Genomic DNA, 101,904 nt, shown 5'->3' with positions numbered 1-101,904 from the left:
AGTCAAAGGGGACAAACCGTTTGGCTACGGATGCTGAATCCATCAAAGGGGACAACCCGTTTGGCTATGGATGATGAATCCATCAAAGTAGTCGCAAATGCTATATCCAGGAACAATAGTAGGCAAATTTTGTCCAACTGAGCATGTCCCCTGTCCGATAGTAGAAAACAATCTGCAATAATACAGGCGATGGGACTCTCTGAGCTAGCTTTATCGATCGTCAACGACTGAACTATCACCGGAGAAAGCACAGAAAGTAAAACAATCGCTATGTATGAACTCGGGAGTATTTGCATCTTGAATCCAGTACCTTGTACGTGTAGAGAAACATCCCAAGAACACAGGAGATGCCAACCCTATCAAACAGCCATTTGGCCACCTGCCAGTACAAGCAAACAAAGAGGTGAGTGGGCAAGTTAATGATGTGATCAACAGGGACATTGTATTACCCTCTTGAAGACCATGGTTGTCATTAGTCGTCCTTGTCAGGAAGAAGGACTGGACTGTAAGTTTCTGTGTCGACAACCGCAAACTGAATGATATCACAGTGAACGATGCGTATCCTCTTCCGAAAATAGACGCATCTCTTGATCAATCAGCAGGCGCCAAAACACTAAAGCTTTTCTCTTGATATTGGCAGATTAAGGTTGATGAAGCTGATTGGCACGGCCGAAAACTGCATTCTCTAATCGAAGAGGCCTGTTTGAGTCCACTGTAATGTCATTTGTCGCGTGCAATACACCAGCGACTTTCGAACAGCTTAGGTGGCGCTCTACAGGTTAATATTTTTCAACAGGTTAGATTTTTAAAGAAAGATAATTTTCCAGGTTTTCCTCAATGGCTGTAATGGTTATATAGTATGTATTTTTTAAGAACTTTTATTTCTCTTTAGTTTGGTGTATCGGGGATGGGTGTAATTTAGAGTATAGAGTATACAGCTTGGCCTTACTTCAGATGTGCTATCAAACAACTGCTAGCTATGCTTGGCCATTTTCATTTCCAATGTACAATATCATAGAAATTTCAGCTACAGTAAATGTAAGTAACATAAAGTTATGCTAACATCATCTCCATTGCGCATGTTGGAAATGCAAAGCACTTCAACTTACACCTAAAGTTCATAATATCTGTAGAGCGCTCCCTTATGGAAACGGTTCTGGCAGGATTGCAGTGGAATATTTGCCTCATATAATTGGATGACATCTTGGTTGTAGAAAAGAGTTTTGAAGATATGCTGGCTAGTTTAGATTAAGTGCTAGACAGAATGGGTTGAATCTCAAGCCTCAAAATTATTCTCCAAGCAAGTCGCATTTATCGGTCATGTCGTTTCAGCGAATGATGTCTAGACTTACCCAAAGACGGTTAGCGCCGTAAAAGAATGGCCAGTTCCAGGCTATCTCAGTTATGTTCGATCCTTCCTGGTTCCGTATAGGTAGAATGGGCATTTTATACCAGATTTTGCCGTCATGGCAAAGCCTTTAAACAAGCTAATGGAAAAAGAGAATAAGTGTGTTTGGACGCCAGTTCCATGAGTGTTTCGAGCAGCTTCGCGATACTCTCGTTCTAATCTCGTAATATCTCACCCTGATTTCTTAAAGCCCTATCATACTTAACATGGATGTAAGAGATTTCGCAATCGGCTCTTTGTTGTAGAAAACCTCTGAAGGACATGAAAAAATGATTTGCTATGCCGGCCGCTCTCTCACTAAGTAGGAAAGACGCTACAGTGTTACAAGAAAAGAGTCTTTATCTGTGGCGTATTTTGTAAAATATTTCAGGCACAACCTTCATGGTCACACGTTTTGATTAGGACTGACCACAGCTGCTTGTGCTGGCTACTTAATATCAAAGATCGTGAGGGTCAAGTAGCCAGATGGATTGAAACAATCTCCACCTAGGAATTTGACATTGAACGACGGCCAATGAAACAGTATGAGAATGCTGATGCTATGAGCAGGCGCCATTTTCGGCAGTGTGGATATGAGTCTAGTTTGAACACTCCCAAAGAGGCTGTCAACGTCATTTGTCAAGATGGTCAGAAAGAGAATGAACCGGCGACGAAGTTAAACCGACCTTACGAGAATAGCGCAAGCAGGAAAAGAGCACTGACTTGATCAAACGTTGGATGGAAAAGGAAGACATACCAAGCTTCACTGAAGTATCTGGATTGGATACGCGGTCAAAGCACTATGGGCACGAATGGAAGATCCAAATCAAACTGGAGTTTTCTGGAGAAGATGAGAAAACATGGACACCAAGGCATGTAAGCTACAGGCGTGATCCCAAATACAAAGAGAAGGAACATTCTTATTTGCTGCCACGACCGGGAATCTAGTAGTCATTTGGGTGTTCGAAAAACTTGCTGGCCTGGTCTACAGAGGGATGAAAGAGAGTCGCGAGACTTGTGCATATTGAAAACAACTCACTAAGTGTAAAAGCGACCCGTTGAAAGTACTTTTCCAGGCTTACCCATGGAGCGAATAGTTGTAGATACTGTATCATATGACCTCTTCCATAAACAGAGGATGGAAACAAGTACATTTTCATCAATTCAGATTACTATTTGAAGTGTACAGAAACATTTCCAACACAGAGTATGGCTATTGAGACAATAGTTTGAGTCACAGTGGAAGAGATTATCGTTCGATTATGCGTACCATAGATAATTCACTATCAACGGTAACAATTTGAAAGCCGTCTGTTTGTCGACGTCTGCAAACTGCTCGATATCCACAAGACCAGAACTACTCCTTTTCAATGGTCGAGAGATTCAATAACACTCTCGAAAAAATGTAAAGCAGACATTTAAGCGCACACCGGCGAGATTGGTTTAAGTACATGCCCTACGTACTGATGGCATACCGTTGTTGAGCATGAGACAACTGGCATAAATCCAAACATGAGGATTCGTCTGCCTCTCTGGATTATCATGTATGAAATCTGCACTGGTATGAAGCGCATGCCTAAGTGTAGTGGCAGCTGAGAAAAGGAATGAAAGATACTCAGGTTTTAGCAAGTAAAACGTATCAAGGGGTCATTAAGCGGCAAAGGCGATATCTTGACAGCTATTTGTCATGGGAAAGATTCAAAGCAGGAGAGAAAGACCATCTTTTCTTTCTTCAGCGAAAGATTAGATTGTCTCCCAAGCTTTCTAGTCTCTGGCGGGAACCGGTCAAGGTTTTAGATAAAGTGAATAAAGTCACAAGGTGAATTGTTGGAGAAATGGAATTCCATAAGTTGTACAGTGTGACTATGTGAGGCTTTACCGTACTCATCTATTCATTATGGAATTCCATAACTTGTACAGTGTGACTGCTTTACCGTACTCATCTATTCAATGGAGAATCAATCTGCCACACAAAGCAGAGGATGTCGTAGCGCAAGAAGTTGCACATGACCTCAGAAATGTGGACTTGCCTAAACTATGTGGCGATACGATTGCGGACTAAATTGATGGTTATGAAACCGTTTCACAATTTAGAGAGCCCTTCGCTGCACGATCTCGCCTAGAAAAGAGCGTTCCATATTGGATGGATGGTTTTGTCCTCGTCTAAATGCTCGAAATGTCTTCTAATTAAGTTGTTGTATCATTTGTCGAATCATTGTGAACCAATGCGTCGTGGTAGAAACACTGATCGATTTGTGCTTTTGATTGGATTTGTCCCATTATTAAAAGTTGTTTCATTATGTTTTGTCTGTTTTTCAATTCGTGACGCATTTCTCATAGGCGTGTGTTATGTAGCGATTTGCTCCTGCACCTAAGTGGACAGTTTTGATTAGTAACTCCGTATGAAGAGTGAAATGGTCCAGTCATGAATAGACTCGTCTGGTAACATGATAGGTAAGGTGGTGTCAGTGTATATAAAGCCTCTAAGGTGAGCTGATTCGAGAATCTGATGAGTATTATTTTCGGAGCAAGACGGCTAATCGTGAGATAATTTTTCTAATTGGTAGGCTAGAGGTGAAATGCCTGAAGAAGGCTTCCCACAACTCTAGCGATATTACAGACGTTCTGGGGAATCGTTGTTTTATCTTGCTCGCGATGGCAAACGCCTCGAGAAGATTTATGAGACACCGATACTAATCTCTGAATAAAACCAGACTATGAACAGCAAGTGGGAAGGTTCGTTACCAAAGCTGTAAATGTTCGTATATGCACGCCCACTTATACATCACAGTACCATGTTCATTTACCAACCAAGTAAACATCATAAAAAGTCTTCCGGTGAAAATGCAATGACACGATAACCTTTTCTTCAAGAGGGGTAGTGACAATACTTTTAATACGATGGAAGAACTTTTCAGCAATGATGTACTTACAGAGATTGGGCACAGGGCTGACGATGTTCCAGTGTAGCACGTGGCAACCGTTACAATATACCGAATATGTCACAATAAGCGCATTGGAACCATCTTACATTCTTTGGTTCTTTTGTACCTCGTATTTGACTGGATTTTCAATAGGAATCATTCAATGTGCTAGTGTGCGCAAAGACGATGTACCTCTGTCTTCCAGCAGTGACGTATTCTAGACAAGTACAAACTGTGACAAGCGTGTTTTCGGCTTATTTAATGATTTACTTTGTGGTGTATCAAATAATACAAAATCTCAGCAAACACACACACACACACACACACACACATACTCCAGCAAAACAAAAATCAAAGAAAGCAAATTTTCCTTACGTAAATTCATGACTTTTAGTATTTATTTTGTAAATTATTGGATTTTCCCAGAGATAATTATTATATTTCACTGGAGTGACTTATTAAAATTATATTTTCACTGTACATCGGTCATATTCTCACCAAGAAAATATCTTCTGTGCGAATATACATGCAACATAGCAGAAAACCAACGTACCGCTCCGGTGGCTTAATGGTTAGAGCGTCCGCCTCGGATGCGGGAGGTCGTGGGTTCGATCCCCGGCCAAGTCAAGACTTACAAAAATGGTGCAAACAGCTTCCTCGCTTGGCGCTCAGCACTAAGAGGTTAGTGTTAGGACTGGTCGGCCTGGTGTCATAATAATGTGACTGGGTGGGACATCATGCTACATGTCTGCGGAATGATGCCCCAGACATCACTATAAACTGTCACACTGCAGACTTCGTAGCCACATGACTGATTTTTTAAAATAAAATTTACGCTAAAAATCCAAATCTCACACACACACACACACAAAGAGAACACCAAAGGTAGACATCTGACATAGCACAGGACACCGTAACAAATCGGTTACTTCATTATGTTATTCACTTTGGCTTGTCAGGACGTTTGAGGATAAAATAAAGAGAATACTTGTTTGTTGCAGGTGAATAAAGGATATGTTTCATCTCCCGAGTGAAAATATTGAGTTCCTCCACTCAACGAAATATATTCGTTATTCACTTCATGTAAACAAATATCCTCTATCTGTTAAATATTCGTCTAAGAAATTAATATACCATGAACGCAGAAAGACTTTCTTTGTAAAGGTGAAGAACGCATGCGTGACGCATAGCAATATTGTTTTTGTTCTAGTTTATTCATCCACTTCAATTATGAGCAGCGATTAGCAAGCATACACATCTTATTGAATACCTATCGTTACATATATTTTATTTTATTGATATTTGATTTAAGTTGTATTTGATTTGATTTAATTTTTTTTGGGTTTGGGAATCTTTTTATTTTCTTTACATGTCAATATAATGTAATTTTGTTTACAAGGAATTTGATATTTTCCAGAAAATTCAGATTGACCTGAATGTTTCTATAAATACCTAATAATAGAAACAGTTGTTTCTATTTTTGACTTGGTTCCTGGCCTTAATTGAGGGTCATTTAAACAATTTTTTGTAGGAGTAAAATGATTGGTTCTTATCAAGTACGTACAGGACTTATGTGACTTTTACATGTGAACATGATCACGTCATCCTCTATTTCGCAATTAGGCATTTCCAAAATTGCGAAATACTTAGTATTAATAGTGATGTTTAGAGAGAGAGAGAGAGATCTCAGAGTCCAGGGCTTTTAAACACTTGATGTCAGGTTGTTTTCTTCTGTTGTGACCAGAATTGCAGTTTTGAGTTATTTGTTAAGTTTCTTCAAATTATTTGGACCCAAAGAGATTAATTTGTTTCTCTGGAAATATTATTGTATTCATACAGAGCTCTTGAACAATGACCTTTCTTTAAAATTTTATTTTGATTTCCAAGACCGAGGATAAATTATTGCGTTTGTACAAGGAACTGTAGACGTCCACACAGTACAGGCTACAGCATACGTCATCACCTTCCATCTTGGATTCTTCGTCGGGACTAGAACTTGAAATCATTAGAACATTTCAATATTAGGACTTCAAAATTTGTATTCTTGGATTAATCTTTTATTATTTTTGGATTTGACTCTGGAAACCGTCAGTTCTCATAATTTTTAATTTTTACAGTATTTGTCCAGGGAAGTAAATTATTTGTTATATTTTTCAAAGCTTATTATTTTCACTTTTTCTCGTGTTACTGTTTATTCGAGCCTAAACACGTAACACTGTTTAATCTCATAATTTATTTAAGTCGGTAAACACGTCTGACCTACGACCATTGCTCCGATGATCTGCAGTGTAAAAAACGGATACTATTACATGTTAATAGACGGTAATTCAACAATTAAACAGCTGATGAAATCAAATTCCTCATTTGTACATTAATACTGTGCAGAGGATAATCAAATCTGATATGTGCTTTATGTACGCTTATAAGCCAGTCTTACTGAAGCATTAGAAAATGACAGCGATCTGTGCACTTGGGTTATGAAGGTCGTTTAATTACATTCGGATGTTGCACACTAAAAAGAAAATCAGCTCGGCGCCTACTATATATGCCGTCTGTCTCCTAACATTTGAAGAAAAAGAAACAAAGAGAAAAAAAGAAAAAATCACTCAAGCTGACATTCATCGGTCACATTTATTATTTTCTACAATAATTTTCATAAAGCTGTGAGCATTATCGTCATAAATACATGTATGTAAATGTACAAAATATCTGTAAGAACCTTAATAGTAGTCCATGCTGATGCACATTTACCCTGGATTCATTTACTTTTATGTGTATCACTTTCCGAGGGTTTGTACGAAATTATATTTTAAAAGGTACTAAAATTTGTGGATTGAGGAAACGGGATTTAATTTTTCCAGATAGATCATTGTTGGTTTATGTTATTACATTGGTGGTGTGTGTTAACTACGCAATGCATAATAACTGACAAGCCAAGAAAATATCGAATTCACAGAAATTACAAATTTGATATCTTGTAAAATCAGGAAACAAACAAAAAAGGTAACATATTGACAACAGAGGTAACATACTGACATCAGAGGTAACATACTGACATCAGAGGTAACATACTGACAACAGAGGTAACATATTGACAACAGAGGTAACATACTGACATCAGAGGTAACATACTGACATCAGAGGTAACATACTGACATCAAAGGTAACATATTGACAACAGAGGTAACATACTGACATCAGAGGTAACATACTGACATCAGAGGTAACATACTGACAACAGAGGTAACATACTGACAACAGAGGTAACATACTGACAACAGAGGTAACATACTGACATCAGAGGTAACATACTGACAACAGAGGTAACATACTGACAACAGAGGTAACATACTGACAACAGAGGTAACATACTGACACTGACATATTCACATAGACATTTTAAATCATGGACGTGCTTTTCTTGTGAAAAATGGTTAGTTAATGACAAAATATTATCCAAATAATCTTCAGAAGAATGACAGTAAATTAAGAGCAAAAATAGTACGAAAAGTAAGACTCCAGTTTTTGCAGTACAGCATTTATGTTTACAGTACCCAAGATCATTCACTGAGTACCTCATTTGAATATATTTTTCAAAACAGTTGTAAATGTGGGTTGGTTACATTAAAAATTAAAAACTGTAGTATTTTTCAATTTCTTTTCGAGACAGAAAAAACTATTTAAAGTTTAACAATACATTTTATGTTAAAATTCGATTAGGTCAAATAAAAAGAATATTTGGTTCTGGTTATCCAACCGCCCCTATTTTAGTTCCTGGCGACCCAACATATCTAGTCGTGATTTTTAAAAAAATGGAAATAGGAAAAGAATCGGAGAAAGCAATTAATAAACGGATGTAACTTCAAAGCTAAATTCAGGATGCCAATGACGGTTTTTTTCCCCTGATATATGCTTCATTAAATCAGTCCAAAGAAAAATCCTAAAAACATTTCGTACCGACCTATTTTCCGTAATTTTTAATGTAATCATAACCACATACTTTTATATTTAGCCTCAACCCAAGTATAGCTAAAATGTAATATCAATAACTGCATGTTTTAATCAACAGGGTTTGCTGAAATGAATCAAAAACCAAATCAATTTATCACAAACATCGATAGCCTTACTGACAGATAGTCGAACTTTGGCTAACATAGCGTTTGATCAGTGCGCTCCTTTGGTAATCTTGGTTGACATATAGTTTGTTTTGATCCATCCTTCACTAGAAAAAAATTCCTGGGCCTAAATTGACGCAAAATCCTTTAGGACATGGTCTACAAACCAGAGATCATCCGACACAGCAAAAGATCGGGAAAACGTTTACACTATTTATGCGTAACCCCGTAAAAGAATAAAAAAGAAATATTCAGATGCGTCAGTGTGGGATAAATAAATCTCACCCGCGGAACTTGGACTTGTAGTCAGAACGGGTAAGGTGAGGAATTGACAGACAATAATTCGTAACTTTAACTGGGATTCTCCTATTCCGCACCAAGGCGACTGCTCATAAGACATCCCGGCCAAACAGTCTCACATTTAGTTGGGATTTTACTATCCCATAGCAAGGAGGGAAATCTGAAGACTTTCCGGCCAAAACAGTCTTATGTTTAATTGGGATTTTCCTATCCAACACCAAGGCATATAATTGATTATGTTTTATTTTATATGAATCCTGAAATAACGTGGTTCAGATCATAATGGTTGAAATAAAATGATTCAGACAATAATGTATGAAATAACAATATGGTTCACACCATTATGGTTGGTAAAGTGCCGTATGATGCAGCAGTAACGAATATATTTGGGGTCCAAGGCATGATGGTATCAATTTCATGTTAAAACGTGCACTCGTGCGGGACAAGTGTATCGAACGTGACTTTCCTGAACAGAACTTTAAGAAAAATTAATAAATAAACAAAGAAGCTGAAATGAATGTTCCTTCTACACCTTAAAATTTGAATTGAGTCTCCGCTTTCCTGTTCATTGGTTTCCGCTGTTAGTGATTCGATTCAAAAATATTTATGTATATCGTATTGCATTTTCCACAAGAAAGTGATCTTATAAAGTTATATTGAAAGACGGATACTGTTACGATTAATAATCACTCCCTGATGGCCCAGTTACTAATCACTCCCTGATGGTTCCGTTCACCTTAGTTCAAATTTACATGTAGGTTTGGGACGAAAGATTTTCTTAAGTGTAATAAGATTTAAACTGTATCGAATAAATCTGATGGATTGTCTGCTTGACTTTAAGTCCAGTTTGCTTCCAAGTCAGCTGAAAATTACTTTTATTTTCTTTTAAAGATAAAAACTGACTCGTGTCTGGACACTTGGAATAAATACGTCACTATGGCGACAATTTTATACATACAACTACTTTTTATAACCACAAGGGCGTAATGATAATGATGTATTAAGTGGCCTAAAGTAACAAACAACATGAAAAGTTATCTTGACAAGTTAGGCATACAGCAAGTTTCTACTTGAGTATACTGAATCACTTTATCGGCCAAATGGTTGTTCAAGGGAAGTTATGTATTGTTTTTAGTTATTTGAAGATAAAGTGAGTACATATGAATATGATATGTAATAAATATGATATGTAATAATAGATATGTAATAATGTAGGAAATTAAAATGATATTGCACTGATACACTCATGAAACAATACTGTGAGATCACTTGATATAATGATGATACAATGATGCATTTAGTGGGTACGTTATGCGTCCAACATAATATAAACTCATTCTTTACTGAAAATGAATCTTTAATGCATAGCGCTCAGCATGTGTATATGTCTGTGTGCGTGCCACGGAGAGAGAGAGAGAGAGAGAGAGAGAGACAGAGACAGAGAGAAGGTAGATAGATAAATACATTCTTAAACTCTTTGGCGAGTTTCAGTTCAAATTCCAAACTTTAGCTTAATAAAGTTATATATTGGATTCATGTAAAATAAATAATAAAATCCTGTAGCCTGAAATGTTCATTAGGTTTAGGTAGTGGGAACGCTAAAGTACATTTACTTTTAGGTCCCGTACTAAACATTCTAGTCGATATTTTGACCAGAAATTCATTTGTACTAGGAAAAAAAGAAGCACGTTGTCCCTGTAATTTTAGACCTTTCTAATAACCATGGCTGTACAATTATATATTGAAGTTACTGAGTATTATGAAGGAGTATTGGTAATGTTAGTCGTCACATTGTGGAGTTTTTCCTACTTTTTCGACCCCTCGCCAGTTCAACCTTTGCAATTCGTCAGGGTCAAAATAGGACAAAGGATCGTCATCTATATAATCATCGTACTCTAGCTCTATAACATCCGAAGGCGTGTGAATACTCCTAGAAGGTGATAAGGTTTTACTGTGCTTTGAAGATGCACTACGTATACTTTTTGGAGATGAACTTTTTGATTGTTCTTGCCTTGGACTCTTTGGGCTTTGTCCATCTGGTTTTGGTAAGGCGTTTTGTCTATCATCCTTAGAAGTAATACTGGCAATCATATTATCATTGGCTCTGGATGCATCTGAACTACTTTTTCCTGCTGATGAGGCAAGTGACATTTTGCTATAGCTCTCTGTCAAGGACATTGGCCTCCTTGGTTTGGCACTATTTTCAATAAATGATGTGGTTCGTTCCTCAGCATTAATTTCACTATTTGGAATAGCATTCGTGGAATCATCAGACGTTCCAGAACCCTCCTTTCGAATCTCTACATCGGATTTTTCCATCTGCTTTAACTGGATATCAGAATTGTGTTCCTTTTCCAGAGATTGCACATTATCCTTGTTTTTCGTCCTTTTGTCTTTTTTCGACTTTTTAGCAGTCTGTTCCATTAAAGAATCATTTGTTGGTGTAATTAATTCACTTTCCACTTGACAAACAGGATATTCGTTTGTGGGGGTTTTGTCTGCCCCCATAACAACTCTATCCTGTCCCCCACTACCACTTTCAAGCCTCCTGCGGGCCAACATATCCAGTTTTGTGTCTAAGGGAGACTTTACAGCTGATGGTATTAACGTTCTTCTGGTCCTTGGCGATGGATGAATTTTCGGTGATCGTGGAATTTTATTTTTAAGTAAAGGACTAGCTCTAAATAAACTCATTCCATCCTGAGACGCACACGCTTGAGCCTCTTCTACTTGAGATAATTGGAGGTATTCTTTCTGTGGAGTCCTGGGACATCCTTTGCTCTCTATATCGGCTTTCGATTTTAGAATTTTTACTCCATTCCCTGATGTGGTTGATCCTCGAGATTTGGTAGAACTCGGTGTTATTGCTTTACGTTTGTCGCTTCCGGTAGCGCCTCTGGTTAGGGGTATTTCCATGTCATGTTCAATTTCTATGCCATGCGCACTCTCGTGACTAGGGCTACTGGGCATACTTGTGCTTTTGCAAACATGTGCCGGGCTTTCTTCCTGAGCAGCCACGGAATATTTTACATCTCTGTGCTTCTTAACTGTTCTGCTGTATACGACGAAAGCAGCTGCAGTAACAATTATTAGGCCACATAGAACAATTCCCACAATGGTCACATGGCTTTCCCAGATTGAAGGTTTCTCCGAGGACACTATAGGTGAGACAGCGAAATTGTTGACAAACGAAGCTGGAAAGTACAAAAAGAAATAAACTGGAGTTTGTTCTTTATCATAACTATTTAAATACTAAAAATATTTTTAGATGTACAACAAAGTAACCGGATACCGTCCCCACGTACTCTTTTGTCCACATAATGCATAACATCGTAAAACCCAGAGTGTCTTATAGCTGGCATCTAAGCTCTCTTCACTCCTTAAAGAGTAAATTATAATGATTTGATTTTAAAGTCTTGCAATTCTTTCAGTACATAAGCGGCCCTTCTGGTGTATTGTGCTTAAGCACGAATTTGAAGGTCTCGCATTTTTAAACAGAGTTACCTTTTATATTAGAATCCTTTGGAACTATCGTAAATCACTATTTTCATCAGCACATTCCTAAAACACACACACACACACACACACACACACACACACACACACACAGGAATTTACCACATCCCAATCGGTGACGCAGAACTCGGAATGCAAACCCAATCACATACAAGACGCATCGACTAACTTCTTGCTCTGACTGAACGTATGAAGACTGACCATAAAATATTTGAAAATGTAACTGTAATTTAAATTTTATCACATTCAACAGTTGACCCCCTGCCAGGGACTCAAGGATAGAAGCCAATATTGACCCCTCTTTCCCCCCTCCTTCTCCCACCACGGGGACAACATTAAAGCTCCATCCATGGTTCACCATGGCATGCCCCCCTTACTTATCATTAAATGGTTACCGTCCCAACACACGTCACAAGCCCAGACGCAGAGTTGGAGACTGCACCTTAAGATCGGAACCCCAAACCCGTTAAATACATTATCTGCCGTACTCTTCCTAAGAATGGATGTACATAGTTTGGTAAAGCAAATATTTAAAAATGTCACGGTAAATGGCTTTGTTTGTACATTTGATCTTTTAGCCCTTTCATGGAACAGAAGAGATGCTCCCAAAAAGTCATAGCTTCTTGCATATGGTCACAATATGAGTAATTTACGTGCCAAGTTTGCTGAATTTCCATGCAACAGTTAAAAAGGAGAATTGGTTATGGACAGGTGGAGGGACAGACAATATCCACGACCATTTTTTAATTAGAAAAGAGCATCTAGATAAGAAAAATTAAAAACAAACGAAGTATATTTACCATTCATAGTAGAGTAGGTAGCGATAAATCCATGTACATGAATGACTCTGGTCGGTGTTACTGGAAAGAATTGAGATTCACGAGGATCAGGTGATAAAACATGGTCCGATGATGGGACAGAGGATTCTGAGTAAAATTCCACCAGCATTTCATTGGCTGAGGAGATCACCTGACCAATGATGGAAGCTCCATCACTATCAGCTATAAGATCCGCACCAGAATGAGCTCCATTTCGAACTTTCACCCACTGTTTAGTCCTTAAAAGATCAATATAAATAAACGTCAGGTTTACGCTTTGTCCCTCTGGCACCGATATCAACCATCTTGAAATTTCTTCACAGCGCCCGCTGGCAATTATCTCCCCTGACTGCTCTTTAAGTGTGCATCCACAGTAACAATCATTGATCATCTTTGGGGAATGAAGTGGCGTCAAGGGAATATAATCTGCAAAAGTACAATTTTTTCACTTTGATTAACTTTTTAACTTTGCGCTTAACAAAATAACAATTAGCATGTGCAAGGTATCATAGGCAGCTTAAACATGGCGGTCCCTTGTATTATGATGTAGTGTCATAAAATAAGAACTTGTTCTTTTGGTAACACGTGCATTTTAAGAACTCTTCAAGCAGGCATACATATTTAGATAACGAAGAATATGTATTTTGGTGTGCTCTTTCGGAAAAAATTAAGAATGCAATTAATCTTACATGTTAGGAGGAAGATGATATATAAGATGATGAAAACTCACTTCCCCCTCATGCACACACGCACACATACGCACACGCATAAATCTAGCCTTTTGTCAGTAGCATTGTCTCTCTGATAGCCGATAACATGAACTATATGTAGCCTTGTAAAATAGTAGAATAGTATTTAAAATGTCACTGCTTTCCATGCTAAGAAAGAATAAACAGACCTGAAATTTTCATCAATTTGTAAAAATGATAATAGGAGATTAATGTAATAAATCTTGTCATGAAAACTTTATTTCCCGTTGCTTCCCTCTACGCTGTATGTTGCAAATCTTTTTCTATAATGTTGCTCCTTCCGGTTTATACCCGTATGTGTGATCGTTCCATATCCGGTATCAGAAGTTCCTTATGGCCCTGTGATGTGTTATATTAGCAACCGTTGCTAAGGTTACAGCTATCTCATAAAACAATCTCTTTTCTATCGTGTACTCCAGATATCCAATAAAACAGGAGATTTCTACCTGGCTTGTGTATTGAGAGCGGCAGAATGCGTGCCGCAAGTCATAATAGATGAGTATTGACTGCGTCGTCAGACATTTAATTCCTCCATACAATTCCAAATGGGGTAATAAACCGAAGTCAAATGATACAACAGGTCGAGTACAAGTACTATTTTGCCATAGCAGCAGTCGCAGTTGCATACCTCGAAACTCGAATCGACATCCTTTTTCAAGGAATTAAGGAAATAAAGACCATTACCAATTATTTTCTTTCTAGAAATGAAGAAACTTGTCAATAAGCTCTGCAGCCTTCGGAGTTCCGACTGACACAGTAGTAATATAAACATGCAAAGTCTGGTCATAAATAAATACTGAACATCTTAGAAAAGAAAAAAAAAAATTCCACATTTTCAGTAGGTAGATTTATATCAAACATTGATCTGAATTTCAATTGTGGCCGGATAATACAGCATATTAATGTCATGAGACTGGCATTATAATTTCAAGAAAGATCGTCGGGTCCAGTTTCACATTCATTCTTCTGCAACCTGAAGCAATGAAATGTTGGTTAGGGCAATGAACCTTGTCATGTTATATACTCAAGTTGATACAGCTATAGTATTGTTTTCAGGTAAAGCACAGGTTTTGTTCCCTTGTTTGTCATATTTGATCTGACTGAGAATAGTTGGTTCTGGATTTCGTGCTCTTGTCTATCAGAATTGAATCTGTCGAAAATAGCTGGTTTTGAGACAAAGCACGGGTTTTATGCTCTTGTGTGTCATATTTGATCAAACTGGAAAAAGATGGTTTTGAGGAAAAGTACGGGTTTCGTGCAAGGGTGTATCAGATCTGATCAAACTGGGAATAGATGGTTTTGAAAGAAAGTATGGGCTTCGTGCTCTTGCCTATTAGATTTGATCCAACTGAGAACAGTTGCTTTGAAAACAAAGGACAGGTTTCATGCTTTTGTCTATCAAACTTTTTGAAACAGAATAGTTGGTTCAAAGGGAAAGTACGAGTTTCGTGCTCTTGTCTGAAACAATAGTTGGTTCAAAGGGAAAGTACGAGTTTCGTGCTCTTGTCTATCAAACTTTTTGAAACAGAATAGTTGGTTCAAAGGGAAAGTACGAGTTTCGTGCTCTTGTCTGAAACAATAGTTGGTTCAAAGGGAAAGTACGAGTTTCGTGCTCTTGTCTATCAAACTTTTTGAAACAGAATAGTTGGTTCAAAGGGAAAGTACGAGTTTCGTGCTCTTGTCTGAAACAATAGTTGGTTCAAAGGAAAGTACGAGTTTCGTGCTCTTGTCTCTCAGATTTGATCAAAACTGAGAACAGTAAGCTTTAAGGGAAAGTACGGGTTGCGTGTTTTTGTAAGCAAGATTTAATAAAAATTAAACCATCACACGCGTCAGTGGTTTCCGAATCAAAGCATTGTTGCAAGTCTCGTTGCATCGATATGCAAAGGAGCACCGGTTTTGTTCTCATGTTAATCTTCAAACAAGAAGTATTTTTGAAGTGTGGAATATATGCAACACATTCTTCATGAGAAAAAGAAGATAATCTTTCCATTATGTGCTCCCTAAGAATGTATCCCAACATTAATGTATCATTTATCATACAGAGCGTCACTATTTGAATTTGAAATATTGCAAATATCGAGTGCTTTTGGCGACACATGGTATGCATTACATTTCCTTCCAGTCCATTCACATAGGCTAGTCGACCTAAAGTCCATGCTTTATATTTTATTAATTTAACAGCACAATATAACAAAAAATAGTACGGTACTGTTTGACTGCAGGGTCCCTATCGTATTAGCCATACAACTAACTTTTTGACGTTTGGATAGGCTGGCATGATTGAAATATTGTGTACTGACACAACGACAGACAGACAGACAGAGGGATGGAGGGAGGGAGAGAGAGTGCAAATTAGTTGGCGGAATATCACAATAATAAATGGGGCTAGAAATCGTGTCCAGGAAAACAGACAGCTTACTAATAAGTGTATCTAAGTATCGAATTGGCGTGCTTTGCACAGCTGTGTGGAGTGCGGACATTTTCATTTACGTAATGAGCAGAGAATAAAAGTCGTCGGAATAATGCACATCATAAACGAGACATGCCTGTTACATTTACACCTGATTACACAGGAGAAAATTACTAGATTGAAACTTCCATCCAATTAAGGATACAGAATCGAGAAAAGCACAGGTTATCCCGCGCTTTATCGATATAGCGAGATTGCCCGAGACAAGGAAACTTGAATTTATGCATGGTTTTCGTATTGTGTTAGCATATATGTAATCTCGAGGTATTTTGTGAAACAGGGTGCAAAAGTATTGTAACGCTTTCTCTGGAACTAACAACTGAATGGAAATCCAACACGTATAAAATTTTGACTAGCCAACATCAGTCTCATCCATTTTATAATCTATTGCGTGCCTGTGTATGGACTTCGGTTCATATGTATGGACTTCAAAATTATCACAAAAATTACCTGGGCAGAAACTGCCACATATTTTCCACTGAATAGGTTCACCGGAACAGAATGCACCGCCAAAGTTTGGAGTCGGGTTATTGCACATTCGAAAGCGACTACTCTTTCCGGAACCGCACGTGACAGTGCAGCCGCTCCATGAACTCCAGTCACTCCAGCCACCGTCTGTCGGCAGAACTGGAAAGAAAAATTTCATAAAACATTATCAGTGTAAGCAGCATGCAGGTCGTTCTCTTGAACGTTTCAGTAATCGTGGAATTTTACAGATCTCGGTTTACTTTGAATATTTAAATTTTGTTTTCTTGAAAGTTTGGCACATAAAGCAAAGTTATAGTTTAGCAGCAGAATGAATCTGGACAGTCATTATGTTTTTAAGCAGAATGCAGATAGAATGTGCACAAATCTGACCTTCTGTATTCACCTACTGCGAAAAGATCAGTCTGTATGTAAGAAGTCTAGGTAACTAAACGGCAAAGAAAAGGGGAAATATGTTTCCGATCATCCTCGCAACAACAGGCCACAGATAATAGATGTGGTTTAATGCCGTTCCTCAGCACATGAAAGACTACACATGACCACCAGCATATTTACTGGAAAAACACAGACCCACCAGAAGCCACGGGCTATCTTTCTCTCTCACACACACACCTTGACCCCACGCAGACTAAGATGAGACGTGTGAGAATGCTAGCCAGTATGGCATGATACCGAGCTAAGAGTATGCAGTTGGCATTATTATTTTGGGCGAAACATAGGAAAATATTTACAAAACAAATATAACCGAAATTCATGCCTCTTATAATGTTATAATCATGAATGGTGTTATTCGAAGCCTTATCGTCAAAAGAACAAGCTTAAATAGTTTGCTTTTCCTAATAAATGGTGGCAAAATTTCAGACTTCTTCGAATGCCAAAAGAACGTATCGGTTTTAGAATAAATTAAGGTAAAATAAACAAGATAAAAATGGGACGGAAAAAATCTTAAGCCATTATATTTATAGATTCTAGTTTCTAAAACATTTTTAAAGTCTTTCGTTTGTGTCAATGTACATGTACAGTTACTTTTTACCAGTCTTCAACACTTAAAAACGTATGACTTTTTCGTTATTTAACCAAAACGTTTTTAACCTTGTTCCTCGTTTACAAAAAAAAGAAAGAAACCAAACATATGGACAGAAATTATCTGATGGTAACAATAACGACATATAAATACTTTCGACTCCAATGATGTCTACAAGTGGACATCTAACTTCTGTGGATTAAATTAATTTGATACAAAATTGCTGGGTTTCATCTCAGGAAAAATAGAAATCAGAATCCTGTTGGAAGACAAAAAAAGGTGCAACTTAGATGTTATAAGTGCAATCCAAGTGGAAAAATAATTCTTTCTGACATTCAATCAGGATCAAGAAGGCTGCGACAGCATTAATGATTATTGCCGCTACTGATGAAATCCGAGTCAACTGGTAATGAATCAGGGCTAATAATACGGGAGGAAAATTAGAAGAAAAGGTTGGCCAACAATCGATACAAAATTACATCTAAGGACAACCAACACGGCCAGTTACTTTGATCAGGCAGAAAAAATTGTTTTGTCTTTGTTAGCTGCAGTTGGCTGTGGAATATCATATTAACGCACCTGCTGACTCGTGCGCTCCATAATTTGTATAATCAGTGGAGCATAAACTCTGTAAAAAGTATTTGTATATAATGTTCTCATATAATTTGTATGATGATATATTCCTGGTTTCCTTACTTGCTAGATTCAACATTTTAAAATAAGCTTTTTACAAAGTGTCACATTTACGATTTCCCGTGTTGTGAACTTAACAGTCACCTGTGATAAATTTAGAATGATATACTCTTATATACCTTTAAACACACACACACACGCACGCACGCACGCACGCATACACACACCATAAAATAGACAACCTTGGTTGACTTGTGTTTTCCGAATATAACGCAAGTCAAATTTATATGCATTCCGCTGCATATTAGATTGATAATAACCGTAAATAAATCAATTGACGTATGACAATCATGTTAGAGAAGAACTAAACTAAAAATATCTATACTCCACAGAAGCCTCTGCCAGCAATGGGAAACATAAGAAATCTTGGTTCAATATTTAAGGCAAAATTCTTGCCCAAATCTTGGCCACAACTCTAATTACAAAGGAGACGGTTAAAAAAATCAGTTGATCCAAGTCTTCGTGAAATAAGACAACATAACAAATGTGCTTTCATGCCAAGAAACATTTCAAACGTTTCTGAGCTTGACAGAATGGACGGATCTGTCCAACATGTTTTAGTTTCCTCGAAAGAGTACTATGACCTGTTACATAAAAACACAAAAACAAAAGATTACCTGAATCAAGGCTGCTAAACCATATCTCTCCGTGGAGTTTCCTATAATATTACAAGCTAAGACTCGTTTCTAGATATATTGTTACAAAAAAGCACACCAATGTACTTACCAGATAAAAATCCGTTTGGTTTGCGTAAAAGAAAAGACAAAATTACAATAATATATTGAAAACGTTTAAAGTTTACATTTGAAACAAAGTAATAAGGCGAGGGGGAGACAATCATTTTTCCTTCAGATCAATGATACAATTAAAGGGGAGATAATACTTTTTCTTTGGGGACCGTGATAATACTAAATGCTTATTTTTTTGTGTATGAAAGGTCATCGTTGGTAAGAAACACTTTTAAATATTGACTGCAATATATAGTACATAAGTATGTAATAGTAAGTTCACATTCTTGTCCCATCACCTGTGTATATGTACACGTGACATGTAAAGAAAACAAAATCAGCCTGACTTTAATACAAACTCAGTATCGGAACCTGGGGAACATTGATATATAAAAGTAAAGCTAGTGACCTGAAAGGGAGGGGGGGGGGTGTTGCATTGATTATTTCTTATATACTATCGTGATGTTTATCATCACTGGTAACACAACGCTAGAGCAATTATGTAAAATAAAACCATATAGTATATAAAAAGCCACGTTACCTTCTTTCTTCCCAGTAAAGACTCACTTCAAAAGTCTATTGTAACTCGCATTTACGACGATGACATTCGTATTGAATACTATCCCCCTGATGTTACTTAGGGTTTAAAACATAATTATCATGCCTGAATATAACTCGAGAATTACGATCCGATTTCAATGAAAATCAAGTAAATTATTTTTTCATGCAAAGGTCCAGATACAAATCTCCATGGTGAAGATCTCTATCTGTCAAATTATGTCTGAAATACGCAATCACGTCTGTGTCATTACTGCAGTGTATAATACATTTGGTAAAGTGACTGTCTTTAATTTTCCTTTCCTGTTAAAAAAAACAAACAAACAAACAATAATCTGGCTTTTAAGTCCCCTTTTGTCTCTGTCATTATTGGAAGAGTGTGCTGGGGGATGGTGGTGGAGCTTAGATGACTTGCCTGCTAAATAAAGCTGCATTTCGTATGTATGTATGTATGTATGTATGTATGTATGTATGCATGCATGTCTTTCTCTCTCTCTCTCTCTCTCTCTCTCTCTCTCTCTGTATGTAGGTAGGCAGGTAACTTCTGAAAGGTCATTAGTCAAGACAATTCTATCAATGAAGCAATATGTACTCAATATGATCATAGTATAAACCACATTGAATGCATTTTCTTCGAATGATAATAATTTTTGAATCAGTAATAATTGTTAGTTCTTTTTGAGAATAAACGATAACGATATAACCACAGGGGTTCGTATCGTTGCTTACAATTTACCTGTCATACATGTACTACCAAGGGAGGACACCTCTCTCCTTTCTCGCGCGACCTATTTAAGAATAAACGCCGATATTTCAAGCTACATTTCGCGCAGCGTAATAAATTTAGTACCGATGTTTAGCTCCGGTATTCGACTTTGTAGCGTACCCAAAGTTTGGCTTGCCATCATATCTTTAAGAAATGCCATATCATTTTCCCACGCTACTGCTTTACATGGCCATGATCGCGCCCGCTTAATATGCAGGTGAAATCCCGCTGAATGGAATACTATCCTCTCATTGGTTAAAAGAACATGATGTCCTGTATTTATTTATAACTTTTTTTCAGTTGGCCAATGAGAAGGCAGAATTCCATTCAGCGCGTTGTTCTTGCATATTAAGCAGGCGCAGGCATGGCCATATCAAGCAGTAGCGTGTGATAATGGTCTGGCATTCCTTAAAGATATGATAGCAAGCCAAACTGTGGATACGCATACAAAGTCGAATACCTGTGCTAAACATCGGTACAAAATTTATTACGCTACGCGAAACGTAACTTGAAATATCAGCGTTTATTCTTAAATAGGTCGCGCGAGAAAGGAAAGAAGTGTCCCCCCCACCCCCTTGTAGTTATTAATAGTACATGTATGACAGTTAAATTGTAAGCAACGATACGAGCCCCCGTGGATATAACATGTTAACAGGCTCTGTATAGTTAGTGTTTTTGGTTTCTCTTATCAAACGTCCATGTGTTTTGTCTTCAGCCGTGTGAAATACTGGAATCACTTAATTACACAAGGCCTCTTTATCTTAGTCACTACATAAAAATGTTCAGTCTGTACTCGACAACACTGAGATGTGTGCAAATGCATTCTGTTTTGATATCGACGTATCTCGCAGTACATCTATGTTTGTACCTCAAGAGGGCAATAGAGGAAGATAAATGGAATCGAAACTGCTATTCAGTGGCCTCACGTCGCGAGGAATGTCATTTCACAGCCGCCAGATGGAAACTAACCTCAAATCGAAGGCTTTGTACAATTATCTGGACTTTGTTCAAATGAGGTGTACCGAATAACGCAGAGGTCATCCCATTACTGAGATAATTATTGGCGATTGTAGAGATTCTGTGGACATTGGTAAAAACCACTGGAGATGCAGGGATATTATTTCGACGTGTCCAATGGTCATTATCTTCAACAAAAGGTGTTCAGCCTATGAACTGAATGTTTAACTTCCTTTCTATGCACATTTAAAGAAACTGGTGGAATCTAATAAGCAGTATGACCAGCCATTGTTCAAATAAAAACCATTTTCACTTTCGTCAGGCATTCATGTGAAAGATTGCGACTCATCATTTCATAAAATCTTTTGCTTCCACAATTTGGATGCCATGTAAAGGACAGGTGACAATACAAGAACACATGAATGTATGCAGAGTTCCAAACAATACCTTTCGAACCTGATTGTGCCTCTTATTTTAAAGTCTGTAATGTATGAGTTTACATCTGACCTATACGATTACGTATGAAAAAAACGTTAGAAGAAAGAAAAAAAACCCGTAACTTTCCCTTTCCCAAAAAGAGACTTAAAAACGGCTTCTCAAATTGCGTGTCTCTTCTCAGCAAGTGCCAAATATCATGATTGCTTTTATTTGTATTGCAAAATGAAGCAAATTTTTGGGTAACCGCCCATATGTCAAGGGTAATTTTATGTAACACATATGGGTGGGAAAGTTTGATAAGAAAATACCGTTTCATTATCAATTACTTTTTTCTTCCATTCCCTGTTCATTTAAGGAATACGTTGATTACATGTGTAGTATTATTTGCAACGATTAGCTAATACCTAATGGCAAGCTGGATTAGAGTATAAGGATTCGTCATATTCTAAAAAAAAAATACTATGTCAAACATGACGATCCCTTTGACAATACGCAGTCTGCAAATAAATCTAAACATTGTTTTCTTTCCACCGGCACAATTGATAAATAGTCGAGTTGTACCTCATCCAATACATACTTACCTTTTGTAAATTAAAAGCAATAAAAGTTAGGTAACGTAACAACTTTGAGCCCATTGAATGATGTATGAGAAAGGAGATATTGTGTTATACCTGGCTAAGTGTGAAAGGCTGTGTTTCTAACACGAATGTCGCTTTATAGCCTCGTTACATTATTTAAACCTACCATCCGTGCATCATACATGTCGATGTGGCTATAATAAAGGTGTTCAATTGCCGTTTTATTGCAGATTACGAGTCAATAAAGATGTCCCCATTGGGAAAGGTAGTTCGTTTTGACGAAGCACGTCTCTGTAATAGGGCAGGTTGTCATATGTCAGACAAATTCTAATGGAGGGGGAGGACACCCGCTGTGGATCAGAACATTGCTAACTAAACAACAATAAATCGATACAATGCTTTCTTTTATATAACATTAGAGCAATGGAAATTCAAGAAGAGCATAATGGTCAATCTTATCTTTAATGGAAGAAAACAAGCTAAAATTTTGCATTCATAATCCCTGGCTTTACAATGCACTCACTTAATATAATGCAGGTGTTTGTCTGTAATTATACGTTCTACTGAGAGAACTTGTGCATATTTTTTATTTATGTCTGTAGGCTACCTCTATATCTATGACGTAGATTTCCTGTTGAAATGTTTGAAATGCTAACTACTATGGAAACAACTTTCATTTTCTACACCAGACAGAGAACAGACAATTGCTTTTGCTTTCTTATTTGTATATAGTCCCTCCCATTTCAAACATATATCCCATCTTATCTATATCCGTCAACGACGACTCTAAATACCATTAAGACGATACAAGATATACCCCACACTATGTATATCCCTGGACGACGACTCTAAAGACCATTAAGACGATACAAGATATACCCCACACTATGTATATCCCTCAACGACGAATCTAAAGACCATTAAGACGATAAAAGATATACCCCACACTATGTATATCCCTCGTCGACGAATCTAAAGACCATTAAGACGATACAAGATATGCCCCACACTATGTATATCCCTCGACGACGAATCTAAAGACCATTAAGACGATACAAGATATACCCCACACTATGTATATCCCTCGACGACGAATCTAAAGACCATTAAGACGATACAAGATATACCCCACACTATGTATATCCCTCAACGACGAATCTAAAGACTATTAAGACGATACAAGATATGCCCCACACCATGTATATCCCTCGACGACGAATCTAAAGACCATTAAGACGATACAAGATATGCCCCACACTATGTATATCCCTCGACGACGAATCTAAAGACCATTAAGACGATACAAGATATACCCCACACTATGTATATCCCTCAACGACGAATCTGAAGACCATTAAGACGATACAAGATATACCCCACACTATGTATATCCCTCGACGACGAATCTAAAGACCATTAAGACGATACAAGATATACCCCACACTATGTATATCCCTCGACGACGAATCTAAAGACCATTAAGACGATACAAGATATACCCCACACTATGTATATCCCTCAACGACGAATCTAAAGACCATTAAGACGATACAAGATATGCCCCACACTATGTATATCCTTCAACGACGAATCTGAAGACCATTAAGACGATACAAGATATACCCCACACTATGTATATCCCTCAACGACGAATCTAAAGACCATTAAGACGATACAAGATATACCCCACACTATGTATATCCCTCAACGACGAATCTAAAGACCATTAAGACGATACAAGATATGCCCCACACTATGTATATCCCTCGACGACAAATCTAAAGACCATTAAGACGATACAAGATATACCCCACACTATGTATATCCCTCGACGACGAATCTAAAGACCATTAAGACGATACAAGATATGCCCCACACTATGTATATCCCTCGACGACGAATCTAAAGACCATTAAGACGATACAAGATATACCCCACACTATGTATATCCCTCAACGACGAATCTAAAGACCATTAAGACGATACAAGATATGCCCCTCGACGACGAATCTAAAGACCATTAAGACGATACAAGATATGCCCCACACTATGTATATCCCTCGACGACGAATCTAAAGACCATTAAGACGATACAAGATATACCCCACACTATGTATATCCCTCAACGACGAATCTAAAGACCATTAAGACGATACAAGATATGCCCCACACTATGTATATCCTTCAACGACGAATCTGAAGACCATTAAGACGATACAAGATATACCCCACACTATGTATATCCCTCAACGACGAATCTAAAGACCATTAAGACGATACAAGATATACCCCACACTATGTATATCCCTCAACGACGAATCTGAAGACCATTAAGACGATACAAGATATACCCCACACTATGTATATCCCTCAACGACGAATCTAAAAGCCACCAAGAAGAAACAAAAGATATATCCCACCCTATCTACATTCCTCAACGAGGGATCAAAAGGTCATTAAGACGATAAAATATATATCCCACCCTAACTATATCCCTCAAGGAGGAATCTAATTCCCTATTAAAACCCATTTTTGCATCGTTTCGGTCATGGGAAACATTTTCGTTGCAGAACAAGTTCTGAATAACACGATATTCTTTTGAAAGTCGCGCAAAGCCAGTGTACATAACAGATAAGTGGGCAGCAACGGACACGTCAAAATAAAGTCATTTGCGATTAAAATATAGAAGGGTCAAACGAGCCGAATATCAACGACATATCTTTAGCCAAGTGTTCAATCTCTTTACATTCCCTCTCAGGTGAAATAGCTCTCATCAGCGTCATAAATGTACTCCTTCCGACATTTGAAAACTATTTATCAAAAGTTCAATCTCTTCTGTCAACTTGCTGCGAAAATAATTGGAAAATAAATAAGCACACGACACAAGGTTCTGAAGCGAATCGGGTGTCAGGAGAAAATAAAGATGTTGTTCTGGACCATTTATTGCTGTAAAACCACCAATCTGAAAGTGACTTACGTGTCTATGGTCGGTCAGCAAAGCTAACAATATCTGTGTTAAGGCCATATGTGCATGATGCTAAATATTACAAACGTACTATATAACTTATTATTATTATTATTATTATTATTATACTTTTTATGCTACTTTTGTCTCATGTAGATTGATAAGGACCGTTTGATGTATAAATATTTTCTTTTAATCTTGCAAACATATTTAAAAATGTATGAGCACCTTTCCAGTTAGAAGTAACTTAAAAAAAAAACCATACCAGTTTATAGTCATTTATGGGAATATTTCGTACTAAATCACCCTCGTTGAGCAAACTGAATTTTGTCGAAAATATTTTGTGAATTGAGAAAAAAGCACCTTGACTCTGCAGCTATAGGACCTTTCATATATATCCATATTTTATGGCATTTATGAAACATAGTCCAGCGTTTCTTTTTGTTCTAGGGTAAAACAAATTTGGCCAATCAACCCCGCGAGCATAGCATCCCAAATTAACGTTCGTGTCAACATTTTCTCCTATTTTCAAAGAACGTAAATGTCCTATTTTCGTGTAGTTTTTATGAATTTGGAAAATCATTACACAACTTTTAATTACACATTGCAAATCGACTACAGTGTGCTGCTTGTCGTGTTCAGTGTTTTATCAGCATATTTTTTTTTGGGGGGGGGAGGAGGCTGAATAAACTATTATTTTATATTTTTAATTGCAAATAATATTGGGGCGAATTTCACTTTGAAATAGACTAACTTAGGATGGTAAATTCTTTTAAAGCTCTATTAAGTTTTGCATAGTAATATTTGTATTACTCTTTTCTGCACATTAATGAAGATTTCGTTCAGTTCATTACTCACAAAGACTGAACGCAGAATGAAGAAAAAAAGTGTATTTCCTTCTCATTTCAAGGGTAAAGAGACTTCTTGGATGTCCGTTGTTCTTTCTTCGTGTGTTTTTCAAGCTAACTGTTACTTTAGTTATTATCATATTTTTAGAACTCAATGTCCATTGAACGAACATCATGTACACATCAGGAATACAATGACAGAGATTGCTTTTCCAATTTGTAAATGACAGACTCATCAGGCACACAAATTAAAATCATCTGCTTGGGAACATGTTAAATCGCGACATCGAGGTAACCATAAGAATAGTGTTTGATCCGAGGCAGTGTTCAGCGGTTGCTGAAAGCTAGAAATAAGTTGAAGGCACGACATTACACAAATCAATAACTTCGTTGGTAATTAAGTAGACGACCTGAGATAATTATCATATTGTATGTTTGCTTTTTGAGCTCCTATGTATAATGTGCTCCTTGCAATCGTATTGATTCATTATAGAATCAGCCAAGCGAACATTCTTCGCTTCGTGTCACAGACATATATTATCAGCGATTGAACTAAGTGCTCTGACACCCGCGTCAGCAGAATTTGTAGCAGGTCTAGACGAAGCATGTGCTTGTGTTTCATTTTGCTTCAGGCATTAAAGTAACAAATGGTTTTTGGGTTGCAGCTGGCTAAGACAATAAAGGGAAAGAACGATAACTGAAAGGCATTCGTATTCACTGCTAATTATTTTAATTATTTAATCAGCATTCGTATTTGATAGCAAATATAAATGTCAGCAGCTTCAGATTTACTTTATTTTGACAACTCCTAAAAGGGGATGGGATGGCACATCAACAGAGCTAAATTAAGCAGGAGTCAAGTCCGATATACGGTTGCAGTTGTTAAAGAGTCACCCTTATTTATCGCAAAACATTTTGCTTTTGCTATTTATGTTTATTCAGCCAACACATATATTATGTGGTTAGCATCGTTACAGAATTATTATGTCATAAGATTTCTGCAAATTCAGCACATCATTGACATGCCTACACATTCAGTATGTCAGTCAGTAACATCACTACAGAATCATGTCAGTAACATCATTACACAATCATGTCATTAACATCTTTACACAATCATGTCAGTAACATCCCTTTAGAATCATGTCAGTAACATCATTACACAATCATGTAAGCAGAATCTTTTCACAATCATGTCAGTAGCATCCCTATAGAATCATGTCAGTAACATCCGTACACGATCATGTCAGTAACATCCCTATAGAATCATGTCAGTAACGTCTTTACATGATCATGTCAGTAACATCCCTATAGAATCAGCATGTCAGTAACATCCCCATAAAATCATGTCAGTAACGTCTTTACATCATCATGTCAGTAACATCTCTATAAAATCATGCCTGTAACATCCTTACACGATCATGTCAGTAATATTCGTATAGAATCAAGTCAGTAGCATCCCTACACAAACCGCATGTCAGTACATCACTATACAACCAGAATATCAATAATACCTCTAAACAATCAGTATGTCATTAACATCTCTACACAATCAGTATGTCATTAACATCTCTACACAATCAGTATGTCATTAACATCTCTATAGAATCAGCATCTCCATAACATCCGTACAAAGTTATAATGTCCGTAACGTGTTTACAAAGTTATCATGTCCGTAACGTGTTTACAAAGTTATCATGTCCGTAACGTGTTTACAAAGTTATCATGTCCGTAACGTCAGAAATATACTTACGTGATCAATACAGAATCAATATCTCATTTAAAGAACAAGCACAATGGCAATAGACTATCTTTAAGCTTGCATATATATATATATATATAATCAATTAATGGCAACACGGATTCTAACTTCAAGTCTGTACCATAACTGCTACATAAAACCCGTTTTTACTTTGTTTTTTTTTTTATAGGACTCTGAAGATTGATGTAGACATTTAGTCCATTCATGATTCCATAATAGTGTATGTTGCGAGTATACGGAGTACGTACTATTTCACGAAAATCGAATGACGCTAAAATAATATGGTGTACATGAACCAGTACGCATACCTATTAGATCTGCATGAGCTGATTTGATTCCCCAGGATTCGCACATATCTTGGCGATGTCTGGTAAGCACAATAAAATGTGTGTAACAAGACACATCATCCCACAGACGAACCTTATTAGCACTACGGTCATTATTATTATATATCCAACACAGCTTTGTATATCAGTACACCACAGCATAGTCACTATCTTTTTCCCACGTAATTATCGTTTTTACAGAAGAAAGGGTGGAATTTTGTAATTAAGGACGGTGATTAATTTTTGCAGGCTTTTTGTTAAGCGTCTGGAGCGGCGCTTACATTTTATGACGGATGCATCAACAGGACGCGATATACATATATATATATATATATATATATATATATATATATATATATATATATATATATATATATATATATGTGTGTGTGTGTGTGTGTGTTTCTGTGTGTCTGTAAGGTGTATCATGATATATTTACAACCGATTCAGATTTAGCACTGGCCATGTAATTAACATAAGACGATATATAAGCCAACCATAAGGTTCTGGAATTATCGAGGTGAGAAAGGAAAGAAATATGATAAAGCATAAAGATGTTTCTGATTCCTCTCAACATACTCTTTTATGCGATATATTTCACCTATTAGCTAGTTTATTTTGTCTTGATACGAGAGAATACAACATTGGGAATTTTCAGCATACCAGCTGTTTCCGAAACAATGCCGAACATGGTATCCCCAATATCTCTTGCATATAATTATCTTCCTTCATTAGGTATAACCATTTAGAATCTATACAACAATGAATACAACAATCAAATTGTTTAATTAATGCTGCTTTTGCCATAGAGTGTATTCTACCATAAGAACTATTCCGAATCAATACAAAATCTAAAATAACGGTGCTCAGATCAGCTTGTATAAGGTCCAATTATATTAAATTGTAGGAAATGGTCGGTATTGGAAGAGGTCAACATATGTATCAGCAAGCCCAGTTATTGCGGGGATTATTTATCACAGAGATTACTGGCAAGGGCAAGACTGTATAATCACCCGCTTCCACATTTGCTCTTTAGATGGTGAACATTTATTTGCCAGCATCTTGTAGTGTGACAGCAGAGTCAATAATTCTCACATCGTATGTCACGACACGGATACTTTAGTACTTTATGTACAAAATTCGGGAAAATTCGTTTATTTGCGTATGGATTTCTCGTTCTGGCAATGGATTGCGAACCTTGTATAAATGGCTGCAGCCAAAACCTTCCAGCAATATTGTCACCTTTTGTTCAAAGAAACAAAGTTTGCCTTTCTAAAACTAGAAAACCGCAAAGCGTTAAACACAAAAGACATATTGAATAAAACAAAAAAGCAACGAAATAAAAAATGAAATCCCTCACATGGATGGAGAACATTTGTCACTGTATAGATCTTATTATAAACTAGTTGAAGGAATGCAGAAGACACACTACTGTCTTGATTAGCACACAATGCATGAAACACAATTAACCTAATTGATTTTATGTGTGTAAAGGTACATGAAACTGAGCAGCTTGTCGTGTGAATGTTCCAACTGATTATTACTTAACTTAAATAATAGTATCAGGGCTAGAAACCTATCGGGCTAATAGTTTTCATGATTCCAGAAACCATATCGGGCTAATAGTTTTCATGATTCCAGAAGCCCGGTTGACCTAGATACGAGTCTGACGCCGTGTTCTGAGAAGGACTGGATAAAAATTCAGCAGGACCAGAAAATTTTCCAATCTACAAGTCCTTCCTTTTGCAGAGAAATTATCTCAGTTCTAGGCTTGAACACAGTATTATGAAATTCCTGCATGAAATAGACACCAGTGTGAAAAGGTCTGGCATAACAATACATTTCTCAAGACGCGGCCGCAAATCTGGCGAAGCTACGCGGAACCAGAGTAGGCGAACAAACGAAGTGAAATAATACGTATACGGACAATACAATGCATATGAAGAGATCAATAAAGAAGTATATTAGCTCAGACTAACACGCACACACATATATATATATAAGCAAAAGATCGTGCAGAATACCTATAGTTACAAGGGTAATATAAATTTTAATTTGCATGCGTGAGTGTGTTCGCGTGTTTATGTATTGGTGGTGTGTATATTTCAATGACGCAGCAATAGCTTGGTGTCAACGATATTGATTTAATAGTTTTTAACAGGAAGTGTAATTTCTGGCACAAAATTCAATGTTTTTTCTTACTGTACAAATCCATTTTTAGATCAGGGTACACTAACCTAATTTTTCTCAAAGCAACATTTCTTGAAATATCAAGAAATTCAACACAAGAGTTAACTCGTGTTCTGAATCTAGCGGGAGTTTGAGAACACATAAGGATCGGTAAATAGAGACGATCAAACATTGTAAGTAGCTGTTAGCCAAACTAAATCGTTGAAAGTCAACATAAGCAATTGGTTGGCAAATACTTTAAAGCAAATGTAAATCCATTTATACAAATTTGTGCTATTTTACTAGATTAATAACTTACTTCAAAAATAAATACTGATGATTCAAGACTGTTTGAGTTGGAACAAAAATGCACATCTTTAAGTTAATAAATAATATGTAAATTACGTATCTCTTTTAACCGTATTCCGAGATGTAATAAAAATATGCAAACATATTTCGATAAAACTTTTCTGTAGCAACGTCAATATTGTACATAATATTTTCAGCTGATGGTGATAAAATGTTTATTGTTCCAGGCAAAGAACTCGTGTCCTAGATATTCAACAATTATGGAATTTATTAAATTGAATAGTACTTCTTTTCAATATTTAAAGATTAATATCCCCAATCATGAATTGATCTTACAATTTTATTTCTTAATGTAAAATCTAGATTTTAATGCATAGTATATATATATATATATATATATATATATATATATATATATATATATATATATATATATATATATATATATATATATATATATATATCTTCAAGACGTAGACTGTATTGCATGATATATCTCTTCAAAATATAAATTTTCTTCATTTTGAAACATTTCTGCGCCATCAGATCATGTAAATTTCAAATACTACTGGAAAAAAAAATTTGGTGAGAATAATAATCTAAATAAATATTGGATTCGTCTTTAAGAATATTCAAAATGTACGATATGCCTTTTTGGGAGACAGTAAAAACCAAATAATTGAAAAAGGCGCATACCTGAATTTGGATGTGCAGACAGACACCTTTCGTTCTGTAGAGTCACTGCTCCGTTTCTAGACGTAGTTACGTATCCGATACAATATCCTAATGCAGTTACGTTGAAGAGATCGCAGGAAAAATAAACACTGTTTTGATTAGGATCCACATGCCTCTCTGTGATATAGATCTTCTCAACTGGCGACGCAATGGAACCAGATATACTCCTGCGAAGCATGAAAAGACGAATCTTGTCTTTATTTCCAGCACACTGTGGTCTTGTATACATAACCGGTACATCCGAATCGCATGGAAAAACCGTGTCCTGAAAAAGGTTGACTTTGTATGCAGTGCTCCAATTTACTGTCATAAAATTACTGGAGGCGATTGTGGAGTTGGCGCTATAGTTTGATTTCAAAAAAGCAACAAAGGTTCCTGTAGTATCGAAAAGTGTGCATGGAAAAGCGTCAAGAACACTTTCGGTGGGTAAGGTTATATTAGGAAAATTTTTAGTGTAAATAATCTCTCGTGAATCACCACTCACAGAGGTCCGAGTATATTCTAGAATTATTTCAAATGAATATCTACGTATTAATGGATTACACTTTGCCTGAGAACTAATTGCTAGAGGGACGGCAGTAGTTTGGGCAACATATGTGTGAGGAATTTGTAATCTCACTTTCGGCCAACTGACAATCGTTGTTGCACGAGCAAGGATGGGTCCACCGCTGTACATATGAAGTTGAAATTCGAAGGTACCTGGGTATTCCACAAGTCCACAAGTAAAAACAAGTCTACCACTTTTATGTCCAATATCAAGTCCAAGAGTAGTGATTTCTTTGATTTTGCCAGCTTGAATATTTACGAGACGTACGAAGGCGTTGGGCAAGGATACATCTTGAGGTGTTATGTATTCAACTTCCAAATTTGAAGTAAAGGCATCGTGTGTACTTGGTGCGATAAGCTGATATTGTCCATCTGAAATCAGTAAAATACAAGGTGAAGTGTGAGGTTCATTAATAACTTTACAAAGTGTTATTATATATATATATATATATATATATATATATATATATATATATATATATATCAGACCAACCATTTTGGATTTTAAAAAAATTCACATTTCTCTTTCGTCGTTTTCTTGTTAAGAATACATGAACACGTTATAAATTCGCTGACAAATCGAAAGAGTGTCCGAAGAAAAAAAAACACATTTAAGGATGGGATTTCACACGATTGAATCTTAATTAATTTAAATAAGTTAGTAAGTAAGTAAGCAAGCAAGTATGCGGTTCAACAACACGTCAACACAATACTGGCTATATAATGGCAAATTATAAGGTATGTTCTAAAAAGGTAATAAGATTGAAAAATTTCAAAACAAATATTTTAAAAGGATAATAAACAGAGCCATAGATTACCACGAAAAAGATAAGTGGTAAAGATAATTACACTCTGTAAACGGTTTATAAAATACAAAATAAAAGTGAAAAACGATTACCTTAAATATGTATTGAAACGTTTTTTTAAATACACTGCATTCCCACAGAAAGTACAAGCCTTTCCCTGCTGCTATATCATTCTAAAGTCTCAAAACCTCTGTCTCATAGTGGAAAATCGATACACTCAGGAAGAATAGGTTCCCCTCTCTAGGTATATAGGACGCAGATTAATGTATTCCAACCCTCGCTAGGTATATAGAACGCAGATTTTATGTATTCCATCCCTCGCTATGTATAAAGGACGCAAATTTATATATGTCCATACGCGATTTTCAGATCACGATCTTATCACTTATATAAGGGATCCCAGTCTTCAATGATCAGCTTAATTTTCAGAAGGTCTTGTGTGGCGGCATCATTTCGAATACTTTGCAAGTATATAAAGGATGCTAATTTATATAATAATTGGAGTCACCAAATAAAATGTTATATATGAAAAAGGGTGACTGCAAAGCATCTTCGACATTTTTCATTACCGATATTGCCATTGTGACTTGGCAGCTAATAAGCTAAGAGTACATACAACTTTTTCTATAGTGTAGGAGCAAAGTGTGTTTCATTAAGATTTCGATATAATTCTTTTGTGTCGAGGTTGCAGTTTAACTCGGCATGGCTGTAATATCTGGTGAAAGTGAAAGTTGTGTTTGGTGTTACGACTTTAGGTCTCAGCCCATGTAACGGAAAGGAAGTGAAAAACAATGTAGTTAAATTTCACAATCACTTTAAAACACGCTACCAGTATTGTGAATAAAATCACAAATAATCCTAAAAATAAATAATATTCTGAATGAATTCCATGTCTTGAGTGTCTTAATGCATTAATACCCTTGAATGTACTGATGTATCAATAGTCTTGAATGTCCTGATATACCAATGGTGCAATCCAGATTGTCTTTGAATGAATTTACAAAACTTCCAAAGTAATGTATTAATCCACAATCAACAAGCATATAGTAATTCCAGTGAATGATTTAAACAGATAATTCTTCTAGAATAATAGCTGAATAAAACTATAAATTCTTACAAAAATCTATTCAACAGACAGATCTTAAGATGAGAATGAATTATTTGTGTATAAAGTCCACTATATATATATATTTTTAAAAATCATTTGACCTTAAACAAAATACAATGTTCTTTAGTTCTAAAGGAAAATTCAACTAACTCGTAAACATATTTAGGCCTTGAACTCAAATTTAGATAACATATTGTTTACTACACATTATCATGACAAAAGTCAGGTAGGTAAACACTAAATCCACAACTCTCAGTCAGATATACGTTACACTGGTAACCTGCTCGAGATGGTGCCATGGTGTTTTGCAAGGGCAGCTGCAGTCTCGCTTTCGTTTTTCGAGCTGTCTGAATACAGGAACGTGTAACAACGATGTGGGGCTCTTATTTTCATTAATTTACTGTGGAAAACAAGACGATTTATATTAAGACTTTTTGACTGTCAAAACAATTACAGGGTAAAAAAAATTGGCAATATTATTGACACGATTGATTTTTGCTGGTTGCCGACGAGGACGTATTTGTACGAATTGGAATTTGTGTCACAATTACATACCTGTGATACCTGTAGATACTTCTACTGACTCTACTCTAACTTGATATAGGACAGAAAACCATGCTCTACAATTTTAAATATTACAGAGATATATCAATAAGGAGTTGCCTGACGTAAATGTTTTCCAGTGGAAAGCAATCGTTATAATTTTTCCACTATTTCCTGGCTAAATGCAGTATTTTATTTTTATTGTAATAAAGAATAATAATTGAAATCTGGAAGTAGAGTTGATAAGCATCGTTAGTGTTTAAAATGTTTAATGTATCTTGACACTGAGACGAAAAGCGCGAGTGGTACAGACAGATAGTAATTCATACCTTGACAAGCTATTTCCCCTGAAAACAAATTAAATGCCTGCAAAGAAAGCTCCTATCGTTTATAAACGCAACAATTTATCGTCAGGTTCCTGTTTAAAGTAGCTCATTAAATGGAAAGAATTACATGGAAAGTTACTGTAATTGCAACAACAACAAAAACTGAAACAAGATGCAATAATGACTAGAAGATAAAGTAGCCGATGAAACTCCACTGAATTATTAATAATCAAAATACATCAGAATATCTTTTGATAGAAAGCGCTGATTAAACGGCTGTCACGTGATCAGCTTATTAATGTGACACGCGAGAACGACGCGCAAACAATCATTCCGATGCATTAAATAGAATTCAATAACTAACAGTTTTTATTCCCAGATGCATTGTACAGGTATCGATCTGAATGACGGCGCCTTAAAGCTTGAATCGATTTTTTTTCCACCTGAGAAAAGTGTTCAACTATTTGTTGGCTGCATATGCAGAGCCTTGAATCTTGAAGAGATTTCGTTTCCAAACCAACAATACCAAGGTCTATTGATCTACCTACCTACGTATGTATATATCTATCCATCAGCAACAAAAACTAGATCGGTGAAAAAGCAATAGAAGACACGTGCTGTTTGTATTGAAATTTTTACCGTTTATTGCTGTCGTGTAAAGGTGTCCGGTAAATGATTTAAAAACTTCAAATAGACCTAAACATTTGAAGGTACTCGTAAACTAATTTTACAAATAAGCATGTACGTTGTCTGCCTAAATCAATTAGTGGAGTACTATAGCGACAATCTCTCTCTGTCTCTCTCTCTCTCTCTGTCTCTCTCTCTCTGTCTCCCTCTCTCTCCAATCGCTCAAACTCTGATTCATTTTACTAATCAGCAAGTTTCTTTGTAATTTTTATTAAACCAAGCACCCCACCCCACCCCCTCATTTGCCATTTACTTATGTCCGGGTTGTACTAGTCGATCCTAATATCACAGGAAATATATTTTTATAACAGACTGAAAAGCTAGTTACGACTCAGAAATTACATGCGGTAAGTGCTTAATATCGGGGCCAGGCTTGTATTGAAAATAAACAATCGGATGAGATATGCTCTTTTTAAACTGTGAAATAGTGTACGTCAGAAAAGAGATAACCCAGCAAAGCATGAAATACTTTCAAAGAATAAATCCCTTAGATAACTGTAACTGATAGCCTAGAAAGGAGTTAAACAGTTGTAAGGTGGTTATTATGCCTCAGTGAAGGCCATGAAGAAACAAAAATAGCGATAAATACCGTCTGATCTTTTAATCTGTAGTTTACTATTGAGAGTCCATATGAACTCTGTAAGACCAATTCAGATGAAATTAGAAGTAGACCTACCATAATGAAGGAATTTCACATCTCCCCCCCCCCCAGAAAAAAAGATAATAGCTGAAGCCTAAATACATACACACACACGCTCGCAGACACACTCACCTGCATGAATGTGTTTGTAAAAAAATTTGTAAACTTTCCCTTGAAAATAAACCGGTCTATCTCGCACTCAAATTACTTAAGACTGTTTTATATGACAGGCATTTCTTTTCTGCATTGATAAATCCTATAAAACAATTGCTAAAATAACAAAAAGACAGTTCTAATTTACCATTGTATGGTGTTATATTTCGTATATTTGGTGCGAGTCGTCATATGAATTAACATTTCTCATATGAGTACTTTTTCAGAGAGAACAATGTGTGGACAACTATTTTTTTGCAAATCGACACTACAACTCAGCTACAAGACAGTCATGTCCAGATGGACATAATTCCTTTGCAGCTGTTGAAAAATAGTTAAAATGATGGCGTGGAATGCTGCTGTATCGATACGCTAATCTGAATAAAATTAAGGAAAAAAAAAAAACACTGAACGTGTCTGAAATGACACGAAGTTAAGTGTCGAAAAATTCAACATTATTTTTGTGCAAAAGGTTGAATCAAGTATGGCGTATAAATGAGTGTCATAGTCGGACTGCGATGGGAGAAGTTTGTTTTGTTGTTGTTAATAGTTTATTTCTGGTTGTAAAAACCATCAAAGTGTGCAGTTCTACCATGCGAACGAATTAAGCATACGGAGCTAAGTATTGTGAGATTTTAATCCCATTTTCTGCTGATCTTCCCACGCCGATATATGAACAGTTAAGTTTGGGTAGGAAAGAGTAGGAAAGACCCTTAACAATATAACTGTACCAATAACCCAGTGTAGGTAAGGCCACCGTTAACTCTGAATAGCAACTCTAATGAGAGACCGGCTGGGGTTAGGTGACATTGCAAGAATGGCCTGCCATTGTGATAGAATGTAGGCAGTTTACAACAAAACGATAGACGTACTTTTTTACATGATGTGAAAACCATACGACGGACTTTGCGCTTACCTGGTTATGCACATCATGACACATAAAGAGAATCCCAAATCTCTGAATTAACAAGAAAAAAAGTGTTGATCTGTGACAAAATCACAGAATACATGAATTCTTCCCACATGTCAAAGGGTACAAGGGATAAATGTGCAATTCTTACTTTGTATAATTCAAATAAGAACCCTACCCCCACCTCCGTGATTTGTGGAATCCTTGTACTGGGCAAGAAAATTTCACTATTCAGTTTGCTGGTTCATTAGGCAGACTGTTTAAAGGGAAAATGTAAAAACAAATGCGCCAAAAGTGTATCACAGAGAGAGAGAGAGAGAGAGAGAGAGAGAGAGAGAGAGAGAGAGAGAGAGAGAGATTTTAAATGTGGACAGTCTACTTATGCATTTAACTAGGTTTCAGCTAACAAAAATACCAGTGGAGATAAAATCAGATAATTTCTTTTAAATAACAATACGTATCTTTTGTATTGGGCAAAGAAGGGAAAAGCCAAAATAGATTACTACATAGAATTTAGTGGCCTGGGATATTAGTAGCCGCTGGTTGTTTTGGCTAGCACTCATGGGAACAATGGAGTTTGTTTTCAATCATAGCTTTAAAAAAAAACAGATCTCCGAAACTATTGTCTGTAAGTAAATCTATGAATATAAATAATTATATACGTGCACGGTATTTTAATACAGGAATTTTAATAAATTGAACAACATTTCCATCAGATAAACCCACATCTACTTACAACTGAACAGAGACCAGATTCGTCATACCATGAACGTAACTCACCATAATGAAAACATTATATGATATGGTTGAGTAATACCACCACATTGATGTCAACGAAACATTAGTAGTACTGTATGTGTGTAGGATACCACCACATTGATGCTAACTAAACATCCGTAGTATTGTATGTGTGTAGGATACAACCACACTGATGCTAACTAACCATCCGTAGTACTGTATGTGTGTAGGATACAACCACAGTATGTGTGTAGGATACAACCACACTGATGCCAACAAAACATATGTGATACAGTAAAACCTGTCTTGCAAGACCACTGCTATGTGAGACCACCTGTTTTCAGGACTATATTCTCAATAAACGCGGGAGGTCGTGGGTTCGATCCCCGGCCTAGTCATACCAAAGACTTACAAAAATGGTACTAACAGCTGCCTCGCTTGGCGCTCAGCATTAAGAGATTACTGTTAGGACTGGTCGGCCTGGTGTCAGGATAATGTGGCTAGGTGGGACATCATGCTACATGTCTGTTAGACATCAATTTAAACTCCCACACTGCGGGCATCGTAGCGACATGACTGAAAAATTGTCAAAGCTACGTTAAAACATCCACCCCACTCCACACTCAATAAACAAATTTAATGATTATATAGTGTTATGACCTGTTATGAGAGACTACGTGTCTTGAGGGACCATAATTTTATGGCAGAAGGAAGACAGGTTCTACTGTACTATATATATGTATGATACCACCACACTGATGCTAACTAAACATCCATAGTACTGTATGTCTGTAGCACACCACAAAATCGATGCTAACAAAACATGTGGCAATGTATGTCTGTAGGGTACCACCACATTGATGACAAGACACAGTATGTCTGTGGCATACCACCACATTGATGACAAGACACAGTATGTCTGTGGCATACCACCACATTGATGACAAGACACAGTATGTCTGTGGCATACCACAACATTGATGCTAACAAAACATGTGGTACTACTACTGTACGTCTGTAGGGAACCGCTCAGGTGGCTAAGTGGTTAGAGCGTCCGCCTCGGATGCGAAGGTCGCGGGTTCGAAACCCAGCCGAGTCATACCAAAGATTTATTTGAAAAATGGTAATGGCAGCGGCCTCGCTAGGTGATCAGCCTTAAGAGGTTAGTGTTAGGACTGATCTGGTGTCAGGATAATGTGACTGAGTGGGACATCATGCTACATGTCTGCGGCATGATGCCCCAGTGCTAGACATCACTATAACCTGCCACACTGCAGACATCGTAGCGATATGACTGAAAAAATTGTTAAAGCTACATTAAAAATCCAAATCACACACACAGGCCTATAGGGTACCACCACACTGATGTACGTCTCATCTTTAGTACTTTACATAAGTTTAAAGTCCAAAGTGAAATGTTAATTTTTGCCAGGTAATCATTAGATTACTGTTAGACTATTAAATTCAGTAATCATTGCTAACGGTGTTCCATTTATTTACTGTTAGACTATTAAACTCAATTTTGCCTAGTAATCATCGTTGATAGTGTTCGTGTATTTACTGTTAGACTATTAAATGCTTTTTGTCGTATCTGATATTAGCATTGTTTGTAAGTCTTCTAGCGCTGATATCCCAATTACTGTATTTTTTTATATATTTTTTTTTGCTTTACGGCACATTATCATATGTAGGCCATTTGTTGTCGAGGCAACTGGAGTAAAATATATTGTCCATGGATATTCCACGATAGCAGACACGTGCTGGTCCGATGGTAGGATTTGTACCTTTCGGTTAAGAGTCCGTCATGCTAATCACTCAGCCACCGCGGCTCTCTTTACATAATATAGTTTTTAAAACCTGAACTTAACTAGTATTACTCACACCGAAGTCATCTCTCATTATTCCAAAGAACAGATACATGTAAAGATGTGGGAGGGGGTCTAAACAGAACCATGAAAGAAAAAGAACACTTGCATAATGGTGTGGTTTTTTTTTTCTTCAACAATATGGTGTATTAATGACCTAAATTTGTACAAATTATACAATGACAAGACAGAAAGGAAATGGGGGAAGAAAATGCCAAATAATTATATTCCATTGAGTGTACAACATTTAAAAAAAAGGTCCATTGTATATCGTGATTGTTTTGTCCTTAATGGAGTCAGAAAATAGTGATTGGCTTTTGAGCTAATAAACATTCACCGTAAATATTTATCATGAACGCAATTTCATTTTGACCTGCAAATGAGGCGTGCCGCTATCAGTGTTTTTGTTCCCACATTTTCGGCCACCGTCTCCTATGATTAAATCACAAATCCCCACAGGTTGTTCATTAAAGCAATTCAAAATTTAGCACAATTAAATATGCTCCAACACATTTGTTATTACTGAATTAAGTTGTCACTCGTCATGCTTTTCGTATTCAACAGTGCCTATTTACAACAGTTTATCTTTATTTGAAAGTGTCACACAGAGAACTCTCCGTGACACCTCAATATTTTGACTGGCGCGAGTCACACGGTATTGCTCCACTTTCCTAATAACATAATTGTATTGACATTTCCAGGGACATACCAACATTGGTACTAAGTTCATGAAAAAGCTTTTCAACTGGCATTTTTAACAACTATTAGAATGTCTTCAGTACGCAACACGGTGAGTAGGTTCACCCTTTAATTTACCACTCTCGACTTTACATATAAATTGGCAGCAACATTATTTTCGCGTCGTTAAACCCATCGACGAAAATTTCCAAAAGAACACAAACTGAAATGTTTCTAATGAGATTTAAAACCCAAAAATGCGAAACATGCATATTTTGTTATAAAATCATCAGACTTAATCTATTATGTTTGAAAATGGATTCCCCATCTAAAACTCGATAGAATGTTTGCACTCGTGGCAAAAGCTAAAGCAGGATTTCAGGCGTGAGTCTACCCGTATCAATTTTTTCCGGACATCCCGAATATCCTATTTTGTATATGGTAGGAATTCAATGTACGAGATAGATTAATTTTTTCTCACAAATACTTTAATATTTTATCCAAATGAAAAGACTTAAAAAAGGACAACCAGCCTCATATTACATAAGGTATGTATGAATACGTCTTTGTCTGATAGTGACCCTTTTTATTCACCATTCTCAGTTCTACATACTGCCACCAAGGATAGAGTCTGCTCCGGTCTCTTGAGCTTTGTTTTGAAATGTTCAAATGCCAAAAATAAGGGCTTAAGTCTTATCTACATATTGGTATTATGTTTGCTTCAAGAGGATCGATTAATCAGCGCTTTTGACTAATTTATCCAAATTAGGTAAGAAAAGAAAACAACAGTGAATTTTGTAACCCAGGGCGCTTTAAGTTTCGGTCTGTCAAAGAAAACAAAATGACGGGAATCAGAATCTAATGGAAAGGTAGAAAATACTCTGACAAAATTTGTTTTTCTTAAATGTTGATCGTTTATCTGATTGACCAGTGGTTATTTTCTTTAGGACATAACGACCATGGTCATTAATCTCCCGTGCTGCGCTCTATCATTTCGTTAGCTTGGACACTGCCCAAAGGCTGGACATTTCGGTAAAGCACCTGCGGCTCGGCTGATTGATGTTTTTTTAATTGAATTTTGTTGTGTTGAGTATTACTGGTGCCGATTTACAATGGGTCTGCTTAGACAGGGTGGGTTCTGAAATGCAACAGGTTGTACATGATACTTTCATCCATCGGTATGCTGACCTTAACAACGAGTATACATTATTCACTCTGGCCTGGTGGAATCGGGTTTCTTTACTCAGCTGACAGGGAGCAAACCTCCTAAATGTGACAACTGTGATCGCGAAATATTTCACGTTCCAGTCTCGATTTGTATTACCCCATGATATCTTCTGACGGTATCGAGTATCCTATCTGTAGCACACATATTTATAGTACGTATTTTTCACATAGACCCCCCCCCCCCAATTTAACTTACAGTAGAAGCTGTTAAATCAATAAATGATCGATATGGAATAACTGAAGAAGAAAAAGAAAAAAAAATATCGATATAATCCCAATATCTTGAATAAACATCGATATAATCACAATATCGTGAACAAACATAGATGTAACGGAATCTCGTGAATAAACAAATACTTTACACTATGAACAACGGATTTAGTTTCATTAAGGAAGAATAATTGATAATGCTCATCTAATATAAGTAATGGCGCTAATTTTCTGCATTTTTTTGTTGTTGCAATAATTGCACTGTTCGCTGCATAAACAGGACATGCAATAAGAATGTAGTCTGGTTTTCTTTAATTGTCTTTAGTCACCTTCATTTCCTGCGTATCATTCATAGTAATTAAAAACAAATTATGTGATCCTCTGCATTATCCGTAATATTTGTGGTTAGCCCTAAGATGGAAGCAGGGTCTAAGGAAGGTTTAAAATAGTTCATTAAGTTAGCGAGTAGTGAATTCAGTCTTAATATAATGCGCTGTTAAGGACAAATAATATTTGAATTACTGACCTTTACCTTTGAAGATTCAAGCTATATATAGATTGTTGTATTTCATTTCCCGTGAACAGTGCAATATAATATTGTTGTCATACTGTTCATTTCTGCTCTATAATTTTTATTTGCTTTCCATTCGCACAGATGATTCACTTTACTCGTGCAACATAATCCAACTGTTAACACAGAAATTTTCTTTTAAAATAAAGCAAAATCTGATAGGTAAGCGCTTGGGAGAGCATGGGCTTTAAATTTGGTTGTATCAGCTTTACAAAAAGACAAATTATACAAGGGAAATTCACTTCTTGAGGTCGTATTTCATTAAAAATATTTGATTATATTTCACTGGAAAAGAGTTTACTCCAACACCTACCAATTAATCTGAAAGAGCACCGGATTGCACGAGAGATAAATGACACGTCAGACCAATAATGTCTAAAACAAACAATACACAACTCTTTATTAATGGTTATATACATTAGTTTAGGCAGGGGAAAGTCATAGGTGAATGAATTGTTAGCTTTACAATTTCAAATAGAGGTAAAGACATCAAAAAGTGTCATGGGAGAAGGAAATTTAATCTTCAACAATAAAATGGCGTCAGCAAGCGCGAAGCATGTGTCATATTACTAACAGCACATCGCCGTTTCCAATCCTATTAGAACTTCTGAGGTAATGTGGACAATTTTAACTCTTTCGTTTCATAATTTTGGTATAGATTTCGTCCTTGAGATTTATTGCCTTCATGTACTGATAAGAGTACACAAAAGCAATTTAAAACGCTCACAGGGTGTTAACGAAATCGGTAAAATTGAATTTAAGCACAGTAAATCACGATAGGAGAGCTGAGACACAAAACTAGTGCAAAAATAATAAATTTACATTTGTCTTTTTAGGGAACCATACCAACTATACAAATGATTCCACGAGAAGGGTTCATCCAAGATGAATCTCGATTCCAGCCTTATTAATTCATAAAGTTTAAGCATCGCGTAAAATTGACCAATCAAATGTCCTAAGTGTCAACCTAATTGACCAGTCAAATGTTCTAAGTGTCAGCCTAATTTTTTAAAAGTTTATGCCGACGTGAGTGATTACTGGTCCCACGTACAAATCGGCGAAGAAGTGAAAAGTGAAAAATGAGAGAAATAGGCGAACTTGTAACTTGAAAGAGATTGTATCATGAGGGTCGTTCCATAAATTACATAAATCGGACATCGTGATTCAGATAATTATTATGCTATATAAAGCATCATTGACTCCATGAGTAAAGCATCCTTGACTCCATGAGTAAAGCATCATTGACTCCATGAGTAAAGCATCATTGACTCCATGAGTAAAGTATCATTGACACCCTGAGAGCTATTAGTTGCTTGGTGAGGACGAAACTCCAAAATAAAGCACATTTGAGGACAAACGATTTTGGAGACAAATGGCCAGATTTGTTTTTTCGGCTTGTCTACTGCATGATGGATAGGATGGTAAAGAAGAATCAACATTTTAAGGGCAGATTGATCGAATGTCCCCATATAGTCACGCGACGTTTGCCTTCGGGTGTTGTGTCATACTGCTCTCTCTCTCCCCTTCTCTCTCTCTCTCTCTCTCTCTCTCTCAACCAGAGTTAGGGCCCCACAATCTCTAAAAGTATTGAATTAAAACATCTCAACAGGGACCAAAGAGTTCGAAAATCGTGGAATTATGCGTGGTTCTTGCAAAAGGTCTGGTAAATTTTCAGTCCAAATAAAATAAAAAGCTTTTGTAAGTATTCCAGCTTTAAGGCATTTAAATTAAGATTCAGTTTAATTAAACACAATTTCTTCATTAAAATCGGAAATTTCTACTTTGTAAACTTCCTGAAAATTTACAGAAAACGAGGCACGGGTATAAAGGAAGAAATCGTCCTCTTTGATCATTTGTTTGTTTGGTTACTTTGTCCTGAATAAATCTTTATCATATTCACAAAAAGATTAACGGAAGAACAGCATAATCGCACTTTTCACTTTTAACCCGATTTACACCTGTCACGACAACCTTTCACCCAAGAGCGTGAATGATTTTTATGTCAGACGCCCCACCTATTGTGAAGTTTCATTTCATTCGAGTTGATCAAGGTAGTTGAATAACTTCACCTGTGCACCTGGGAGGATTATGCAGAGCAAATCCTTTACCCCTCTGTGCATTTGTAACTTTCCAGCACAGCGCCAAACAGCTTTTTCTTGTCCCGTGTGGTGGGATACAATGGTTATGCTAGCAACCAAGTTACGCAATGTTTTATAACTTTGTTTCACTTTCTGATTTTGTAGGTTTATTAACTAGCAGTATTAAAATGGCAGTATACCGTCACCTGTAATTCAGGTTGTAAAATTTTTCAGCAACCATTAAAAGTGAATTAGCAGAAACCAAAATAAAAATTGATTTTGAAGTATAATATGCGTCATTCTCCTGAATGTGAACTGTAAGAATAAATCCCTTTTTTTCCAAGTTTATATATATCCACAAACTGAACCAATTACCTGCCAAATCTATATTAATCCATATAGCGTTCTCCTCCATGCATCCGCGTTCGTGCATGTATAATTGTAAGAGTTTTAATTCTGTAGTATAAACGACTTGACAGAGCTCGAGTTTCAGACGAAAAATTCAAACCAGCTATCTTCAATGATATGCCTAAATTGTATTAGTACTTTCAGTGACGTCATGCTTTTAGGAAATCCGGTTAAGCATGAAAACATCTTCAATCGTTACCATTTCATGTACATGAGTGACTAAAATCCGGACTGTCACAAAAACAGCTGTCGCTCATAATCAAGAAAAGAACGAAAGTGGAGATTTAAAAACGATGACAGGTGATGGAAAGTGAATGAAAGTTACGCACATTGAACAAAAGATTTCTGGATTGACTCATCTATATCCGCCAAAAGGAAGAATCAAACGTATTATTACATACACTGTAAGTGTATCATCGAATGCAATACAGGGCTTCTAGCTATGTTGAATAGCTTGCATTGCGATCGTAAAGATTACATTTAGACAACGATTACGTTCTCTTTACTGCTGGTATATACATAAAACCATATGATAAAATCTATTACCCTCTACTTATATCGCCAAACTGGCCGCAAAATCTAACCTTTGCCTATCGGTAATAATCACTTCATCACATTAAGCTTCCAAATAATGAACAAATATATTTTGACGTACTATTTCGCGCCCATTTTGGACACGTAGAATTAGAACCTTATCTTACTATGGAGTGCATGTTGACAATATTTTGGAAATGTCTAAATTTCAAAACTGTTTTTTTTTTTTTTAATTTTAAGGCTTTAAGATGTAACAAATATAAGTTCGATTTTCCACCACCTTAGAAATCTAGTCAACATGATGAGAGAGAGAGAGAGAGAGGGAGGGAGGGAGAGAGAGAGAGTTGTCTTTAGTCGAGACTGATTAAGATTTCACAGACTAGACTAACACACACACATAAGCACACACACATAACCTCCTTGCTTGATGCTGGGGACAAAATGCAACACGAGATAGCAGGTGATAATTAATTACGAATGTCTTATTATCATTACAGTCATGACACCAATCAAAGACTGTAAGGATATTACAACAATACATAACACTTTAATATCATTTACAACAAACTTTGAAATTCTGCGATATATAATATACTAATATAACACACTACCATGGAACTGTTATACTATTATAACACACTAACGTGGTACTGTTATCGAGATTTAATACACATACATAATTATAAACTTAAGTACTGTCTGTGTGTATTAATGTACGATGTGTCTGTAATGTATGCATTTGTCTGTCTGTATGTATGCTGTGTCTATGTACTGTAGGCATCTGTATGTATGTATTAATGTATGCTGTGTCCAATATTTGCAACCGTTTGTACTTCATAACATAAAACAATTTCGAAATAAGAACATATTTAAAGACTGCCTTTAGGCATTCATTGGTCATATTTGTATCTAACAATAAACATGTTTATACACAGAATGAAATCGGATACACCAACATTGCTGTGAAATTTTTGACATGACAAATTATACGGACCAATTTGTTCTTGTTAGTATCGAATGACTTTCGGAACCTATCTAGACTTCTAGGAAGAACGGATAAAATCAACTGTTGAAAAACAGTATCAGCTGTATTAAACCTATTCTGATTTCGTGTGAAAGTAATAGAAACCATTTTCAATACTGTACCGATTTAACCAGGTAGACCATAGACAACATCCATATTTTCCATGACAATAGACAGTTCAAGAATAAATTACTGACAAATTGAATTAAGTATGTACGTAAGTAGACCACTTACCTGAAGCAGTGAAACCTGTCCATGGCAGAAGTGTGGCAAAAATCCAAAACAAGTAGCTTCTAATTTCATTCATTTTTATCAACGAAAAACAGTGTTTATATACACTAAGACACATCACAATGTTATAATCCAGGCAGATGACCGTGCACTGTCATTTCTCTCGAATACCTGTGGCTCTAGATAACGCGTAGTATTTTAAAGTGAACTGTACTCATGCCATACACATGCTAGACGCTTTAATACCCAAATCACTGTTTAAGTTATTGTTGCACGCGGTCATGCGCGCCGGTGATCCTAACCAATAGCATTCGCAATGAACCAGCTGCATTCAAAAGACATTCATTTGTTGCACTATCACGGTTAGAGACGGCAGTATGGTGGTGATTGAAATTGCTCTCACGAACAAAGTTACGAGTTAATTAATAATTAACAGTGAGTAACAGGGATGTGTAGGGCTTGACAGAGTACAGGTGTATACAATGGCTCTTTAAAATTGGATCATCTGACAGAACAGTGATCTGTCAGTCCAACGCGTCAAAAGTTGATAGAAATGACAGCCTTTATGGCCATTTCAGGTCATATATATTTATTACACGATGCAGTTAAATATTATGGATAAACACAAACTGATGATTTAATTGAACGGTGACAGACTGTCAGGAAAACTAGAATTTAAAATTTGGCATGTTTACATGTATCAATAAAAAATAGTTTGACAAATTACGCTTTTAAATATACTTGTAGAATCAAAAGCATCTTTTTATTTGATAAATATCTAAATAATATTTAGATCTATCTGTTAATTTTCAAGGGGAAGAAAATACCTTTCCGTGAGAGACAATTTTAAATCTTGTAATTGTACATGTTACCGTTGCAACCTATTTCATAATAACCACAGAGTGATTTTAAATGAAGTAGTAATAATTATTTTCAGAAATGCTCAAATAATTTGGTATTATAAATCAATATTATTGATTTCTTGTCAGACATAAAACTGTATTTTCTTTTGTTTCTTAAAATCATTTTGTTTACGAATGGACGTAAAGGTTTCACGTTTTAATAATGGAAGGTTGCCTCTCTTTCTAATGTAAAACGTAATTTTGCATATGGGAGAAAAATACTCGAAGATAAGTCCTATCCATGTTAACAAGAGAGGAAATACCTCGTGTAAATCTCCAAGTTGTCCCCTCAGTACTGGCCGTACTTGATTTAACGGGATAAACTCCGGTATAAGTAGCTCTAGATGTCATCCTGAAAGCCTGTAATCCGCATCACATCGATGCAGCTGAGCTTGATGGGATTTTTAGTGATAGCTTTGATGGACTAAGATACTATTTAACTTGTTACCATAGAAACCGTGTGCTTTAATGTATGATTCGTGTGCTAGAAGGAATGAGGGTGACAATAAACACGGAGAGGAAAATTTGTAACACAATACGTACCAGACAGATGTATCTGAAAGAAAACAGTTATTGATAAGTTTTCATGTAATTACTTGAAGTACAGTGCAGACAAGTACTAAAGAGACGCACACCCAGCATTTGATCAGACATCTCTTGAGAAATGTGTATATAAAAACAGGATATATCCGTCTGTTTGCCGGTTTTCCGTATGTTACTATTGTATTTATGTAGATAGAGAGGTGAAGATATTCTTGAGACGACATACATTTTATCTTCAAAATAAGTAGTCTAGTTTGTTTTGTAAAATATATTTTATCGCTTTTCCTATCGTTGGTTCCGACCCCCCCCCCCCCCAATCTGTGCCCCAAGACTCGCGTGTTTTTGGGACAAATTCAGGTACATATCGGAATTTGTCTTTTCATAAAGTGCATATTTAGCAATAGATTGTGGCTCTGGATAGTTCCAAAGGTATATCCAAGGGGACCAAAGTAACTTGTATGCCTAAAGGCATAATCCTGGGGCATCATCCTCCCACCCACCCACAACCACACAACTACACAAGCACTACCACCACACGCACAACTTTGATACAAAGGTCAGTGATAATACGCATCAAATCTCAGACATGATGGTGTCATAATTCGGGAGTAATTTAAATTTAAACAAAACAAACCCACTCAGTAGCCCCGTCCTGTATAACATTTTATACAACTACTGTGTGCATATACAGACCACCCACAAACATATATCAATGTTTCAAGTCCTTACTTTAAACGTTGTAGGAGCAGTTGCGCGACATTAGAACCCAGGCATGCACGAACGAGTAGGGTCACATTGTTCCCACCTTTAATCCTAAAGAGCTAGCAGATATATATATATATATATATATATATATATATATATATATATATATATATATATATATATATATATAAGTGTACTTATTACGAATCGCACCTTTCCGCTTCCTAGTTTCAAGATAATGTTGTTGTCAGCTCTATGCAGAGCCATTACAAGTGTGAAACAATGCAGAATTGTATATATATTTTCTTCTGACAAGTAAATGGCATCTTGAGCCAAATGAGTCCAACTGTTAAGAAGAGGAGTATACTGGAATGCATTTGTAAAATAAATGCAAAGTCCAAATAACATTCATTGATTACCTCACCGTCAGGTTCATAGGCTGCAACTGTTATCAGCATAGACACATTACCTCAAGTTGTCAAACGTGTCAAATGCTACGGACTAATTTGCAAACACGACCGTACAGATAACAAGAGGCAAAATCTTTAAAATACTTGTTTAAAATTTGTCTATATCAAACACACTTCTAAAAAAGTCCAAGACCTTCTTCCGTGGAGCATTATCACGTAACGAATCTCACGGCCAGGTGTATGCCTCATAAGTAGCCTCTTGCAAAACGCACGAGAGAGGATCGGGTCTGCCCCATAGCTCGCTGGGATTAGTCTCCTTTGTTGTTTTGCGATACAGCAACACTGATAAGTTATTTAGTGATAAGACAAATAGACTGAAGCTTTTAATCAAGAAAAGACTAATTTAGCAGTATCAGCCTAACCGAAGGGTAGGGATCGAGCCTGCACCCTTTCGGTACCGAGTCCATTGGCGCTCAGTACTGAAACACAAGTTCCTCCTTATCCTGGGCACAACGGTCATACACATTGTAGATACACAAGTTCATCCTTATCCTGGGCACAACGGTCATACACGTTGTAGATACACAAGTTCATCCTTATCCTGGGCACAAACGGGCATACAACGTTGTAGATACACAAGTTTATCCTTATCCTGGGCACAACGGGCATACAACGTCGTAGATACACAAGTTCCTCCTTATCCTGGGCACAACGGGCATATAACGTTGTAGATACACAAGTTCCTTCTTATCCTGGGCACAACGGTCATGCAAGGTTGTAGAGAATTAAACTAGACCTATTCTTTTGGTTTCAAGGTTATATTGCTCTATCCTAAATATTAGTTCTATACAACAAGCTGTAACGTATTCACTGTTGTTTTACAGCACAGAGAAGACATGTGCACCCAGGCTCGCGGACAGGAATTGTGGACCCTAGGAAAAAGTATCCAATAGTCCCAAATGAATTATTAATTGTGACTGGCCATTATGGGCTCCCAGAATTTTATCAAGTTATTTTACCTTGTCCGCGGCACTGTATACCTCATTTACAATTTAGACCTGATAAAATATAAAGCACATGATAAAATATACAGCACATAATAAAATATACCACAAATGATAAAATATAAAACACGTGATGGAAGTAAATACAGTCTAATCTGGGGCTCCGAGTGGCCGAGTGGTCTAAGGTGCTCACCGTTACGGATCACTGCCATCCCACCTCTGTCTGCGCGGGTTCGAGTCTCGGGCTCGGCCAGTGTGGGTATGTAAGAAAGCTTGCCGGTAGCTTTTCGTGGGTCGGTGGTTCTTCCCGGGTTTTCCCGGGTTCTTCCTCCATCGTTAATACTGGCTGCTTATCTTGTGCTGAAAATGGCGTTAAACCCTATAACAACAACAACAACAACAGTCTAGTCTTGGTTATACATGCTGTCATCAATTAGAATATAGATTATCAATTTCAGTTTGTAAGAATTAAGTAGAAAATTGTGCAGATCTTTACGGTCATTGCTAAGAAAATAAGCGTGCCAGTGTTTTTTTTGTAGATTTTAATCAAAGACAAGAACTTTTAACATATACTTGATGCTTTCTGATGTATAACATTAAAAGGAAGGTAAGGAGTGCATTACAGAGGTTAATGTATGAGATTTTATCAGCAACAGAGAGGCAAATATGTACAGACTGATGGGAACATGTACTGGCTGATGGAAGCATGTACAGGTTGATAGAAACATTACCGACTGATGGAAACATGTATATGATGATGGAAGCATGCACAGACTGATGGAAACATGTACTGACTGGTGGAAACATGTACAGACTGACATAAACTTATACATACTGATTGAAACATGTATAGACTAACATAAAAATGTTCAGGATGGTGGAAAAGAACATGCGCAGACTGATGGAAACATGGACAAACTGATGGAAACATGTACAGACAGATGAAAACATGAACTGAGAGATGTAAATATGCACAGACTGATGGAAACATGTCTGACTAATGAAACGGATACAGACTGATGGAATCACGAACTGACTGATGGAAACATGCGCAGACTGGAAGAAACGTGTAGATGATGATGAAAACGTACATATTGATAAAAAAATGTACAGAGTGATTGAAACATGCACATACTGATAAAGCATATACGGATTGATGAACACACGAACTAACTGATGGAAACATGTACATACTGATGGAAACATGTATAGACGAAGGGAAACATGGATATATTGATGGAAACATGCGCAGACCGATGGAAACATGTTACAAACTGTTAAAAGCATGTACAGACTGATGGAAACATGTACCTGCTGGTGGGAACGTATAGACTGATTGAAACAAATTGACTGATAGAAACATGCACAGACCGATGGGAATATGTTGCAGACTGATGAAAGCATGCACAGACTGATGAAAAAATGTACAGACTGATGGGAACATGTACAGACTGATGGAAACACAAACTAACTGATACAAACATGCACAGACTGATGAAAAAATGTACAGACTGATGGAAACACAAACTAACTGATACAAACATGCACAGACTGATGGAAACATGTACAGACTGATGGAAACACAAACTAACTGATACAAACATGCACAGACTGATGAAGCTGAATAGCTTTCAGGATTTTACTCATAGCTGAGCAGAGTGAAGTAACAGTGTCTGCATAGGTAGTTGGATGAGTGGATGGATGGTAGAAGGTAACTTTCCATCAAGTTTACTTAAATTTACGAAAAAACTCCCTATGCCAAGAAAACACTTAGTAGAAAAGCATCAAACAGAAGAATGTTGGAACTAAAGAAAAAACATTGCAAAGAACACAGAATGAAACGTTCTATCCAAATCACCATCGATTGAATCAAACACGGAATAATCATGAGCTAAGAACTATAACATTCATTTTCATATAAAATATATATCGAGGCCGAAAGTATGAATGTATGGTCGTCGTAGGCATAATATCAAATCTGTGGATACTTCGACAAAATCACTTTAAATTTTGTCTATCAATGCGTTTTAGTGCAATGTAGCGGTGCAATAATATAGCATGGGCCTTGCATCTCTTACAAAAATAATAATAATAATAATAATAATAATAATAATGAGGACTTTGTATAGCGCCTAATCTTTAGAAGCTCTAAGCGCTTTACAATATTAGACAACACCTATAGGATAAAAACATATAATGATATGATTACAAAAACAAACATAATGAAATTAGAAAACATATACAATGTAGCGGTACAATAATATAGCAGGGTCTTGCATCTCTTACAATGCAGCTGAGTAATAATATAGCATGGGTCTTGCATTTAGTACAATGTAGCGGTGCAATAATATAGCATGGGTCTTGCATTTAGTACAATGTAGCGGTGTAATAATATAGCATGGGTCTTGCATTTAGTACAATGTAGCGGTGCAATAATATAGCATGGGCCTTGCATTTAGTACAATGTAGCGGTACAATAACACAACATGGGTCTTGCATTTAGTACAATGTAGCGGTGCAATAATATAGCATGTGCCTGGCATCTCTTACATGCTGTATTTCTTATCTACATCTCTGCTATAATAGAAAAAGTCAAATTTATATAGTAAAAAAGGAATCCTAGGTACATTATCAGGTCAGATCTGAGTGAATTCATACATAGTGTATCATATCCATACATAGTGTATCATATCCATACATAGTGTATCATATCCATACATAGTGTATCATATTCGTACATAGTGTATCATATCCATACATAGTGTGTCGTATTCATACATAGTGTATCATATCCATACATATTGTATCATATCCATACATAGTGTATCATATCCATACATAGTGTATTATATTCGTACATAGTGTATCATATCCATACATAGTGTATCATATTCGTACATAGTGTATCATATCCATACATAGTGTATCATATCCATACATAGTATATCATATCCATACATAGTGTATCATATTCGTACCATTATTTGAAACTGGATAAAGTTGCCATGTACTTTACCAGTTTAGTTTTCATACAGTTCTCATAGATATCATACCTATTTGCCAATAATACGTAACTGATTACAGTTACATATTTACTGTTTGTTACAGTGATACTTGTAATTATAATGTAATTGATTACAGTTATATTTATACTGTGTGTTACAGTGATATGTGCAATCATGTGTAAATGATTACTGTTACAATTGTATTGTTTGTTACGGTGATATATGTAAGCATATGTGATCGATTGCAGTTACATTTTAACTGTTTTTCCATTGATATTTGTCTGAATGCAGTAAATTTTCTATTGCTCAAATTTTATGCGGTTGTTATCCGGTTAGTATTTGATCCTGTATCCATTGCTGAATTCAGGTACAGAAGGTAAGTAGGGAATTATAGTTCTCGCTGTCAGTCGTAGTACACTTTACTATGGTTAGAAACGCTTTACTTACGTATTGATATCGACAACTCTTTCTTATGCATTTTTTATGTATGAAATAATTTCGTCTTTCCATCTTTGAATTGTATTTTTGTTGCTTAAATATATGTGTCATTACTTTGTAGATAAATATTTTATCGTTTTATTTCTTTACATTGATGTGTCATCAGTCGCTGAACATAAATATACGCTATTGTTTGGATGTAGACATTCAACAATCACTGTCTATAACATTTTGAAAGTTTGGTCACATAAAAGTAAGTTTAAATTAGATTTTAAATGTCAAAGAATTGGTTTTCCCGGTTAATACATATTTTTTACTTGCAGTGATACAATATTTATGGTTCCTGATACTTTTATTTCAATATATTGCTATATATAGATCTTTTTTCATATGTACAACTGATAATGCCCCTTGATACTTAGTATCTTCCTCAGTGATCAAAGACAACCGATCTACTTAAATGACAAGGAAAACTTGGTCTCTTGAAACAATACTAATGCCCAAGTTTATTACCCGATTTATTGCAACTTAACAGGTTTTTATGGCTTTTGAAGTCCTTATACTAACAATCCTAACTTATTGATAGAAAACAGTTTCTTTTTAAACGGTGATAAGATTGACTGGAATCTAAAGTCTTTATGAACAGGGTACTACTTGTTAAAGCGCAAGGATACTTGTATTTTGAAGAGGGGTGAAAAATCCGGCTCTATAAAGTCTCCATGATTTAGCAATAAAGGGGAAATGTCAACAAGATAACACAATTTATGAGAGGAATTGTGTACACGCGTCTTTATATCACATCAAGATAGCCAAGTGCTCTGTCCTTTTGGTGATTGTGCTGTCAGGAAAGAGTGGTCACATAGACACGTCTTGTTCCCGTGATTTACTGAGTAAAAATAACGGCGTGAATTCGGCTGAAATCATTTATTTGATTATAATGATACACTCGAATAAAGTTGTCAGGTGGTTTTCATACACAATGTAAATTAATGTTACATGAAGAAAACATTAATTCGTATTTTGGCACCATTTGTTAAAACTTTGAATGAGTTGTAAAGAAGCGCTATAATTTCACGATATCATTATATTAGTGGCATTTGTGACTTTGAACTAATTTATACTTCAAAGTGATGCTTTCGGTCAACACGCTTAGTTATGCTTTCGGTCAACACGCTTGGTTATGCTTTCGGTCAACACGCTTAATTATGCTTTCGGTAAACACGTTTAGTTATGCTTTCGGTAAACACGCTTAGTTATGCTTTCGGTCAACACGCTTAGTTATACTTTCGGTCAACACGCTTGGTTATGCTTTCGGTCAACACGCTGAATTATGCTTTCGGTAAACATGTTTTGTTATGCTTTCGGTAAACACGCTTAGTTATGCTTTCGGTCAACACGCTTAGTTATGCTTTCGGTCAACACACTTGGTTATGCTTTCGGTCAACACGCTTAGTTATACTTTTGATAAACACGCTTTAATTTAGTATATGTACATCAACATAACACATGTGTTTGTGTGTTATACTGCATATAGTTTGACTCTTCCACACGGCAATATATATGTACATCAACATAACACATGTGTTTGTGTGTTATGCTGCATATAGTTTGACTCTTCCACACGGCAAGAGATATGTACATCAACATAACACATGTGTTTGTGTTATGCTGCATATAGTTTGACTCTTCCACACGGCAATGTATATGTACATCAACATAACACATGTGTTTGTGTGTTATGCTGCATATAGTTCGACTCTTCCACAAGGCAATATATTTGTATATTAACATATCACATGTTTTGACTGTAACCAACACAGATAAATTATGGAACTCAAGTTATGAAATTGCACAGGTTAATGCAAGCAACCTCCTTTCGGACTGTTAATTTTCAATTTAGATCCCACTGTGTATAACATGCAATTTTATTCGACAACTACATCAGTGAAATTTCAAGCCCCACGAGATCTGAGCATCCAATATTGCGATGTTCTCTGTACAGGTTAGAGAGTGATTACATGCCTCGACATGTTGGATAGGGGCGGTGTCATTAATTATTTATATTTAATTTCCCTAATGGTCAAAAATCGATCTCCGGAATCCTGATTGATCACAGGAGTGTTCGTTTAAAATGCGCCGTAATAACTTTGATCAAATATCAATCATGAGTACAATAAATGCCCCAAACTTATATATTTTAATTACCTTTTGGGTATAGATTTTTATGCCGGTTTACGATAATTTCCATTTTCCTGATAATATAATAAATGCGATTTGTTTAACCTATGTACATGTTCTGTTTAACTGAGGCTGATGGGAAACGTGTAAAACATTACAAGGAGTCAGGGGCCCCGAGTGGCCGAGTGGTCTAAAGCGCTCTCCGTTACGGATTATTGCCATCTCACCTTTGTCTGCGTGGGTTCGAGTCTCGGATTCAGCCAATGTGGGTATGTGAGAAAGCTTGCCAGTAGCTTCTCGTGGGTCGGTGGTTCTTTCTGGGGTTTTCCCTGGTTCTTCCTCCACCATTAATACTGGCCGCCATGTATAGCCTATCGTGTGCTGAAAACTGGCGTTAAACCCTACAACAACAACAACAACAACAACAACAATTACAAGGAGTCTCTTGGACTGGCCAAGAAAGGAATACATCTATCTCGTGCTACCAAAATAATCCGAATGAATCTTTGTGCTTTGATAATACAGTGTGTTCCTAAATAGAACCAAAATAATCTAAACACGTTGATGTGTTTTGTTAGCATCGCACATTCGCAGATATCCGCGTCACACTTAATTACACGTGGGACAGCAGAAAACGACCATTCTCCAGTTTAGAGAAAGCACCGAATCGTTGTCCATTTTCCCATGATGCACCGCACCGATTGGTCTGCTTCCCTGATTTTTATATTTCAGGCTATTTACATGCCCATATACCGTCGCGAGCCACTGGAGACAACCCGCTACACTCCAGTTTTGTCCGTGGCAGCATGTGCATGAATAAGCACACACGAGATTAAACCGATCACTTCGAGCGCGGATACAATCTACTCACCAATGCGACCCGACATGGCATTTCACGGCGACTGATTGAGCAAGGTAAAGTTCCAAAGACGATCGATAAAACGGGCACTTTTATTTTTGTGTTGGAGATTGTTACATTGTTTTGTTTTATTTTGTTGTTTTTTTTGTGTGTTTTTTTTTAAAAACAAAATATATTCTTGTTCATGGGAACTCATGGAAAAGGAACATATCTCACAGGCAGCCACGGGCGATGAAGGAACGTAGCGGAATGTCTCTCGTGGCTTGCAACGGTGACAATTACACTAATCTCTGATCTGGAGAAACAGATACTACTACTTTCCAGCATATGATATCATCTTGCCATTATCGCATGTTCATACTCCAACCAAAAATAATCCAAATAAGCAGTCGTGATTTGATAGTATCAATTTCTGCGAGGACAAAATAGTCCTCAGATGTATGTCGTCGTAATAAGTCAATGGAAAATCACATATTTTGTTCGCCGAAAATTACTCCGCCGATAAAAGAAACGTAAATCTATTCGGACTAACTCCGCTATTTATGTTGCTAGATTGACGGAAGCATTGATCGGCAAGCTACGAATAAAAAAGATACAGCTATGCATCCGCACCTTCTCGGTTAAACATTTTGTAAATAACCGAAGTAGTCCGAATGGCAGATATTCGTATACATTCTTGTCACGAACAGTTGGACTGACCTCGAAGTTGTGAATGTATCTATTGGAGCCAAAATATTCCGAAAGACTTGACTTGTTTTGATATTATTCACATTCACATTTGAGCTAATTCGGAAAATGCACGTTTCTTTACTTGGCTGATGTAGCTTATAAAGCCTTACAATTACATGTACAACATTACGCCAAAAAATTGTTTTCTTTAAAATCGGGGGATTTGCAACAACAAACCATGCGAGTCATTATTCTACATCTACCTAACAATTTTAAGTTTAGAATAATATAAGTTAGAACTAATACTACCCTCACCAGTAGTAAAGTGGGGCACATTAGGGACAATGGGACTTAGCATTAAAAAGTTGTTGTTGTTGTTGTTGTGGGGTTTAACGCCATCTTTCAGCACACGATAGGCTATACATGGCGGCCAGTATTAATGGTGGAGGAAGAACCCGGGAAAACCCCGGAAAGAACCACCGACCCACGAGAAGCTACTGGCAAGCTTTCTCACATACCCACATTGGCTGAATCTTAGACTCGAACCGCCGCAGACAGAGGTGAGATGGCAGTGATCCGTAACGAAGAGCGCTTTAGACCACTCGGCCACTCGGGGCCCCAGCATTAAAAAGACCCCTGGGTCAGATTAGGGACAATGGAAATTTAACAAGGAGAGAAATCGTGGGTCACTTTAGGGACAATGGGAATTTAACATAGAGTTTGGGTCTGTCTAGGGACAAGGAAAATTAACATGGGGAATAGAGTTTGGGCTTTTGGGATTTTTTTAAATTTTTTTTAAAATTTAAATTTAAATTTAAATTTAAAAAAGGGGTAGGCAATGGAAAGGCTATCTCTTTTCGAGAAATATGGCTGGCCCTGAAAAGGGCCTTTGGGTTTTCTTCTTCTTCTTCTTCTGCTTCTAGTTTCTTCTTTTTCTCCACCAAGTTCTTATTTTATCTCCAACACTCTTTCTCTTCTTTTCTTTCCTTTTTTTTCTCCTGCTCTTCTTCTTCTTCTCTTCCTCCTCTTCTTTCTTCCTCTTTTCATTTTCTTCTTCTTTTTCAATTTTTTCATTCCATGCTCTCATCCTTATCCTTTCCTCTTCATCCTCCTTCTCCTCCTTTATTTCTTTCAACAGATCACTGATGATTACCTTCATTTTTCGTAAATTGTTTATCTCCATCTTCACTCGATGGGGACTATAAGAATAGTGATCCTCGTTTAGGTTAACCAACATTTGCTCTATCATTCCTAAATTGTCGAGGACGTTTTGCAATTTTTCCATTTTGTCCATTTGGTTAGAAGCCATCTTCTTTTTTATTCTTTGCAGAATGGTTTGAACGACGAATACTGTGGGTTGTTATACGAAAAGCGCGGACGTGAAGGAAAACATCCCCCTACTTTTTCATTTCAAATAATAAAACCCAAACTATACTTTCTCATTTCATATAATAAAAACCCAAACTATACTCTCCACATACGCTAAGAAACAATTAACAAAATCCATAATCTACTATCCACACAATCTTACGTGAGCGCTTACAAAACCCAAACTATACTCTCCACATACGCTAAGAAACAATAAACAAATCCATAATCTACTATCCACACAGTCGTACGTGAGCGCTTACAAAACCCTAACTATACTCTCCACATACGCTAAGAAACAATACACAAAATCCATAATCTACTATCCACACAATCGTACGTGAGCGCTTACAGAACCCTAACTATACTCTTCACCTACGCTAAGAAACAATAAAGAAACCCATAATCTACTATTCCCACAAACATACCTTAGCTCTTACAAGCACCAACACACAAACATATACCCTCACACTATCTTAAAAAAGAGTTAGTGTTTATAATCACACTACTCTACCTACACACATTGGCAAATCGATCGTTATTTCTTTTCTAGAGTATTGGGTAGCCCTGAAAAGGGCTGTTTTTTTTGGAACTTCATGGACACCTGGTTAATGGTGGCACCTTCCAGGCCTGGCGCCACATACACATCTTGTCCCCCAGTTACTTTTTACCTTTTTGGAGGAGAGAGCAGAGGCAGGATATGTCGCTTCAGAATCCCAATTTTCGCTCTCTGGGATTCTGAAATTTCTTCTTCTTCTCTCCTTTTCCTCCTCCTCCTCTTCTTTGTATCTTCTCTCCTCCTCTTTGTATCTTCTTTCCTCTTCTTCTTTATATCTTCTCTCCTCCTCTTCTTTGTTTCTTCTTTCCTCCTCCTCTCTTATCCTTCCCTCCTCCACAATGGCTTCCGCGGCCAGTTCATTTAATATGCGCCTGGCATATTCCAGATGCACATGAAGTTCCAACAGTTTTTTCAATTCTCGTGTTCATTTTTGGTGTTGATCAATCAACAAGGGTAGCTGGACTGCCGAACGAGTTTCAATTTATAGTGAAAGCACGGACGTGAAGGAAAACATCCCCCTAAAAACATAAAATTGATCTTACCTACATCATGACCAAAAAACAACAACGCGCGGACCTAAAAGAAACACTCACTCACTTTTTTATGCTACCCATCACCATTTTAAAATTTTTTATAAATCACTTCAATAGACTATCCACATACACAAAGCAATCCAATCTAACCCCAAATTTACACCTCAAACACCAAAAAAAGACATCATTTTAATCTACTATCCATACCAACTTACTTAACCACTTACAAACACAAACACACAAACACATACCCTCACATTTTTTTAAAAAAGAGTTAGTGTTTATTTTCACACTACTCTACCTACACACATTGGCAAATCGATTGTTATTTCTTTTCTAGAGTATTGGGTAGCCCTGAAAAGGGCTGTTTTTTTTTGTTTGCTATGGCATTCATTTTAGTTTCTAAGAATGCGATGTCCTCTGAGGATAGACTTTCTGGCGATAGGTCTGCTTCTTCGGAAAGAGAAGAAGAACTCTTTGGTGTCGATACGACAATCGACAAAGCCTCTGTCAGCTTCAGGTTGCTGCTGCTGCTCTTGTTGTTGTTGTTGCTGCTGTCTCTGAAGTCTGTACTTCTCTGTCCATTCTTCTTTTTCCCTGTTCATTTCTTCTCTGAAGAGCTCTTCTATCAGGTCTTCAGTGATTTTTAACATTCTCACATTCTCTATTTCTTCTGGCTTCGGTATCAGACTGTGTCTGACCCTATGCAAATTCACGTAGGCTTCGTTGAGTTTAGCTAGTTTGGAGCACATCTTCTTAGGAGGATGAGTCGACAATGGATGGTTAGACTGGAAACAACCCGGTTCTTAAAGTCAAAGCGCGGACGTGAAGGAAAACATCCCCCACACGGTTTTTGAGTCGCAACGTTTAGTGAGTGTCATGAGAGGGATAGTAAGAAATGAAAGAGCATCAACCCAACATTCTTATAGCTAAACAAAAGACAAACGCATTTTTTTTCAAAACACAACATTTTTTATTCAAAAATCACTTAACACTAAACAACAACTCTAACATTTTTAACAATAATCCAACAATATAACATCAAACAATTTTTTCAAAACACAACATTTTTTATTCAAAAATCACTTAACACTAAACAACAACTCTAACATTTTTTAACAACAATGCAACACTAAAAGTTTCTCCACTAGGTAAAGAGGGATAACAGTCTTCCATGGTTTCTAGTAATCTAGGATGACTTCTCTCAAACTGTTGATTTCTATGGTATTATCGAATTCTGCATACAGGATGACGTTCACCGTTTCATCAGGGTCTCGGTCTTTAAACTGAATTTCCACACGAATCTGGCCGGATTTTATAGGGTGGAAATGTCCCTCGTCGCTGCCTTGGTCTGGAGTGAAATCGAAAGCCCACAAAGCGTAGCCTCCTGCATAATCCTCGTACGTAATACCGTGACTGGTATTGGTTCCTAACTGTCCGGTGGCTTCGTACAAGGACAAGTACGATCTCAAGTAATTCTTCTTGGCAAAGTCAGGTTCGAAAGGTCGGGTACACAAGGTCTTGCCATCGCGACTGACTTCGATTTTGGACACGCCAAAGTGTTGAAAGTAGAAAGGATTTTTTTCGGCAGCTCCGTTGAAGGCTGTATTCTCGACGATACCAACGATCAAACGTTTGGGTAACTGTCCTTGAAACAGATGATCTTCGATCATGGATCGCTGTCCCTTGGGAATGGTGAAGGTTTTCACTTCCACGCGTCGAATGGGATACTTGGCAGTCGTTCTGCTCAACGTCTGACTGATGTCGTTTCCCACTTTAGGTAACACTTCCACACGGCGTACGTAGAGTCTGGCTTCTAGGATTTTGGTTTTGTAACCGTCACTATCAGCCATCAAATGGAAAGCGGCACTGCTACGATTCAGTCTCAGGCGGACATCCACCCCGTTCAGCAAATACTTTTCTTGCAACCACATGTCCAAATGCAAACGATCCATCAGTTCTAAACTTGTGTCGGCTCCCGTGATTCTCTTTCTTCGTTCTACAAATCCATCATTGTTGTCTTTCTTTTCATCAGTTTCCAATATTTCAAACTTGGTGGGTTCGTCAGCTTCCCATACCACACAAGCATTGAGATGAGTGTTCTTGGCATCTATTCCGTACGTCAAGAGATTTTCCAGGTAGGCACGATAAGGGTAAGTATCCATGCTGCTACTGACCAGTTTGTTATTCAAGTACAAGTCCACTCCACTGAACAAGGAATGCATGAAATTGTTGACGGGAGCTACTGCTTCATCGTCTATAGCACCTCCAGTCTTATCTAGAATTTTGACTTTCAGGTACAAGTAACTGCTATTCAGATCGATGTAATCTTCGGGCTGTCCTTTGATTTTAAACTCGATGGGAGCGGAATCGGTCAGTGAGGAGACGGGGTGAAATTCCACCCACTGGGATTCTTGCATCGTCATCATCGTGGGGGGCATGGCAAACAGATCCAGTTCCGTCTTGGAACAAGCGCAAGATTCTCGGTGCATCATTTTTTTGTCTCTTTTCTCAATAATCGAAAACGTCTAAGTCTCGAACGGTTCTTCTTTTCTTGGCCTTTCTCGCTTGAAGTCTGGTGAAAGGGTGTTTTCTTCGTCGTCTCTTTCTGCCTTGTCCTTGCTGAATGCCTGACTCGGTAGCGTGCAGGGCATTTATAGGTGTTTCTCGTTGGCCTAAAATGTCTTTGCCCGTTTGCAGCAAGACATTTTTGCCTGCCCTCATGAAGGCTTCTTTAGGGTTTTGTTTGTCGATGATGACATTTTGGAGAAATTCTTTGCCTTGCGTCAGTGCCGCATCTTTCAAGGCGTGCAATCCGCGTGTCACCATCGGTTTCAACACCGGGGCCACCGAACGAAAGGCCGATTTTAACATGTCTCCTATACCGTGTCCTCGCTGTCGAGCAACCCCTCGGTACACTGGATACATGACTTAAGAGTCGTGAGAGAACCGTTTTCGAAAATGGAGTTTCACCGTGACTTTTCCTTTGGTGAATGGAATATTTTGTCCCAGATCTCCTTTTATAGGAATGTTGACCGTGTCCAAATACGACTTACTGACAGGCAAATAGTGAGGATGTACAAATTCGCGGTAGACGTGGTAAGTGTTTCCACCTTCCTCGTCAGCGTCCGTGGCAGAATCCACTTTGAAAGGAATGACACGCAGTAACGGTACGGAGGTGTGTCCCACCACGTTATACTCCACCACATCGGAATACACAAACATCAAATTCAGTCCTTGGTTCAGTTCTACCGGGGCACGAAATAACTTGCTAAAAGACTCGTTGTCGTAAACGATGGGTAATTCGTTTTTCTTGAGCATGGTCTTTCTCATGTCCATGTCTCCGCCCAACATGTCAAACAATTCAGGACAAAATAAAATGGACATGATTTTACTTCGTTCAAATTTCATCAAGAAGCGACGAGCTGCTTTGTGGTACTCCATGGTGACACTTATGTTGACATGCTCCAAAGCTTTCAGAAACACGACATTAAACATGGAGGTTATGGTGCTGACCAAATGTTGACCACTAAAATAATAGCCTGGGGGAATGAACAAGTGATAGGTGGTGTACTTTTGTGTACGGGCTTTCTTGTCATATTTGACATTGCTATCCATCCACTGTTGCATTTGCTCGTCATGAACTTCCACATCAAAAAAATTTTGATTGGGAAGGACATTGAGGACTTGGGTCGGGTGAATGATTTCTACTAAAGCCACTTCCCAATGGGCTTCGTGATCTAACTGGATGGCTTGAGGTAATTTAGCCGTGTAACAGCACAACGTGTTGTTGGGAAACACCTCCATGGAACTGTCACTGGGTAAGGTTAAGTAAAATTGGTTTTCGTGACTCATAATTCTAGAGTTCTGTGGCTGTCCGAGGGGATATTACTGGACGTCAGAGGCGTGTCTCCGCCCAAAATGGGGTTCTGGTTGTGATTGAAGTGGTGACTGGCACTGGCACTGGACACAAGGTTCCCGGGGTTCCCGTTCGAGGTGAATTTCAGGGAGGGATTAGGAAGCAGGTAACCGATGCAACTGCTCAATAAAATGGTCCACAATTGTTTGTCTCCTTGTTGCAAACTCAAATTGGCGATGGCTGCCCCGATGACACAATACACCACGAAGATTTGGCAGAAAAAGACGATTTGCGTTTTAGGCACACGTTCTCCACACCACACCCACAAGGGTTGTGTTTTTAATCTTGCACAGAAGAACTAGGTGAAGGAGGAGTGGTCGATGTAGCTGCGTCTGTGTGAAAGGGCATGATGGTCACTTCTTTTTATAGTCGATGACTTGCGAAGCGTCGATCCAAGAATCAAAACTGGGTGGATATCCTTTCCAACGTACTTTCACTTCTTTGACACGTCGTTTGCCCACTTTACGGGTTCTGCGTTCGAGAATGCTTTCGATGTCGTACACGTCGTCTTCTTTTTTGGTGACACGTTGTAACTCGGGCAAATAAAACGTTCCTTTGAGCACTTCTCTGTTCATGTCTTCCAATTTATAGACGGCAGGATGACGGCCATGCACTCGTCCAGTGACGCGAAACAGTTCGGTCGTCCAGTTAGGTAAGTAACCTTTGTCGAAAGTGCGTTTGGTTTTGCCAATGCGCACCCAATCTCCTACGGCCAACACTCCACTTTTCTTGGGGACAGCCCTCGTCGGGGACGTTCCAAACAGGCGCTCAAACACCAGCACTTCGTTGTCGGGAGTCACGTCTTGCGGGGCACGTCCGATGCTTCGATGGTAAGATTGGTTGTACGCTTGCACCAGGTGCGGTAAGATGTCGATGTACTTCAGAGTGTGGTGATGCGTAAAATATTTCCACATGCGTTCTTTCAAAGTGCGTTGAAAACGTTCCACGATGCTGGCTTTGGTTTCGGTATTCTCGGTGGTAAAAAAATGAATGTCACGTTTCTTTAATTCTTTTTGGAATGCTTGGTTCAGAAATTCGGTACCTTTGTCCGTTTGCCATCGAAGAGGGTGACGACCGCTTTGTTTCAACACCCGTTGCAGGGCTCGCACTAACTCGCTGCTGGATTTGGAAGTCAAGGGCACGACCCAGGCAAATTTGGAAAAGACGTCGATGACACAAAACAAATATTTGTAGCCACGATTGTAGCTAGCCAAATGAGAGATATCGGCTAAATCGGCTTGCCATTGATGATCGATGCCTTCCACTCGGGTGCGACTTCTGGCAAACTTGCGTCGAATGGGTTTGTGTAAAGTGTAGGTAGCTTGTTCTTGTAACCATCGTTGCACTTGAGGTAAACGGAGACTTTTCAGTTGAGTTTTGGCAGCACGATACAATTTTTGTACTCCTGCGTAACCTGCAGGATGGGAGGGATCGTAGTAAATGCTGGCTAAGACTTTTTCCATTTTTTTGTGTTGGTTGGTGTGTTAATAAGGTACCCACTCTTGGAAGAGGCTACTCTTTTTCTCTTGGGGTATTTTCTTGGATTGCAATGCTTTGCGTGTGCGACCGGCAATAGGTGTCGAAGAGGAGGAGGAGGATGTCTGAGCGGGGGATATCGGTTCTTGTTTCACTTCTGTCTTCACTTCTGTCTTCACTTTCTTTTTCTCTTGTGATGAAGAAGGGGTGGCCATCATCTTTTTAATCCATCCAATTCTGGAGGTAGGTGGTGTTGTTAACTTGCGTACTTTTTCTGGTGGAGTTTGAAACCCTTCTTCTTCTCCTTCTTTTCCTTTTTCTGTCTTGGTCACTGGTACTGGTGGTACTGGTACTGGTACTGGTGATGGTGCTGGACTTTTCATCAAGGTCTTAAAATCTTTTAGAGTGGGTAGAGCTGTTTTGTCTAAAGCTTTCTGGTGAAAGAGTTGCAATCGTTGCAAGAGTTGACCGTACTTTTGCGATTTTTCTGTTTCGGACAAATCTTGGCGATCCATCAAGGACTGCAATTCGTGTTGTAACTGGGACATCTCGCTCAAATGGGGATTGGGAGGTAAATGCGGGGTGCGTTGTTCTTGCCACCGATGGTATTCCATCCATCGTTTGTAAGGCACTAAAGCTAGTTTTCGTCCTTCCATGGGGTTGTCAGGGGTTAATTCTGAGATCTTGGGACTTCCGAAGGCCTTTTTATCTTGCTCCCACCAGTCCTCCCAACATGGTTCCCAAGACTCCTTTCAGTATGGGGCCTAACAAGAGAGGTAAAATGCCTCCACGTTGGACCAACATCTTCTTTTTTTGACGAATGGGAATTTTCTTTTGAACCATTTGGCGAAGAACGTGACGATGTTTGCCTAAGCATTGTTTCTGGTGTTTGGACAAAGGGATCGTGCCTTTCAACACGTTCAAACAACATTCGCACACGGTATCGATGACCTCTTTGGAGGCCGTTTGAATGAGTTTTTTTCGTAGGGGTGGAGAAGCTTTGGACAGGACAGATAACATGTCCCCATGTTTGGCTAAACGTGGTGGCAGTCCTTTCCTTTTCTTTCCTTGGGGTTTTCTGGAGGGTGACATCTTTGCTTGTGGGTTCCGGGACATTCACCAAACAGACACTAACGTCGATGACTTAACGCACACCCTTTTATCTTTTTTTTGGGACTATCGCTTTGTCATAAAGGTGACAATGTTTTTCCCAAAATCGCCAAGGAATCCTCCCCTTTGTTGACGCCTCTTTTTCTTGGAACGACTTTGTCTTTTCTTAGGGTAATGTCGATGCTTGGCTAAGCGCTTTGTCGGATGACGCGTCTGCCTTTGTCTCTTTCTTTTGTGGCTTCTTGGAGGTGACATCTTTTACAAGTTCACTGATACCCCTACTTGGTCACAGGCCTTTTTTATACTGGAACGCGTCGCCACTGATTGTCTTTACGTCGTATCAGTTTGAGGACAGGCATGACACGTCGTGCAGGGGTACGTAACGGACTAAATCAAGCCAGTTCTTGCTTGGACAAATCCAGTAAACTTTGTAACATGTCCGATCTTTCTTGGACTTTGATTTTGGGAGAAGGTACTTTGTGAGCAGCAGCCACTGCCACTAAATTGGAGGGTCCTGCCACTGGGGAAGTTCTTTTGGGGGTCATCAACGGAGAAGTTCTTGGTGTGATCAACGTCTCCAAGTACTCTTCAGTTCCTGGTGACATCAACGGAGAAGTGGACAAACGTGAGGCTGCCGGAGACGCAGTCACTGCCGTGGCAGGTCGTGGTTTGCGAGTGTAAGGTTGCGTCCTGGCCGAAGTGCCTCTCTTGCGACTAGTTTTCTTCTGTGGACTTTTCTTTTTCTGGGGACTTTTTTTCTGTTTCTTTTTCTGGGGGCTTCTTTTCTTTTTCCGGGGTGGTGGTGGTGTCTGGTCAGAGGAGGGTCCTGCCACTGGAAAAGTTCTCCGTGGGGACCTGGTCTTTTTCTTCTTGGGGCTTCGTTGGACTTTTGTCTTGGGTATAACTTTGGGGGCATTAGGATCCCATCTTAAGAGTGAGCGAATGATGACCCCTCCTAGAGTACCGCTCCCTCCAGGTTTCAAAATGATTTGTTTTTTGATTTGAATGTCGATGCGGGGATCGGCCAGTTGGACCAAAGCGACTTTGTTTCGATCAAAAAAGAGTTTGGTTTGATGAGGAATCTGAATGGTTCCTTGGAGTAATTGACGTGCCGTCACCGTGAACCATCGTAAGACTTCTTTGAGACTAGCTTCTAAGACACGAGCTCCTGTTTGTGGATTTTTTTCTCGACTGATGCCATACAAGGCACGAATCAATTTGACGGGAAGATGCGACTGAAGGGACGTCATGTTCACACTGTGTGAGACAGACGAAAAAGGGTCTGAGGTTTTTATAGATTTTTTTATGGGGAGTGAAATGAAGTGGAGGACGGTGACGTGTATAGGACAGGTCCTCCGTCTTGGCACCAGTGGTGAAACAAGTGGGTACGAAATCGCAAATCCTCGGGAGTCGTAGGTTTCAAATCGACGAGTAAATAGGCGTGTGGCGTTTGAGTGGCATCGTCGTACGCCTGAGTCAGCCAAGGCGTTCCTAACTGTTTGGCTAAAACTTGCACTTGCGATTTATCTCGAGGGCTTTTAAACAAGACCACGTAATGCGCATTGAGACTGATGGTGCGATGGGCTTTACTTTGTTGAAACAAATTTTGGGTGATGTAAACGACACTGGCATTACGGTGATGCCCTTTGCGCGTGAACCACAATTTAATTTCTTCTTCTTCTTCTTCCCCTAACATGTCGTCGAAAATGACCAAATGGGTTTGACGTGAGTCTTTAGGAATGCCTTCCACAAACACGATGGAATCGCCTTGACTTTCTCGCAAGAGGTTGTACGCCGATTGCCACTCTTTGTAACACCACACGATTCGTTGAGGGGGCCGATCGATCAAATGATGTTTATGTTCGATCAAACGTTTGACGAATTCGGTTTTGCCTGAACCGCTAGGTCCAGCAATGAGCATGTTAAAGGGATGGCGAAGATACAAAGCCTCCCAACTGGCACGATCTAAGTGTTCGTCGATGACTTTGACAGTAGAGGAAGAGGGAGCAGAGACAGCAGAGGTAGCCACAGTGTGAGGAATGTCACTTGTGACACGAAAAACAAACAAGACAAGAGTTTATATACTTTTTCAGAACACGTTTATTGAATGTTTTTTTCAAACATGAATACGAAAGACAAAAATACATAAAAGCCAAAGGCTTAAGTACAGGAATAAAAGGCACATGATAACCATGAACGTGGAATAAAAACAAGTGTCTGTACAACAACCACATGTTTTGGGTAAAGTTCTAACCAGTTCTATAGTAGGGGGTAAGGTCACACAAGTGTCCTCCCGAAAGGGTCTTTCAGGCCTGTCCACGACAGTCCTGTCCTGGGTGACGGGTTCTTCTGGCACCGTCACTAACACAGGTTGAAAAGTAACCTTTTTCCTTGAATAACTCTCGTGCATACTGGGCCACCTCTTGTGTCCAAGCCTCAAAACCCTGGTCTCGGTGATGTCCAACATTTGACTCCTAACCAATCTGGTTTCTTCTTCGTCAACGACATGGTAAGTTACTTCAATGAACAATGAACTATCGATCTTACCTAGGGTTCCTTTTCATGTACAGACCAATACCGACGTGACCGTACGGCAACGTAAAGTGATTGGGAAGTCTCACTCGCTTCTGGTATACAATTTGATAGACTTTTTCCAAGGGTCGACTGACGATGTGGTGAGTGGGTAAACGTACAATCTTGTTCGGTTGATAGGTGGTCACTTTAAAGTTTCCATCCTCTCCCTATTGCAAGGCTTCTTTCAATACCCCAAAGTTGACCACTCGACTGGTACGATGATTCAGAGTCAGTCCTTTCACTTTGCACGTCGTGTGCACTTCTCCTTGTTTGTCCCGGTATTCGTAGCCGTAATTTTTGGGGCCACCACTGACGAAACTTAGAATCTTGTCTTCGGGATGCTCGTCTGTCCAGGCTCCTAAACGGTCTCCTTCGATGTCAGGGTGATGTTGAATCGGGTGATGGATGTAAATGCAACTGTCCGTGTCAAAGTACAGGAAACGTTCCCCTAACAGTTCTAAAGCTTCGTACAATTTTAAGCGAGCATGGGCTGTCACGTAAGCCGCAATGATGACATTTCCAAAAGGGTCGTCTTGTACAAAGTCCAGATCTTCTTCGTAATTGACCAAGATCAAATCCTCTCGAACGACGTCCACGTGTTTCATGTATTTGGTTTTGTCGTGAATCATCTGGAAGTAGCGGGAAGGTTCTGTCAAATATTCCGTCTTGGGTAAACACGGTCGTTGTGCCATTTTACCCCACAAGCAATTTAACATCACTTTGGCAAACGATCGCCTGCCTTCGTTTTTCTCGATGTGGTCTAAAGAGATGCCTTCTTGTGCATAGTATTTCTCTTTGAATTGTATTTGGTCTTCGGGAGTGTGACACATAGGAAGGATAGCCGCTGGCTTCTTGCTTCAGTTTCAAAAAGGCATCCACGTAGTCGGCGAAAATGCCTTTCTGAGTAGGGTCACCCTTGTGGTACTGTTGTGTCTTGGGAAAGTGGCAAATTTCGTACACTTCTAACAGTTGGTATCCCATGTCCAGAGCTTTGAACAATTCTACGCTGACCCAGGTTCCCGTCAAGGCCCGTTCTTCCTGGCTGTGATGACAAGGCTGATCTTGGTTGCACGTTTCGGCACAAGTACGGCACAAGGGAAACATCAGTTTGCCTTGACAATGGTGAGGTAAGACGGGATGGTACAGGTTCGTGGGAGGCAAAACTTTGCACTTGATCAAGCCTTCGTATTGTCGAATGTTTTTCAGGTCGATGTGTTCCGTCAGCAATTGCGGGTGCCCTACAGGAAAGCGACAATATTTGCACACGTAGGGATACAGCGAACACACGTCCAAGTATTTGATTTCTTCTCCTTTCTCTTCGTCGGCTTGGTACAGCAAACAGGTGGCATTGGTCCTTCCTCCGTACAAACTATCCCTCGGGTTCAGCGGGTCCATGAACTGGTAACTTTCCACGAGGCGTTTAAACTCGGGATCGGTTTTCATACGGTGATAGTACTCGTGTTCCCACATTTCCACCACTTGGTATCCTTCCTGTTCTAACTTTAGGCGTCGCTGACAAGTGTCCTGGTACAGGTCTTCCATGGTACGTTGTAAAAACTGATTTTTAGTGTCACGGTCAGGGTAACAGACGGGACATCCGTGAAATAAGCAACCGTTAAACTCGTACACGATCTTGGGGTTTTCTAAGTCCCAGCCATCGACCGAATACGTTCCGATGGTCTTTTCGCCTCCTCCGTTGCGGGCATGCTGAATCCATTTATCTTCTTTGTCGCACAAGTAATGTAACCAACGTAGGGCTTTGACCGAGTATTGACGTTTGACATAGTGGGTCGTTTGAGGACTGATGACAGCCACGGTGTTTTCAGGCATGAATCGTTGGCGGTACACTAAGGAACACGCTTTGGCAATGGTGCAAGCTTCTTTCAAAGGATCGACCCCTCCGTGTTCCATGAACAGTTCTCGAAATTTTCCACAGCAACGCCGTAAAATGTCCACGTCGGAACGACAATACTTTAGCATTTCTTCCTGAAAGTCGAAAGGGTCCGAGGCGTGAGCTTGGTACCAAGCGTAGAAAGCTTCTCGTTGTTCGGTACGCATGTTGTCGGGGTCGTAATAGTGAGCCTCAGGTAAATGGGGTAGAACGGCATGTTGATTGGCTTCCGTATTGAAAAAGTGAGGAAAGTACCCTTTAGCCATTTCTGTCATTCCAAAGGTTTTAGGCATTCGACTCAAAGGCATGGCCAAGTAACTCATCGAATCTTTAAACTGCACTTGTCCCACTTGCATGAAAATGATTTTGGCTCCGTTCAAAGTCACTTTAGGACGCTCGGTGCCTTGTTCCGTATAGTATCTCAAAAGAAACTGTCCATCGTATCCGGAGAAATTGTGAGCCATCACCGTGGCATGACGATGACAATCTCCATAACGTTCGATGTCCTCTTGGCTCCACGTCTTGTCGATGGGGTCTAAAACCCATTGGGCAAAATCGGCTAACGTGTTTGGTCCCCGAAAGATTTTTTCACGCCCTCCAGGAATCTTGCTACAGTGAGGGCAATGACTGAAGATAGGTTCTTGAATGCACTTCTCGCACGCTCGATGAGCCACGCAGAAATTAGGAATGTGAATGCCGGTCTCTTGCATGCATTCGAAATCGAAAAAGATGAAATTGCCTTTCTTCTTGTGACCGTCCTCTTTCTCTGGTGGGGGTTGGTATTTTTGCACGTAGCATTGGTGTTCCAAGTCCACGATGTGGTGACAAATGTGACATTTTTTCTTTCCTCGACATACGTGTGCCTTGGCATTATTGGCAAGTATGCCTTGTCCACAGGTAGGGCACAATCTCAGGAGTTGACAAGCACATTTCTTCTGTGAACCTTGTGTTTTCAAATGTTGTTGGTAACAGGTAGGGCTGACAAACGTGCGCAGACAAGTCGAACAAGGCACTGGTTCTTCGCTCGGACAGGGTGGAGAGGCCAAACATCCTGGGCATTTCCATCCACAATGTTTGTGTTGCTCTCGATTATTATAACCATAGTCACATTTCTCACAATAATAAGCATATCCCAGGAATCCAGTGATACTGGTAATGGTATCGAAATGGTCATCGTGATGATAAACATGAATGTATTTTCCGTCCTTAAAATGTTGGCCTCGAAACAACAGAGGCCCGCGCATTTCTTGAGGGTGCACTTTCAAGGTGTAGCGTGGAGCTAGGGCATCTTGCAATTTTTGCATCTCAGGAATGCCACAGGGTGTGTCTTTGGACAGGCCAGCTTGTTGCAACAGGAGTTCTGCTTCGTTTCGTTGTTTGGTTCGGTTCGATTTTCGAATGTTCTCCCAGGTTCTTTTCCATTCTACCGTGTCGTTCTTGTTGGCATAGGTTCGTCCCACCACGATGGCACGGGCTAAGCACATCTGGTCTTGAGGGTTGTTAATTCGGACGAGACTCTTTTTGGTGTTGCGAAGGTCGTTCACCAGTAGGACCTTTTTGCGTCCTGTCCCTTGAGGAAGAGAGACGTGAGCCATTTTCAGTGTGGCTTTACCATCGGTGATGTCAAACTGGTCATTAGAATGTTGTACGTGTTGAATCTTGTCCATGACTTTGGAAGGGGTTAGTTCTGCGGGTCTGCTAAACTCGATCCAAACAGGGGATTTCAAACCGTCGTGATCTATGGATAGTATCAAGCGATCGTCTTCTTTGGGTTGACATTGTCGCTTGAGTGCGGTGAGCAAAGAATCCCACATCTCGGTGGTAAACCCTTCTGCTTTCTCCAAGGGTACGTCGGCCTTGAAATCTTTAAACTTCACCGTGTAGGTGTAAGCCGTGGTTCTAAATTTTCTAGAGGAGCGCTTTTCCGTCTCTCGAATGGAATAGTACTTTTCAAGGTTGACTAAGGGTGGTGAACTTGGTTTAGAGGGTTCGGATTCTTGTTCACTCATGTCCTTTTCAAAATCACTGGCATGAATTTGTGCCAAGATTTCAGCCCTGGTACTAGGCGATAGATCACGTTTCTGCCTCTTACTTTCTTCTTCTTCTTTCTTCTCGAATGAATAGGATCGTTTCATCTTGAGTGCAAACGTAAAATGACTCAAGTTCAAACACCATAGACTAATTTATAGCCATGGCAAACCAGCGTATATAAAAAGGGTGTATCTTGTCCTTTCACTATTCATTTCACTCTCAAACCGAGGAGAACGATGGAAGAGACTACCCAGATGGAACGTTTCGTCAGAGCTTTGCGAGGGGTCATTAGAAAATTCTCTTCAGACCAGCCGACGGACTACTCTCCTTCCTTTCGACATAAGAGTCAGGATACTTGCTATATCTGTCAGAAGAAAGGGCATTGGTCTTCAGAGTGTCCAGACCGTCAAAAAAGAAAAAAAAACAGGGGCTAAAAAAGACAAAAGTCAAGATACCTGTTATTATTGTAAAGAAAAAGGACATTGGTCTCCAGATTGCCCAAAAAAGAAACAAGAGGAGTCAGAAGAAAAGAAGGATTCTTCAGAAGAAGAGAGGGATTCTTCGGAAGAAGAGATGGATTCTTCGAAAGAAGAGAGGGATTCTTCAGAAGAAGAAGAGGAAGAAAGAAGACAATTCTATTTAAAAGAAGCAAAGAAACAGGAGAAGAAAAGAAGAAGGGAAGAAAATGAGGAAAAAACGGTGAAGAAATTCAAAAAACAGAGAGACTAAACAAGGAGAAAGAAGAAGTCAATGAACTTTTAACTAAAGTGTTCTGTGGTGAATTGTGAATTGGATTGTAAAAAATGGATAAAAGAATACATGAATGATATAAGGTAAGTGTCTTTGAGTTTTGATTTTAAAATAAGAAGCTACACTCACGCACTCATACACAGACACGTACTATAAGGGTAAAATGGGTGGGGTTTATTTTTGAGTTATTGGCAAATTGAAATTGTATTTCTTTTCGAGAAATGTGGGTGGCCCTGAAAAGGGCCTTTTTATTGTGGTGTAGGAGTGAGTTTAACCAATCAACTTTAACTGCCTTAAGCCTTTGCCACGGCCAAGGCCTACTTCTGATGATTGGGTTGAAATCACTAAGGGTGGTACGACAGGCTTAGTCACAGGGTTGGCGTGTTTAGCTCGGGAAGGTCGTATTCTCTTCGGTCGTGATAAAGAAGTCTGATACATTTGTTTCAGACTTCTTAACTCCGCTAAAATGTCCAACAGTACCGTAGCCGTTTGATTTTCACCCTCTTGTTTCTTTGCTGCTACTTCTTCTTGCTGTTGTTGCTGTTGTTTTTTTCTTACCTCTTCTTGTTGCTGTTGCTGTTGCTGTAGGAGAAAAGCTTGTTCCGCTTCCTTTTGTCGTTGCATAAATTTCTCCAATTCTTCTTTCTGTCTCTGTCTAAAATTCTCCACTTGCGGTAATGAAGAAGGTAACGAAGGTTCCGGAACAAATTCTTGCGAGGTAAGAAAATCCACAAAATCCCAATGTACCTCTTCTGAAAGTAAGTCCGGGTTCCCTTGGGCAGTCTCCCCTGCTGGTGCAACCCAATGGATCGTTTTCTGAGTTTCCGTCATGTTGAATCACTGTCGCATAGATTGACTGCACACAAGCGCTAGCGAATCCATATAGACCAACTGACGTCACAGACTACTCTCTTCGGATTGTATGCGGGCTGACTGAATTTTGTAGCGCGTGTTTGTATTGGTGAATGAACTCAATCCGTTTCAATCCTGCCTCTACCTATAAATAAGCGCAGTTCAGTGCATTGATTCACTTGTTCTCGTCGCTTCAAGATGTGGACCGATGTGCAATCTTCTACGCTTGTGTCTTCCATGATGTTCCGGACGGACATACCCATGTATGTCCGATCCAAGTGGACCGTTGTCCACAGGACAAACACCAGTCTGTGGATACGTAGGATCTACGTAGAAAGACAAGGATGCCTCAAAAGAGTCCTGATTTACGGTCCTACAGTGAAACGCAGCCTAAGGACAAGAAGAAGACCAATGCGGTGCCCTTTATGTTAATGAATACATTAACATAAACCCAAAGGCCCTTTTCAGGGCCAGCCATATTTCTCAAAAAGAGATAGCCTTTCCATTGCCTACCCCTGTTTTTAAATTTAAATTTAAATTTAAATTTAAATTTTAAAATTTTTTTTAAAAAATCCCAAAAGCCCAAACTCCATTCCCCATGTTAATTTCCCTTGTCCCTAGACAGACCCAAACTCTATGTTAAATTCCCATTGTCCCTAAAGTGACCCACGATTTCTCTCCATGTTAAATTTCCATTGTCCCTAATCTGACCCAGTGGTCTTTTTAATGCTAAGTCCCATTGTCCCTAATGTGCCCCACTTTACTACTCTCACCCTCTCTCTCTCTCTCTCTCTCTCTCTCCGTATCCTTGTAGAACTAAGACGTTAAGTTTAGTATTTGAGCCTTGCCATCTTTGTTTTTTAGTATTATTGTACGTATTTAATTATTTATGTCATCCTGCTAGGTTGAATCCAATAAGCATGTCTCTCGCTTACTCATCAATATGTTAGAACATAGTTATCTTAACCATCGTAGTTTTATTGATACAAAAATCACTAAAAAGCATAACCGGTTTTTTCCATGCCTAGTATCTATTCTCCGAACTTAACATTTTTCTTCAAGTTCCGACACATTTTGAGATATATGGTAAACTCCTTGAAAATTGGCGACTTACTCCGGGTTCTTACTTTCCTTCACGTAAGAGATAACATATGGACGCCAACATGAATCACTAGGGAAACCAGGAATCCGCGGTAGCTCATTTGGCTGAGCGTCGGGTTCGTAATCGAAGGGTCGTAGGTTCGATAATCGCCTTCGCTAACCTGGGGCCGCTGCCTCATTGTTGCGTTTAGGCTTTATTTCTTAGGCATGATTAAGTCAATAATGTGTTAAACATGCCATGAAAAGTAAACAAAAATTAAAAAAATAAAAAACAACCAAAGAGCGCGTAACGTAAGTAGTTGGAACATGTTATTTGGACCATTGAGAGCTCGTACGATAATATGTTAGAACTTGTTATACAATTGACCTAAAATAAACACGATTTTAAATATAGATTCAAATTTCATGCAACCAAGCAATATATTAACAAGCTTAAAGTTTACAGTTCTTGGACCCGTGAAAAGTATCGCTGATATGCTAAGATTTATTTAATGTGCAGCGTGATCCGCACTTTTGATTTACAAACGAACGTCGGACGATTATACTGTATCAGGATGACTCATCAAATTAAGGGGACTTAACTGTTGACACACTTGAAATAGTCTATTAGGTAAACAGGGATGAATTATGATTACACAAGAAAACTGTTTTGGGTGCAAAATTTAGATCGATTGTTTCCTCCCAAAGTTTAAAACTCTTCCTGCGGCGAGTTTATTGACAAAATAGGCAATCAGTCAGCAGCAGACTGTCGGGTAAGCTCTTGTTTCAAGCAAGAGATTTTGTATGAATCAACATATTTCAGGGAAAGTAAAAAGTAAAACTTAAACAAGAAGGAAAAAAGACAATAAACAAATAAAGAAAAAAATTCTGTACACAAATAAGTTCACATTACTAGTGTCGTATGATGTGCTGAAATTAAGACATATCAGATGTCAGTCAAACCCTAACACGTAGTTTTATCTATGGAAGGCCGCGATCGCTATTCAGTTCTAATGTCCATCACCTCAGTATGTCCCACCTAGAACATTAACATTAATTCCCATAAGATAAAGTGGTTTGATATTATGTTTTAAGGATACACCTAGAACATTAACATTAATTCACATAAGATAGACTGGTTTGATATTATGTTCTATGCTAATAAGTAGGCGTAGTTACCTTAGCTCTGGCGATTGACCATTTCTTGATCTGGTTCTCTCTCTTCGCCTCGTCCCCCAGCCCCCACCCCCGTTAATACGCTGCTGTATCCAACTTAAGTGCAAATGTGCGTGGATTCCTCTTATGAGATAGTATATAACCAATCTGATTAAAATCAGATTTCCACTGTTCTACTTGAAGATCTTACATGGATCGCATATGGGTCATGCTATGGTGACCTTTGAATTAGACTATAGAAATGCAGCTGTCAGAAATTTGAAAGTGAATCAAATCGTTCGGCACATATTGATGCTGTTCAGCAATATCCAGTCTCCAAAAAGCGAAGATATAAGACTTCATCTGATTGGCTTGTAAAAGTACGATTATAGTAAGAACACGGGTCACCAGGACATGACACCTAAGTGGTCGCTATCAGATTTTCACATACTACAGTGGAGATCTGATTTTAATCAGGCTGAGTTTCCAACCTAAGCGTAAATGTGTGTGGATTTATATTATATATGTTATGTTAGTAATCATCCTCATTCCGTGAGGATTCAGCTAATGATCGTCTTCATTTACTCGGTTGCTATGAATGAATTCAATCTGATTAAAATCTGATCTCGACTGTCCTAAGTGAAGATCTGTCAGTGACCGCTTAGGGGTAATGTTCTGGTGAACAATGTTACTACAATAATCGCTAATTTTATCAGCTAATCAGATGAAGTTTTATATCTTCGTGGTTGGGAGACTGAACAGTATGGCTGAATAGCATAAATGATTTGATTCACTTTCAAATTTCTGAAAGTTGCATTTTCAGTGGCTAATTTAAAGATCACTCGAACATGACTCCATGCATTGGATATGTTCATCGTCAACAGCTGCTAGAAATTTACAATAATAATAATAATAATAATAGTAAAAATACGATTGATTTAATTGCATCCTCTTCAAGCCTAGAAATTAACCAGCCAAACAATAAAGTTCGTAAGCTGAAGACATATGGGTGAGCAGATCTGATTAGCATATCAATATGCCTTTCTAGTCACCGTTGTCCACGTGTGAGAAAGTTTTACCAGCTGAGTCAATGAATAACATCATATTGAAATAAGAAAACCAAGGTTTATGATACCTATAAAATATGTGGATTCTCATCCGGCCTCATAGATGCAGACAGGAAAAAATACACCCACATACATGTGCTGTTAATACAAATATTAACCTTGTATTTTCAAATAACCGTTTGTTTTGCCTTTTTCTCTATTTTGTTTGCCTTTTCTTTATTTGTATGCCTTTCTTTGGTGCGTTTACATCTTTACCTATTATCTTTCCTTTTATGGTGGATATTTAGTTTTGATTGGACTGGTTTGTCTTCCTGGGAATTAGGCAAGGTGACTGTCTTTGCCCTTGCTGATAACTAGCTTTCTGCACGTCATTTTATAGCCAGATTTGCACTGTCATGCCGTGAAATCACATGCACATATACATACATACATACATACATACATACATACATACATACATACATACATTCCACATTCTTTTCCTTCAGTACAAATCTGAGTTGCAAATGTGTCTTCATGCACTCATCCAGATTCAATTTTCTCAAAGTTCGAATCAAGAAAAATAAGTTCTTGCTCAAAACCCCAAAGAAGTTGCGATGCGTGGAGAGCATCCATGTTTATATTATGGGGCTTGGAGATGGGCCCACATTAAGAAAATTATGAATGCAATATGTTGTAACTGAATTTGAAAAAAGTTCAAGTCTGTCACATATCTGGGGACTGTTAGACTGTGCTTCAAAAACGTCAGAGACCCGGTCCTATATTCGCAAAACGTTTTGGGACTCTACGAATCTTCTTGAGTATCGTGTTCACAAAGGGTTTTGGGACTCTACGACTGTTCTTGAGTATCGTGTTCACAAAAGGTTTATAATCAGGGACCATGTTCTGTATTAACGAAACGTTTTGATCTAGAAACTCAAATTCAGGTTTATAAAACCTAAGAATATATTAGGATCCTTTAAGTGTATCTTTGCTTTTGAAATTGCAACATTCTATTACAAAGATTGAGACTACCCTGAAGGTGCTGCCATTCTAACTGATACTACATTCTAACGTTAGAAATAACAAAGTTTATAACTTGCTGACATTTTTCCTAATAAATCTGAAGTTCTTAATAAAAATGTTAAAGAATACAGAAATCAGTCGTACATTGTGCAATGCTTGTATTAAAGAGTACATGGATCTTTCGTACCTTGTGTGATGCTTATGTTAAATAACACAGTGATCGGGCAAACCTTGTGTTATGTTTATAATAAACAATACAGTGATAAGTCGTACCTTGTGTGATGCTTGTGTTAAACAATACAGGGCTAAGTCGTACCTTGTGTGATGTGTGATGTGATGTGATTTTGATTTTTAACGTAGCTTGAACAATTTTTCAGTCATATCGCTACGATGTCTGCAATGTGGCAGTTTATAGTGATGCCTAGCACTGGGGCATCATGCCGCAGACATGTAGCATGATGTCCCACCCAGTCACATTATCCTGACACCAGGCAGACCAGTCCTAACACTAACCTCTTAATGCTGAACGCCAAGCGAGGCAGCTGTTAGTACCATTTTTTAAGTCTCTGGTATGACTCGGCCGGGGATCGAACCCAAGACCTTCCGCATCCGAGGCGGACGCCGTACCTTGTGTGATGCTTGTGTTAAACAATACAGGGATAAGTCGTACCTTGTGTGATGCTTAAATTGAATAATGCATAGATCAATCATATTTTGTGTGATGCTTATATTACATAATACAGGAACCAGTCGTACCTTGCGTGATTATGTTCAATGATGCAAAGATCAGTCGTACCTTGTGTGATGCGTAAAGAATGCAGGGATCAGTTGTACAGTGTGTGATGTTTAAGTTTAAAAATGCACGGATTAGTTGTACCTTGTTTGATGCTTATGTTCAAGAGCTCATGGATCAGTCGTACCTTTGTGATGCTTAAATTAAAGAATTCAGGGGTCAGTCGTACCTTTGTGATGGTTAAATTAAAGAATTCAGGGATCAGTCGTACCTTTGTGATGCTTAAATTAAAAAATTCAGGTATCAGTTGTATCTTGTGTGATGTTTAAGTTTTAAAAAATGCATGAATTAGTTGTATTTTGTACCTTGTGTGGTGGTGCGTATGTTCAAGACTGCAGGGATTAGTGACATCTTGTGTGGTGATTATGTTAAGCGAGCAATTCAAGCAGGGGGGGCGAATCGGACATTTTGTCCAATCGTTATTTTGCTTAATTATTACTTTCTGCACTCAGCGGATCCGGTGTCGTCAGCGCCTGGTAAAAAAAAAACGACGACGTCGTTGGGGGATCGTCCAAACGTCATTTGGTTTAATTAACACCTTCTGCGCGCCGATCCCCAGCGTCGTCAGCGTCCGGTAAGCACATCGACGACCGCGTCGATGTCATCGCCCCCTCTGCTGCTAAGTGGTTATTTACAATGAAAGTCTTTATGATCTTACAAACAGAGTGATCACTAACTCCTCCTCTTGCAGATCAATTAGGTTATTTGACTGATCGGTAATTCTAAAATTAATTCTCGTTAAAAACCGATCATGGCATCGCATATAGACCGGATTAATCGGACTCTCAACGATTAAAAATCCCGGAGGGGCTGTTGGTGAAAACGAATAAAGGATATATCCCTGTTGAGCCTGATTTGATTGCTTGGTATCTACCTGGTAACTTCCTTCGATAGCATCACACACTAGATTAATCGCTATCACCGATGCAATATTTACGTTGTATGGAGCAATATGCCTACCACCATCTCCGTTATCGTGTCTGAGGATAGTTGATGGGGGGGTGTCCGCGGGTGGATTCTCAGGCCATCCTAGTATGGTTCTTATTGAACTGTTATAAATATCAACCATATACCCCGGTGTGCTTATTTCAATCGTCGACGATAACGTCGGTTCATGAACCGTAATAGCGATTTTTGATTCCTTTCCTGTGATCGATTTTATCCTGCGTTGAAATTCTTTATTGATTTGCTCTATTTGGTATGACCCAGTTGGTATTGTAACCTCCTCCCAGTTTGGGGTCCCATCGGGTTTATTTGTCCGTGCAAAAACCAGCGAGTTATTAGGTTGTTGTCCGTTAAATGCGTCCGCTCGGATATTAGGCCAACTGTGATATACTCGCAATTTTGCCAGCGCTATTTCCTTTACTGGAACCGGTGATGGGAAGTTCACACTGAATTCGGGTTTCGTTGATGTTATCGATATCATACTTGTTTGTACCGGAGTGGTGTTCTCCGCGATCCGCTGAAGTAATTGAGACCCTTCGGGGTTCAGCGACATTATTATTATTCGTTGTTTTTAGTGTCTAATTTTAACAACCAGGTGGTTTCGGCTTCCAGTTGAAAATCCTCGATTTTTGACATCGCGGAGCTATATAACTGGACCATCGTGGAGAATTCAACATCGGATACGAACAAATTATCAATCGATAACGAGATCAACCCGGATAATTTCGAGTATGCGTCGGATACTATTTGATGTTTTACTGTATACTCGTTGAGTTTTTTCTGAAAACACGATGATATCTTCCTAGTGATTGCGTTGGCAACTCCAGCAACTGTTGTCATTGCGGAGACAGCGATTGGAACAGCGATCGGGGTTATCGTGGTCACCGTGGATAAAATAACACCGGCGCCAGCTACTATACCCGACACCGAGTACACGACCGCGTCGATGGCGGTTATTTTACGACGGTATTTTTTTATTTTTACACGGTATTGTTCGGAAAGCGTTTTCAAGTTCGCGGAAAATTCTTTTGCGGTATCGAATCGATATTGATGTGACGTCGGTGATACCTCTGATTCAACTTCCTTGGTGGTCATTTTTATTTTAAAAGAGCTAGTGTTTTTAATTACTTAGATTCGCTGCAAATTCCACATACCATGTAATGTTTGCCCGGGTTAGATTTCTATCAACGGCATAAATTGTAAACTGTTCAGTTGCGTTCTTGTCTATAATTGTTGATATTGTATTGTTAAACCCGGATGAACTCGACGATAATATATTAAACTGCATCATTGAAACCAGTGTCAATCGATAAATGCCCTTAACAGTTGCGGTGATATTTACTGTATTCTGTGTAGGAGTCCAATCGAATGATCCATGCCGAATTGTGTATACTGTGTTGATGATGTTCTCATGAGGGATTTTTATTTTTTCGAATTGCTCTGCTACTCTCGGTAGTCCGTCTTTAATCGCTTCAACATCAGTTTTAATCGTTCCTATTTCCTGTATATGCGTGTCCACATCTTTTTTGTTCGCTGCAACATTAGTTTTGATTGTTTCTATTTCCCGTGTATTCTCGGTTATACTTTTTTTGTTCGCTGCAACATCAAGTTTGATTGTTTCTATTTCATATGTATGCACGTCTATGCCTTTTTTGTTCGCTGCAACATCAGTTTTAATTAATCCTATTCCCCGCCAATATGCGTCTACATTTTTTTTGTTCGCTTCAATATCAGTTTTGATTGTTCCTATTTCCTGTGTATGCGTGTCCATATTATTTATGATCGTTGTAACATCAGTTTTGATTGTTTCTATTTTCCGTTCATGCGAGTCTACATTATTTATGATCGTTGCAACATTAGCGCCGATTATTTCTATTTCCCGTTCATGCGCGTCTACACTCCTTTTGTTCGTTGCAACATCAGTTTTGATTGTTTCTATTTCCTGTCCATACGCAGTGATATCATTTATAGTTATTGTGATTTCATCCGGTTTGGCATTTTTTTTACCAAGGAATTTATCAAAGTTGTCATCGATCCTGTTAACATTTTTTCGTAACGAGGTAAATTGGCCCGACAGCGTCGTAAACTCCAAAATAGTATTTTTTATTGTTGCAAGATTCGGTTCGGTTACCGTCGGGGTTCCAAAAAAACTAGCGGTAGTGAGTTGTATATCGGTGACAGATTTTTTCACCTCGGTGGTAGATTTTTTCACATGCGCGTCAAGTTCGATCACGGATTCATTCAACCTTATAGTACCGTCTCGGATTAATTCTATTATTCTCTCTATCTCCACTATATGTTTACCTGGTCTGAGTCGTCCGTCGCTGGTATACAGCGCGATAGCGTTCTCGGCGGCATCACGCTGTCGTATTAAAACGTCATTCAGTGACACATTACCGGATTTCAATTTACCCTGGCGGTCTTGAAATACAACTATTTCGCCCGGGTCAACACTTGTTAGATTCAACATATCAGCGATTTCATCCTCAATTAGTTTTTTTATGTCGGCGGCGGTCGTTTCCGCGGATTGTTTCAGCGCCGAAACCGGTCGCCCCCAGATATCAATCATTATTATTGTAAATGTTATTCTCTAAAATCCGTTGAGCTTCTACAACCCCACTAGTGTATTCGTTTACAACCACATGAGGTGGTTTCCGCGATGATGAAATCGCCGCGAGTACGTTCAATACCTCACGGCCACATATCGGTGGGTCACTTAATCGCTGTGTTGGCAGCGTGGAATAAAAAACCCGGGCTGAACACGCCCGGGCTGAACACGCCCGGGCTGAACACGCCCGGACATACCGCATGAACTCTTTCGGCGGGGCTAACCCGTATGAATCAAAATAGACGATTGCACGCGGATCAATCGCGTACGCAACCCAATGAGTTCCCGCTCCGGAGGACCCATCGAGGTTAATTATGCCTGTTTCAGTATTCCTTGGGGCCGCCGGTAATTGATCCCTCATAAAAACACCTCTGAAGTTTTTTATCGCTAGCGCGTTTGCGGCGCCTATTAAATCAAAATTAGACATGGGAGTCATTGACTCAGGAGTCATTGACTCCCGAGTCAATAAACGGTTCCTGGTAGTCTTAGACCCTTTCCCGAGTACCATGAATACGGGGTTCCCGGTAGTCTTAGACCCTTTCCGGCCACGGGTCGTTTTTTTTTGTAGCCTTTCCCGGTTGCCTTCTTCAATGCCATCCCCGCCGCGGTACCAACGGCTCCTAACGCCGCCGCCTTCGCCACTGCTGGTGCGGCCGCGGCAATCAACGCTGGAATCGCAGCTAACAGCGGAAATATCCCACCGGTCTTTTCCATGTTTTTAATTGCTGCGGCTGAAAAATCTATTTGAACACCCTTTTTATTCTTCATCGCATCATTGAAATGTTTTATTTGACGCGCCGTCAACGATATCTTATGATTACCACCCGCCATCTGCGACGGCTTCAGCGTTATTGTGGTTCCGCATTGTTTAGCCGACTTTGATCGTAATTTCTTGACTTGACCATCAGTCAACTCTACACTGACGACACTATACGACATTTTATTGTAAACGCGTTTGTGCTTTCAATTACATGTTTTCCACTGGCGCATCAACGATTCTCATTCGTCCACCAACGCCTTCTAGCAGCATTGATTTATCGCTGAGAATGACAGCAACCGCTCTATAATTGGCACCAGCCGGGGCTATACGAGCTCGGAAGTGTATATCAACGACGGATTGTCTCGTTAAATCAAGATGTTCCAGCGAAAAATAATAAATCGGATACCGGTTTTTAAAATCAAGTTGTGATATTTGCAAACCAGTGTCGACGTTTTGATCACGACCCATATATGACAGCAATCGATGATACACACGTGCGACATGGTTGTCACCGTAATTAAGCTGTATATCCTCGGATGGTTCCTGTTGTCCGTTTATTCTCAGCGAAACCTCCATGACTCCTAATCGATCAAATATCATATGGCTGCGTTCTTGACTGCCCAATCGTTCCCTATTCTGTAGCGCTATGAATATATGACGCGGGGCTGAAACACCCTGTTTTGATGCCAAGTGCCATGTAAACGTATCGGCGACGTTATCCTCTTTAGCATCAGTTGTTACCGCTAGCCAACTCAACAGCGATTTCCCTCCCTGTTCCATAAATGCTAACAATCGTGCTTCCGTGGTAACTGATGGAGTCAGCACCGGCATCCACAATGCCATTTTAGTTAAAATGACTTTACCGGCAGCGACGCCAGCAGCACGCCATATTGCATTGTTATCATCGCCCCTTCGCGTCAGCGCGATTGTATGCTTAGCCCCATAGACAACTTTTCTGACATTTCTGCAGAATCCAAATATGTGATGGAGTGGAATCGCGCATGAAAACTGTCGGTGTGGTCCTTGCAACATTCCTACTCGTGCTGCGAATCCTAGATTGTAATCATCGTTAAGACTTTTTATAATATTGAAATTAGCGCCTGGTCTTGCTCTGCGGTCTGGATTGGCTGCTTCAGCCTGTGGGTCAGCTGCGGTATCTCTTTCCGCCAGTACGTTGATGTACTGAATATGGTCAGCGTTATTAGTGGTGTCCTTCGCAAACATCATAGATGGGCCCGCCGATCTTGTATAATCATCCGAGTATCTCGCCAACCCAATTATCGTTGTTGCAACATCAACCTCGCGTTCTATTGATTCAATTTCTCGCCCGTCAATAAGATATCTGGCGCTCTCAAATAACGCCATGATACCGTTGTTGACGAAGCCAACTCGAACACGATGGTCATTTGCGTATGGTGCATTATCGGCGGCATTTGTCACGAGTTCTCCCTCGATTTCGATAAACGCTTCACAAGGCAGAAAGTATTTACTGGTATCTTGGACCTGAAGTTCAATTCGCGATCGTAGGTCGGGTTGCGCTGCATAATAAGAATAATATTGATAATCGCGGACAGAATCATCCCTGCGTACTGGGGCGTCCATATCAAACGCGGGATCAGCGGTACGCGCAAACATTCTATTATTTATCATGTTGATGTTTTCAATTGCGATTTTTTCGTCGTAAATTCTTTGAATTTAAACCACTCCCCGCTATCGCGTTCATGAGCGCGTTGGTTGCCGCATCGGCGGATGGCGAAGTCGTCGCCAACGACTCTAATTTTTCTTCCACGGCGTTATTTATTACTTTACTGACATTTGCAGGCATCACTGTCGTTGATGGCATTACCGGTGGTTTCTGTTTTTTTCTCCTGAATTTCACCAATGACATTAGTTTGTCCCGCGCGGCTGAAAACGCCCTTCCGGCAACATCTCCAATGGCACTAATACCCTTATCACGAATAACATCAATAGCCTTCATTCCTAATTGTTTGGCTAACGGCGCTACTTTTGGAGCCATTCTTGTAAATAACCCCGCAATGGTGCTACCGAGACCATCTCCATAGTACGCGCGGTAAACAGGCAATCGCGAGTTTACCACGTAGACGAGTACTGGTTTATCATGGTTGTAGTGTATGATCATCCTTATTAAAAACACCAGTTTTCCAATTAATCATCCACGAGCTCGTCTATGAGCGTTCGATATGCATTAATGTCCATAATACCGCCTGTAAATAACCGCTTGCAAATATCAGCGGCCTCATTGATTATTTCCGTAGAGTTATTTCCGGCTCGTTTTCCTCCGATTAGTACTTCCAGCCGTGATATATCACTGAGAACACTATTAGGACAGGTAACGCCGTAGGATTCTTTACCAACAGAGTATCATTTTCCTTTTTTTGGTGTTATACTCTTAACTTCCTTGTGGAATGCGTCGTAATCGGATTTACTACGATGTGGTAATGCATCTTTATGTTTACTCGCTAAATACACTATTCTTGCCCAGTCCTTTAACGACTTTATATTTTTCTCGTAACCGCTATTGATATGCTTCTTATCTCGTATGCTCTTAGCAAAATTGTTGGCAGCAAAATTAATTAATTCTTCCCTGTTGCTGAAGCCTCTAATTTCATCTATTGTGCTCTTCTTGAGTACAATACGGGGTATATTCCCCTCTTTTTCTTCCGGTATTTCTTCTTCTGGTGTTTCTTCGGGTATTTCTTCTTCTGGTTCTTTCGCAGTAGCACCTAATTCTTCCTCGTCGGCCATTGTAACATAAGGTTCTTGTGGTTCGGTTATAGCGAGTGGTGGTGGCCTCCGTGTTGTAGCAGCCGCTATTTTTGCAGGGAGTGTTTCTAAAGACCTTTTTGTTTGTTTTGTCTCTGCCGCTATCTTTTCAAGCGCACCAAGAACGGGTACAGTTACCGCCGTAACATCCTTAGTCGCTTTAGTTACCGGGGCAAATAACTGTTCACTTCCAACAGCAAAATCAGTTTGCATTTGTTGTCGCGTTTGAAGTTTCTCTCTCACTCTGTCTCGTAACGGTATAAACTTTCTAAGCGCTGCTAGTCGCTCTCTGGCTAGCCGAGTAGTAAGTGATTCACCTACCATTATTGTAAATTGATCCGCAATTTTCTAATTTTCCGCCGAGTGTACCATCGGGGGCTCCACGGAGTTTTCGTCTATAATCCTTCTAATGTTTTTGATCTTACTAGAAATCTCCCGGCGTCGTTCATAAACACGTCCGAGTTTTTTTCGTATTATTTCAACGGCAGTGAATAGTCCAATGAATGCATTTGCGTCATTGTGGTACAGGTTCTCATTAATCGTATGTTGTAATCGTTTTATAAAAAAATACTCGCGGGCCAGGGTAAAACGCCCCCGTTTCGACTGTTCGTTAATAATCTCATAATCGGATAATATTTTTTCACTGTCGAGACCATCAGATAATTCAATTCCTTGATTTTTTAATTTTGAAATCTCGGCTAATATATTATTGATGTCTTCGATATTCATTATTCTTATAAAACATCTTGTTTTTAAATAAAAAGAAAAATGAAACCCCGTGTATCAATTCCGAAGGTGTTTAATAATTCGTTAGACGTGACCTCGTCAGCGCCATAGGCGCCGGTGACCTTGTCACTCGCTGATATGAAAATCGAATTCTATGCCCGGTCTTTTTTGAGATCGCTGAATTCTGTATTCCTTCTGCAACAAATCGTATTGAGGCGATATAAATGTCAAAATATTTTCCTGCCTCATTCATCGACTGAAATATTTTTTCCTCGTGAGTTGTTGTATCAAATGACTTTACGGGTTTTGCTTTCTTTGGGTATTTACCGGTTTGGCCTTTTTTGGTATTCTGACTTTGCGAGATAGCTTGCAAGTTTGTAAGAGAATTATCAGTCTTATTATTATTAATATGATCAATCACAAGCCCATTTTCGATTAATCCGTTGAATGCTTCAAATATAATCCTGTGAACATAATACTTCTTTTTTCCGGCACCAAACATCAAATACCTCTGATTATTTTTCCATCCAACCGGCTTCTTCAGTCTACGATTTCTAACAATGCCGTCGCGAGATGCCTCGTAATTGACGACCAGGGGATGCGGCTGAAATTCTTGGTCCATTTGTATAATAATACTACTTGTCTAATTTATTATTTGGTTTAATTATGAATCTTTCAACGTAGTCTTGGGGGGTTTTAATGACGAAATCGGCGGTGGGGTCAATGACGGCGTTTTTAATTCGCTTGTCATAATAGCGTTTTAGTTCCCTGTATCGCTTTCCGCCACAATTAATACACAACTGCGATTTTCCTCTTACACCGACGTGACAAACCAAGCACGGGAGGGGGCCAAGAGAACCATTACGAACGCTTTGTAAATGATACCCGCAGAATTCACCTCTACATGATTTATTGCACGGGGTTGTCGACCCAATCATCAACCATTTGCAGTGATTCATTATACTATATTCTTTCATTTAAATACTTGTTTTAATTATATGGATGAGTTTGAGAGATTAGCAGTAATTAAGCCCTGGAAAAATATTAAGTTCAATCTCGATAGAGTCCTCAAGGACACACCAAAAGCGTTAATAAACGATAAAACCCTGTTGAATAAAATACGCGATTGTATCAATGAATTCAAACGTGATGGTGCATCTCATAGTTGGTCAACATTTCGAATTGATGGCGTTGTTGATGCTACCATGAACGACAACCGCGCAGCAATGATAATATCACAACTTGACAGTAAAAGGTATTTCTTCAGAGTAAAATTCATTGTCCGGGTGGAATCAGGCGATTGGATCATACGTGATAAATTTGAACCAGTTTTCAGCGACAAGAAAACAGTCACTGTCAGCCGCGACTCCAAGCCGGGGTTGTTAACCGGAATTGACAGACCATACTATGAACGAGCGTATCCTGAAACAGCAGTTGTTTATGGAATATACCCGTTAAATAAGAAACCTGATATCGGAAAACTGAAACCGATGAAACAGTCAACGGGGATAAATTGTGTAGCAGAACGAATAATAGAGCATTTTACAAATGCATGTCGAGGAAACAAATTGACTGATTTACGACGTAGCAAAATCAACCAGTGGGAACTAACCGTAAAAGAGCGTGGAGCGACCATCAGCGACATAGCGAGATTAGAAACATCGCTGAGATTTCCAATAACCGTTACAACGATAACCGGTGAAGTATTACACGAATCAAAGTACAAATCAAAGGGAGCCCCAATCAAAATTATCGATCATAACGAACACGCATGGACGCCCGTGATCACAATATTTCCACGGAATAGAACAGTAAAGTATATACCCGAAGAATTCCTGGGAGAACAATTCTCCAAGGACGGTTTTCTCGCGGAGAGGAAACTATTTGATGCTATTGCCTACTTGTGTAAAAACGACCCTGTATCAGTGTGGTTACTTCGCAGCGCTGAAAACGATGCGGATACCTTTGATCAGTTTGTAAGGCCAAACGGTGAATTATATCGCACTGAAGCATTTCACAACAGGATGAAAAAAACCGCCATAGAATTTGAGGAGCATGATGAACAACTGCTAACAAATTGTTTTACGATTCCATCGGTTGTAGCTCATGTTGCAGCAAGGAAAAATGCGTGGAGACCAACGCGCAAGGAATTTCTGCCGGATGTACAATCCAGTTGTTTGGAATACTATCACGGTGGACTATGGAACACTGAATACAACCGCGACGCTATGATCTCGGTTGATATGGTTGCCTGTTATCCAGCGAGTTTTCTCGGGTATGGATCCGCCGCTGAGTACTTTAGACGATTTGGACACCCCAGTCATGAAATGACTCGTGTTGCTATTAATGGACCACTGCCTGATTTTGATTTAACCGGATTCGCTCGCATAGTATCATTTGAATTCGCGGCAGGACTCCATCGCTGTTGCTATATTTGGATCGGTAGACACATGGCTGAAAAGAAGTGGCTGCCAATAGCGCTGCTACGGTATATGATTGATTGTAGCATGCTAGTTTCGTTGATTGTCAGTGACGCGATTATATCATACCGGGCGCAGACTGAAGTCTGGTTACCAGAACCGGAGCGTCTAGATAGCATAATTGACGAGTCCAGAAAAAACATTGATGCCGACGAGGAATATATCATCGAATGGTCCAGGAGGATATTTAACCAACGAAACCGCGAGGCAAAAGATCTCGGTAGAAGAATAATTGGTAAGTTCACACAAGGTGGAAAAAACCACGACTACAAACGATATTGCTCACGGCTGATTATAGATGACGCAGAATATGATTTCGTAATCAAGGACGCAGTGGCAAAAAATAGATACGTGAACTGCAAAACAGCTTTCTTGTCCAATGGAACGAGGTTGGGTACAGTTGTTACCTACAGCGATGGAGACAGCCCGGCGTATCCACATTTGAGGGCGTCTATGCTGGGTTATGCCGCTATCAATTTATTCTCGATGATAAATAGATTCCCCGATACCGCGGTTAGAGTAGCAGTTGATTCGTTTTATATTGACGTAGCGTATAAGGGAAACGTAGCCGAGTTTACTAGTCCGGACGAGAGTTGGGGTACATGGAGAATTAAAAATGAAATACGACGCGATTATTCCCCGTCAGCAGATGTCACCGTTGAGAACAATTACTTACGCGGTGATAAATTGTCAGAATGGTCTAATGCACCACCGTGTTCTGATCCAATTTGTAGACACAAGACGGTTTATTTAAGCGGCTGTGGCGGGTCAGGAAAGACGACTCGGGCAATTGAATTATTTCGAACGCGGGCAAGTATAATCGTGCTTACACCGACCCATAGACTAGCGCGAGAGATAAAACAACGAAATGTTGACGCCGTTACTTATCACAGCTTTTTTCGATACAGCGGCGGTGAGTGGACTCCTGATCGAATGGGTGAAAAATTTATTCCTGAAGTTATCATCTGGGATGAGATATGTACTGTTTCGTTAGATACTTTACAAATGTTTCTTGAGTGGTTGCTGCGCGCGAATACAGCGGTAATCATGTGTGGGGACCATGGCCAACCACCACCATTTGTCGGCGAGGGTCCACATGATTGGTTAAGGGGTTTTGTGGACTATTATGAAGAAACCGATACTGATTACCGAGCACTTGATGAACAACTGCGCGAGGTTAAAAAACTAATCAGATTACAGCCGGATAGAGTTCAGTGTGAAATAATCCGCGAGGTGATTCCGGAAACGCCGTTAAATGAATTCTGGGAAACATGGAGACCAAACGATTTGATTGTAGCGAGTAGAAAGATAGTCAGAGACACACTTCAGCGGAAGTTGTTTACGTTGCATAAGGAAAAGTTTCCAACGCGTCCAGTGCCGTTATGTTATAGACCCGCGGACACACGGCGGCAGAACATTGAAGTTGAAATTCCAGCCCCGACAGCGTCGGGGACAAAAAAACAAATTCTCGTGCTGAATGATATCGTGCTCGTTGATATCAGCGTCGTCGAGGACGCGCTACGTGCTGATAAATCCCCGTGGACGCTAGGATACGCAACAACAATACATTCCTCGCAGGGACTAACCATCACGGACACAATTGTTTGGATAGTTGATAATCGCATCGAATGGTCGAATCTAGTCTATCTTGCAGTGTCCCGAGTACGGAGGATAAATCAGCTTCGAAGAATTGTTATTGACGGAGCCGGTGACGGAGTCACTGACGAAGCCGGCGACAAAGTCACCATCGATGCAAGCGTCATTGATAGAAAACTCTCGGGTTACCGCCAACAGGATAAAAAAAAACAGCGGCGTTTTGATATTGATGCCGAATTAATAATTGCGTTACGACAACAACAGAATAATCACTGCGCGAGTTGTAATTGTGTAATGCGCTGGCGTTATTCGGATAAAGACGCTCGCCAATTTACCGTGGACAGAATCGATAACAGTCTCGGTCATGTTAAAAACAATGTGAGGTTGACATGTCTTGAGTGCAATAGACGCAACGGCGCTAGTTAAGACCACGCGGGGGTAATTGAGTATCGTCAGGTATCACTTGTAGTTGCTCGCGTGTAAATCCGCGCTGAGGAGCAGTTGAATCCAGTCTATAGATCGGTGGTCTACCAGTTGATCGTGTTATCGTTGATATGTTATGTGTGGTAACACTCCAAATAGGATCAGTAGCTCTTTTTTTACCGCCTTCAAGCTCTCCTGGTTCATACAGATATCTAACAGTGACATCGCCAAGAATCGGCTTGGAAACGCTATTTATTTTTGATTTTCCGGGTATATACTCGTATTTAATCGCGTCGCTGGGCTTCATGTTGATTGCTCGGGTAATCTCGTTATTTAACGCTGCAATTACACCTGGCAACCTTTTAACCCATTCACGAGATCGTTTTTCTTGGATGAATTCCTTCGCGTATTGATATCCAAATAACCGTTCAGCGAGAGTCCGATTGAATCGTTCAACAATTGCCTGATCACGATGTAGCGCAGTATGACCTCGTCGTATCGCGACGCTATGATGTTTCAGCGTTGATAAAACAGCGCCGCGAAATTCACTACCGGGATCAACTTGTAATAGATTTGGCCAGCGCAGAGGGCCTCGTCGATAAATTCTTTCAAACGCAGCGGCTACTTCAGTTGCCGACTTTGTTTTTAACGGCTCCGCTTGTTTGTATCGACTCGCAACATCAACTACGGTTAGCGCGTATTTGTAACCGTTGTCATGCGGCAAAAATAGTATATCAGCCTGATGAACTTCATTAGGTACGCTGACATCAAAGCGCGAGAAGTTGATTTGTTTAGGCGGTGGTAGATAGATTTGCCATATAGCCTGTTTGGATAACCAATTAGCCGCAGTGGTCTTTGTTACCTTTGCAGCGCTTGCAAGCTTACCAATTGCGGCCTTCCCCTTCCAGTATCCTCTCGGAGAATAATAGATGGATTCCATGTTGTTATTATAAACGCTATCGTTTTCAATTACCAGCGCGAGAAGCTCCGCTTCCAATCATTAATTTACCTTTCATAGCCGATTTTACCAACCATGAGGCCAATTTTTCTTTGACGGATTTATCAGGAATAGCATTTAATGCGTGAATTAATTTTACATCCGCGATATGACGCTGTTGCAGATCGCTACTTTTGTAAGCAACATCATGAGCATGACACGCCTTATCGATAGCGTTTATTGGATACTCACCGGGTTTGGGCTGATTTTGATCATCGAATCTGATATCTAATCGTGTTCCGGGGCCACAGTAGTTATATCCTGGGAGGTGTTTTTCTCCTGGATACTTTGCCCACGGTGTTCCGGGGAGTTTTGCCAATTTGGCTGCGATGTCACCTCCTCGCTTTTTTTTAAAACATCCCCGGGTCTAGCAGAAATAAATCTAAATTTCTTTGTACCGCATTGTACACACTTACCAGTAAGCGCCGATCTGTTATTTCTTGTTGTAGCGGTTGTCATATCATTTGTGCCAGTACGTACTCTACACTTCACACAATATAGATCCATAATTTATGTATAGAAATATGAATATAATTGATTTTTCGGCGACTAAAACAAGAGAACCAGTTAAGCATGTTGCAGCGTTACCAAACTCGATCCGGATGATTATCATCGGACCATCTGGATCCGGCAAGACGCAATTGTTACTCAATTTAATAATGAGATGGATGAAGTGGGATAAGTTGTATTTGGTTGCTCCTAGCGTGGATGATCAACGATGCTACGAGGTGTTGAAAGATTTCAACGAGAATGCATCAGCGATCGCTAAAAAAAATGTTATTGAGTTTATTACGGATATCAATGATGCACCAGGTATTGATGATATTGATGGCGACGTTAACAATCTAGTCGTGTACGATGATGTTATGTTAGACAATCAAAAAAACCCAGCTAGGATATTTTCCAGAGGCAGGCATAAAAACACTGACGTGATATATGTCACTCAACGGTATACTCAGATTCCAAAAGTAATCAGAGATAACTGTAATATTCTTGCTGTATTCAACGGCGTTGATACACACACGCTACGAAATATTTGGCAGACATGGTGCGGCGGTGACATGGACTTCAATGTTTTTCGAAACTTTTTTAGTCATGCTCAGTCGACCCCACATGGATTCGTAACGATAAATTTACATGATCCTCGGACACGATATCGTATCGGACTTGACCAAATATTCGGTTAGTTGTAAATAATTTTCATTGTAAATAACTTCTTAGCAGCAGGGGGGGCGATGACATCGACGCGGTCGTCGATGTGCTTACCGGACGCTGACGACGCTGGGGATCGGCGCGCAGAAGGTGTTAATTAAACCAAATGACGTTTGGACGATCCCCCAACGACGTCGTCGTTTTTTTTTTACCAGGCGCTGACGACACTAGATCGTTGAGTGCAGAAAGTAATAATTAAGCAAAATAACGATTGGACAAAATGTCCGATTCGCCCCCCCTGCTGCTATTCAGGACTTAGATTAGTACTTTTATTTTTACAGGTAAATCAGGTCTACATGATGGATTTGAAGCAGTAGAAGGAAAGCAAATTCGTTTTGTTTCTTCGTTTTAACGACACTTCTAAAACATTATTGGCTTTATCATCGAGAGGAAATGGAACGTACAAGCCTTTCTCGAGGCTATATCGAAGCAGCCGACCTGGACTGGTCTGGGCGCAAATCGTACCCACGACCCTTGGTTTTCGAGCCTTACGCTCTACCAACTAAGCTACCCGAACGGGAAAACAAACGAAAAATGGACGATAAGCAAATCTGACGTCCTAAAAAGATGGAATAAAAGCAGTGATGTATATTAAAGAGTTACATGATGTATGTATGTATGTATGTATGTATGTATGTATGTATGTATGTATGTATGTATGTATGTATGTGTCTATATATATATTGAAATCAGGAAACTCTCATGTCACATTACGCTGATATGAATGTAAATACTACTTAAAGAAGAGCACATAATTTCAACGCTGACTATCTGTGGAAGTGGATTGGGAAAGACGAGCAGAGGTGGGACGGATTGTAGGGACAATGTTAGAATAACTTCACTAAGAGGAAATGAATGATCATAGTTTGAAAAAGCATCTGACAAATTGTCCTGAATGGCGTCTCCTTGTGATCACAGGGCATAAAGATTTTTTCGACGATACAAAGTCCTATCAGACATATAATGCCAGTCTTTTTGTTATGCACTGCTGGCCCAAATTGCGCAAAACAACTAGAAATTTGCTTTGCTCATTTTTGTTCTTGTTATCCCGCCGCAGCTTCAATCGTATCATTTCGATGCGATCTGAGCAAAAAAGTAAATTAGGATATTCGATACAATAGTTGCACACGTTTCTTTATTTGTGGTTATAAGTAATTCAGCGACAGTTTTCTTAATAGCCTTGTTAACAAATATGATCTAAGATAACAAGGAAACCTAAGCATGGCAGTAGTCATTATATCAGCGGCATTTCCGATTACGTAGTTCGTTCATATTCAGCCATAAGAAAGAATCTCGGGCCTCGGAACCTTGTACTTTAAAATAAGACAACCTATATAAAGAATGAAAGTTAAGGTAATAATAATAATAATAAAAAGATCCACAACAATGACAGAGTAAGAAAATGTTTATAGATAACTTAATTCCACATATAAACTTTTACAAAATATTTCTTTTGATTAATTTTTTTCCTAACGGACCCATGGACATTTGTCCTCGATTGAAATATAATAACGGATATTCTGTTACGATTTTGTGATCTTAAACTATACAACAGAAAGAACGAAAACCAACAAGATTTTACAGTATTATGAATTAAATCCCAAATAATCCTAAATGTCCTATCACAAATCCAAAGGTACGGAATGTTCTGAATGAATTCCAATAGTCTTGAATATACTGATGTATCAATATTCTTGATGTACCAAAATGATATAATCCAAATGTCTTTGAAAGAAATCCTTAGTAATTTCAAAGTAGCGATTTAGTCCAAAACGTTCATGCGCACTTTGTAATTAGTCCAGTAAATAATCTAAATAAATAATAAATAAATGTTCACATAGTACATAATATACAGACTGTCACACGACCTATGCCACAACAAAATGCCCGGGATGTGGGTAAATTTAATGAAAAATTACAACAAATATTGTCAACAAATTCACTTCCAGAACATTCTGAGGTCAAAATCAAGGCTATGTCTTGAACTCAAATTCAAATAAACATCATTAAAAAAAATAACGACTGATAGGTAGGCCAATCACGGACAAAGGTCAAACACACAATATAAATTAAATATACATAAAAATACGTTACTGTATACATTCATAATATAGAAATTTACATATTGCCAGAACAAATGTCATCATGCATACTCATAGGCATTGAACATACAGACCATAGAAAATCAAAATATTTTATTTTGACAAGTACCTCATATGAATTAGGATCCATTTTGTATGTATGTATGCATGTATGTATGTATGTATGTATGTATGTATGTATGTATGTATGTATGTATGTATGTATGTATATATGTATGTATGTATGTATGTATGTATGTATGTATGTATGTATGTATGCATGCGTGTGTGTGTGTGTGTGTGTGTGTGTGTGTTTGCGCGCGTGTGCGTGTGTGTGATAATTAGTTACTGGACTAGGAAACTGTTCCAGTTCCATGGCTAACGATAATTACAAATATAAGGCGACTGTGGAACGGTAAGATAGTGTTCTGATTGCAGTAATTAGTCAATATTTCGCCATTATTTGAATCTAATCTCATTCAATACTAAATTCAGTGCATATGTTTAATGCATTATTGCATTTTGTAAGTGAAATCGGAAACAAATTAATGTCTCTGATAACATCAAGAAAAGTATAGAAAAGGGACCCTTACTATACAAATATGTTGATAAGAAAGAACGTGCCCTAGAATGAAATAGAGGAAATTATGTTCTTTATTTACACAAATGCATGCACATGAGGGCACTAGATCTTTTTCAACAGCTAAATTTATGCACCATCGTTGAAAGTAGACAGAAGAATATTTACAAATATGACTTTTTATAGTCTCGATCACCTGCTATAAATCCACCTGAATGTCGATTATCATATTCATTGATCGCGGTGCAAGAGTAAATCCGTGGCCCAGAATAGTTTACACGTGAATCATCAACACATACCAATGTTGCCCCCGGCTTATGTGCACAAATGCACATTTATTTCACTGCTAGCAATGAAAAATCGATACATCGTCGGTATTATGACAATGATGCGAAAGTACAGATTGCTTTTTTTTATTTTACTACAAAAGAAGGTATGAAATACGTCTATGAACAGCTTAAAGCTGACACAGGGAAATATAAAAATAAACAGAATTGTCATTATTCTGTGGCATTCAATTTTGTGGCGACATCTCGATATTGTCAGAGCAAGCAATAATTTCTCCGGTGTTATTGAATTTTATGAATAATTGCACTATTCATCTGATCCGCAATCTGGATGTGGACGATATACAATCAGATAATAATGTAGACGATATACAATTAAATAATAATCATGGCTTCAAAACCTTCTTTTCTGAACACCATATGCATGGAGGATATAAGACTTAACATCAACATAATTCCGGATCTACAGACACAAGTAAACGCATGGTAGTACAATTGTAAAGTAAATAAAATACAGCGTCGGCCTATCTATCTATCTATCTATCTATCTATCTATCTATCTATCTATCTATCTATCTATCTATCTATCTATCTCTCTATCTGTCTGTCTGTCTATCTATCTATCTATCTATCTATCTATCTATCTACCTATCTGTCTATTTATCTATCTGTTTGTCTGTCTATCTACCTATCTATCTATCTATTTATCTGTTTGTCTGTTTGTCTGTCTGTCTGTCTGTCTATCTGCCTGCCTGCGCCTGCCTCTGCCTGCCTACCTGCCTGCCGCCTGCCTGCCTGTCATGCCCTGCCTAAATATCTATCTATCTATCTGCCTGCCTGCCTAAATATCTATCTATCTGTCGGTCTGTCTGTCTGTCTGTCTATCTATCTGACTATCTATCTAACTGTGTTTATCTTTCTGTCCGCCCGCCCGCCCATTCATCCATCTCTCTCTATATGTATGTCCGCCCGTCCGCACATTCATCCGTCTCTCCCTCTCTCTGCGGTTTGAGTATCTCAAAAAGAAAATTTTGCCTGAATTTAATGAAAATATCATGAATATTGTGTATCGTCAAAACTCTTGGTCTTCACCTATGTAACATAAAGATACAAAACAACCAAGTTTAGTAAAATCGACAAATAATTTATTTCCCTAGAATACAGAGACAAAGTTCAACAGACACTTGAATTATTTTGAATTAAATCCTACATAATCCGAAATGTCCTATCACGAATCCAAAATTTTAGATTATTTCTAACAGTTCCAACAGTATAGAATGTCCTGATGTATCACAATGATGCAATCTAGATGTATTTGAACGAGTCCTCTGTAATTCCTAAGTAGTTATTTAGTCCAAAAATTCAAAGAGCATTTTGTAATTCCATTGGTTAATTTAAATACATAATTCTTCCCCAATTATATCTGAACCTAACTACAAACTCTGATCATAGATTCCAAAAGACTGATATTAAACAGGAATGAATAATTGTTTGCCAAAGTCTCCTTTATATACAGACTCTCACTTGACCTTTAATGCAAAGGTATATTCCGAAACAATAATAATTTCCTACAAATTCCATCCATTAGTAAATAGGTTTAGTCCTGAAACTTAAATATTGATAAATATCTTGTTTATCACTTGTAACCATGAAAAAATCAGGTAGACCAAACATGACATTAGTCAGGTAGGCAAATCTCTACCTTCACTCAAGGAAAAAGTGAAGTACACGATATAGATTAAATATACACAACAGTGTGTGTGTGTGTGTGTGTGTGTGTGTGTGTGAAATCTGCTGACATGATAAACCAAACACCCACCTGTTCAATATATACTCTGCAAATCAAATGTTGCAATACTGGAGTGATTTATACAATTGTGTATGAATCAATGAAGAGATATGCGATAGACATTATCATTCATTTGTATGTTTTACCCGACAGCGTTAGAAGTTTTAATAAAAGTTTAATTTGATGTCATAATTACCATATCCTCATTTACAAATAATGTTTATATCTTACTTGAATCTTGCGTCAGTGCAGTAGGTATATACATGTAATAAAGTCGATTATGAATCTCGAATCTCTTCATATTATCGACGCCCTCTGCCTTTTCTTTCAAGTCTAAATATGGATGAAATAAATAAATTAATAAAGTTTGCTGAAAACGAACGGGTGGACGAAGAATATACCAATAACAATCAGCTGGAATAGGAATACATTTGAAAGTTAATGACAAGAGGAATCTAATCTAAAATATACTGCGTACACATAGAAAAACAATTAAAGGACGACTGAATTTGAGCAAAGAATGTTGCGTACACACGGGGAAGCTATCAAAAGAACGATTGAAACTGAGCAAGCAATAATGCGTACATATCGGAAAACTGTTAAAGGGCGACTGAAATGGAGCAGATAACATTGAAAAAACACAAGAAAGCATGACAAAGACTGAATTTTGAGCATACGGTGTTGCGTACACATATGAAAGCTACCCAAGTAAGTCTGATATTGAGCAAACGGTGTGGATTTAATTGCAAAATTGTAGACTGAAAAATAAGTTCCTCATACTATTTTCAAAAAAAAAATAAACTTTTCGAACAGTTCAAATTAAGAATGAGAATATTAATACACATGGCTAGAAATTAGTTGTTGTTGTTGTGGGGTTTAACGCCATTTTTCAGCACACGATAGGCTATACATGGCGGCCAGTATTAATGGTGGAGGAAAAACCCGGGAAAACCCCGGAAAGAACCACCGACCCTCGAGAAGCTACTGGCAAGCTTTCTCACATACCCACATTGGCTGAATCTTAGACTCGAACCGCCGCAGACAGAGGTGAGATGGCAGTGATCCGTAACGAAGAGTGCTTTAGACCACTCGGCCACTCGGGGCCCCTACAAATTAGTCATACAGTGACTCTTAATTCAAAGTTTGCGAAGATAAGCTCTTATTTGTTTAAAAAGAACCACTTCATTTTAGTTATTAATAAGTAGGAAATCTACAAGCAAAAAGTTGTTGAATTTTAGCAAGCATAGTTTGTTTCACCAAGAAATCAAAGACTGGAGAAAAATATATTTGAAAAACAATAGAGGATTTGTGAAGAATCCAAATTTGTTATGACAATATTTGAAAAAAGAACATTGACCATGAACAGTTGCATACCTGATGTCCAGATTTTAAAACATGCTGAATAAACGTGCTGTTGCAAAATTATTCATGCAAACTATCTTAAATATGGCAATTAAACTTGCTTTCATACAGTGCTAACACAGCAAAGAGCGGTTGATGAAATACGGCTGAATACATATAAGCATTTTATTCGTGACTTTTTAACCTTTCAGCTGGATTAACTGCATGCGCTCTATACGATGGCATGACGTAGGTGGTACACCAGGGGGTTGTTTGTAAGTTGATAAATAATCGATTACTGAGGTTAATATGATTTTGCAAAAATTATTCATGCATAAAGGATTCTTATGTAAGGAACCGAAATAATCCAAGAAAACAATTACTGCTGATGGCAATTACCTGTTTCTTCACAGCCATATGCACATAATCGCATCTTGGATGGAGCATGTCGTAAACGTTAATTCTGTCATTTTCTTCTGAGTGCAGACTGAACTCGATTCAAACAGTCCAACACACAAGAGAATCTTAGGGCTACATGTACATTTGGAATAGGACACACTTATGTGACCGAAATCTAGCACTTAAACAAAACACAACACGCGCGCGTGTATGCACGTGCAATATTGGTCATAAATTGTTTGTCTAGACTCTAACCATTATAAGCTAATGTTCAAAATTATGGTTTTGTCTTCGTCAACAAAGTATCATATTCGATACTGTATACAACTCAGTTTTCCACCAGTTTTTGTATCAATCACGATACTGACTGAAAGAAAAAGCAGTCTTACTTAACAAATTATAGATATAAATAGCGCTGTTTGTTTCTAATCCAGGGTTCTTATTAAACGTTTAGAACACTTCAAGTTAAGGGATGACGATATGCATTAGGGTAAAGATAGACAGAGTTATCGCCTCAATCGAAAGAGATATCATTTCAAAATTGAAGCAGTTAAATTTTTTGGGGTGGAGGGAGGGCTGTGACTTTCTTTGAGTATGATTTATTTTAGTGTGTGTGGATGTCTGTGTGTTTGGATTTTTAACGTAGCTTTAAGGTTTGTCCTCATATCGCTACAATGTCAGCAATGTGGCAGTTTATATCGATGTCTACCACTGGAGCACCATGCCGCAGACATGTAGCATCATATCTCACCCAGTCACATTATCCTGATACCAGCCGACCAGCCCTAACACTAACCTGCAGCTGCAAGTATCATTTTTATAAATCTTTGGAATGACTCGGCCAGGTCTCGAACCTAACACCTCCCGCATCCGGGGCAGACGTTCTAACCATTCAGGCTACCAGAGAAGGTTTTCTTTTCATTGTAAATCTCAAAATAATATTTGTTCAATTAATATTATGGATATAATATGTTCTGTTTATGTTTCTCCTTCGAAAAAATCCGTGGAAGAGTATAATGTTATGTTATTTTAGGGCGAAAGCTTGCCAGAAGCTTCCCGTGAGGCAATAGTTACCTGACCCCCCCCCCCAAAAAAAAAATATATACTGGCCA

At 38.6% G+C, this 101,904-nt stretch overlaps 1 protein-coding gene and 1 long non-coding RNA gene across 2 annotated transcripts; one reads left to right on the top strand and one right to left on the bottom strand.

Moving 5' to 3' along the window:
• Window positions 1–6,909: 6,909 nt before the first annotated feature.
• On the top strand, window positions 6,910–7,858 carry LOC149796366 (uncharacterized). The gene is made up of 3 exons (XR_016421669.1): window positions 6,910–7,314; window positions 7,595–7,614; window positions 7,675–7,858. It is a non-coding gene; the product is annotated as an uncharacterized LOC149796366 (long non-coding RNA).
• A 1,095-nt stretch (window positions 7,859–8,953) lies between these two features.
• Window positions 8,954–47,240, bottom strand: LOC149796365 (uncharacterized). The gene is made up of 5 exons (XM_089961039.1): window positions 46,912–47,240; window positions 31,587–32,543; window positions 16,733–16,909; window positions 13,043–13,486; window positions 8,954–11,920 (listed from the first exon to the last, which is right to left on the bottom strand). The coding sequence occupies exons 1-5, from the start codon at window positions 47,024–47,026 to the stop codon at window positions 10,506–10,508; spliced, it is 3,108 nt and encodes a 1,035-aa protein (XP_089817165.1). The 5' UTR covers window positions 47,027–47,240; the 3' UTR covers window positions 8,954–10,505.
• Window positions 47,241–101,904: the final 54,664 nt, after the last annotated feature.

This window comes from Sinohyriopsis cumingii, chromosome 6, assembly GCF_028554795.1.
Source record: "Sinohyriopsis cumingii isolate HCF-2022 chromosome 6, ASM2855479v2, whole genome shotgun sequence".
In the NCBI taxonomy this organism is placed as follows: domain Eukaryota; kingdom Metazoa; phylum Mollusca; class Bivalvia; order Unionida; family Unionidae; genus Sinohyriopsis; species Sinohyriopsis cumingii.
This window is presented reverse-complemented; position numbering and strand designations above follow the sequence as displayed.

Coding starts and splice junctions, on each gene's coding strand:
- LOC149796365 (XM_089961039.1), bottom strand. CDS start 47,026: ATGTGTCTTAGTGTATATAAACACTGTTTTTCGTTGATAAAAATGAAT. Junction 32,544..46,911: donor GACAGGTTTCACTGCTTCAG/GTAAGTGGTCTA, acceptor TACTGATTTCAG/ATGGACAATATCAGCTTATC. Junction 11,921..13,042: donor TACCTACTCTACTATGAATG/GTAAATATACTT, acceptor TGTACTTTCCAG/CTTCGTTTGTCAACAATTTC.